Source organism: Amblyomma americanum, chromosome 7, assembly GCF_052857255.1.
Source record: "Amblyomma americanum isolate KBUSLIRL-KWMA chromosome 7, ASM5285725v1, whole genome shotgun sequence".
Lineage (NCBI taxonomy): Eukaryota > Metazoa > Arthropoda > Arachnida > Ixodida > Ixodidae > Amblyomma > Amblyomma americanum.
Window position 1 is genome coordinate 83,752,708 of NC_135503.1, and position 144,179 is coordinate 83,896,886.

General features: G+C 46.1%; 3 protein-coding genes across 4 annotated transcripts; 1 reads left to right on the forward strand and 2 right to left on the reverse strand.

Annotated features, from left to right (window-relative positions):
• Nucleotides 1-19,638: 19,638 nt before the first annotated feature.
• Nucleotides 19,639-68,453, reverse strand: LOC144097885 (uncharacterized). Its single transcript, XM_077630492.1, has 10 exons — nt 68,383-68,453; nt 62,054-62,133; nt 58,343-58,451; nt 54,684-54,775; nt 48,644-48,748; nt 48,245-48,262; nt 46,290-46,301; nt 29,089-29,133; nt 22,953-23,006; nt 19,639-19,968 (listed from the first exon to the last, which is right to left on the reverse strand). Exons 2-10 carry the CDS (start codon nt 62,105-62,107, stop codon nt 19,843-19,845), a joined length of 615 nt encoding a protein of 204 aa, XP_077486618.1. The 5' UTR covers nt 62,108-62,133; nt 68,383-68,453; the 3' UTR covers nt 19,639-19,842.
• A 10,367-nt stretch (nt 68,454-78,820) lies between these two features.
• Nucleotides 78,821-80,081, reverse strand: LOC144097292 (glycerophosphodiester phosphodiesterase 1-like). The gene has a single exon (XM_077630038.1). It carries the CDS (start codon nt 79,915-79,917, stop codon nt 78,985-78,987), a length of 933 nt encoding a protein of 310 aa, XP_077486164.1. The 5' UTR covers nt 79,918-80,081; the 3' UTR covers nt 78,821-78,984.
• Nucleotides 80,082-104,783: 24,702 nt separating this feature from the next.
• Nucleotides 104,784-114,237, forward strand: LOC144097293 (uncharacterized). Of its 2 annotated transcripts, none has more exons than XM_077630039.1 (6): nt 104,784-104,922; nt 105,233-105,327; nt 106,369-106,471; nt 108,658-108,831; nt 109,848-110,011; nt 114,067-114,237. In XM_077630039.1, the coding sequence occupies exons 2-6, from the start codon at nt 105,256-105,258 to the stop codon at nt 114,187-114,189; spliced, it is 636 nt and encodes a 211-aa protein (XP_077486165.1). In that variant the 5' UTR covers nt 104,784-104,922; nt 105,233-105,255; the 3' UTR covers nt 114,190-114,237. The 2 variants fall into 2 exon arrangements, with proteins under 2 accessions (XP_077486165.1, XP_077486166.1); XM_077630040.1 differs by lacking the exon at nt 104,784-104,922 and adding an exon at nt 105,013-105,167.
• The last annotated feature ends 29,942 nt before the right edge of the window (nt 114,238-144,179 follow it).

Genomic DNA, 144,179 nt, shown 5'->3' on the forward strand with positions numbered 1-144,179 from the left:
AATAAACTGCCAAAATGATCACCAGAAGTGTAAAATGAAGACACCGCAAGATAATATAGCGTCTTTACCGAGCTTCCTAAGGCGAGTTTCTTTTCGCGAATTAGAAATCACGCCACCAAAACCACCGAATTCTCCGCGGGAAAAAAACTGGCAATCTCTCTCGTCATCCGGATCACCTATCCTGAAAAGGTGGTTCATGTTACCATGCTCACAAGGGTGTTCAATTTTTTTTGTGTGTGAATAGACGTAGAGCTTAACTCTCATGGAGGGAAAGTATCTAGTGCCGATCAATGTTGTCCAAATAAAGGTCGCTTCGGCCCTGCTACTAGATTTTGTTGAACAAGGCCTCCATAGCAGGACCGAAAAATCATTTACTTTAATAGGATTTGTCGGCCCGCGATACTTCCCCGCCATGAAAATTCCCGACCTGGGGGTATCTCTGAGCCGGCTGACTGCGTGAAAGAAAACACGATGTGTCAGCGAAAAACTGTTTGCTGTCACAGTACAGCTAAAGCTGATACATTTGCTTTACACGCCCTTAATCATAAAAAGATTTTTAGTTCGAGAGCGCCACTTAACGCGGTGCCAAACAAGAATCTTGTGTTAAGCTTGGAGTAACTCGGTAACTGGGGTAAGTTCGGGTAAATTCAGAAGAGCGTGGCGCAAGCAGCAGCCAAAAGGAGGAAGTTCGAAGGAGTGTCGTGCCAGCTGTACCCAATGGCAGAAAGGGTGACCTTGGCCAAACCGAGTATAGCATCCCACGCAGAAATAAAATCAATATTTCCGCGACTGTGTTTCTAACCAGTGACGGCGCGAACTGATCGGCTTTCCTGGCCACTGCGTGAAACCATTATACAATTGCCACAGCCGCTCGCGCCTCGTGTTACAATGCAACGCAATCTCGCGCTGTGCATTTCCCATCGTCGACTTCATCTTCACACCAGTGGTTTAGCAACCAGGTTAAACACATGCTCTTGCATCTCTATTCGGTTTAACTCATAAAAATGCTACCACTTTTGTGTGTGTGTGTGTGTGTGTGTGTGTGTGTGTGTGTGTGTGTGTGTGTGTGTGTGTGTGTGTGTGTGTGTGTGTGTGTGTGTGTGTGTGTGTGTGTGTGTGTGTGTGTGTGTGTGTGTGTGTGTGTGTGTGTGTGTGTGTGTGTGTGTGTGTGTGTGTGTGTGTGTGTGTGTGTGTGTGTGTGTGTGTGTGTGTGTGTGTGTGTGTGTGTGTGTGTGTGTGTGTGTGTGTGTGTGTGTGTGTGTGTGTGTGTGTGTGTGTGTGTGTGTGTGTGTGTGTGTGTGTGTGTGTGTGTGTGTGTGTGTGTGTGTGTGTGTGTGTGTGTGTGTGTGTGTGTGTGTGTGTGTGTGTGTGTGTGTGTGTGTGTGTGTGTGTGTGTGTGTGTGTGTGTGTGTGTGTGTGTGTGTGTGTGTGTGTGTGTGTGTGTGTGTGTGTGTGTGTGTGTGTGTGTGTGTGTGTGTGTGTGTGTGTGTGTGTGTGTGTGTGTGTGTGTGTGTGTGTGTGTGTGTGTGTGTGTGTGTGTGTGTGTGTGTGTGTGTGTGTGTGTGTGTGTGTGTGTGTGTGTGTGTGTGTGTGTGTGTGTGTGTGTGTGTGTGTGTGTGTGTGTGTGTGTGTGTGTGTGTGTGTGTGTGTGTGTGTGTGTGTGTGTGTGTGTGTGTGTGTGTGTGTGTGTGTGTGTGTGTGTGTGTGTGTGTGTGTGTGTGTGTGTGTGTGTGTGTGTGTGTGTGTGTGTGTGTGTGTGTGTGTGTGTGTGTGTGTGTGTGTGTGTGTGTGTGTGTGTGTGTGTGTGTGTGTGTGTGTGTGTGTGTGTGTGTGTGTGTGTGTGTGTGTGTGTGTGTGTGTGTGTGTGTGTGTGTGTGTGTGTGTGTGTGTGTGTGTGTGTGTGTGTGTGTGTGTGTGTGTGTGTGTGTGTGTGTGTGTGTGTGTGTGTGTGTGTGTGTGTGTGTGTGTGTGTGTGTGTGTGTGTGTGTGTGTGTGTGTGTGTGTGTGTGTGTGTGTGTGTGTGTGTGTGTGTGTGTGTGTGTGTGTGTGTGTGTGTGTGTGTGTGTGTGTGTGTGTGTGTGTGTGTGTGTGTGTGTGTGTGTGTGTGTGTGTGTGTGTGTGTGTGTGTGTGTGTGTGTGTGTGTGTGTGTGTGTGTGTGTGTGTGTGTGTGTGTGTGTGTGTGTGTGTGTGTGTGTGTGTGTGTGTGTGTGTGTGTGTGTGTGTGTGTGTGTGTGTGTGTGTGTGTGTGTGTGTGTGTGTGTGTGTGTGTGTGTGTGTGTGTGTGTGTGTGTGTGTGTGTGTGTGTGTGTGTGTGTGTGTGTGTGTGTGTGTGTGTGTGTGTGTGTGTGTGTGTGTGTGTGTGTGTGTGTGTGTGTGTGTGTGTGTGTGTGTGTGTGTGTGTGTGTGTGTGTGTGTGTGTGTGTGTGTGTGTGTGTGTGTGTGTGTGTGTGTGTGTGTGTGTGTGTGTGTTAGCAATTAAATATTGTGCGAAAGCAGTTCTTTGCTCGTGGACACGTACCACTGCCACGTACCAGATACCGCGAATCAGGTGTCCACTGACCCAGAATGACATGCGTGTCAACATTTTCATCGTCAATGATAATTTATTAAAATGTATGCCGTCAACCTATAATCCAGTGCCACGTTTATGCAGCAGTGTCGTTGTGCAGCAACGTGTATTGCTTAAGCGTCGTGTTTCTGCCACAGCGCTGTGCACGTCAACACATGCAGCGCAGAAAAGAATAATTGCAACTGCAAAGAAACATGGCATCCGCAGAACGAGTACCCAGAAGAAAAAGGCGTTCACTTCTCACTAAATTTTATTCGACCCATCACGTTGTTTACCGAACGCATTGTGTTTTCTGCGCATAAAAGTGAGCGGTACGGTCGTGGTGGCGACAAGTGAAAAACGGCAAATAAAATTCAAGCGAAAAATTTGAAACTCATATGAGGTCGTACAGCGAAGCTAAAACAACCTCGGCACCATGCGCTAAGATTTTTTTTGTTTATGTGATCATGCCACCATGCTGCATAGCTTCTTCGTTTGATCGAACGAGCTCTGTTTTAGACATAAAAATAACAGTGGTTTAGCTTTGGTTAAAGCGAGGGAGAAGTGGTAGCTTCACGGTGGCTTAGCCTGAACACCGCATGTGGACTTCGTGTCTAGGCGCGTCGACGCTCCTCACGTTATGTACTCAGTTAAGGAGGGCGTGATGTCACGCCCTGTCACGTAAACGTCGCGTTTTGGCAACTTGGGCGATTCAAGTCGATTACGTGACCCGATTTGATTAACAGATTTGATTGACCAATATACTCGGCCATTATATATTAGGCCAAATTTTACCATAAGCCAGCTAATTTGTACATGAGTTGGTCTGTACACGCTGCGGTGCAGGGGCTTCCTGTTTTGTTTGGGACTTGCGTGGAGGTAGGTATATGCGGCCTCCACCTCTCTACACTTATTAGGTACCGTTAACTAGCTGAGGCAACGTGTGTACCCTCGCTGTCTTCGTCTGTTTGGTGCGTGCATCCTCTAACTATCGCAAACACTTTAAGGTTTCCTCTTATCCGCATGAGCCCCGGAGCCCAAATCATATTACTGCTACCATCTGTTGCCATCTTGAAGAAGCATCTCGGGTACTTTCCTCATCGGACCCAGTAAGAAGCATCTATAAGCTTCTTGTGAATCACATAATATTATGAGTATCCTCGCGGTGCCGCTCGCACCCGTGATTGTCGCCACTTTGTTTGCCTCTTCGCCCAATTTTTCTTTTGTGATGTTGATAGTCATACTGCTGTGTTCCTTTTGTCCACTAACATTAAGGTCATCACTCTCTTCTTACGGTGGAGCGTCTACGTAACGTACATTTCGGCTTCAGCCAAGCCTGGTGCGATATACAAAACAGCTGGTTTGTAGCAAAATTTCACCAACTAGATTTGGTGCAAACTGCACATGTTGTGGAAAGACCGCCGCGCTCGATCACACCACTTAGGGCTGTCAAGACAGCCCGAAAAAATCTCAGGCTGCAAATACTTCAGTGGAGCAGTGGGTGTATATTTTGACCACATGAGAACCGCAAAACCAGGTTATACTGGTTGAGAGAGCTCAAGTAGCTGCTAGCTTCATTGGGATCCTGGACATATGAAGACCACCTATTCCTCAAGACTGTATTCAATAATGCCTTCGGACTTACGGTGAAATAGTTTTTTTTCTCTCTCAACTCTGATGAACTAACCTCTTACCAAGATCGGTGTCCAAGGAGCAGCGATTCATTTTATTTATTGTGCCTCGATGGCACCCTTGAATCTTGGCGCAATGGAAAAATGCCCATGCGCTGTGCCTCACCAGAGTACGTCATATAACTCGAGGCGGTTTCACTGGATACATGTTTTGCTTAGACGTTTAGTGTACAGATCAAATTTAAAATCGCTCCTTGTGAGAATAACATAAAGCTGATTACGCGACCACATTCAGTGAATGAACTTGGCCCAAGCAGCGTAGAAGCATTGTTTAAAGCACTGGAACGACTCAAGCACATAAAATTCCGGAGAGCTAGCGACAGAGTAGTGTTAATTTCATCTATGAAGAAAAACGTGATAAAACCAACGCAAAATTTTTCAGACCAAATACGATAACTTCAGTGGCATACAGATCCCTTAGCGAAAACTAATACGTTCGGAATATACGGCGGGATATTTATAATGCATTTTAAACATGTTTTGCATTCATGAATGCACAAAAAATATGGCTGAAATAGGTTCCTGAAATTTTATGCTTTGTATTCGAAGTATACTCTTAATATTTTCCAAATATACGTCACTTAAAGCATGATTCGGGCACGTTTGGAAAACGTGTAAAAATATTTATGCGGTTTTATTATCTGGTCAGTGCTTTAAAAGTGTACTTCGTCTTACATATACTTCAATTTTAACAAACGGGCTATCCTTTTAAATATATTTAAGAACATTTTTAGGTGCCGTAGAACAATCTAGTGTTGGGAATCTCGTGTCAGGAAATGACATGATGGCAATGTATTTAAAGTGTTCCTTCATAAATACCAAAATTAATTAGTCCAAAGTATACTTTGTAACACACTTCATGCTGCCGTTTAATATTTAGTCCTCGAAATCGCGTTCCGGGAAATGACATGTTGGTAGTGTATTTAAGGTTTACTTCCGCAAATACGAAAATAATTCTAAATCATACTTCAATGCTAACGAATGAGAATTCCGCGTAAACATATTTTCAGCACACTGCAAGCTACCGTTGAGCAACCTTGTGCTCGAAATCGCATTTCAGGCAATCGCATTTGCACGTTGACGTTGTATTTAAAGTGTGGTTTCGTAAATACGAAATTAATTCATCCAAATTGCACTTCACGTCTAACAAATGGGTAGTCCTGGTCAGCATATTTGCAGCACACTTCAAGCAGCCGTGGAACAAGCTACTGCTCAAAATCACGTTTCCTGGAACAGTGAAAACTCTTCCTTTTCTTTCGTCCATTCGTTTATGGTAACTTCTAGCAGGACGGCACTACATGTGTAAATTACGTGTGGACAGCTTGATAGCATTACACCTGGCAATGGCGCCATGCGCACCTCCGGGCCCGAACATGCCAGCGAAAAACCCCGACTGGCAAGGCCGACCAGCGCCCATAGACGCCCATGTATTTTTTGGTTGACAGTTCGACTCCTGAGCTATGCCTCACTCTATTTACGACTAGCAGTTCTGTTCTACATAGACCGCAGATTCGAAAGCGACCACTTCGACACTTGTGCAAAAATATGGGGGCCACAGCCTTTGCGCAAATGTGCCTCACCAGGCAAGATAATGTGTCTCCTCTCTTGAGTTATATATAAGCCAAGTATCACGTTTGCCGGAGCAGTTCCTGTTTGCTGACGTCACTTCCCGTCAGCGTTTCTTGTGTGGCGACCACATTTCCGTTCAGGCCAGTCACATGACCTTGCATTGTCATAGACTTCTTGATGACAACGCGTATTCTTTGGGATGTCTGCCTCCTGATACCTATAGCCAGTTCATTTATTGCTTCTACGGTTGACAACATTCATCAGTACCATCCGGTGAATCCGACTCGCACACCGTTTTAAAGCCGAAGTGAATATATTTTAATGTATTAATTGTGTACTTCTAGTGTACTTTCAATGTATTTGATGTACATTTTTGCATATCTTTAAAGAATAATAAATATAATAAGAGGACTGAAAATGGCTTTAAATGCATATGTAAGAATGTTCAAGATAATACTCCCAGGTTACTCAGTAATAATTCGTATTGCAATTTAAGCATAGGGACACAGAATGCAAAATTAATATAAAATAATACAATGTGTTCGAAACGCGTTATTAGCACAGCCTTTTTTCGATAGGGGATTGACAATGCCGGCAGTGAAATTAAAAAGCACACATACATAGAAAGTAATATTACGCTCGCAGAATTTCAAAACGGGCTGACAAGCGCAAGGCACTTACATGATTTCCAGTTTCTGCTCTCCTAGCATATAGAAATCGTTAGGGATAACAACCGGCCCTTGTATTAAGGCTTTTTAGACACAACGATGCGTACGAAAACGAATACAGGGCGCTGATGTGGAGCATAATCAAAGATGAAGGTATCGGTTTATAGAAAGTAAGTTTGCTAAAGGAAATGCGTCTAAAAAAAATTAAATTTGCATGGTAAGAAATATGAACTTCGACAACAGGTGACGTCCACAAAGAGCAAACGCAGAATTTTTCCTTATCAGCTCTGCTGCTCACGATTTACCGTATTTACTCGCGTAATGAACCCACTCGCGTAATGAACCCACCCCCCACTTTCTTAGACGAGAAATGAATTTTTTTTTTCCGTCGCCGAAATGTCGCTTCCATGAAATCGAAAACGAAACCTATGCTTATAGCGCCATGCCTGCGCTGCGGCGGCAGTGCGAAGTAAAGACAAACGCACTTCAACGGCGCTGGTCGCCATTTCGCTAGCACTTCGCTTTGTTGCTGTTGGAGAAGCGCTGAGAAGCAGCGGTGTACCGTGATGTTGGCGATAACAGCGGACGGCAGGAAGCTGCCTCCGTTCGTTATCTTCAAGAGAAAAACTCTGCCAAAGGGAGCTCTTCCGGCTGGTATCCACGTTCGCGCACATGAGAAGGGGTGGATGTCGGCTGATCTGATGTCCGACTGGCTGAAAACAGTCTGGGGACGGGGGCCCGGAGCACTGCTTCTGCCATCGCTGCTTGTTCTCGACAGCTTCCGCGGTCATCTCGAAAAAAATGTCCGCCGCCGAATGACCGAGTTGCGCACGGACCTCGCTGTCATCCCAGGTGGCCTTACATCACTGCTGCAGCCCCTTGATGTGTCAGTGAATAAGCCCTTCAAGGACAACGTGCGGCGGCTCTATGCTGAGTGGATGGCCGCGGGGAACCACGACCTGACTCCCGCAGGCAAGATCAGGAGGCCCACCATCGACATGCTGTGCCGATGGGTCCTAGAAGCGTGGAGCATGATATCCACTGAGGTCATCATCCACAGCTTCAAAAAGACCGGCATCTCAAACAGCCTTGACGGCACTGAAGACGACGCACTGTGGGCCGACGCCGATGCTGACGATGTGGCAAGCGACATTAGTCGAAGTGACTCAGATAGCGAGACCGAGTGAGGTCTTAAGTAGCCAGAGGCTTGTGAATAAAAATGTATTTTTATTCACATTCATCGCGTACGTGTTTTTACTATAAAGGTAAGGTTGTGACCGCGATTTTCCTCAATGTGACATGAAATTTCGACCTTCTCAAAAATTTCGAAAAATTTTTTCCCGCGTAATGAACCCACCCCCTAAATTTATGTCAATCTATGTGGAAAAAAGGTGGGTTCATTACGCGAGTAAATACGGTATGTGATAGACGTTGAAAGGACTTTACAAGAAAGTAATCCCTACATTACTTTCTAGTATAAATTAAGAGTATTAAGGTAAGAAGTAGGGCTACTTGATACGTAATCATGGTTAACGAGCGCAAAAAAGATGTAGACGGGGAGAAGAAGGCAACACGACACAAGCGCTCACTCGCAACTGAACGTTTAATGGGAAAAAACAGCAACATATACACAAAAAGGCGAAAATACAAGGAAGAAAGAGAGGCTAAGGTTCAATGACGCCGATCCAGGAATCTTAATGACGAATGGTTTACACGCGCATCAACAAGGGATCTAAACCAATGGAGTAAACTTCGGTCGGAGAGAAGAAATACACGAGACAAAAATTAAGTGTCATCAAGGAAAGCTATTTCTTGGCATGTTAGGGTGACTTAAGGGGTGCTAATGCACTTGTCTATTGACTTTGAGATGTAATACGCTTCCTTTAGCTCGCGTGTGAGTTGATTGTGGTGTGTGAAAAAAATATTAGTGTTATCAAATTTTGGGGCACATCGCTTGCGTTTTCCTAGCCGGTCACAATCCCGGCAGTGGTGAGGACAAGTTACAGTGGTCTTGGTTAAAGGAATTCTTATGCTCCATAAGGCGTATGATTAAGCAGCGGCCGGTTCTGCCGATGTAAGCATGGCCGCAGGTTGTCTGAATTTTGTAGACTACATTTTTACAGCATTCAACCTACTTGTTGACGTGCTTGATGCCACACACTTTGCTAACGGGACTGGGTGTTGCGTCTGCTCGTTCTTGGACGATCGCGCAAAAAGACGGGCAAGCTTGGCAGTGGCGGAGAAAACGATTTCAACATCGTAGAATCGACCTACTTTTTTCAGCCATTGTGAAGTTCCATGAATATACGGGATGTCAGCAACCTTTCTTTTTTTCGCGCTTGTGCCCACTGCTGGCAGTGTGGGTGGGACCTAATAGAATTTGGTAGCATCGCACATAGACTTGAGAGGGCCGCTTCAGGGAACCCCGATGTTCTCAGCCTAGCTACTTGCTCCTGAAAAGCTTTTTGAGCATCGTGTAGACATGATTTTACGAGGGTCGATCTCAGAGAAGAATCGGCTACACCATTTTTAATAGTTTTTGACTGCCCAGAAGAGCAATTCATTAGTGCCTTTGAGCTTCTGGGCGCGTAATACTAGCAGATATTATCAGGCAAAAAGTGCAAGTTCACATAAAAAAACTGAAGCTTTTGCTGTTTTGGAAGTTAGAAAGTGAAGGACAGTCCAGAGCTATTTTCTTTGAAGACATTTAAAACATCACCAACGCGTCTATTGAGGTTGTCTATTTTTGTGAATACCAGAAAGTCATCAACATACCTAAATATGCGACGGTGAAGTCACTGACGTTCGCTTTTACATTTCTGTCATTACGGCTAAAATAAATATCACTGAGAGTGGGCGCGACGGAAGAGCCAATGCATACACCAGAACTTTGGACATAGAAGTTGTTGCACCAACCCACAAAGGTTGACCCCAGATAAAAAAACAGTAATTCAACGAAATGTTGAACCGACGTGCCACACTTTGGCTCTTCCTTTGCGCCCACTCTTTGAAATATTTTTTTAGCCGTGTTGACAGAAATGTATAAGCCAACCTCAGTTACCTTCACCTTCGCATATTCAGGTATGTTGATGACTTTCTGGTATTCACAAAAATAGGCAACCTCAATAGGCGCGTTAGTGATATTTTAAATGTCTTCAAAGAAAATAGCTCTGGACTGTCCTTCACTTTCTAACTTCCAAAACAGCAAAAACTTCAGCTTTTAGATGTGAACTTGCACTTTTTGCCTGATAATATCTGCTAGAATTACGCGCCCAGAAGCTCAAAGGCACTGCTGAATTACTATTCTGCGCAGTCAAAAACTATTAAACATGGTGTAGCCGCTTCTTCTCTGAGATCGTCCCTCGCAAAATCTTGTCTGCACTATGCTCAAAAAGCTTTTCACGAACAAGTAGCTAGGCTGAGAACATCGGGGTTCCCTGAAGCGGCCCTCTCAAGTCAATGTGCGAGGCTAGCAAGTTCTATTAGGTCCCACACTGCCAGCAGTGGTCACAAGCGCGAAAAAAAGAGAGGTTGCTGACATCCCGTATATTCACAGAACTTCACATTGGCTGAAAAAAGTACGTCGACGCTACGATGTTAGAGTCGTTTTCTACGCCCCTGCCTAGCTTTCCCGTCTCTCCGCAATCTTCCAAGAAGAGGCGGACGCAACACCCCGTCCCGTTAGCAAAGTATATGGTATCAAGCACGTCAACAACTATGTTGAATGCTGTAAAAAATGTAGTGTACAAAATTCCGATGACCTGCGGCCTTACATACCTCGGCCTAACCGGGCGCTGCTTAAACATACCCCTTATGGGGCATAAGAACTCTTTTCACCAAAACTGATCTAACAATCCACTGCCGGGATTGTAAACGGCTAGGAAAATGCAAACGATGTGCCCCAAAATTTGATAACACTACTGTTCTTTTAACACACCATAATCAACTCACACGCGAGCTAAAGGAAGCGTATTACATCTCAAAGTCAATAGACATGTGCATTAGCACCCCTTCAGTCACCCTAACATGCCATGAAATAGCTTTCCTTGATGAGATTTGATTTTCTCGTGTATTTTTTCTTTCGTGCCGATGTTCACTGCATTGTTTAAGATCTCATGTTGATGCGCGTGTAATCCATTCCTGATTAAGATTCCTGGTGCGATGTCATTGAACGTTTGTCCCTTGAGCATTTGTATTTTCGCCTATTTGTGTACATGTTGCTGCTGTTCCCAATGAACGTTCAGTTGCGAGTGAGCGCTTGTGTCGTGTCGTCTTCTTCTCTTTGTCTTCGTCATTTTTTGCGCTCGTTAACCATGAATAGGAGCAGCAGTGCTGTAAAGGCTCGGAATTAATGTGTGCGCGCGGTATTGTAGCATTTCCTGAAAGCCAGGATGTTTTAGAGAGCGTCGTTATGTGTGCGCAGGACACATTTTACGCTTCACGTTTAATGACATTAAGTCAGGTTTGATGACATTTAACAATTCCACAGGTCTGGGGCGGACATTACAAGAGAATGAGATACCAAGGCTGGCAGAATACAAACGCGTATAGGTATGGGCAAACTAATAATAGATATGTATGGAAAACCACGAAAGTCTGCCCGATTTCAAAGGTTGGCCAGCCTGAGCGGTTGGAAGTGGATACTCGGAGTAGGGGCCCCAAATTGCGTCTTCCTTCTCACGAAGGAGTGGAGAAGGTTTAAAAAAGTGTGCTGCATTAGAAAGTACTTGGGTGCGAGGAAAGCGTTGCGCTCAGCTGAGGATTGTGTGGCGCCTTTTATCTCTTCAGTTTCTTCACTTCCCGCGTTGTGCCTTAAGGTTGGAGTGCACACATCGTGCAGACATGCTTTGCTGCGAGATAGAACAGGCACCCCAATGTGTGAAGCAAGACAGAAAATGCAGGGAACAAAAGTGGACCTTCGCCAAGGTCTCAGAGTGGTCTACTCGGGATGTAGAGGGAATAGATGCTGTGATGATTAAGCACGGTTGTTAAGGTACAACCAGCATTAAGTACTCAGAGTTACTTGGAAAGAAATAACCGTGCCAGAGGTCACTTTTTGAAAGGCCGTTTGGTGAATAAAGGCAGAAGTTCAGTCGGTGTAAGGATTAAAGCATATAGTTTGGCAGATTAACACCTGGTGCCCAGGACAAAGCCTCAAATGACGCTCTACAGGGGAGCTTGAACAGGACTTAGTTCCAAGCAATGAAGGTCAGAGTAAAATATGATATAAAGAACGCCTGACGAATTTAGACGATAACTAGTGGACAGCTAAGGTATTTAAATATTTTAAAGAAGGAGAGTTAACTCAAAAGTGGCAGAAAACGACACCCACACTGATCAGTAATAATGCAGAGAAACGCCTTGGAAAAATGACTAGATGAAAACGAGAGCTGAGAAACGCAGGGGTAAGAAATTAACTGAACAGACAAAAAGCGGAATAAAGACATGTATAGAGATTGGAAAGAGTAAATTGAGAAGGTATCGATCTTTGAAAACTCAAGAGGCAGCGGCCTGTGGTTGAAGTGAGATCAAGTTTTTAGAACATGAAGTGCAAAGAGAAATGTAACCGTGAAGGTGACACATGTGTAGTGTGTGGTAAATGTGTAGAAATGGTTTATTATAATTTGCAAGAGTGTGACACTATATATCCAGATGTCAATATAAGCAGTGCAACTCACTCGGAGACCAGGATGTTAGAGATAAGACAGGTAATGAGAATAACATTCAGGTAGGCCTTATTAAAAACCGATGAGAAGATTTGCGGCAAAAATGTAGTGTGTTACCCGAGCGATAAACGTTCACCATAAAACTATTGATACCGAAAAAAGGCGAATTTAGATACATCGTTAAGTTGCACAGAGTGTTTAGCGAAATATAAATAAAAACACATACCGAGGATGCGGGCACCAGTACCAATCTGTTTCTAGCTGACGCGGTCGTCTGGGTGTCCGGCTGCTGACCCAAAAGACGTGGTTCGAGTTAAGCCGTGGCGGTAGCCTCTTGAAGCCGGTGATGTCAGTGCTCGTTAAAGAGGCTGCGAAACACCGCTTGAACGGATGCCGGTTACGCTTCAGATGGATTCTTTATGTCACACAGATGCCGACTCAAAAAGAATTACGAGAATCGACGCATAGGAATGGGAATTAATCAATGAAGAAATTTCAAAATACAAGCAAACAAAATGCTGCCCTCAACTCGATTTTTGAGCAGCTTCTCATTCCCATTCCACCCTCTTAATGACGACACTGAGGGCGACCAATCAAAACAGCCTACTTTAGCACGTGGCGGAAGTTTTCACTCCATGGTTGTCTGTACTCTGTAACTCGTTCATGCCAAGGCTGGCAGCGCCGTTTGCATGGTTACAACAACCATGTGAACGCCCAGATGACCCAGCGATACTTCACCATCACGTCGACGGCGCAGAAGGGAAAACTGATCAGTGACGTTCCCTTACTTATGGATCCGAACTCGAGCACGACATACTGCGACGGTGTGAGAGCCTGCGCAAGATATCAAATTTGGCAAAGCGCGTACCACTACTGCTTACCGCCAACCATCCATCGCCCGTCGCTCCTAGCGCGCTGGTTGGCCACGGCGAGCAAGGAGCGCGCGCTGTTGATGGGAACGTGGCGCCATCTGGCGCTACCGCCCGGTGATTTCCCACAAACTGACGATGCGCACTGCCTGCTAAATGTGAAAGGAACGCATCCTTCCTTGGGACCGAAACGAACGCTTATAGAGTGCAATGGCTCGATCGGATCGATTCCGCAAAGCCACTCTCAGATACATAGAGAGTAGACACAAGTGTTTAGTGCTACGTCGTAGGATGTTAACAGAGAGGCGCAATCTCCTTCGATGCAAAAAGTAGCCAGTGCCTCTGGTGGCGTGTTTTTGTTTTACTTGATTTCCAGTGCATTTATCTAGGGCAAACAAGCTGGTTTTGTTAGCGTAAAATAAAACACAAAAACTTGACAAAGCGTATCTCTTGTTATTGACCCCATTAGCAGTATATTTAGTTTTTGTCCAATCATCGCACAAAGTGATGTCATATCTGCTGCTAAAAACCGCCACTGTATGGTGACACCGTCATCGCCACGAATTTGTTTGTGCGAGGTAATTAAAATATTAAAAGCCACAGTAAACGCGGTACGACCGATGTTAACATCACTATAACTCATTTTATGCAACCAATAGGCAAAACAATGCACTGAAAATGTGTTACGGGGCCCCTTTATAGAACCCCGGGTGGTCGCAATTATCCGTAGCCGTCCACTACGGCGTCTCAGAATGCTTTAATCGGTTTGGGACGTTTAACACTATAAACCAAACCACCCCGTTCGAATTGGGACGCTCCTACTTACCTACCTACCTACCTGCCCGCCTGCCCGCCTGCCCGCCCGCCTGCCCGCCCGCTCGCCTGCACGCCTGCCGGCCCGCCTGCCTGCCTTACCTTGGCTTGCCTTGCCTTTCCTTGCCTTTCCTTCCCTTACCTTGCCCTGCCTTGCCATGCCTTGCCCTGCCTTGCCTTTTCTGCCTTGCCTTGCCCTTACTTGCCTTGCCTGCCTGCCTGCCTGCCTGCCTGCCTGCCTGCCTGCCTGCCTGCCTGCCTGCCTGCCTGCCTGGCTGCCTGCCTTGCCCTGCCTTGCCTTGCCTTGCCTTGCCTTGCCTCGCCTCGCCTGCCTGCCTGCCTGCCTTGCCTGCCCGGTCTGCCTTGCATGCCTTGCATGCCTTGCATGCCTTGCATGCCTTGCATGCCTTGCCTTGTCTTGCCTTGCCTGCCTGCCTGCCTGCCTGCCTGCCTGCCTGCCTGCCTGCCTGCCTGCCTGCCTGCCTGCCTGCCTGCCTGCCTGCCTGCCTGCCTGCCTGCCTGCCTGCCACCCGCCCGTCCGTCCGTCCGTCCGTCCGTCTCTTCAGCTCCGCTCAATACAGCTTCCTCTCATTCCTTCTTGAGCTTGTCAGCATTCATGGAGTCGTCACAAGGCTTTCCCTCTGCTTGCTCCGATCCCTAGACTGCATCGACCCCTTTCTCATAGACAAAGGCCTCCTCGCTGCACAAGGGTTCACTCGGAAAAGTTTCCGGTTTTTCACTGAGTGGGCTCTCCTCAGCTACAAATTGGTCAAAGTTTTCGTATTCTTTGCCTTTTACCCACTCTTTCTCGCAGTCAGCACTACAACTTTCAGAAGTGCTGAACTCGGACTTCGCGATGGCGGTCCAGTCTCCTTCTTCGCGTCATCATGCGACTTCCCTAAGGCACACTCTAACTGAAGCGTCAAGTTGCCCCTCTCTTCAGTGCCTACTACCTCAGTAGTACCTAGACCTACACTTTCCTGAGAAAGCGTAAGTCCGGCCTGGCCTTCACTTGCTGTGATCTCAGTTGCAGCAACTGGCTTTTGCACAACAAAACTGACCCGTTGAGCTGTCTACAACTTCTTCTGTGGTTGCTAGAAATTAAACCTCTTCGCTCTTCCATCCCACCTTTCCGGGGGTCAGCTCTACTTGTTCCCTTACCTTCCTGAAACGAACTTCAGCAAGCTTCCTCAGAAGGATTGCTTTCACTCTCTGCAGACCCCTTTCGGCCTCTTAATTTCTTCCCTGCCGTTCTCTCTGTCTTTATCTCTCAGCGAATTCTCTAGCGTGCCTTCGTCTCTCTTTGTTTCAGCCCTGTGTCTTTTTCTCTTGGTTCACCCATTTCCGCAGTTCGGCTCTGGTCATCCCCATCTGCATGCCAATCTGAACTAGCTCCTTCAAACTCATATTTAGAGAACGAACTCTATATTCAAGACAACGAATACCTCCCCTCAGTGAACCTCACTAACATCTTCATCGCGGGACCTGACAAAATCGCTCTCCTTCAAAACACCGTTTGCGTCCACTTCGTGAAATCCTTCCGCCTCTTCGTTCTCTGCGCTTACAGAGCACCATACTTCCTGTCGCGGACGCCAGAATATGTCACTTTTTCGCGCGCTTGCCTTGCACTCCCAGACACCTTTAGAACTTGTGAGGGTGGCGGTCCTGGTCTCAAAGGAGATGCTTTCGACTCAGCGTCTCATGCTAAGCCAGAAATTAGCTACCAAGTGACAAGGGGGGGTGATCGTTTGGTGCCCTGCTTTCGCCGGCCGCAAGCCAGAGAATGCCGATTGTTCACAAACAAAAGAAAGTTTATACGTAAAAGAGTCAATAATGAGGGTTTTACAATCACTCGTACGAGCACATAAAAAGTGATTTACAATACAATCCAACTGGTGCTGAATAATACTCGAATGTGACTACAATACATGAAAAATATTGCACCTAAAGCGCACGAACACAAGAGAGAGACACTGCGACAGTCCGACGACCAGAGGATCATGACAGAGTCATCTCGCAGGCCGGTGCACGCTGCCTCACCAGTCCGTGGCTGGGAAAATGCTGTTGTCACGGGAGTCGAACGGGTCGCGCTTCTCTGAAGCTTAAACGGCGGCTGTGGATATCTGACAGCGGTGAACGCCTATCATTTAAACGCGCGTGGCGCGTCTGTTTGTTCTTCGGGCCAAGCCAGGAGTGCTCATACACACAGTATCAACTGTAAAATTGCCATCTCATTGTCGCGCCGGACACGCGTCCCCATTGGTCAGGCGTGGAGACCGTTTTGCAGAGATTTCAAGTTCTTGCAATGAGCCCCCGCCGGCCCGCGAGCGAAGTGGAGAGGGCATCACTCATAACGCTCAAGTCTACGCCCTCTCCGCCGGCAGTGAGCATAATTTACTCCAAACTTCTTTTAATCCCACCTCCAACTCCAACATGTTCCCTTTCGCGCCGCGCCGGCGAACGGAGTGAACAGGGCAGCAACTTCACAAAGTTGTTGTTAGCCTATCAAAAGATGGCACATACCCACACTGGGGGATTGGCCAAGAATCGGGTGGGTGGCTATTTACCTGTACTCAGGCAATTGAAATGAAAAGCACGCGGGAAAACAACACCGGAGGATTCTTCCTGATGAACAGAAATGGGATAAAACTGCTGATATCATAATAATAATAATAATAATAATAATAATAATAATAATAATAATAATAATAATAATAATAATAATAATAATAATATAATAATAATAATATATAGAGAGGAACTCAAACAGAATTATTAAGTCAAAACGTAATCATTGACAGAAAAGAAAATTTTTCAATACTTAGCATGGCAGTCGCTGAGATTTTAACATGCAGAAAACCAAAGTAAAGTTGAACAGTCTGGCAAGGGAACCGCTGTTCACAATTGGTAGCGAGTGCTGAAAGTGGTAAAGAAATGCGTCTACTTAGGGAAGGTAGTGACAGCTGCTCCGGATCATTAGAGGGGAACAACTAGAAGGATAAGAATAAGGTGAAGCGCAAATGGCAGATTCTCTTAGATCATGAATGGCAGTTTACCAATATCCCTCAAGAGATACGTGCACAACAGCTTTACTGCTAATCACCTACGGGGCAGAAACGTGGAGGCAAACGAAAATGGTTCTGCTTAAGTTAAGGATAACGCAGCGAGCCATGAAATGAAAAATGATTGGTGTAACGTTAAGAGACCGGAAGCGGGCAGAGTGGGTGAGAGAACAAACGCGGTTTAATAACATTCTAGTCGAAATCAAGAGGAAGAAATGGGCTACAGCAGGGCATGTAATGTGGCGGCGAGATAACGCTGGTCCGTTCGGGTAACCGAGTGGATTCCAAGAGAACGTAATTGTAGCAGGGAGCGGCAGAAGGTTAGGTGGGCGGATGAGATTAAGACGTTTACAGGCATAGGGTGGACGCAGCTGGCAAAGGACAGGGTTAATTGGAGGGACATGGGAGAGGCCTTTTCCCTGCAGTGGGTGCAGTCTGGTTGATGACGATGATGATATTCATGAACAAAATCCATTTGCTCTCTGCCTATTCCTTTCACTTACCTTGCCGAGTGGCAGCAAAAATTACGTTAATGAAGGATGACGCATCGGGCTAGTTGGAGCATATACGTCATTTTTAGAAACACTTCAATCAACACGGATGCACCGAGAGACAGTAAAGGATAAAGTTATGTTTCGTCTGGTGACCACTGAAACCTTTCTTTTGTTAAAATGTAGCTTCTACCTCATTGCTTTTTTTACGAATTAGCCTCAAAAACGCAGAAGGCGCTTCATGTACACGTCATTGCAAGGAAGTGGGTTTATCATCGGGTAAAAGCAGACAACATTCTTGAAAGGAGAGTCCATCACTATTTCGTTAGGCCATTTTTAGCAGGAAAGCGCACGAGCACTCCCTCAGAAAAAAAGAACAAACGAACTACACAAATCGGTGAGAAAGAAAGCACACCAATATCCAAGGAGCTGGAGAGGGGGCGTGCATTCGTTCTGCAGTACAAACCGCTCGGCATCCAACGTTCGGCTTTGAAAGAAAGAACACCACTCACTTTGTCTATTCGCCTTTCTTTACCCGCCACGGTGGCTCAGTGCTTAGAAAGCTAGGCTACTGAGCAGGAGTACCTGAATTCGAAATCAACTGTGGCCGCCGCTCTTCGGTGCAGGCGAAACGCAAAATGCGCTCGTGTGCGGTTTGTGGTCAGCGCACGCTACAGATTGCCAGGTAGTTGAAATTATCCCGGAACCTTCCGCTATGAGACCTTTTCTCTTTCGCTCCCACCTTGCTTTCGTCTCTTATTGCGTGGTTAGGCTGTCCACCAAAAACTTAGACCGTTACCGCGCCTTTCATTTCGTGATAATCAATCATTGCCTCTTCAAGGCTGAGAAAAATCGTATATTTGCGACAGATATACGCCACGAAATTTCTTCTCTTCCTTATTTCTGGGCCTCTCAAACTCGCTCTCCGAGTTTTCGTTCACTAGCAAAGCTGTCCGAGTACTACTTGTGTGAATGGCTTCAACTTCGCAGTCTTGTGAGGCGAAAAATTCTCGGCGTTTCCTTTCTGCGGACAATGCTGCCCCGCAAGACGAAGTACTACAGATATATTCAAGATAGGAAGTATAAGCTGTCGGCAATGCGCTGCAATCTATTGTTGCACAGTTGAACAGGGCTTGGAAACGGTGATAATGATGGTTATGGATTTTATGGCGCAAGGGCATCTGTGGCCTTAGAGCGCCATGGCACAAGGTGGCCTTAAAGAACCTATGAAAACCCATGGAAACAGGTGCGCTTTATGATCCATCCTGCTGTAGTAGTATGATCCTTCCTGCTATTGTAATGTTATAATGTAGAGCGTAGATAACCGTTTCCAGCCTTAATTACGAAGGATAGAAAGAATAAATTACCCAAACACAAAACTTTGCAATAAACCCTCCTTAAAACCCAAAATCAGAACCTTTTTAATGCGTCGCTTTTATTTTCGAAATATAGGTAGCGACTTTAAAGCATTACAAAGTGCATCCGCTTTGTACAGTTAATCCTAAGTATGTGAAAGACCAACGCGAATGCCTCCAACCAACTTGATGTTAAGGTACCGATAGAGCTTAAATTCAACAATCCTGCCCCTATTCTTCCCTCAAAACTTGCAACAAATGTCAGACGCTGAGTTTCTGAGCGCAGGTCGGAGATCGCACATTCGCGACCAGTTTAACTTCCTTCTGAGTAACGCCTAAGATTTCAATTGAAAGCGTTGACTACTGTTATTATGTTCACCTTAACTTTGTATGCGAGTTTGAAGGAGCAATAAGCCCAGCGCATACAAAAGACTCATCGTGAATTCGTGACACAGGTGCGTAACAGTGAAAAGTTGTTCCTAGAAGTCTGATGCTAGCTGGCAAAGAAGAACTCGGAAACAGTTAAAATATCTACTCGTATACCTTCATCTGATGGTTGGCGACGAATGCTGCTCAGCTGTCCCTGTAATATAAAGGACGCACGGGGAGAGGGCCGCCCCTGGTGGCGTGGTCTTGATAGGCTTAGCGGCAGGTGCAGCTATCAGAACCACTCATGAGTTTTAGAGAAATTTTTGCCAGTTGGAGCAGCGAAAATGCTTGCTTGAAGTCCTTCTCAGAAATTTACTTCCACATTATCTTGGGTGGCGGGCATTCGCTCGAAGGAGAAACTCGCGAGGTGGGACGTCCTATATATTCATTCTGTGAATGAAGGGAAAATTTTCTCCAGAACTTCCGCTTAATTGATTATGCTGTTTAATTCCGTGCTGACTTATATAGGGCTTATATAGGAACATTTAGGCATATGGGGCGGATAACGAAGTTCTGAGCGGTGGGTGTGAATGCTAGACCATTCTGAATAGAAAATGTGTCAAGAATGAAATAATGATCCAACATATTTTAGCACGTTAAGGCCAGTGAGAATGAAAGGCCAGCTCTTTCATCACGATTGAAGACAAGGCTTGGGTCGCTGGACAGATTGGTGACGCCAATCAGCCGTGGCTAAAACCGGTGGTCGACGTTCCTCCTCCCATGGCTACGATCAACGGCATTTTTGCCATTTCTTCCCGTCTGCTGAGGAAGCTCACGTATTCGAACAGGCTGCACAGAATCTGGCTCTGCAAGGAGAAAGAACAAACCACAGGCCAGGTTATACACGACATGAGATAAACGTGCACTCAGAAGAGCGAAGTCAAAGAGATGGCGAATGTAGTTTATTTCTTTTTAATGATGTTGCGTCCCTAAATTCTTCCCTGTGGTTAGTTTAAATTGAATATCCTAAATACCTCCGCATCAAATATTAATAATTTGTGTGGAAAATTGTTATTTCAGTGGCATATACGAAGCATATATACCTAGTGTTTCAAAGAAAAAAAATGAGAGTGATGGCCGAGCACAAGTTACGCAGTGTACTTGCTGAAATTTTGCCTAAGATTGTGCTTGTGACTAAAGTATTTGAGGTGCATTTCGTTTAGCGATATCTCAACGATATCTTAACCTTCGTACGTGACCGTCACAAAATGCGCGCTACTCTAGCCACAGCCATTGGTGCAGCGTTGTCTCCTTCTGCAGATGAAATGAACTCGAGAAGTTCCATTGAATTTCAAAAAATTATTTCCATTAAGAGGCGCCTGTGTCTACACGAGCTTCTTGAAAGGCACATCATCCACCACAAGAACGTCAGCAAGTGCGCAGTTCGTATCTGGCTTGACTGATACTTTGGTCGAAATCCCGGATGTGGTTTCTAAGCTAAAGCAGCGGGGCGAAGCTGCGAACTTTGCTTTGAAAAAATTCTTCGATATTTGCTTATTTCGGGTATTTTTGCTGCCGTAGAACGATTTGTATCAGGGGCGCATGCCAATTAGCGAATTATTTTTTGAATGCTGCGCCTCAAGAAAGTGCCGCGAAATTCAAGAGCTAGGCGCACTTTATGTGAGATGAGCATTGGAGCCGTGGTGAATAACGCCTTAACAAGTCGTAAGGTACAAAGTAGGAACCGACAAAAGGTTTTTTAATGAGATATCATTAGGAATGTCATGAAGGCGAGAACTGTCCGGCGACTGTGGGGGTGTCTCTATGAAGCACCTGCCTACAAATCAAGGCAAATGGCACGTGGTGGTTTGGGGGCTTTGGCTCTCTCCACCTGCCGCATGCCCTCTCCCTCTCTCCTCTTCACTTTTAGGGGAGCAGAGAGAGACACCGGGCTAAGAATGACTCGGCAAAAATCAACAGAAGTGATTACGAACCGAAGTGCAATAAAATAGAATCAGAATAGAACCTCAGTTCAGACAAGTTCGGGAGTTAAATAGAATCAGAATTAGAAGAAATTGGCAAGTTAACACGAAATGCTGGCTCATTTCATCCCCTCGAAAAAGTTGATCAACCAAAAATTTTGAACGGAGCCCAGTGTGAACGCCAACGTTTTAAGAAGGAGGAAACGTAATATTCCAATTATTCGCGCATTTCCTCGCTGCTGACATAAGTATACGAGAATGAGGATGATGAAATTTGATACTGTCATGGACGTGCCAGACACCTGGCTGGAGGAGACTCAGGCGCATAGCGAGATTTCGCTGTCGGGAGTCGTTCACTGAACGTACATGTGTAGTCGAAACTTTCGTGACATGAAATGCGTGGAGCTACCGCAGTGCACAGAAGATTCGCCCGCCTATCCTGATAGCTCTACGTAAAAGGTCCTATCGCAGGTACAGCCTATGTAAAGATCTTGCATATAAGCCACGCCGTGTGACTCGTTGTGCATTTTCAGCGTTCGAAGTCTCTTGAAGGGAAGGGAAATCTGGTCGCCCTTCTTCCGAAGGTTAGGACTCCCACAGGCGCTACAGGAAGGAGGCCCGGGCACTACACATCCTAGAAGTAAACTCCCTTGGGCTCCAATGGTTGACAAAGTCCGCGCATCATGCAGCACACGCGAAAGGGGCTGTCAACCTTACCGAGCGCCTGAGCATATGCAGCACCACCCACGGTTATTTTTCACGGACTAAATTAATTACTGTGTGGGAGGCACCATGGATGTATTTAGTGCAGTAGCCGACAACTGTCACCAGTTCATGCAGTTCACAAAAATGTTAAGCAGTAACAAGATGAGGCGTGCGCTGGGAGCTCTGGACCGGGTCATAGAACGATCAAGCAGCACAGGTGGTGCCATGTGTACAAAGGAGTTTGCCTTTACAAGGATAACGATGCAAGAGTGGTTCAGTTGATAACCTTGGCGGACGTCACCGTTCATTTCTCTGACGACAGCGCACACTCGTAGGTGTGGCTCGGAAACCACCCTGCGACAGCGCAAGTGGGCCATATTCCTTTTCATTTTTGGCATGGGGGAGGATGGTATTCAAAGCATATGAATTTCTGCCGTGCGCTCTCATCCAAATAAATAGAATTGAATACTCTGCGTCGTCTTGGTGCAAGCACCACTACGTTGATATTTCGGAGTCACCGTAAAGAATAACACATATAGGGACATATATTAGGTTTGGTCAACCTAAAAAGATTGAAAAATAATAAGCTGCTGCCTGAAGACAGGCATCTCGAGAACGCGGAGCTCCGCGGTTATGCCTCGTCGTTGCACAGAACATAGCTCCCTCCTTACATCGCGACTGCCGCGAAGTCCGTAAGCCTTTAGCAAACCCGAAAAAAAACAAGTTTTTATTGTCTCTTTTTTTCCACACAATTTTCACCGTGGTAGCGCGCTGTTGCTCTCGCGTCAAACAGCCATTACTGGAATTTATTCGACGTTCAAAGCATTGTCAATCAAAACAACGTATCATAATTCACAGGCCTCTCGAGTGCCTGACCAGCAAGTACGGTTCGAAGAGGAACCATTTAGGCGTTTCTCTCGTTGCTATCATTAGTCGAAACAGTATTTTATTTTTGTATATTGGCGAAAATGTTTCCACTTATTTTCAGTTTTTGGGAGATATATATTTTGCGCTATTATCAGTTACGTTATGAGCGAGAGTCCTCAACAAATGTGTACTTCCGACACGATTTCGCCCGTCACAGGTAGTGGTGATAAAATTATCTTGCGAGAGATTTGGGTTGACTTTTTCGTCTCAAGCCAGGTGAAAATTCCATCTCTTACCTTGATAATTAGCCTCAAAATCACCCAGGCGAAATGGAAGAACTGCTTCGCCGTCTGTAAACACAACACAACACCCCCTTGAAGTTTCGCACTGCAAATAAACTGCCAAAATGATCACCAGAAGTGTAAAATGAAGACACCGCAAGAAAATATAGCGTCTTTACCGAGCTTCCTAAGGCGAGTTTTCTTTTCGCGAATGAGAGATCACGCCACCAAAACCACCGAATTCTCCGCGGGAAAAAATTGGCAATCTCTCTCGTCATCCAGATCACCTATCCTGAAAAGGTGGTTCATGTTACAACGCTACCCGCCGCGGTGGCTCAGTGGTTAGGGCGCTCGACTACTGATCCGGAGTTCCCGGGTTCGAACCCGACCGCGGCGGCTGCGTTTTTATGGAGGAAAAACGCTAAGGCGCCCGTGTGCTGTGCGATGCCAGTGCACGTTAAAGATCCCCAGGTGGTCGAAATTATTCCGGAGCCCTCTACTACGGCACCTCATTCTTCCTTTCTTCTTTCACTCCCTCCTTTATCCCTTCCCTTACGGCGCGGTTCAGGTGTCCAACGATATATGAGACAGATACTGCGCCATTTCCTTTCCACAAAAAAAAACAATTATTATTATGTTACAACGCTCACAAAGGTGTTCATTTTTTTGTGTGTGTGAATGGACGTAGAGGTTAACTCTCATGGAGGGAAAGTATCTAGCGTCGGTAAGTTTGTCCAAATAAAGGTCGCTTCGGCCCTGCTACTAGATATTTTTGAACAAGGGCTCCATAGCAGGACCGAAAAATCATTTATTTTAATAGGATTTGTCGGCCCGCGATACTTCCCCGCCATGAAAATTCCCGACCTGACGGGTATCTGTGAACCGGCTGACTGCGTGAAAGAAAACACGATGTGTCAGCGAAAAACTGTTTGCTGTCACACTACAGCTAAAGCTGATACATTTGCTTTACACACCCTTAATCATAAAAAGATTTTTAGTGCGAGAGCGCCATTTAACGCGGTGCCAAACAAGAATCTTGTGTTAAGCTTGGAGTAACTCGGTAACTGGGGTAAGTTCGAGTAAATTCAGAAGAGCGTGGCGCAAGCAGCAGCCAAAAGGAGGAAGTTCGAAGGAGTGTCGTGCCAGCTGTACCCAATGGTAGAGAGGGTGACCTTGGCCAAACCGAGTATAGCATCCCACTCAGAAATAAAATCAATATTTCCGCGACTGTGTTTCTAACCAGTGGCGGCGCGAACTGATCGGCTTTGCTGGCCACTGCGTGAAACCATTATACAATTGCCACAGCCGCTCGCGCCTCGTGTTACAATGCAACGCATTCTCGCGCTGTGCATTTCCCATGGTCGACTTCATCTTCACACCAGTGGTTTAGCAACCAGGCTAAACACATGCTCTCGAATCTCTATTCGGTTTAACTCATAAAAATCTTACCACTTTTGTGTGTGTGTGTGATTTGATATAGAGGGAATGTCTCTAAACATTTAAGGTAAGCTTGTCTTCATGCTTGCTTCAGATCTGCCGCACGTACGGCGTCAAGTCTTCCGTAAAGATGGGCTTCACGTTGGAGCCGGTTTCAGGACGATGTGCACCTTAATTATCCGCGAACTGCAGCTATAAACAACAGCAGCATATTCCCTTCAATTATAGTGCACCGTCCAGCATATTACATCGACATATTGACATGGTAGCATTTAGATTGCCATAATGCTATTTACAATTTCTCTGTAACAAAGTTCCCTGATTGGTGGAGAGAGTTGACGTGACCTTGTTATGTCACTACAGCCTGACCTGAGGGGCCATTCTCTCCTGACATGGCCTGACCTGTACTTCGTGTCTGACGGCAATCTGGCAACTGGATTGTGAGCAACCTGCCCAACCCGGCAGGGGGACCTTTAAATTTTTAATGTCAGAAGTAAAAGTGAAAATTGGTTTTGAAGAAATTAAATCACACAGTAACTGTCTCACCTATTTCGGTGGACACCCGGACCGCACAGTTAGGAAGGGATAAAGGAGGGAGTGAAAGAAGAAAGGAAGAAACAGGCGCCGTAGTGGGAAGCCCCGGAATAATTACAGATCACTGTGGCTACCAGCATTAGAGGTCTGCGAAAGCGTTGAAGCCTCCTCGACATTCGATGCCTTTCAAATTTGGCGCCATGGTTGCTTTCCCGTCCACATAATGCTTAATTGTTTCCCATTTTCGTTATTACTCACCTTAATTAATTAGTTTTACTATGATTATACCCCCCTTTCATCTCAATCACTCATTTTGTGCTTTAAAATTTGGCACCAACGATGCTTTCCCGTCCACTTATTATACACCCGTCCAGCCTCTTCAGCGGTCTATTGAATTCTCATTCTAATAATTAACTAGTTAATCTATACGAGTCAAGCTTTTTCTTCGATTAATTATGTCTTCGAACACATTTTAATTTTTTTTAGACTTTTTTCACTTGTTTGCCCATTTCTCCAATATTTTTCCATCCACGTCTGTGGTTTCATCCACTCACTATATCGACGTCAGTGTTATTTCAACTTTTTGATGTTATTGGCTTTAATAATTAGCCTAATCATTCTATTGACATAATGTTTTTTGTGCATCATCCTCACATATTCCTCTATCGACCACAAACATTTGTTTGACGCTACCTCTTTTGAAAAAATCACAATCGCTGCGGACACATTTTGCTGACACGTTTGCGTGACACGACCCCGTCGACATAGCCTAGAAATGCTCTCGCATCAATACTTAAGGCCACCTGGGGATCTTAATAGTACACTGACATCGCACAGCACACAAACGCAAAAGGCGCCCGTGTGCTGTGCGATGTCAGTGCCCGTTAAAGATTCCCAGGAGGTTGAAATTATAAGAGCCCTTTCCTTGAAATTCCAAAGGACCCCCGATATTTTGAAAGTATTCCCTTAGTCCCGCCACATAAAATGGATTAAGGTACATTAGTGGGCGGGTTGAGGTGGTTTAGTGGATCAGATTACTGCAATCATGTCTAATAATCCTATGGAAGGTACTGAAACATTCCAGAAGGCAATGACTCATGCGTACAATCTAAGGGGAATTGAACCGGTTCCAACTGGAGTTTTGGCGGGAAGATCGCAATAACATTAGACACTCACTGTAGACATCATAGCAGGCGAGTTCAAGCCCAGCGCAGTGTTGCCTTTAAGAATGCGGTATGTCCTCTCATTGCACTCCACCTGCAGGTAGCTAGTTCCCCGTGGCGATCGTATGAGATATGCTTTTGGCCGCAGCACCACTATAATAGATCAATACCACTGGAAAGAGTGCCTGCTTTAAGTGGTACATGCTGTTTCGTTCTCGAGTTGCATCCGATAATCACCACCTGACCCCTAAATTTCCGCGCACTCTGTCAGCCAAGATTTTTTGTCGTAATAGCATCGGATTCTGGCAGAGAACGACAAACAACACTATGTTTTCCAAGACAAAAATTGGGGTAAGTCGCTCGGAAAACGTACACTTATCATGGCGCCGTTATTTGGCGCAATAACATAGCCTCCGATCGATTGCGTGGCGATGCATCTGATCTCTAGATTTCTGAAGGTTTGGTGCACTTGAATTTTCTAATGTGTCAGCGCTGTGCTTGCAATAACCGACATTTTAAACACAGGAACCAATGTTTGCACCTTGACGACAAGGACAAGTTTTGTACGTTTCACAAATGGCTTGGTTTTGTGGGCTTTAACTTCCTAAAGCGACTCGCGCTATGAGAGACGCTGAAGTGGAGCCCTCCGGATAATTTAGACCACCCGGGGATCTATAACGTGCACTGAAATCGCCCAGTACACGGACTCAGCATTTAGCATCTACCGAAATGCGACCGCCGCGGCCGGTACCAAACATGTTCCTTATGCGTCAGCAAATGAGCACCAGGGCCTCTGAGCCATTGTGGCGTATACGTTTCCCTAACGCATACGGCACTAAGAGGAAATGTGCTGATGCAGCAAGACATTTTTAAGTGTGTATAAGCTGCATTTGCCCTGCCATATTCAGACCTTGACCTCATTTTGATCAGAGGACACTACAGGCGTTCTTCCCTATGTAGCTATTAAAAACCATATGTATTTTGCGATCACGTGAGTTTTTGTAACACGTAAGTTACTGGCTGTATTGCAAGAGGATTTGTCGTTGGGGCCACTGCTGTTCTCGCGAAAGGATCGATAACTGTGCAAGTTGGTAATAGCTTAGAGTGGGTGATACAACGCCGAGCAGTTCAAAGGTTAAATAAGAAGACGACATAGACGATCGCTGTGTTCTCCTTTTTTTCGTCGGTTTCACGCTACACTCGTTTAGCTTGCTTTGTGAGGGTTTAACGTCCCAAAGCGACTCAGGCTATCAGGGATGCCGAAGTGAAGGGCTCCGGAAATTTCGACCACCTAGCGTTTTTTAACCTGCACTCTCTGAAAAAAAAAGGTTAGTAAAAAGGTAGTAAGTGCAGCAGTGTATAACTACGACTTGATTTTACTACGTTTTTACTAATATTTACGGGCCTATTCAGGGTGTTTGGTAAAAGTCGATCCTTAGTACCCTTCTCTTACCTATGATCGCTAGTTAGTAGCTGGTAAGTAACCGTTCCTTCCACCCTAAATTAAAGTCGTGGAGGATACCTTGCAGACGGTATTGTGCGTATAAAATGGTGCTGTAATTAAACACTTCTGCAGCGTCATGCCGTTAGGAAGACTAGCCTCCTTTGTAGAATCGTAACTTGATAATAATGGCTGATATCTTAGCCCAACGGGTAAGAGTCCCCGGCCTGTAACTGAAGGCAGGTCTACGGAGGAAGCAATGCGGAGAAAGACTTACCCGTTCAGGGCGCTTACGTGTGTCGCGCTTGTGTTACTCTTTCTGATCTGTGCTTTCCCTGCATTCTAAATCTTTTTGTGAGACCAGCATGGTTGTATTTTAATGCCGTTGCCTACCGTGATTCACCATGAAGTCTATATGTACCATAATGATTCTAAAGGGCGTAAAAGACAGCAGGAAATAAGCGCTGTCAGATCGCTAACTGAACTGTCGTAATTCCGCGTATACAATTATTTTTTCAGCAATATTTAGGGCGCTTACTTCCTTACTGCGAACTTGACATATAAGTATTTCTTCGGCAGTGTGCGCCTGCCACCATATTAAACGTAAGTTTGTTGCAATATATATATATATATATATATATATATATATATATATATATATATATATATATATATATATATATATATATATATATACCCTCGAGCAGGCTGCTCTGAACAGGAAAACAAGGTTAAGGTTGCCAACAATTGAAATCCCGCTCAATACAGTTAGGAATGTAGTATGCAAAAATTGCCAAAGGATTGTACATTTCAGGCCGGAAACAAAAGAGCCAATACTGAGGGAAAAGTATTAGTGCTATGAAGCCAAAGGTACTCACACATATTTAAAATAACCGGGAAGCGCCCATAGGGTCTCATAAACGGAAAAAGGAAGTGTAGGATCCCTGGACGCTAAGCAGCGAGCTTGTGACCAGCATAATGCGAGCCATTCCCACTCCCCCACTTCCATACCTCAATTAAAAATCTTAGAGACATGCTAATCCACTAGCTGTGTTAGAAGTGTGTGACGTGCACCACCCGCACTACGGGCCGCCTTACTCTCTATGTAAGCACATCCTGCCGTTAGGCAACGATAATGAGCTCCAAACTTTACTAACCATGCGCACAGTTACATAGCGCATAGTTTACTGTACGGCCGGTCTCCACCTCAATGATCAGGGGACGTATCTTTTAATGATACATCAATTATTGTAATCATTTATTTACTCTTAACGACGTCTATTAGAACAATATGCCAGCCATGAGCTGGGAAAGGTCAATCGACTCAACTCCCACGTCAGCGGACTAATGAAACAGTAACTACTGTTTGAAGTTATCCTATCCACTCAGTGCCTGATTGCCCAGCCATCGCCTCTTTCCATGGACATCTGGAGGACCTCTTTTATGTCCCCTTTCTGTCATAGAAATCTTCTAGTGCCCACTGGATGTTCCTGATTCTTCTTTCAAAGTAATATTGGTGATGTGACGTCACATGACTAGTTCTACTCAAAGAGGAAAGAAGTTCCGCGGTACTTACGGCAGGTGGAGGCTCGTTAAATCCAATTTCTGTTTTTTCTTCCTTCTGAACAGCAAAAGAGAGAAGTGTACGAACGCGGTTACAGTTCCTTCGCTCGTTAGACGAAAAAAATGAACGCGTGCATTCCCAATTTTTGCTTCCGCAAATTCAACCCCTTGGCGCCCATTACTCTTTCAAACTTCGCGAGATCTAATGCCATGATATAAGTAGGAGTGACGCTGTATCGGTCTGTAGTGAACAAAAGACGCTGACTTCGTACTGTTTTAAGAAATGGGTACAGAAACAGGCGCGGCATCTCCACTGCGAAACAATACAGGAACCCTACCCTTCAGCCATTAAAACAATAGTGTCAGTCATAAGAGACAAGAGCACTTCATGAAGTTTAATGTGCTCCAGATTACTTGAATATTTGATCTTCAAGGTGAAAACTGCCTTTCTTGACCACAATTTTTTTTCATTTCTGCGCAACGCAGATTTCGTCAAACATATTATTGCAAAACACAATTCCCTTCATTCACTAATACTATCCACAGCATACATGGTAAGTCATCTTGCGCAGGTTGCATTTTTTAGACTTCTTGAAATCGTTTTAAAAAGTGTGCATTATTTATTACTTCATAACTTAGGTCATCTTGATCTCGATCGTAACGACTGTAGACTTAACTGTACCATTCCCACCTAAGCGCTTGCAATTTGTATTAGCTAATGGCGCTCCTTACCTCATCGCTTAATAACATGGTGTCTGCCGTATGCCATACCACAAGGATCCATCCTTAGAACACTCTTATAACAGTACCTCTTGCTGGGCTAGTCGGTGTAACATTGTTTAACAGAAGTAAAAACAGCGCTAATTTTTACGGAACCCATGCACACAGCCTCCGTCCTGTCTAGTCTTTCTGAGTGGTTTGTGAACACTCTTATTTTCAGTTTATACTAATCACCGTTCTTCTCCCGTATAGAATACCATTCATTCTAAATGCAAACGACTCTGTAATTTATTGAGGAATCCGTAACCACAACGACACAGATACTCTCCGCTCCAGACTTAATCTTCGCTCTTACTTGTACAGAACATGGACAGCAGAATTAAACTTAACAGATATAAGATCATGCGCGTTTTATGCACATCTATAGTTTTTCCTTTACATTGCCACCCGACGTCTAGACTCACGAGCAACGCGTCACTGAGCACGCCGACAAGCACAGAAATGTGTTATTCAAAGCCGGCTATTTTCAAACCACGCGGTAATACGGCATTAACGTTGGAATGATTAACAGTACAAAGAGTGGCCTGGCCCTCATTCACTCGATGACGCTACGGTGCGCCAGCACATTCTGTTTGGCGCAAGCAAGAAAAGCGGGTTCCACTAGAGCGCCAAAGGCAGCCCAGACAGCACTCGAGGAGACAACTGGGACGAAGATGGTGGACATCGCTGCAACGACGGTATCTTCGGACACAGAAGACCCTTTGGGATCCGGCGGCGAGCTTTCGCTGACGGCCGACCGAAGACTAGCGCATAATGAGATCCCGCCACTGCTGAAGTCGATAGTTGCGCAGCCCGGTTGTAAGAAGCCAACACCCTGGATATTGTCTTGCCTAGAGCGAGAAAGCACCTTGAATTGAGTTCAGAACACGTTGACAGCGATCACTACATTGACATACCAAGCAGTACCAGTGATTCGCCCCCTACGCCCCGCAATATGACAGCACTATTTCTACCGAACATTACTTCACAACCAAGGTGGTTTTTGAAATCTAAACTCATCACCGACACTGTGGCACCAGTATCCACTAAGGCCATAACGCAAACACCGTCCAGTAACATTTCCAGGCAGTTCTTTAACAACATGACGGGCAGAGGAATAGTCAATATCGATGACCTGCGGACCGCACATCCATCGGCCGTACCTGCTATTTTCCCGGTAGCGACGAAAGGACGGCGGGGGGGAGGGGGGGGGGGCGATTGGCGGGAGCGCTGAGCGGGGGAGCCAGGGTCTGGTCAGAGGAAGTTGAGTCGTTCCGGAGTGGTGCGTAGCGGTAGAAGCACTGAGGAGACTGGAAGGTCGGGTCACAAACGCTCACATTGAGACTAGGCCGACGATTCGGCCATTGGCGCTGGTAGAGTGAAGACTGCCCCAGATGAGTTGTATGAATTTTATGTGATGCCATTCGGCCCATGTAACGCTCCTGCCACCTTTTAAAGTTACATAGATACTCTTTTTCGTGAACTGAAGTGGCATGTTTTGCATAAGTTATCTGGATGGTGTCGTCATTTTCGCGAAGACTTAAGCCGAAAATAACAGCCGCGTAGGCGTTGTTCTTGAATGCATAGGGAGAGTGGGTGTCGTGCTGGACTCTAAGAAGTGCCGCTTCGGGGAATGCCAAATCGTTGTGCTTGGTTATCTGGTTGACCAGGGTGGCGTCATACCCGGCCCACAGAAGATTGAAGCTGCCAACTATTTCAAAGAGCCCAAGTCTCCGAAAGAACTAAGGAACTTCTTGAGACTTTGCTCTTACTTTCGGCGCTTCGTTCTCAAGTTTGCTGACTTAGCCTACCCCGCTCAAATGTATCTTGCAGAAAGACACTCCTTTCATGTGAACTGCCGAATGTGATTCTGCGTTTCGCCAGCCAGCTCAATTTTCTTCTTACATCGTGGCCCATACTGCGTCGTTTGTTCCCGACAGCTTACACCGAAATTCACACTGACGCCAGTGGCATCGGCGTGGGTGCTGTGCTCATACAACGCACCTCCGGCAATCAACATATTGTCGCTTACGCAAAACGCCCTCTCAGCAAGTCAGAACGAAATTATACAGTGACCGATCAAGAGTGTCTCGCCGTTGTTTCCGGCATATAGCGATTCCGTTCGTACCTTCACGGTCGTGTCTTTACAGTCTTACAGACCACCATTCGCTTCGCCGGCTTGTAAATCTGCGCGACCCCTGCGGTCGGTTGGCCCGCTGGGCATTACGCCTTCAGGAGTTCAACTTCATTGTGTCATACAAAAGTGGCCGCCAGCACGCCGACGCTTACTGCCTCTCGCGGCTGCCACTCGCGACTGCTTATTGCTATGAAAACAAATCTGGAGACTATCTTGCCGCAGTTTCCTTAGTTTGCGGATCTTGATATGTTCCAGAGTGAACTACGCAGAGATCAGCAGTTGGTACCGGTTTTCCAAGCAGCCTACATGTGATCCGGCATCTGCTATTCCTTTCTGCATTCGCGACGGTTTATTCTACCGAAGGAATTACTCGTTTGGAGGTGCGAGCTTTCTGCTCGTTGTTCCGGCTAGCCTCTATTCCTCTGCTCTACGCGAAATGCACGATGACGTCATGGCTGGTTTGCCAGGACCCTTACCCGAATTAAGGAACATTTTTACTGGCCAAACATGCGTCGCACGCCTCAGGGTTACGTGGCCTCTTGTGTGCAGTGCCAGCGGTTCAAGCTTCCAACAACTACTCCGCCAGCACGCTTGCATCCGGTGCCATGTGTACCTCCGAACACACCGTATGAGGAAGTGGGTATTGACCTCTTACGACCAACTACGACCGTTTCCCAGCTCGTCCAAAGGCAACCGCTGGGTCATCATGTGCGTTAAAATTGCCGCCATACCTTCCTCCACCGCAGCTAAAGATTCTCTCTTTATTCTTCATGCTGCCGTCCGCCGTCGTGGGCCTACTCGCGTCATTTCAGTGACCGTGGCCGTCAAGTTATGGCAGATGCTTTGGACCAGTTTCTGTGCCTTTGTTCTTGCCATTTCCGACACTCAACGCCGTACTCCCACCGACAAATGACCTCGTTGAACTTACAAGCCGGACACTGACCAACATGCTTGCGATGTATGTCGACTCACGTCTTAAGAACTGGGACGACGTCCTTCCTTTCATTACTTATGCTTATAACACATCGAGACAGGGAAAAACCGCTTATAGCCCATTTTTTCTTCTATATACCGTCCGCCTCGAAGATCTTTCGACACCATATTACCGTTTTATCCGGAAACTGAGCCTTCTGTTTCAAGCACCCTGTTCGGCGCTGAAGAGGCTCGTAGGCTCGCCCGGCTACGCGCACTGGCCTCGCAGGACCGCTCTAAGCAGCGCTATGACCGCCGTCACAATGACGCCAGCTACTTGCCCGGCGGCTTACTATTGCTGTGAACGCGACTCCGCAAGCGCAGCTTGTGACATAAGCTGCTATCGCACTACACAAGCCCGTTAATTTTGCTCTCTCGATTCAATGGCCTGAACTACATGGTGTCTCTCCAATCTTCACAAGGTCGCCCCTCTCGGCAAGCACAAGTTGTGCACGCTGCACGGATGAAGATCTGCCGTTCTCAGGACCCTTAATGACTGGCCCAAGGGGCTTCGCTTCCGAAGGGGGCAAGTGTCACGCGATGCTGAAGAGACGACGAGGAGTTGAAGGAAAGTGCAAAAAGCTCGCCATCTTTGCGCTGACGCACCAAGCTCAAATCAACTCACCAATGTAAATAAACCCGTAACAGTATAATCTGAATGGCATTCCTCGTGATCCTGCCACTGCATATAAGTACCTGGGCATCTATATAACAAGAAAATTAACATTGCTTACCAGTATCGAATGCGTGACTAATAACGCTAAGCACATTTTAGGCTATTTACGTCGCAACATCTTCGCCAATCTACCGTCCCCAAAACTTCTGCCTTATACAACACTAATGGGGTCAAAACTTGAATATGCAGCATTCATATGGAGCAATTACAATCTCGCTGGAATATCAGTCGCTCCACTCTAATACACAAGTAAATGAGCACGTAACGCTGCATGAGGATTTCATTTCACCACAAGAATGCATTTGCCGTCCAGTTGATCATTGCCACAAGATTGACTGGAAAATGCCCTATCAAAGATGTTTTTCAGTCCCGTTTTTGCCGGACTATCTTCCTCCATATACTGCAGCTATTGAAGATAGCCTACATTTTCGCGATGCACTAGGTGACTTTGTATATTGTGGGTAAAGTTGAATTTATAGAAACGTTGCGCTTGGGTTGTGTGCGTGTGTGTGTCCTTAGCTCTGTGGTTGTTCTTTGCGCAATTCGAAAATGAACTGAATTTGTCTTTTTAAAAACACTCACTCTATTGTACTCATTCTGTTTTTAACCCCATGTAACACACTCTCCTCTATAATGCCTATGACCCTCAGGTTAGAATAAATGAATAAATAAATAAATAAAAATTGACGTCCAGGACCCCACATGCGAATGTGGGGTGTACGGGGACTAGATTAAAACATGCGTTAACTGTTGAACAAGGTGCAGAATTGCACACAAGCCCACAAACACTGTTCCGCTTTGTCTATCTACGGAGAGAAAGAGCCCAAGCCATTGTCTACAAAGTTCCTTGCGCCTATTACGACGCAAGCTACGTCGGCAAAACCAGAAATCTCAAAGAAAGAATTCGGCAATATAAAAACCACGTCCGCAACTTCGCAAGAGAGCGCAATCCTGTAGCCGAACATTCTGAGGACTCAGACCACAGAATCAAGTTCGAAGAAACCAGCATCTTCGGAACCGATACAAATTACCACAAAAGGCTCCTTCCAGAATACTGGCACATCCAAACCACCCCGAACAACATCAACCGCCCAAAAAGAAACCTGCCCCCAGTGTATGCCCAGGGACTTCGGACTTCGCTCTGCAACTCAACGAAAAAAAAGTCGCCATGTACCCCCCCCCCCCCCCCCCCCAGTGCGACAACGTGACTCACAGCCTTAAGCCTTAAACCCCTCCCCCCCCACTTCCTCCCCATCCGCCACGTCCTTCGCATCACAGCTTTCGTTCCTTTGACCCCTCCTCCCCTCCATACTTAAAGAGGCTAGCTACTGCCCTCAGTCACCCCTGATGAAGGGGCCGAGCCGGCCTCGAAACGTTGGGTTTAACATTGTTTTTTGGTTGGAGATGTGCAGTTTATTATAAGTCTTCAAACCCAACCAGACAGACAAATACGTCAAAATGTTCAGTTTTCAACAGTTTTCAACGCGGTACTACTGAGCAGATCGTCTACAATCGAACGATTCTAACTAGAGCACACGCATGACATTTCTTGTATGCAGAGTATCGCCTCTTCTGGTTCTCAGCTTAACGATATGTTAAACGCCAACTGTAGTGAATATGTGTGCATGTCTGTGTGTATTCTTAATATTGGCTAGTTTCAGTCTGGGTGGAATTTCACGCGAAATCTCCTGCGAGCTTACAACAAACGTGTCACAATAGAGGCGCCGACCTAGCACCGCCTCCTGGCACGCAGGCACGGTGGCAGCGGCGGAAGAAAGGCCAACCCTTTGTTATAAGGAGAAAGAGTGCGTTTCCCCACTCGCCCATGAGCACCCTTCATTGGGGGGGGGGGGGGGGGGGGTCATAAAAACAACGCGTGAAAACACAGGGCAATTGCGCTGGTAGAAAAGAAAGCCACCCTTCTTACCCTCTACTGAAGAACAGCGGCGGCAAAGGGAAGAAGCTGTTCCGTGCCCACGGGGGCGCTGTCGCCAGAACACAATGTCCTTTCTGGAAATGGCCCTACAAACCAGACTGAGTCAACGATATGTTCAAACGTGGCTTACCAACGAGAAGGGGAGATTGCCATCGCTATTTGGAACGCTCCCCTCTTCATTGGAAGAGGATTAACTGTGTATCAGTAAAGCTTCGTACTGTGAGTGACCTCCCAAGATACCAGGAGTGACCACTTGATTCGACACTGATCATGTTTCATAATTGCCCGGAGAGGTACTTGGGGAACACGGAAACTATTTAACAGCCAGATGGCATATGCACAAGTGCTTGATTCTGCTTGCCGATCTAGCGTACTTTCACGTCATCGCACGTGACTGTACCCACCTACGCCGCGAGAATCCTTCTTAATATTCGTTAGGTTGGGGCAACCTAAAAATAATGATGAAATAATAAGCCCCTGCTTGCACCACTGACGTACAACAAGCTTAATCCAATCTTAAAATAAATGAAAAGGCCTAAAGCAATGGTATACTTTTGTCACCCGTAGGTGGGGAAAATGGAAAAAATGAGAGGGGAGGAAGGTTAAAAAGCTATATAGCGACTCACAGCGGGGCAGCGGGCCCGGGGAGATTCCCTTGAGACGTAGCGGAAGGGGTTGGATGAACGGGTTATGGGAATCGGGATGGGTATTAGGACAGCGAGTTTTTTCTCTCATCCTTCATTTGTCTCGGCTTCATTACTGGCCTGCCTGGCCAGGACATGGAGACCGTCAAGACTGCCCAATGATGCGGCCCCGCTCACGGGATGCCTGACCACCCACAAACGCAACGGGCTCCGACCACCGGAAACAGGAAAACGTAACCCTGGGTCACCTACCTCGGGCTCCTCCCCGTCTTTGGGGGTTTGTTTAGGACCTGCCATCTACTTGCCGTCGAGCGCTTTTCGCGCTTTTTCAGACACCAGAAGTATGTGTGGTGTGATCCATCCAGTAGAGGCTTAAGTCGTCAGCCTATCGGCCTTCCGCCCTTCGGCACCATGACCTAACACCTCCGGGAGACTGACATGTGCTTCCAACCAACCAACCATGCACTTATTTTCTCCCCTAGCTAGCCTACTGAGTAGGGCGTGTTCAAGGCCGGGCTGACCGGGCCACAAACCAAGAACGTGGCTAAGGGTGAGATGACCTGGGCGTACTCCGCCGGTACTCCGCAACATCGACAGTTTTCGCACTGCTCGTACTACGTCCTCCTACATCGGCGTCCCACAATGACTGATGGCACCGCGGTCAGCCGTGAGGCTGCTTCCGCGAGGACATTGATTCCGAGGAGCCTGGCTGCTGTAAGCCCCCGCGCTGACCTGGCCCCTCCGTAGCCAGAAACCCGCGCGTCGATCGCCAGCCGCGCTCGCCCCCACGTGCAGAGGCTGGATGCATTATTTGAAAACCTTTTCTTTTGACATGCATTCCGTGCCGGATTCCCTGGGTCCAGCCTGATGATATAACCAGGCCTTCCTCCGCTCAGGAATCGAACCTCACGGGCGCAACTGGCTCTCAGAGTCGCTTGGGGGTCGCTGCCACTCCCATGGGGTTTTGCATCCCCATAGAATGGGCCACGGCCAACCCATCCCCCCACTGGCGTTGCACCAGAACAAAGCCTAGTAGCCGAAACTACACCGGCTCGTATCCAGTGATGGGGGGTGCCAGGAGCAGGCCGCACAGTCGGATTTCCCCCCATGCTTCTTAACAATAAAGATTTTTATTCATTCCTTGCAAATATGTGAATTAACCGTTCATGATTCTCCTCTCCTAAAAGCCTAATTAAATTCCCCGCCACAGAGCAGGAGAACTTCGAGAGGGGACCTGTTGATCCTGACCCTGTTCAGACGACCCGGGTGACTCACGGGCCCCAATTCTAAGTGTAAACAGCGAGAGAGAAAGGGGGGGGGTGACTATAATTCCTTGTCATTGTTGGGCTTCAGACTTTCAAGAACTCTGTACATGAGCAAAAGGCCTAAAAACCACGTGGGCACTCTCTAAGTAAAAAGGACCACACGAGTCCAATGCAGAGGTCTGGGGGGGGGGGGGGTGTTGATACCTGCTCAGTTACAGAGCATTGTTACATGGATGGTTTGCACTGCCCTCAATAATTTTAAGCCACTTCAATCGGGCTTAAATTGGTGACGCTCCATTAGGACATTTGAAGGGAGAAGTTGCGATCGAGGAACCCGCCATCCGCAATGTCCGTCGACATAGCTTGCCTCTATGAACTCCGCGTTATGAAAGCCTGGTGCCCCAATTTAAGCGAGTCGACGTACAGAGAATTAAGTAAACGAATCCTTCTAAGCATGCAAACAGAACAAGCGGAATAGGAAACCTTCAAGGATTTCTATTCTTCCGCGAAAATGCGACAGCGCTATGCGTGTTAAAAAAAAGCCCGTTGAGTTCTTTTTTGTGCGTTCCGCATGACAGCAGAGGAAGGCGGTGAGTCACATTCGCTACCCAGCGGGATCGAGACAGCCGATCAGCGAACGACTCTGAGAATACAGGGAAGGTCAACTTTGGTTTAGGTGCCCTCCGAGACCATAGGAAACCTGCTGCACCTCATTGTGCACATGTTTTACGCTGAGGTAGGCGCACGCTGGCGGCGTCGAGCCATCATAATCCTTGTCGCACCTCTCTCGTCCCATGCCTGCGGCTCTGCTGCTCAAAGCATCAATATCGCGATTGGTAAGACAGTTTGTTGGATGGCCTTTGCTCGGAGCTGTGGTTACCAGATTAAACATTTGAGGCTGCAACAAGGCGCATCTGTGTGAAAGCGATAGTGGTGAAAAATTCGCGGGAAGAAAGGAAAATACTCTGAAATATCAATAGTGGACAATTCACGTGCAAATTTTAGAGTGTTAGTCAAATGATTTTTTCTTCTTTCTCCTATTCTTGACTGGCTGTGTTTTACTTTCCCCAATCGTTTATTGGTCATTTCTTTCCTCCTTTCCCTAGTGAATTCTTGTGAGAATGTCTATCAACTTACGTGACTGGTTATTGTCCCCTCCGAGGCCGGGGATGTAGGGTTTAAAAACAAGCTGTGTTGGCAGAACCGGAAGCTGGTTTCGCTGGTTCAAACTACGAGTTAGTCAAATGAAAATAATTTTTCTTCTTTCTTGTTTCTTTGTGTGTGTATTAATTATTAATAAAGAGTTAGCCTTTCCGTAATTATCCTCGAGCAACGCGATTAAGCAACAATGAATCATTAAGACGTGAAGCATCCTACAAACATAATTATCAACATATTTCCATCTCTAAGGCCCTGTGAGAAAATCAACAGCTACGAAAGGTTAAAACTTGTTCCCACTGAATTGCACTAAATTAGTAAATAAAGGCAATTATATTGTGAGTGTCTGCTAGCTGAGATAATAATAATACGGATGTACTTTTAAGAACGCTTACGTGGTGATCGCTGGTGTGAGTAAAAGCGAATACTGGTTGACAAGGTTACCTTCTCCTGCACAGTAAGCAGTGGCATGTCACAGCACATCTTTCATTTTGGCATATACATTCAAATTATACTTCCAAACTTCAATCCACAGAGAAAAAGGAAAAAAAAGCCCGAAACAAAAGGCCTAAGCATGGTATCAACTCAATAGAGCAGAATCATCTTTGTGGAGTGAAACTTTTTTGGGGGATATAATTATAGTTCGCAGTCACCATGACTTACTAATGAAATCAAGCAAAGCTCAAATTTGCAAACAGGTATTGGCTACTTTTAATCAGGAGAGTTATCGGCTTATGAGGATTTGTCGGACTCTAGCAGCGTTTAGTGCGTGGTTGGTGCATAGTGTCATGTAGTGGTGACGGCAGACGAAGCAGCGATGAAGACGGACAAAAGGGTCCTCTAAAAGAAAATTGTTTATTGGGTTGACTTGCACCCAACATAGACTGAATCACTCGGCGGCGGCGAAGCGACAAGCGTGCTCGGCGGTCGTCGAACAGAATGCCCGCCGCTGTCGGCCATGCTCAATTTAAAGCTGATAGCGAACTTTCGAGATAAAGCGTGCAAAGTTACTAGAACATTCCGGAACAACGTAGAATCAGCTCTGCCTGGCTGCGATCAATCGAGATAAATCAAGTCGCGCCTTGTGTGGCAAAACAAAGCGATAAAGTAGTGTGGCGGCAGAATTGAAAAACGAACAATCACTGCAAATATCCACGGCAATAGCATATACATTTTTGTTTTGTCCAGCCTGACCTATTCTCTAGGAGCATGCGAAACGTATGTCATAGGTTGAACCCGGAAGTTATCACTTCTATGCGCGCCGTGGCAGCTGGTGTAACCAAACAGCTATATGTTCTGGTCAGGAGTTATGTTCACATGTTGCAATACGCTCTATTTTAAGTAGGTACGGAACTCGGTAATGCAGGCTCGCTAAGAGGCGTATTACTCCTCGCTTTTATTTCTTAATGCTCGGTTTCCCGCTCGTCCGTACTTAAGTGATACGTTAATTTTACCTCCTAGTTGGAGCAAAAGAGAGAAAGAGAGGTGACTCATTTAATGCACTGCGAAGTTTCGTCTCCCAGTGTATATGTTTCTCGCTTTCAGAACCCGCTTTGAGAACCACATCGAAACGACACAGAGTGCACCCAGCGATATTATGGGGTTCTTTTACTTGCCATTTTAGAAAACAATAAGCAAGGTTCCTCTGCGTTGCCCGTTGTATTTAGCAAAGCATGCCACTACTGTGCAGCTTTAAACGCGTACACAAGCCGCGCGGAGGAGTTGAGTACTGGACACAACAAAATAGAACACTTAGGGTCGAATTCATGGTTCCTGACGGCCTCCGTAGTTTACGGGGCTTAAACTGTACAGCGCGTGCGTATACGACCGACAGTGTACTGTGGTGACGTGCTTAATACACTGGCAAGGCGGATGTGCGAGAGAGCGACACAGTGGGTAATGAGCTGTATAGTCCGCTCTGTTTCTTGAGTAGCGTTCATTCACTGTCATGGCTTGGTCTCTGCAGTTTTGTCTTAACAGCTTCCCACACACCAGAGAACCAACTAAAACTCAGTTTTGTTAGCTTCAAATAGTATTTTACTGCTACAATTTCTGTAAAGGCATCATACAATCTTTGCGCCTGGCATTTATCCAGAATCAAAGAAGAATCGCATGACAAGCCGGCAACTTACCCTCCTTCTTTGCTGCAAGCAGAGAAAAAAAAATGCAAGCGAAGCAACAGCATTAGGCTGAAGGCACGTGATATCGCAATTGGGATCTGACCAGACGCAATGAGTGAACATGATAGTGCAGAGCCTACCGAAAATTCAAAATCAAATTGACTGCCGGAATAGAAATGTTAATATATTAAATGATTATTTGAAATATATCAAACAGTTATTGTTCATGACGGCATTTCTCTTTCTTTAGGGAATCCTCATTCGGCTAGCCAATATTCATTTTCTTTTTCAAAATACTGAGGCAGGATTGTCCACAGAGGGAGAAAGAAGAAAGAACCGCTTTGAAGGGATATGATGGAAGCGAGTAAATAAAGAAAGGCATTACCTGTAATATGTAACGCATCTGCAAGATAAAAGTTGGGAAAAATAAAGAAAATTAAATATGGCAAGTCAGTTTGTATGGCACAGTACAGTGTGATTCCTTGTACGAATCCACCAGTAAAATTTGAAATATTAGAAAAATTCTTCATGTTCTAGTTGAACGCCACATGAACATGCTTCAAAATAATTATTTATTGTTTTTTTGCGTGCATCGAGCTCACAACGTCGAGAGCATTGCACACGTGTGTGCTTCTTAACAGTATGCGTGTCACGGCTTCAAATTAATTGGAAACAAAAGAAGTCATTCATCTGACCGCACTTTCATCACAGGAAGAAAACTACGTTTCTAGCCCACTTTTTCTTTACAAACATTCAAATAAAAATCTTTATTGATCGCACCACATTTCTTTGAATCGGTTGACCAACACACTGGGAATAATTTCTCAGCCATCTGTTTCACTTCTAGCTATTCGTAGACTCCGAGTTCATCCAGAACCGGGGCTCTTGCACCAGTAAGAGCATATCTGCAGGCGGCCTGCGCCCCTGCGTACACCGCACACATTCCGCTTGTTTTTCAATATCCTAAGAGACCTCAGCGTACCTTCATCAAAGTTTTATTTGCAATGACACGAAATGTTCCCAGCAAGCGAGTGTCGCTCATAACTTCCAAAAAAAAAATGCACACGAAGAGTAAATAGTAACCCTCTTGCTTCTTCCAACGACAGTTCGTTAGAGAGGAAACCTACCCCTTTCGGAAACTTTGTGAGCCCTGCCGCCGTACGGCACCTTTCGCTGTCTTTGTTCCTGTCAGTTTTTTTTTTCAGTTGACATTGGGCTCTCCCTGAAGTACCATGAGAGTGCCTTAGGTATGACCATGATTTGCCCACGATTCGCCGAAAACCGTCAAGTCAGCCGCCCACGTCACTCTTGGGGCAGAGCGAGACTAAGATAGGTTGCCGCTTTTTTCATTTCTCATTGTCCACCTCCGACCCCCGATGCGTCGTTTGTTGTGTTCGATAGTGTGCTGCTGAAAAGTCTGCTCTCGAAAGTGTGAATGAACTGCAGGTTAAGAAGGCCACTGGCTAGCCGCCACCTTTTCTTTCCAGCCATAAATAATAAATAAACATGGGGCAGTAAAAACAGTTTTTCTTGTATTTTGTGTAGTTTCTTTACAAAGCTTCAGATATATTATTATCTATGGGCCTCCAGTATTTGTTTCAACAACATATTCCGGTCGCTGTCACGGAGGTCACGAGATATATTTTGATACACAGAGCTCCATGTTTACGTAGAGAGCCTTTGCAACCACTAGGGCCTCACGTGTGAAGCTAGCGACCCCAAAATAATCTTATATTTCTACCTGCTGCACTTTGTGTATTTCTACGCCTCAATGGCTCAATTCGTCGACGTGTTATGGGAGAGAAATACACAATTAAATAAAGTCAAATAAGAATTACTTAGTACAGGAGAGCTGAGAATATAAACTTCAGTATACCGGCGAGGCTGCCGGAGTCAGGGACCTTCGCTGAAATTAGTACTACACTAAACTACAAATAAACTATCAGTAAAACAGACAGGTACTTATACAATTCGGGCACCTGACACGTAGCTTCCGACAAAAGACAAATCTCTTTGAAAAAGACGCTGACACGAGCTAAACTGTTTTGATCTCAAGCACAAAACTCTAAATTCTAAGGAAAAATAGTTTACTGTATCCTGCCCTGAACATATGCTTTTTTTTCACCCATTGATGCTAGCCTTAGGTGAAAATCGCTTCCTAATCTCTCGCATATTTTTAGGTTTTTTAAAGAAAGCAAAAATCTTAGACAAACGGTAGGTTTAATAGATCATTGTTCATTTAGTTTCTACTTGTGCTTTGAGCATAACCTTAGCTGTTTTTGTCCTAATGCATAACACACCTCAACAAACACTTCTACAATGAATAAAAACGCCAGCTGAAAATCTGCCCGTGCAAAACATGACAGTAACCAATGACACACTATACGGCTGACATCGAGTGATGTGATAAATAAGGACGCAATCGTAATAGAAAAATAGTCTTCTCAGAACGGCAGCTATTTAAGCCAAGCACAGAAAAACAATTATTCTTGTAACCACACTCCCGCAGGTAATCTGAGTAAATTTACACTTAACACTTCAGCGATGATTCTGAGAGCTCTTGGCTCATTAACGGTTAACTAAATGTTTGAGCCATTAACGCTGAATTATTTAACTAATTCATTATTTTTCACTATTGCAACGTGGCTTCCGCAAAACATATTCATTTGAAACGCAACTAGTGTCATTTACGCATAATCTAGACGTCATCCTAGACCGCTCTTCACCTGTCACAGTATATTTTAAGATTTTTCGAAAGCGTTTTATAAAGTATGCCATAATCTTCTAATGTTTAAGTTACATCGACATAACATGACCCCAAACTGCTTGCTTGGCTCGAGAGCTTTCTTTTTAGCCGTATGCAATTTGTTTCTGCGAATCACTCAAAGTCGCAGAAAAGCACAGTAGTTTGCCGTGCCTCAAAGGTCGGTACTTGGCCCTCTCCTTTCTTTAATTTAACTTACATTAATGATCGACCCTCTTAAGTTTCCTCTAACATTCGATTATTCGCATATGATTGCATAACCTTCAGGGAAATATGGAAACCTTAACACTGTCTATATCTGGTATCAATCATGTTCAACAGAACTAAACGCCAAAATTAATTTCTGTGTTTGTCAAGAACTTCTAAGCAGCTCCCTTTTTACTACGTTAACCATGTCACTTTAGATCCGGTTTCGTCTTACAAATATCCTGGTATCCATATTACTAGCAACCTCACTTGGTCCATACTCACTTCTTACGTAATTAATAATGCTAATCACATACTCGGATGTCAAACCATAAATTCTCTAATTCACGTTTTTCTTTAAAACTGCTGTTATACAGGTCAGTGGTCCGAAAAAAGCTTGAGTATGCTGCAGCAGTTTTGGAATCCTTTCAACAAAATGCTGTTAACTCGTTAGAAATGGTACAAAGCAATTCTGCTCGTTTTGTTCTCTCCGATTGTAACCGTAATGCAAGCATTTCCGCAATGAAATTAAATTCTAGCCAGTCAATTTTAGCATCTCGCCGTAAAGCCCCTAGACCTTCACATTTTCACAGATATTTCACCATCCTTCCCTTCGCGACGCACTGACCTCCGCTCCCAATACATTTGATGAAGACTAGATGACAACAAGATAGGAGTATCATTACGCAAAACCATTGCAATGTTTCAATCGTTCTCTCCGCGCACAGGTGATCAGTGGAATCGCCTTCCCACATCAACCGCTACAATAGTTGGCAACCGACACTTCAAGACCACACTAGATAACGCTGTATAATTAGGAGAAATTACTTGTTTTTTGCACTACCAATTACTATACTGTACTGCTGCACTGTATGCACTGTATGCACAGTATTAGCAGCGCATCAAAACACATTAGATAACATATAACTGTGAACCATATATTTCTGTACCACCATTTACTGCACTGCACTGTGCGTTGTTTTGTAGCTTTATGTAACCAACTCACTCTATGATGCCTCTTGCATTGAAGGTGCACGAAATAAATAAATACATAGGCATCTCCTGACGCAATAGAGAAGCCCAGATTGTCAAACACATGCCAGAATATGAGGAATCTTGCGAAGCATATCGCTTACGGAGAGCGCTGGAACTCGATGTCTCCTCTTGAGAGCCTGAAAAGCATTGCATTGTGCCATTCAAATGTTCTGGAATGTGATGTACATTTCTTGGCATGGGTCTAATTCTGAATTCGTCTTGCTTTATGCACCGCAGGTTAGTTCAGTGCAAGAAGACTTGCTCATACCTCGCTTTTGCCGCACCATTTGCATTCGTAATTTTGCATCAGGTTCTCAGGACTAACATATTTGTGTTCATACATACTGCCGCCCATATATTAGGCTATTACAGGAGTGTGGTAAACAAATCATCCATAACCTTGATGCCCAAAAAAACACAATGAAAACAAAACTGTACGGCAGAATACAAGAAATGAACAAAATATCAAAACTTCAGTAACATGAAAGAAATGGAAGCAATGCACTGCAAACACGACAAATCTCATAAAATCATCTCGCAATAATTTCTTTTAGAACTGAGTTTGATGAGGTAGATATTATATTCCAAGAAATAAGTTTCGTTCTTCAACTGTGTGCGAAAAAAACTGTTATTTGAAATTATGAGCACGGGCAAAGCGTGGCCTAAACTTGAGGTTATAGTGACCCCGACTTGATTGCGGAACATCCGTGAAAATAAAGAGGTTATGTGACCCAGGTTAAGAGTTGACGATGCAGTGTAAGAACTTCACAGATTCTATGTGAGTACGCGGATAGAGGGATTAGGCTCACTGAAGGCCAGGCACAAGGGGGTGAGATGTGTTGATCATATCGAGGATATATGAACTTGATTGATTTTCTCCAGATGCTCACAATGAGGTTAATAGGAGAATAATGACGAAGGCTCCAGACAGCAGGTGCATAATGTACTACTAGACATTGGAGGATTAGTGAAGCTGCGCCTCATGTACCCGAGCTTTCCAAATGCTTTAGAACAAATTAAACCAATGTTATCACCCCCCCCCCTTGAAATTTAATTCGATTCATTAGTGCACCACTAATATAACTGTGCAGTTATTTAGATCTCCGCTGTGTACAAACTGGTAGTACCTTCTACTATAACATCTCGCTTTGAACCAAAGAGATCCAGAGTATGCAGTTTCTTTTCTGCCGGCTAGTTGCACTTTGAAACTGGAGAAGAAAACTGAAGAATCCTTCAGCAGGAAGCGCAGCGTTGATGTGTGGTAAAACCGACGTTAAAACGTGTTGCACTGATTTGTATTACAGCACGAACAAGTTAACATGCCAGTGGAAAAAAGCTTGGTGACACAAAAAGTTAATAGAAGGTTTCCTAGTGAAGCCATCTATATTTCGTTTTCCTTTGAGCAGACTAGGATGAAAACAAGAAACCCACAGCCCACCTCCGTGAAATGTTTGCCAACACCTATTTGCATGTGATATATTGATGTAGAGGATGTCGCTGAAATTATGTCTGATTTTCTTTTGCTTCAATGCACTCAAGAGCAAGGAGTTTTGTAAGCTTACCTGCTTCTGGACCTAAGAGAAAGCCAAAAAATAAGAGCATTAAGATATGAGTGTTTTTATCAAATGAACTAACGTTAGTGCGAGAGCTAAGTTTTCACTCTTGACTTGCCACAGAGCTCCGCTCACGATTGTAGCTCAAGCGCAGCCAGGTGGCTTGGTGCAGACAAGCTGGCAATGTTAAATGCTGTGTGAAATTCTCCCAGAACGAACTGCGCGGTCTTCCCGTGAACGCACAGACCTTTACTGGCCTATGAAGCGGAACACGACAGTTGGGGCGCGCGATGTAAAGAGGCTCGGAGTAGTGCATGAACGGCGTGGGCAGAGAATATGAGGGCTGGAAAAGCCCAGAAGTTGTGTTGAACCAGCATCAGATAAACGTTCAGCCCGTGAGTAGGATCGTGCCAAGACCCAGGGGCCCTGTGTGCATCGAGTTACCTTGTGAGACGAAGTTTTTGTCTGTGTGCCTGTCTCTCCCTGAACACATGACATTTGGACATCTGAAGCGCTTCATGAGGGGACAGTTGAGAGGGCTAAACAAGGAAGAGAGCGGCGGAGCAGGCAGGACAAAATAAACAAGCGTCATGTGGAGATCAGGCAGAGATCTTGTGAGTAGCAAGGGAAAACGTCAGCGGGGAAAGGGATTGTGAAAAGTGCCTTACACCGAGCAGCCTTAATTTAGCTGTCTTCTAAGCGCAACTGTAGGCTTCAATGTGACTCTTTGTGTGCGCGCTGTAAGAGTACAAGAACCGAGATTAGAAAGAATAGCGCACTACTCTGAATAAAATGGGCGAGTAGAATATCAACATGCCGCACTCAGGTCATGAATGCGCCGAATATCATCATGTGAAAGCGGCCCGTCCCTCGACCTCCCGAGGAATCTCACCGTCACACTTCCTTCATGGAATGAAGTAGTCTGTCAATGTTGTTTTTCACAGAAAAAAAAAGCCATGGCTTTCGGTTTACTTTTCGTACTTAACACTGACGGAACGTTTCTGTACACATGAGATCTCGAAGCGGAGGCCATACAGAAGAAATCGCACAGGGGAACTACAGTTCTTGGGGCGTTCCCCTTAATGCTTAAGACTAACGTAGTTCTCTTCTTAATTGGCTGACAAATTCGGCAGCGGCCGGTTATCTGGTAGCCGTCGTGGTTGTCTTATCTCGCAGAGAGGCTGCTCAAGAGGGATGATAGTTTGCAGGGCCCAAGATTCGAAGCACGAAGAAATTCTCTCGATCGGCCAAGTTTCTGAAAATGCTGTATAGCTTTGTAGCCGCTTACCTCCTCTCAGATACTCTGGAATACCTGGCTTCTCGATTACTTAGGGAGATTGGTGTGACCATTGTAATAGCTGAATTGAAAATGCAGCCTCCATGGCTCTCTGCACGCTTGCCGATGCCGCGATCGCCTGTGCATATCCGGACGAGCACTCTCGGGTCCGCGCTGAAAAGACCCATACACAAAGTGAAGGCTAAATTTTAAATTTTGCTTTAATGCCTGCACCGGAAGGGGCGAACGACCACACAGGAGGAGAAATCTGCCTGCCGTCCTCCATCTCCGTTCATCTATGAGCACCGCTCCTTCGTTAGGCCTAACCAAACAGCCTCAATTTTTATGCTGAAGCATCAACCTTCCGGTTTTATACTTTCCAGCAGTTAGCGTTTTCTTACACCGATTATATTTTGTAGTTTTGCTTTATCATCAGTGCAGATGGGTGTTGGGATCAAAATAAGGAGATCGCCGTGCTTGAAGCTCTACACCAAATTGAATGACAATTTTTCTTGTGTGGCGGAACCCCATTTGTGCTGTGTGGAATGCTGCATTAGAAGGAGCTGTTGAAGAATTTTAGTCGTGTAGGGTTCTTCTAACAAGTGCACATGCCAACTCTTGCAGATTGACTGAACGCCACAGCCTCTGAGCAACGGCAGCGGAGAGTTTAAGCAGAATGTGTACTTACCACTGTTTTCTTTTGCTCCTTGAAGGCGAGAAAATATGCAAAGAACACAGATTAACAATCATTTATAACTTTCTCCTCCTTAATTTGTTAGCAATGATGGAATCTGTTCTCGTAGGTTGCTTGATTGCACTTTTTCTGCAGCTTTTGGAATTCTTTCCGCGCGTTTTTAATTCTCTTTGACAGTGTAGAAAAGTTTAAATGACAGAATAGCCGCTGGCTGTGCATAGGTAGTGCTGCACGATTGTTACCTTCCAAATGTTGGCACTCATATTTAGACACAGCTTGAAGAACAGGAAATGCAGCAGATATTTGTCAGCACCATACTTTGCTTTGAATGAAAACGTCGAACTGAAAATTAGAAGGCTAACCCATGAATCGCACCAAGAAAACATTGCTTACAAAGCTCGGCATGGTGTAGTTGGCCGAGAGAAATCCAATAACGGCGTCCGCGACGCAGTCTATGGAGCCCCAGAGTCCGCACAACTGGATCATTGGCCCGTGCTCCTGAAAACAACAGAGGGAAACAATTTTTTGCGAGCTTTGTTAGCTTGATACATGAAATGAAACGACACGCTAAATATTAGGTTTATGAATAGTATGATTACTTAGCGCGTTTAGCTTCATATAGATTTAGGCCGTAAAATCATATCTAGTTCTGAGTATGCATGTCTGGCGTCTGGTTTTTTTTATTTATCTGCATCATAAGAGTGGTTAATTGTGGCCATGCCAATTTTCAGGCACTTTTTAATCTCTTAAAGCTATTTAGCGTTCTCTTCTGTATTACTACGCAGTTGTGGAGAAATGCAAGGCTATTGCCTGTGACAAGCAGGCCGAGGGCAAGGTACAAAGTAGTTGTTCAAGATTATGGTTTCGGGCTGCGTTTTTGTGGAAACAAAACGCTAAGGCACCCGTGTGCTGTGCGATGTCAGTGAACGTTAAAGATCCCCAGGCGGTCGAAATTATTGCGTAGCCCTCTACTACGGCACCTCTCTCTTCCTTTCTTCTTTCACTTCCTCCTTTATCCCTTCCCTTACGGCGTGGTTCAGGTTCACAGCGATATATGACACAGATACTGCGCCATTTCCTTTCCCCCAAAACCAATTATTAATATTATTATTATTATACATTTCAAAGCAAACGGTTCAACGTATGCGCGACATCACTGCGCTAGAGCGAATGCAAAAAAAAAGTGTTTTTGAAAAATATGGATATTTCTGCGCACACGAGCTTGAATTGCCTGGAATCAGGAGCAATTTTTTTGCCTTGAATTCGACAATTAGAAATTTATTCGCTCAGTTTAGAGCCCATGGGCAGGTATTCAGAGAGAGCAGTCAAAGAGCAGACTGCGTAGCGGACTTAAATGCACGCTACTTTGTTCCTGGGGTTTTAACGTAGATATACGCTATACATACGTGAGAGTGATAATTGTGAAGCGATTCGATCTTCCGATCACTTGGGATTCTGGCAAGTTTTTGGTGCTTTCCTGGTTGTAAGGAACAACGTAAAAGCATCGTCCGTAGCAATATTCTATTCTACGGTTGTTCGACGCATTCGATGCGATTACTAATACACTTCTCATTCATCAACTTAACAGCATTTACCTAATTAATATGATCAAAAGCAGGTGTCTGAGAAGTTTTTTGTCACCGCCGTCCCAGTGTCCGCATGGTTGTGTGGATTAAAAAAAGGTTTTCACTGAGCGCTTGGAGCTGTATACGTAGAAGTCTGCATAATTTATATTGCCGTTTGGTTGTCAGTGCATTCCGCATTGGGATAAAGTAATACATTTTATCCAAAGTTGACGCAACCAAAATGCAGGGTTTGCATGAGCCCTTCTGACGCTCTATACAAAAAAGGAAAAGCGACCACAAAATAAATATACTTTTCAAACTCGCATCCTATAATATTTTGGTCACGTTCACCGCTCAAGTATACAAATTCTACTGCATGCACTCACGCTTCATTGTGGATGACTTTACGATGATGCTGCACAAACGATGGAAAATATCAAACACTGCGATTGTGCTTCGAAGTTGTGATGAAGAAGGCAACGTCTCAACCAAAGGTGCACACGCATCCTGCTTTAAGGTGTTCTCACTTCGAGAGGGTATTAATGGGTCTTACTAACTCAGAGCAGTACAAAATGAGACATGGGAAGACATTTGTTCTATAATGTGTCCTAATAGCGCATACCGCACTTTTTTATGCAAGTTTATTGCCCTGTATCAAAATAATTTCCCCCTTACGAAAGGTGACAAAACGAACAAGAATTAGGAAGATATGGATTTCATCGTGTTTGTTGCATCGCATCGAGGTAAAAAATAAAATTTACTGGAAATTTATCAAAACGAGAGAGCCTGATGACTGGACACAGTACAAAGCTTATCGCAACCAATTAAACCGCGATACTAGAACCGCTAAGGGCTGTTACTGCAGGGATATCTCTGAGAGTAGCTGTGGCCGTACGGATATATTGTGGAAACAGCTTTCCAACATCATTAACCCTTCAAGTATTACCAAAGCTCCTGATATTTTAACAGTTATTGGTGTTGAGATGAGTAGGTTCAACTTGGCTAATGCGTTTAATGATTCCTTCCTTGTTAACTCGCGGTCACAATATAACCCGGAAGCGAACGAATTTCTTGAGTCTAACAACCCACAGAGTTTTTCCTACTGCAGTTAACAATGAAGAAGATCGATCAATCTTCAAGGAACAACACAATAGCACATCATGTGATGCGGACGGAGTTCAAATTTCTCCTGTTAAGTGTGTTATAGACGTTATTTCATCCTCACTGACTCATATCTTTAATCTATGTCTTAAAACGGGTACGTTTCTCACGGAGATGAAAGTTGCTAGAGTACTGCCTGTATTTAAAAAAAGGTTATCGCAATAATATCGCCAACTATACACCAATATCTCTTCTACCAGTGTTTTCTAAAGATCTTGAAAAAGTGGTCGCTAAACGCCGGCACCATTTTTTGGGTTGCCACACAATTATCACCTGCTCTCAAGATTGTTTTCAGACAGGCTGTTCTACTGAAACTGCATTGGCGGCCGAAAAAGTATTTATCTTAGCAAAATTTGAAGAAAAAATGATTACACTTGGGGTTTTCATAGACATTAAAAAAGCATTCGACAGCATTAGTCATGACACACTTCTTGCGAAAATTCATAGATATGGTATCAGTGGCCATGTGCTATAGCTAATTCGTTCTTATCTTTCGCGCAGATATCAATATGTCGATATCAATGGATGCTCCTCGCACATGACACAAATCAAAACTGGCGTCCCGCAAGGGAGTATCTTAGGTCCAATTCTGTTCAATTTATACATCAATGATATTACCACTATTACTAAAAATGCAAACTTCATAATATACGCGGACGACACAAGCATATTCTTCAGTGGTTACAACCCCGATGACCTCATTATCCTTGCAAATAAGACGCTTTTAGCGCTTGTTCGCTGGGTAAACTCTAATGCTTTACAGAGATTTGTTTCGAAAACGAAAGAAGTGTTCTTTCGTCCAAAAGGAAGAATATAAAATTTCTCCATACAAATTTGCAATGCCTCGAGTAGTATAGAAACTGCTCCGGGATACACATATTTATCATATATGCCTTAAGGTTGCACGTGTAGTTGGCGTACTATCATGGTATAGCCATTTTTTCTCTACCCCAATTAAACTGCTTCTGTTTAAAACCCTCTTCATGTCACATTTGAATTACTGCAACCTAGTTTGGGGAGCTGCTCCAAAGGCCACTCTTCAAAATACTTACCTCCTTCAAAAGAAGGCCTTAAGAATTATTTTCAACCAACCCTATGATTATCCTTGCGCAGCCCTTTTTTACAATAGTAGCTTGCCGAGAATACTTAGTCTCTATGATATACGTCTGTACTTGCGCTACAAGGAGGAAACACGGGACAAAATTTCAACATTATCTCAAATCGCTAAGCTTGAGATCCTAGTGCCTACATACCCGCTACGCCGTCCGCGGCACTACACCCCTAAGACGCCACGAACTAAGTACGGGCTACAGATGCTTAGATATTAGCTTCCCGCACTACACAACCGTCTCTTTGATGCAGGCATTGACATTAATACATGCAGCAGAGCTGACCTCCCGGCGTTCTTTCACTAAATAAATCTCTTTTTCTTTCTTTTATAGTCTGTGAATGTTATGTATTTCTATACGGTCGAAATATGCAGTCTCGTTGCATGCTTAGCTTAACCTGCAAGCACGCCAATATCATGTTGTCTTCATTCATGTATGTTGAAAATTGTTCTTTTTTTGCGTTGTGAATGTGTTCACTGCAGTGAAATGAAGTGCTCTCTGTATATAATCTGTTTATAATCTCTGTATATAGAATGTTTAAATAATGCTTTCAGTGCATGCTTTGAATTTTGCATATTACGTGTCCTTTATGTTATATAGCGCGCTTAGTTTGTGTTTCCGCTGTTCATTCATAAATTGTGAATTACGCCTTAGGTTTATGTACGCCTTTCTTGTATGTATGTTACCAATGGCGCCACTGTTGCTGGATGATGTGAGCCGAGGGAGTTTGTCAAGTGACAGCTGTTTTGCCGAGGCCCACCGCTCTCTGCAGCAAGAAATAAATAAACTTAACTGAACTGAACAGCGACACATGGTATTGTCCGCAAACACTAACTACAGGAACCAGTCACTAAAATACAGACTGCCATCATTACACAACTCACTTGACGATGTTAACCTGCTTTGTTAGTTTCCAGCATTTATATCTTTATATGGAAAAACTTTTACGCTGTTTCCTCTGTACTCTAGTAATTTTTGTATCATTTTTGGATAATTATGTTTTTCGTATCCCTATTTCATATTACTATGTATATTGAATCGTTACCTATGCTTGTAAGTGTTATCTTTGGAGTCTGTATTAATCATTGCAATGAAAAATTGTTTTGTAAAAAACCTGCAGAAATTCAGCAGCGTGTACTTAGAGAGAACGTAGGCTTTGTCAAGCCCCGATTCTTCTGCTTTTTTGCCCATGTTCCTGACATTGTGTGCACATGATGCCGAATAAACCTGCCTGCCTGCCTGCCTGCCTGCCTGCCTGCCTGCCTGCCTGCCTGCCTGCCTGCCCGCCTGCCCGCCCGCCCACCCGCCCGCCCGCCCGCCCGCCTGCCCGTCCGCCTGCCCGCCCGCCCGCCCGCCTGCCCGCCAGCCTGCCCACCCGCCCGTCCGTCCGTCCTTCTGTCTGTCTGGTACAAATTTCAGCCAATGTAATAGTTACCGTTGGCAGAAAGTTTTATGCCGACAACCCTCATCCAATAAATTATGCACGTCTTTATGTTGATACTTTAAAGAACCGCCTTCTTCTCATTCCTCGTTTTAGTTCGCGAAAAGTTTAGTAAAAAGATTTTGTATAGAAGACGGCATTCTAAAGTGGTGAATTTGCCGCAGTTACATTCCTGGCTTCTCAGGTAAAACCAAAAGTCTAACCGACAATGCCACATTCCTGGAAACCGAATGATCAAACTCCCCGCTATTATTCGCCGGTACTGCCGTTCCCTGGGAGATGGCAGCGCCAATCCATTTGGCTAGGTGAACGTTCTCGTCTAAAGGCTGATTTTGAACACGGCAGCGGTATGCCACATTTACGACATGAAAAAGTGGCAGAATTTTAACGTAGTTCAATTGAGTAGACGTGTGAAAGAATGAAATTAGGCTGGTTGGCTCTTCATTTTGCTTTACTGTGCCGTCGGCACGTCTGGCGACGATATTTGACGGTAGTATTAGTTGATGAAGACCACGAAGTTTAATGTACAGCGCGAGATTGTGTTTTAGTTCAACACGAGGCGCGATAGGGCTGCGGTGATAGCAATGTGCTCTTGTGCACACGCCGGAGAAGCTCATGTGTCACCACAACCGTAAGTTCAAAACCCTGCCGCGGCATTATTTTGTTTATTTGGCACAAACCCACATAGATCGCAAAATCTTGATCGGGGTTTACCGATCCGAATAGTGCTTTCGAAGTAATATTTCTAGTACGACGGCGAATTCATCCAGCTATGGGCACGTGAAAGCTAGGTGGTCATTCCCAGCGGAACAGCAGAAAACGTTCATTAAATGTGCAAAAGCACCGAATATACAGTGTATAAAAAAGATGAAAATCAAACGTACATGGAAAAAAATAATGTATTTGGTTTTATGAAAAACTGCTCCTTGTTGATATTTGAGAATCGTTTTGCCACCGATTACTATCGGAAAGAAATGTATTGATGCAGTGCTCATACAGCAATGCCACAATAATTTAGTTTCAGGAAAACTGCTAAGTTCAATGCTGTTCATTTTCGCCGCCACATAGTACCAGTGAACATTCGTCCACAAGCTTGCAACAAGAAGTGTGTTTTCTGCAAACGACTGTTTTAGTAGAGCTTCAAGAGAATACTGTACCTTTGCGGCGCTGGCCAACAGGATGACGTCAAAGATTAGGCTTACGCCGGCGAGGCCTATGGTGATTTGATCGGACGTTCTCCGGCCGTTTACTGCAGGCAAGAAATGAAATAGACGCAATCAACTGGTCTCACCGCTGGAAGTAAAAGCACAGAAAATGCAGCTTTCGAAGCTCCAATCTAGAATAAGTCAGCCAGAGTGCAGATGGCAATTCATTTCGTGATTCAGTATGCATGGAGTGAAAGCGCCAACAAAGTGTCGAGAGACCATGCACATATTTGCTGGAAAACTTTACAAAGACAGCACAGGGCTGTGCCGAGAAAACCCACCAATAAAAGAAAGTAAGGCAGACAGGTGTAAACGCTCCTTTACTATTCGCTTGAATATACACTGAACATGTTCCTATCAAGCCAGGAGGACATTGGTCATATGAGCTGCATAGGATATGTGGTAGGAGTATTCGTGGCGTTACTACAAAAAGTAGAACCGGCTTCACACGCAGGAAATTTGTTCTCCCTAATCCTTGGTTGCTTAAGTGAGGCTAATTAGCCCTAAGCTAAATATGAAGCTTCTTTAGCCATGTGTTTGCATGGTGTTGAATTACCCAAAATATCCCGCCATGACAAAAAAATTATGCGCCCGATTTGCGTGGTTAGGTCAGATCCGAATCAGGTGCCCTAACAGTTTAGTCTTCACTTCGGTTCAGGTGTTCAGATCCAGTGTTCCGGGATGGAGGTCGTTCGGATAGCGATAATAGGTGAATGCCCATATATGAGGAATTGGTCTTTCTCTAAATTCATCGATCCCTGGAAGTCTTCCAACCACTCCAGGTGCAGTGGTGCAGCAGTAAAGCGATGCGTCACCGCCCTTCTGTGGCGAGTGTTGCCATCGGTGGGACTTGCGTTGGGTTGCGTTCCAGGTTGCTCTTCCCGAGCAGCCTATCATGATTAATTGAGCTGCCGCCTAACACCGTGAGCAGGTTCCTCACGTGTCATAAAACAGACAGACAGACAGACAGACAGACAGACAGACAGACAGACAGACAGACAGACAGACAGACAGACAGACAGACAGACAGACAGACAGACAGACAGACAGACAGACAGACGGACGGACGGACGGACGGACGGACGGACGGACGGACGGACGGACGGACAGACAGACAGACAGACAGACAGACAGACAGACAGACAGACAGACAGACAGACAGACAGACAGACAGACAGACAGACAGACAGACAGACAGACAGACAGACAGACAGACAGACAGACAGACAGACAGACAGACAGACAGACAGACAGACAGACAGACAGACAGACAGACAGACAGACAGACAGACAGACAGACAGACAGACAGACGGACGGACGGACGGACGGACGGACAGACAGACAGACAGACAGACAGACAGACGGACAGACAGACAGACAGACAGACAGACAGACGGACGGACGGACGGACGGACGGACGGACGGACGGACGGACGGACAAGGGCATAATACTGGGAATGGTCACTTAAAGTGCTAGTGCACTAAAAATGACGGACAATTTAGCGTGGTTAGGACATGTGCGAATTAGGTTTTCGGTTTTCAATTTGGTTTCAGTTCGAGGCTCGGTATTCACGGTTACATACGCTCCAGACAAATTTCGGTGAAATCCGTGAGCGGTGAACGAAATGAGTGACTGAGGGCTTTAGTGCTAGCGTACTACAATTGGAGGGAAAATTTCAGCTCCGCCTTGAGGCTATGACGCGATAGCATTAATGAGTTACTGTCCATATACGTGGAATTGGTTATGCTCTACTTTTCATTTATAGATCTCTGGGAGTACTCATACCTATTGTGGCTCAGTGGTTGTATGATTAAGCAGAATGGGAAGTTGGGCTAGTTTGAAACTGTTCGTGATGAAAATGGGGGCGCAAACAAAACGGAGACACAGAAAAAAGTCAACAGGACGGGCACCTTTCTCAAATTTGCCAAGGATAGGAAGGTTTACACGAAAGCATCTTTCGTTATGTCGATGTTTTCTTGATCTTGCTTGATAATGTTGGGTTCAATAACAGCATGGTACACATTTTGAAAACCTTCAAGAAGTGTGGATGTGGTCTCAAATTTACCCTGGAGGTTCCAGAAGACATTGAGTTACTGTTTCCGGTTCTCAAGTTGCACTTCAGTTCTAGGCATGTTTGCTGACAGTACTGCCCTAGGTAAAAAAAGAAAAAAACACTGCTCAACTACAATTCCAAACATTCAAAACTAGTGAAAAACGGAATATCTGTTTCTTGTCTCAAATCGAGCCTAACAAAATCTTGCCTTCATGTTCTACGCGACAGCATCAATGCCCAGGTTTCCAGATTTATTCAAGCAGGCTTTCCTAGCATAGGCATTTCCCATTCCTGTATGAAGTTAATGAACTGGGTCAAAGGCCCTTCAACCCCCCTGAAGTGAGCTTGAAGAAGAGGGATGTCGTACCTTACATTCACCGCTTATCTCTTGGATTAAGACATGTTGCAAGAAGATATGATGTCGGAGTAGCCCTATCTGCACCCTCCCCTCCCCCCCCCCCCCCCCTTGTCCCAGACTTTGTCCCGGTATTATGCAAAGAAAGGCAGGAAGTGTTGATAGTATTTCCCGTTCCTGCAAAGTGAAGCAGAGAAGGAAATTTGTTCGATGTGAAACTGATGTGGTGTACAAAATTCCGTTCCTCTGTGGCTTAGTATACATAGGTCAAACCGGGCGGTGTTTCAACAATCGCCTTAGAGAGCACAAAAATGATCGTTCGTCTGGGGTGACTGAACATATCCCAGAATGAAAAGAATTGCCGTCCTCTCTTTGAGGCCACTCAGGTGTTGTATCGTCATCCGCAACAAAGAACCAGAGAGGTCATGAAAGCAACACAGCCTCGCATGGAAGCTGCGTCAGCAAGCCTTCGCTCTCGCTATCTAAGAAGGAAATAGGCTATCTGCGCAGGTTTTAGTTTTTCTTCTTCTTTGTTTCCTTTTTTAACCCTGATATGTTAACTACAGTTTTGTCGCTGCCTTTGGTATCGTTTTGTATGTAAGTGTTCCTTTCCTTCCATATAAAAAAATCTGTGAAAATGGCGCTCGTCTGTTGTCTTGTCTGTGTCTCCGTTGTGCTTGCGACCCATTTTCATCGTGAGTAGTATGGTTAAGCGATCCGCCACTGCTATGCGATCGTAGGTGCTGCCGGCGGTGGGGCTTGTGCGACACAGATTACTTTTCCAGAGCAACTCGTGTCACCAGACAGACTGCGGAAGAATCGGTGAGTGGTATTTTGAGTGCAAAGGCACTAATATATGTTATTATTATGAGCATAAAGTACAGTATGGCAAATTAAAGGAACGTTGGCATCCTTATTTTTTGTTAAAAAACAGCGGAACTAGAATGTAGTCCTGAGAGACCCCATGTGTTACTATGCTAGTTTCTCATTTCACAGCATGCATCCTTGTGTACTAGGTTCTTTCTAGAAAGTAACTTTACAGTAAATCGTGTGCTACTCTAGTGAATACATATATTACAGTCGAACATGCAGATTCTCATCTGCCCAACCCTGTCCTGGAATCCGTTCTGAAAATATATTTAATTGTACTTGCGTTCCCTCATTCAGTATGTGGTTGACAGACTTAGTTATAGCTGCTTACCCCACTTTGAAATGTCGGTCACATCCGGAATGTACGCAGATACCTTGTTCTCCCGAAGCTTGTCCCGGTACCCGAATACTCTCGACGAAAGGTTGAACCCGTTCATGCACTGCGAGCGGTTTTGCACTGACTCAGCTGTGACCAGAGTCAAACATGTTAAACGGCAGGCGGGAGCGTTTTCCTTTCGATACAAGGGCACAAAAGAGCGAAAGAGGAGTCAATCGAATTGAACTTGAATTTCAAACAAACCATTACTTCTAGAAAGCTTTTACAGGGAGGCTAGACATATATACAGGATGATACAAAAGTCACAAGAGAAGTGAAAATTCTGTAATATGAAAAGTAGGGACAGGAGGAGGCACACTTTTTGCGAATGCACCGAATCGCGTGGAGGGCATATTTTCTTTATTTCCAAACATTTCATCACCAGAACAGCGACATTTTCGAAAATAAAGTGAAGCTCAAGTTGTGCCGTACAGTTTTTCTAAGCGCCACCTGTCTGAGAATATTGTCGCGAAAAACTTTGTTATTCAGAATAACGTTCTGTGCCTATTTGTGCTTTAATCTGCAAAACGCATCGCCCTACTCTCCCTCCTTATCAATTTATGGAATTTTTACTTTGTCACATTTGGATCACCCAGTCCTAGATATAAAAGCTCAAATAAAGTTGTTTCTGTTTACCTCTCTCCGGCCTAGAAGCCACAAAAAACAGGTGGATTTTGCAAAGAAACGGTTAGAAAAATAAACTATTCGGGCTCAACGAGCCAGCGACGTCTGGTTTCTCTTGCGGTAATAGTACTAATGCTTCGATCTCTCAATCAGAGCGTAAGTGCGCGATTTCGCATATATTTGCAATTTCGAACGTAGCTAGTTCCGATCTCTATGCGCGGCCGCACCGCGGTATAAATGTGCTTCGCAGTCGCCATCACTAACATTAATGGCAAGAAACCCATATGCACCCTTTGGAGCATTAAATGCACGAGGAGGAAAAATTTTCATGCTGCTCTACGAAGTTATATTGCTCCTGGCTGACAGACTCTGTTGTTTTATTCTAATATGCCATCGGTGGTCCTGGCTAAGGAGGTGCCTAACAAGCAAAAGTAAATAAAATTTAATTAAGTAAATTCAGCCATCTTAGCTTACTACACTGCACTGGCGGCAGACTGAGTTTCAGGCTCAAGCATGAAGCACAAAGCACATCAGTGAAGTCTCGGGGCAGATGGGTTTGAGACCATCTGAGAACGCACACACAAAATATCTTTTTTTCTTAATTCACAAAGGCAAGGCATGGATGGAGCTTGCCCTGATATTTCCTCCTTCCCGGCTCTGTTGCTTGAATGAGTCTTTATTTTGTAGTGCCCTTTCAAAATGACTGTTGCTAAAGCTAGAACTGTTAGCGTCGCTGGGGGCCTAGAGTTGTGCATTTTTTTACGTTTTCTACGTAAAAACATCTCGAAGGTGAAAAGTCATCCCAATTCTATAATTATAACGTAGTTTACAATGCAGAGTAAAAAAAATCACGCTCATCGCTGTACACTGAATCGAGCAAATTCACAGCTGCGGTAAGGGCAGCACAGATGGATACTTAATGGACATCGTTAACACGTTTTTAGACACGTTGTTTGCCGACATATTTTAGCTTTATTCCGATCATGGTTACCTCTTTGTGGCCACTAAACCATTATTCCTTATCACTGAAAAAAAAAGAACGCCGCTCTTAGACGGCGATTCAATGAATGCTTACAGGCAACCTTGATTTGGGAACGGTGTAAAAATAATCAAACGTAATATTTAAGCTTTGTAATAGCGGAATTGTGTGAGTAATATACCCAACGCCCTCCTATCGAAATGGTATCGGAAAAACGCGTGAACCTGTGAAATAAATAGTCACGTGCAAGCTTTCTGCTCGTTTGATAAGCGTAGGTGCGTGCGTTCCAATTGGCAAGCATACCGGTATGTCAATATATTTTCAATATTTTCTAACAGACTGTAAGAAATGTGTGCAAAATTAGGAGTATTTATATAGAAAATTTAGTTGGCCATACAGATAATATCTACTAAAATTGTGAACAGAATCCTGTTCAGGAAAACAACGGTAATTTTCTGTTCTTGAAGCAGCTACGCCAGAAGTGCGGGTAATTTTTTTCCGTTATAAAAAATTGCTTTTAAAATGAATAGCAATGATCACAGATCAGCCTTTCATATTTAAAAACCAATACAGTCTGCAGATAATTTTTTTCACTGCTGAATATGTATTGTGGGCTCTGCGTTTCGTTGTTTTGCTGCTTTCCTGCGTTCGCTAAGATGGTTACCTTCGCAATACACGTGTGTCCTGGGCGTGTTTTACCGATCGCCCTATTTGCAAAATCAGGCAAGCTGTGCATTCTCCTAATGCGTGTTATATACAAATCCTTATGCTTTGTTTTTCGACCGAATTTTTCTCCGCTGGTACTGCTATTCTGTAGGGACAGTCGGTCCTGCCCTATTGAATTCTGTGCAGCGCTTAGCGTTTGACTGCACGCGCCCACGCCTGTCGTAGAAGTCGCTATTTTTAATGGGATATTTTAATCGCTGTACATGATTGCGCTAGTGCAAATGACGCGGCTGATTTAGAAAGGCATCCAGCGGGAGTGCGTGCGCTGAGACGGTCCGAAATCAGTGCGAGCTCTAGTAATGAGAGCTTGCAGGCGTGCAATAAGACCGGTTTTTAAAGAACACACAAGCATGCGACCCACCGGCAGCGGCACGCATGCACCAGTGCCACTTTACATTGCCCGCGCTTATACGCCCGCTGACGAGTGCGCAAAAATTGCGCTAGCAACGAGCTTGAGTACTCTATTAGCGAGCTGACCTGTACTTGTTTGTTATAGCATGGAGATTTATTAATTTTTCCCACTTGAGACCCACACTTTGTATATGGACAGGTTTTCTCGACGTTCGTGTCAGTAGTGTCCGAAATTAGTTTTATTCAAAGAGCCGACTACAATTAAACTGTGCATTTGTGGCTCGTACCGTTATTTCTAATGCTGCAGTGTGTAAAAACATAGAAAAAAGACCTAATGCCGGCTGCAATATATTGTCCTGCCGAAAGCAGCGCACACTTGCAGGCTTTTATAGGCCACTGCTGCTGTTTCTCTTTGATTCCATGAGAAACTGTGATGTACGCTCTATATATTTGGGATGCTACTTATATATTTGTTCATTATCTGGCTGAAGTTTTTAGATATTTTGTACGCGAATCTTAAACCGGTTCTTTCCTTCCAGCAGAGTTACAAGAATTGTGGACATTTGGAGGCCGCACCAAGGAGGAGCCTGCAAGAACGAGCACTGCCCGGAACGCAATGTTCTCGCAATATAACAATGTAACTTAAGAGCATCATAGTTATAATTTCTGCTTGGCTGCTTTTTATATAAATGCATTGCACAAACCATATTGCCTATTTATTAACTAGAAATCATACATTTCAAACAAAATATCAGTTATCCGAAAACGGTGTTGTAAATAACAGGAAAGAGCAAACAAATTTCACCCGTTTTTGCATGAAAACATAAAATAAGTGTTCAAAAACAAAACATCTGGGAACAGAACGTTAAAGGAAATTTCTGGCAGGCCGGCTGCCAGTAAATTTCTGTATATTTAAGCAAAAAGTTTTTACAGTGCAGGTGGCTTTCATGTAAGCCGAACCAAATACGAAAAATAAGCGTCCTTACGATACACATGATGGAGACCAGAAGCAACGTGGTTTTCGTGCTACTCCAGCACATTTTTCTTCCTGGCGGTTTCTCGGCAACTGGAAGGGCAAAACAACAATAACGGTCTCAATAGCTTCCTCCTTGATGCGCTGCTGTCTCTTATTGCCAGTAGCCGAAAACGAACGCTTATTTTTAACAGGCAAAAGTCAATGAGATGGGATGAAAATACCCAGTTTATGAACAAAATTTATATTTCAATTATAATATATCACTAATACAGTCAATATGAGCACTGCTTTCCCGTGGACACGCTTGCATTTTTTTGCTAATATTGTTTTTCTTATCATCACAATCGTTGCCCATGGGTTTTTATGAGGGTCTTAACTACTCATTGCAAGCAATGGAAAAACTTTATAAGATTTTCCCAGAGATCGGAAGAATGGACCATTGTCTTGAATATTTCTATAACAGTAGCTTACACTACTCCAGTATTCAGAATTTTATCGAAGCATGCCATACATCGGTTCTCCGAGCAAACAGAAAGCATCCTCAACTTGAGTACTCACATTAGGTGTGGCGGCCTCTACAGAGAGTACCTATTTACAGCATACAATTAAGGTACAATGCCGCGAGATCTTTCATGAGACGCGCGGATTTTCCTGCCTGATGCGCAGTGACCAGCGCGCTCGCTGGTTTTGTGCACATCGAGTCCAGTTTAATTATTCAGACGGTTACTTCTCCTGCACGGCAAATGTTCACATTCAGTTAAATTTTGCTCTTTCTACTGCTCATCTTAAGTTTTTTCTTCCCTTATATTGACTAGATCAAACGGTGGACTGTCTTCTCTCTGCGCTGCATGCCGCGGACAACTTCTAGTTCTTGATTTCAGCTAGGAAACAAAGGACTTCAGGCTAAATTCTCTCTATTCCCGATTCCTCTCTTATAGTGCTACAGCTTTCACTAAAAATTTTGGGGAGAAAATGGCTCAGGAAATTTCTCGTAACCACGAAACGGGCGGAAACTCTATTCTCCCTGCGAGGAGAAGGGTATCAGGAGTGGAAAACACGCTATCGCTACCTTTCCCTCGACAACGCCGCCCCGTGGAAGTGCGTTTTGGAGCACTCTGCACCTAGTCTCTAAATAGTAGCATGTAAGGCAGCGTGAAAAACTTGCCGGTGTCCATTTCCGAGCAATATTAAAAGCTCTACTAGTTTCCTTCGCTGCCACCACGCGGCGCATGCCACTGAATAGTGCACTGACATCATCCGTGACGTAGTAAAGAAAAAAGGAACAACTAGAAGCCTCCCACTGAAGCGCGTTAAGCCCCTAAACTTTGGGGCACTGGCCGGGCGCTCTTCGGAATTCCTCATAATGGGACCGTAAACAGAAATTAAAATGAAGCACGGCGCTTCCGGATAAAATGTGAAACCGTAAGGGCCAACGCATCGCACGGGAAGGTCCAAAAGTATGGACGCAAGCGGTCCTAGAACGATTCTTGACTTCAGAACGCTTGAGGGTTTTTGCGAAAGCGCAGCATTGAGCCCGATGAACAGGGATCAGGGCGACGGAGGGATCAGGGCGACGGGGACTGACTGAACTTCTTGTCAAAACACGTGACGGCTTAATAAATCTCCTCGCGTTTAACACAACGCGTTTTGTAAAAGCGGAGTTATCGAGAATGGTAACTCACCACACCTTTCCTTCTCCGTTTAAGTTTTTAAAGCGAAAGCTTTATTGGCCGCAAACTCGCGATTTCGCCGTGGCGGTACTCCATCGAGGCACGTGACGTCACAACGCGCGCCTCGCCGCGGAAGGTTACTATGATTCGCGCGCTCGTTGCACCATCTGGCATGACGTCACACCGCGCCGCTTGCGGCCGTCGCCGTTTGGAAGGACGTGACACCGCGTTCCTCGTCGTCACGCTCGCCTCCGCTCGCTTCGACAGCTGCGTCGCATGCGTGATAAAATGTCACAGGATTGAATAGGAGAGTTGGTGTGCGCCGCAACCACCGTTGAGGCGACAGTAAGGACGGCGACAATTCTGATAAGCCGGAGGAGGCCTGGAATCGACAGCGGAACGAGATGAAGAGGAAACGAATCGCCCAGGAAACAGACGAACAGTGCGCCGAACGACTGGCTAAACGCCGCCGTGAATATGCCACCGCGAGAAAGGCACGTGTAACGTCCGGTGTCTCGACCGCTAGCAGCAGCGACAGCAGCCGGAGGAGAGACCGGAGTCCTGCTTCACTGAAGGCGGCACGTGATGAACGATGGAATGCGACCAAGAGACTTCAGCGGCGGGCTCAAGAAACCGACGAACAGCATGCCGTTAGCCTAGAGAATAGGCGGAAGATTGACGCGACCCCTTCAATCCTTAGATAGCCTCGGTGCTGAAATCAAACATGGACCTACAGGTCATACTGGACGTTTACGCCTGAACTTCACACGTTGTGGAATATGTGAACAAGGCCAACCGGGGAGTTTCACACTTCCTTTCGCTACATAATTCTGGCATAGCCGAGCTAAGCCACTGCGATTTTATTTCTGACATAGTGTCGTCGTTGGTTTTCAAACTATTCATTTACCTCTAGGGCCAGCTACTTTCTTTCATGCAGCCCTTTATTAGTCGCGCGGCCTAAGCTGTAAGCTGTGCGGTGGAAGGAAAGATTTCGGCAAGCATCGAGCGTGGTTGTCCATTCTGTCCAGCGTGTGGAGGAAGGCGTTGGCGCGATGTTGCTGCTTCTGTCACTGATGTGTGGTTAAGATGTTGATTAAGTACACAATTTTTGTGAGTCTTGAATGCTTCAGACATTGGACGGCGTTTGGGTGGCATCCGTCTGATTTTACGCCTTTCCACAAACTCTCCAGCGTCCCTACGCTAGACAAAAATGAATGTCAGACTGTAAACAATTCTAAAATAAAGTGTCCCTGCCCATGCCACTAAGCATATCGGGCTTCCTTAAGCTAATATATATATATATATATATATATATATATATATATATATATATATAATAAGCACCTACCTGTAGGTACCAGGTGTCCCAGCTAAAAGTAACCAAGCGAGACAACTTGAGGGTTGTCTAGAGGGTTGTTTAGAGTCGCGTGGCCTAGTCTACAGCATCAGTATTTTTCCGCTGTTCAACGTTAACTAATTAGTTAATGCTAATTAGCTAACATTTTCATTATTACCCTGGGCAACAAAGTGTCAAAGGAAAAATTGCAGACCACTTTGAAAAACAGTTGATTGCAACGTTTGCACCAAGATACCGTTAACGTAACGTAGTTTTTTTTCCGGCCTTAAACCCTAGCTCGCACAATAAAAAAGCGTTTACGTGATAGTGGTGCCATTTAAAACATCCCAAGACGGGACTTAGAGAAAAAAAATCAATTTTTACTGCAGTGCTCTTCCCGATTAGCCTTTGCGTGCACATTGGGGCAGAGATGTGACCCCGTTGCTGGTCACGTGACAGCTTTCTTTTAAGGCCAATAAGTAAAGCTACGTAAGTCGTACCTTGATGGAAAGAGCGCTGCTAGCGGTTTTTTGAGACGATCTACAACTTGTACTTTCACACTTTGTTCCTGAATTCAATAAATAAAAGTTATCTAATTAGAATTAACTAATTAATTAACGTTGAAGAACGAAAAAAATACTACAGACAAGGCCACGGGACCCTAAACAACCCTCAGTACGCCTCACGCGGCTAGGAGAATCCATGTTTTTTAAAGCTTGGTTACTTCTAGGTGGGGCACCGTGTATATTAGGTAGGAACAAGATAAAAAGATTGAGAAATAATAAGCCCCTGCCTGCACCACTGACGTATAAAAAGCTTCCCCTGCCTGCACATATATTAGGTTGAGGCAACCTAAAAAGATTGAAAAATAATAACCCTTGCCTGCACCACTTACGGATAAGAGGCTTAATCAAATTTGAAGGCCGCCGCGGTGGCTCTGTGGTTACGGCGCTCGGCTGCTGACCCGAAAGACACGGGTTAGATCGCGGCTGCGGCGGTCGAAATTCGATGGAGGCGAAATTCTAGAGACCCTTGTATTGTGCGATGTCAGTGCACGTTAAAGAACCCCAGGTGGTCGAAATTTCTGGAGCCCCTCACTACGGCGTCATAGCCTGAGTCCCTTTGGGACGTTAAACACCATAAACCGGACCAAACCAAACCAATTTGAAGATGAACGAAAACGCCCGAGGGCAATGTTATACTGCAAAAAGAGAACTACGTACGCGTTGGCAGGAAGTAGCGTAGTCGCAATAAAGGCGAAAAGCGGGAAGTAGCGTAGTCGTTACCACGTTCGGCTGCCAAACAGAAGGATGGTGGTTCGAATCCCGCCGTGTGCAAGAATTTTTTTCCTTCTCGTCAATAAATTGACCGCTGTAGTGTGACAAATTTCAAGGATGAACGGACGGACAACGATGAACCATTAAAGGCTTCCTCTTTAGAAGAGTTATAAGACCACTACATAACTGGCGGTATCCTCAACTTCGCCTCCACACCCAGCTGTAGAGAAATACATCCAGTCCCATATCTTTAACGCTACCTGGAGTGAAGGCGTGCTAGCACTCTACCCCATGACGGCGACCGAGGCCCACATTTGCTAGGTCGGTCTGAATTTCGTAAGCACGCAAAGTACAGACACATTCAAAAGTTTCTAGGCCACAGGTTGTGCCTATATGAGCAGGATTGTGGGGCACTTGCACAGCCAAAGAAGCTACCAAGGTCCCCGGGGTTAAAATGCTACTTTTGGTCACTTTTTGCAAATTTCAAAAGTCGTAGATGCCATCAGCGCAACGCTAAAAGGCTGAAAAGCGACCTTGTGGACTAGGGACAGGACATTTAGTGCAGCAGCACTACTAGGCGCAGTTTCCAATTACGTTCATACATATTTAAGTCCCTGAAGCCTGCTTTGTGGCAGGTGTCCCACCTGCTCACCGGATTGTAAGCAACCTGCCAGGCCCTTGACCTGGGTGAAGGCCGATTTGTAGGGTGCACGCTGCTGAAGTCCTACATGGTAAATTCCTTCGGAGTAAAGGCTTTTAGGTTAAAGGCCTTGTGGTAAAGGACTGCATGGAGAAGGCCTTTATGGGAAACGCCTTTCAAGTAAAGGCCTTTATGTAGAAGGCCTTTAGGTACGGATCATTCATGGTAAAATCCTTTAGGGGAAATTCCTTAAGAACGTCAGGACCTTAAGTGACAATTATAATTGGGATAGGATAAAACTTTAAAAAAGAGCGGTTGGAAACAATCGGTCATGATCCGCGTTGTCGTGTGTTACTCCGCTGACCAAAAACCACAGTAAACGAAATCATATTTTTAGTGTTTGACTGTGTGAAACAAGCAAGATGCATCAAAATTATCGAGCTTAAGATTCCTTCTCGCGGTTACCTTCTTGTTTAGATATCAAGAAACCTTTTAACAACAGACTACTTTTAATGAAGCAGGAATTCTGTCCGACGTTCCTGAATGCGGGCGGAGCTTCACTGCAGACTTAAGTTGTATCCGTCTATAGTGCTACTGCAGGATATTCCGCGCTTAGCCATGCTGTACCCTCCGGTATTTTTATTAATCATGTATATGCTGAGGAGTACACCGTAACCAGCACACCTGTATAACTTTGATACTGCCAGAAGACTTGGGCAGAATATATAGAAACTGTGAAGCTGCATACCCTGTCCTGTTTTTCCACAGAGCGATAGGTTTGGTTTAAGGGGTTTTGCGTTCCAAAGCGGCTAATGCTATTAGGGACGCCGTAGTGGGGGGCTCCGGAAAACTTCGACCACCTGCGGTTCTTTAGCGCTCACAGAGCAATAGGTATAAAATATCGTAATTCCAGAACGCACGACATATTTTAACCACAATATTACTATTAAGAGCTTCCGTGTGGAGATATGCTACAATTCCGCCGTTGACGTAAGCAGAGGCTCCACTGCATTCGCTTGCTGGTTTCACGAAAGGTATTCAGGTATGTTTGAGAAGCGCAGATCATAGGGGCTGGACAGGTTGCTTCGACTAATATGCCATATTTGGTCAAGTTATTCAAGCGAAAGTGGCTGAGTGTTGGTTGGTGCGTCATAAAGATTATGTCATGTGACGAGGTGAAGATGGGCTTGGGAGTTAATGATCCAGAGTCCGGTTTCGCGCGAGAATCGCTGTCCTGTCTTAATACCTGCGACAGGCAAATATCAAGTAGTTTATGATCACCGGCAGCCGTGAACTTCGGTACATTGGTATTGCGAAACGGCGCCTTAGGAATGGCCGCTATCCTTAACGGGTGACGTCCGCCATGCACTTCACGAAAGGACGAAAAGCATTAACGAGCTCTTTGCGCACACTTACATTACGGTGCTTTGAAGATCCCTGGTGAAAATGCAGGCCTCGGCAACTCCTGCTCTTCTTCTTCTTTGATTTTGCAATGGGCAGGCGTCCGCATAGAGCGTAACGCCGCCTTTCGGTGGATATGCGGTGCGTTTAGCCCCGAAGGTCACTTTAAGATGCCCACATCCGGAGAAGTCCGTACCGCAGTGATGATAACGACAAGGAATGCTGGCGCAGTGTTGAAATAATTTATACCTTCACTCTACTTCCTGAAACAGTGGTGCCATTAAACTTGGATCTAAGGAGATCTCAAAACTAACCTGCTCAAAAAGGTCTATTTCTTCCATAAAGCCACAAAACCGTGCAATGCTTTTCTAAGCAGCTCAGGACTACGCCAAGGCCTCGTATTAGCCATGGAGCTCGCAAATTTCAAGCTACCTCCCAAACTGCAATTTAATGCGCACTGCTTTTGCAAACAGCATTAGCAACTTCCGTTTCTTCGCTGACCCATTCTGCTCTCTTTCCGTGTTTGCAGTAGTAGTCATCAACATAGTTATCATCAGCCTAATTAAGCCGACTACACGACGAAGACCTCTTCTATCTCTCACCAATCTACACTGTTCTGTGCCAGCTGCGACCAACTGATCCCCGCCAATATCACAATCTCATCAGCTCCCTGCTAAGCTTGCTTTCTCTTTACGATCGGTCCGTTATCCTTGATGACCATCGGTTATCTTACCTTTACATTTCATGCCCTGCCCATGCCCACTTCTTCTCGATTTTGACTAGTACGTCACGAACCCCCGATTGCTTCCTCACCCACTCTGCCCTTTTCTTGCCTCTTAATGTCACGCCTATCATTTTCCTTTCCATAGCTACTTGCGCTGTTCTCAATTTAAGTTAAACCCTTTTGGTTAGCGTTCACGTTAAGCAAGTTTTATTTTCAAAACGAACAGTTGAACCTTGTCTCTAACGTCGCCCGGGACCCCATAAGCGTTCACACAGGCCCCTGCTCACTACGCCAGCATTTGCTGGACAGTGGAAATGACGTGACTCGCTCACCCTTCCAGGGAACAGGGGAGGGACTGCGTGTAGGTAAGATGATGATGATGATGATGCTGCTTGTGGCTCTTTCTGTGTAAAACTCGATCTATTAAAGTTCGAATCAGGCTGATATAAAAGAAATGAAAAATGGCAAAACTTCCACAGTACAGGGCTCAGCCCTCAGTTGGACCGTGTTGCGCACGGGTACGACAATAATTATCCAGCCTTCGCATGGTTCTCTCCACTGCGTTCTAAAACGGATTCTCCTCCTCCGCGCACAAGCCCAGCACCAGCGCGAGCACACCGCAATCAGCGCTGAGCATGGCGTCAGTGACGTCTTCATGGTTCATGAAACTACGTGTATGTGCCGTAGGAGTCGTCGTGGGGCACAGTCGGAGGGGGCAAAGAGGAACATTCCAGCACGATTTGGTGGATGCACGCTTTGGGCGTCTGACAATGCTGATAGGCTGTGTCGAGACCAGCAATGAATGTTGCGCGCTCAAGTCATGTTCACAGTACTTCACTGCGGGCACAGTGTAGTGGCAATGTCGCCACATTTATAGATAGTGCGTATTTTGTTAAGTGCCTGAAAACAGGACTTTTGAGGTGGTGGCGCTACGGTGCCAGACCATTGGTAGAAGAGTGGGCAGACCTGAAGATTGCGGAGATTGTAGTCGTCCGATGGAAAGTTGGAGATATGCTTTGTTGGAGATATGCTTTGTGACTAATAAAAAGAACAAAAATAAAGCTTCCCGGTCAGTGTCACTTATGTGTAACGGTCCTAAACCAATTATAAATAAAAATCGTGGTTGGCTAAGAAAAAAAAACTTCGCAAGCAGAAAATACAAAGATAAATACCAAAAGCTATTGTAGTTAATATTAGATGAGAACAATTAAGAGCGCTGAGGCTCAAATCGAATAAGTAAAACTGTGTAGTAGTGACTGATGATTATTTTTTAGCTGAGCTGGCTATTAATGCGGCAGACATGTTTCTTCAGGATGTCTGCTTTTGGTGGGTTCCTTGTTCCATTGGTTCGTGTGGTCAAGCATAAAATTTCCTGGAACATAACCTAAGAAGAGAAATATTTCCTCCCCCCCCCTCCGCGTATGTGTTTATATGTGTAGAAGAGGAGTGTGGGAAACTAATCATGAGATTTATTTAAGATCCACTAAGACGCCGCCAAATGGCTCAGGGCTGGTTAGCTCAGTCTAGAAATGTATTGCAGTTTCCAATAGTTGTTTGGAGTTGTTTTATTGTTTACAACATCACTGCACCAATCGTTTTATAAGTTGCCTGGTCATTCGACATATCACCCTATCTTTAATATTAGTTCGATTTCCAAGCAAGAGGAGGAAAAAATGACTTTAGTTTGGTGCACATAAATGCCTTCGATCATGATGTTGCCTTCCATTTATCATCTCGAAGGCGTTAGGCGTTATTCCACACCTTCGAGCACCTGCGTTACAATACCATAATGGCATAAAAAAAGACCGCGAGATACCGATGTTGAATTCTTTCTATTCGCAAAGTCCAATAGAAAAATTAACGAACAGCTGTAAGGATCGGGTGTCACGCTTGCAGGGACACTGCCCATTTTGTTTGCGCGATCGCGGTGGCCGTCACGCTTAATATGTAAAAAAAGAATCTTGGACTGGTTAGAAAGGGTATGCATTTACTTATAAAATTATGACGCGTTGTTAATAGCAATTCTTGTTATTATCAGTGGATTGCGCATAAAACGGAGATAATAAAACAATCTTTTTTTGTGTGATTTGTCTGCTTCTGTGACGCTTTTGGAAGAACTACTGTCCCAAAGAAAGGTCCCCTTTTGCGGATTTTAAATGAAATGTCAATTCGTCAAATAGAGAGCCGCTTTGGCTCCAGTGGTAGTTGCTTTGAAACGGTACTCTGAAAAACTACAAAACATACGCATATAAGAGGGGTAATACTTTCGCCCTAACTGAGAGATCGCTAAAGTGACCGAAATTAACTTCAGATGCGCGTAGCAGGTTCTGATTTTTCGTTATTAAATATTACCCGTAACCACGAAAACGCAACACACGGCAGTTTGAATGCCCAGACCTCCGTGGGTCGCGTTTTGGTGATGGCAGGCAAATATAGAGCAAATAAACGAAAAGAACTGCTAACTGTCGTTGAAAGTAAATTTGCATACTTCACGAAATACGCATCACCTCCAAATGTGCCGCATATTTCTGGGTTTTTCATGTAGCCTGGAAGCTACTTAGCCTCTAATATGCGCCCTTTTGGGTCTTTTTCATATCACTGGTAATACGGGCCACTGGAGCCCAAAACCCCTCCCTATTTAAAGAGAATTACGCTTCATTTAAACGCTGCTGAAGTCTCGTTTCTTTTTTCATGTTCGCAGCATCGGTGTTTTCTGTCTTTAATGTTTCATGTTTCCTCCTAGCTAAATGTTCAATTTTTAAATAACATTTTTCTCAACATGAAAGCAGTCCTGTTTCTAGTGACGTTGTTTACCCGAACACTTCACGTAAGCAGGCAACGCGAACAAAAGTATTTATTTATGCTCCCGGATTTTTCTTTTGATTCCAGCTGTGTAAAAAATATTTGCGATTGGCAACGACTGCTGTTAAAAAGCAAATATATCTCTATTTATACTGAGTTAAAATTTGTATTTCTATCTCAAGCAAGAACGTCACTGGGATATCATAATCACTAAGAAAATTTCCAGAGCTAGGCTTACCGGCTTTGCGCAACAATCATCGAAAGATGTAGCTGTGATTAAGCCACATAACCCTGCATTCTTTCGTGAAACCCCTCTCACGTGGCGCATTCCGCCACCCTCGTTTACTCATCAGTACGAAATGAAACAAGTAATAGTGACAAACTCCTGAAAAAGAAAGAGGAAGCCAGGAAGCTGCTGGAATAAGGAAATTAAGGCGGCCATCGAAAAGCTACGGGTGGCTTCAAGGGAACGCTGAAAGGCAAAGGCGCAGTCATCTCAAGAAGAAATAGACCAAATGGGAATCTTATCGGCAAAAGGAACTGGAAGTACAGGTCCTTCTCCAGGGTAAAGTATCCCAATGATTATTGGAGGGATGAAGTTCGCGATGCAGCTAAAGGTGGGCCAAGAAACTTTTGGAGCCATGTACGCTGGCGGGGTAAAAAACAAAAAACAAAAATGACAAAGAAAGCTCGAGCGGGTTCCAGATGCCCCGGGAAAATGTTTAGAGGGCGACGACGCGGTGAACTACATTGCATCAGTTATAAATGAGTCATTTAGGAACGACGATTGGTATCATCTCCCCAAATGAGGCAGCAACTCAGGACAGCACAATTAAACAGGAAATTAGAGCTCAAAAATCGTAATTGCAAAAAGGTGGAAGAAAATATTTCTAAATAGACATCAGCAGGGAGAGAAAAAAATTCCAATAAGGGTGATTGATGAACTTGGCCCCAGAAGCAAAGAAATGTTGTTAAAATCATTGGAGACTGTGAAAACAGATTAGTAAGTTCCGGACAAATGGCAACCAGCTAAGATGAATTTGGTTTTTGAAGCGAAAGGAGATAGGAGGCAAATAAAATCCAACAGACAGATTACGATAACATTTGTTTTATACAGGCTGCCAATGCAGGCGATGAAATAAAAATGCAGTTATTTTGCTTCGAAATAAAAATGAAGCAATAAGATACTCGAAGAACTTCAGAACGGGTTCAGAAGTGGTAGGCGCTTAGTGGATAGCCTGTTGCTGCTTAAGCAATGCATAGAAACAGCTAGGGCGGAAAACAGACCTTTGTTTTTAGCCTTCTTAGGCATAAGCGGTGCATACGACGACGTGAACATGAAACTTCTTTGAAACATATTGAATGATGAAGGCTTAGTTCATGAGATAATTCATTTCCTACGGAAGATATGCCAAGATAAGAAATCCGAAATAAAGGCAAGGATTAAGGCAAGGCTGTCGTATATCATTGTAGCTGTTCATGCTTTATAAGATAAATATGGAAAGACGACTTCCAGAAAGCAACATAGGTTATAATCTGTTGCACAGGTTGGGTGGAAAGGTAGTAAAGCAGCGACTACTCAGTTTAATGTATGCGGACGATATTGTACTGTTACCAGTTAGCCATGAACGCATGCAGATCCTGGTTAATTCTTGTGGAGAAAAGAAGGCGCTCTAGGCTTCTCTTTCATTGCAGGTAATCAAGTCTGATGATTAGAAACGATACATCTGATCAGGTGCTTACAATGCAAGGCCATGGAATACTCTGAGTGGGAGAACTGAGATACCTAGGAGTGTGGGTAAACGAAGGAAGAAATAAATGAAAAAGAACGAAAGAACTGTTGGGGCGAAGAGATGCCGCGATAATGAAGAATAGGGTATTACGGGGTACAATAAGTCTGAGAGCTACTGAGAGGTACTTGGAAAGGAATATTGGTGTCAGAGCTTACTTTCGGGGATACGGTTTTCAGCCAAGGCAGCCAAACCAAGCCAAGCCAGCCAGCCATTCAGCCAAGCCAGCCAGCCAGCCGGCCAGCCAGCCGTCCAAGTCAGCTTAAGGTGTCTATAAGAGCAGGTGTGAAAAACGCGGCGCGCTCCCCATAGAGAGGAGTGGCCCCGTTCGCGTGAATGCCGCTAGGGCCAACCAGGGCGCTCCAGTCTGAGGCGCCGTCAGCGCTCCGGAGGAGACGACGGGGCGAAGGCAGTCTGTGCGTGGTTTGGCGTGGTTCTTCGTTGTGTGTTTCAGTGCGGTTTGATGCGTGTCGTGCTTCTGTATGCTTGCTACATGCTGGCAAAATGACATCTTGGTCTAAGAAAAAGGTTCAGAGATGGCGCTTTGTTCCCGAGTGAGATTCTGGTTACAAATCGTGCTCAGAAAAAGTGTCAATTTCTCGTCCGCTGGCTTGTCCTAATCTCTTCTAGAAGTGGGTGCCGCTATTCCCAGAGCCGACAATTCGCTGCAGGAGAATTCACTTGTCTGTGAAAGACGGTTTGATACAAGTTACGGTCTGATACAAGTTACATCTAAAGGTCCCTGGTTCGTTCCCGGGTTTCGGCACCAAAAAACCCGCCGCGGTGGCTCAGTGGTTTGGACGTTCGACTACTGATCCGGAGTTCCCGGGTTCGGACCAGACCGCGGCGGCTGCGTTTTTATGGAGGAAAAACGCTAAGGCGCCCGTGTGCTGTGCGATGTCAGTGCACGTTAAAGATCCCCAGGTGGTCGAAATTATTCCGGAGCCCTCCACTACGGCACCTCTTCTTCCTTTCTTCTTTCACTCCCTCCTTTATCCCTTCCCTTACGGCGCGGTTCAGGTGTCCAACGATATATGAGACAGATACTGCGCCATTTCATTTCCCCAAAAAACCAATTATTATTATACAAGTTACGAACTTTTAGCATTTGTACGCTTGTTCATGGTTCACGGCAGCAGTCTTTCCAGTGCTGACTTTTCTCGCTTTTCTTGTCTGTCAACAGGTATATCCGACGAAAATTCCTGCACATTGTGAACGGCATTGAGCTAGTGATCCCGCGCGACGTTCCAGTTCAAAGACAGGATGCAGCGCCTACCCCCTTTAAGAGTCTGTCGAAGGGCAATTCTAAAACATTGCTGATAGACAAAAAGAGGCGGACAAGCTACTCGCAGAACTGTTCCATCGAAGAAGAAGCGCACCGAACCGGCAAGATCAGCATGTTTGCAGGAATTGTGCAAAGGCAATAGATGTTGAGGAGACGGTTCGCGGCGGTTCAGCCGAGCACGTCATATACAATCTGCCGCGTACATCAGAACGCTGGTCTGTCCAGACATACAAGAACAAAAATGCCGTTTCACACTAAACTGCAGAGTATGTCGGCACCGAGATTCCACCTTTTTTTTGTCCCCCAGAAGATTGTTTTGTTGGATCGGCAAGAAGAAAAAGCCTAAGTAAAGTGCAGCGTGTTTTCACCAGGTCTCTTTCATTTTAGACGTGACATTCAGTCGAAGAAAAAAGAACAGGAAGTTATACAAGCTTAATTTCAATTATGTAAGTTGCACGAGGCACCCCACAGCAGGGCCAGCGGATTTTCGGAGAACAAGTGCTTGGAGACTCTGAACTCTCTCGCCGCGACCTGTGTGATGGTTTAATGATGCTTTCCCAGGTAGAAACAAAAAAGAGATGCCAGAATAAACTTACCGGATGATCCTTGCTTTATAACTATCGCATTAACCTAGGAGAAAAAAAAAATATTGCGTAATATAACGGAGCAAAATGCATTCGGCCCTAGAAAAGCTGCACGAAAGCGCACTGGCTTAAAAAAAAAAACGTGCATGAAATGCGTGCTTGCTTTCGGCCACCTGAAAAATTGCTTAAAGTTCGCACAGGTCCCCAAAGATGCGGTTGTGTTACCCCATGCTCGCAAATCACATGCCAGCAGTCGCGTAATATAAGCGGCGCAATGTGTAAAGAACTGCGCTGGCGGCGAAAACTTCGAAAGTTAGGTAAAGCACGTTTCTACTGCATTCCAGTCCCTCCGCGCATAAGCAGACGGGCCGCGCGCGCTGACGGCGCCCCTGACAACAGCGCCGCAGCGCGGCATTCACGCGCAAAAGGGGGCCAGTTCTTCCCGGCCGGTTTTCACACCTCCCCTTCTAGACACCCTAGCCAGCCAGCCAGCGAGCTCCATAGTCCCTCCGTCCATGATAACCACTCTCTGGGCTCATCCAGTTGCAGCCACCTCTCTGCTATGTTGCACACTCGCTGCAACCTCCAAGCCACAAGCTCTCCCGTCGCCTCTCCCTCTCTCCCTCTTCCCTTTAGCACTTGCCCTGTCCCTCCTAACTCCTTAACGTCTAGAGGGGATATTACTCTCTCTCCACTTTGCAACATGCCAACCATGGCAGGTAGGCACTGAACTGAATTGAATTATATTGAGTATAATTCATTAAGGTAAATAAACTTATTGACTAAGCAATTCAATGTCTCACGGCTGAGAATTCAGGGCTATATGGCTAAACCAAAGCTTCAGCAGCTTTCGCTGCAAAATGAACAGTGGCCGCGCAAGCATGGAATTCCAGCCTTAAGCGCCTAAAATAAATTGGCAGTGGCTTAGCTCGGCTATGCCAGGATATACGTAGCGAGAGGTACGTTTCCCTGACTGAGATAGTTGGGGTCACTGTATATTTAGCAATGAGAGACATTGGGCTCCATCTCGGCGGCTATGCGCTGGCTACTACGCTCGGCAGTCTGGCCTCTCCGTTTGGGAAGCCGTTCGTCTCTCTGTTCGGGCTTCTCCGCTGCTCTCTTCGCCTTCTGACGCATATTCTCTCTGTGTTAAGTAGCCAAGTGCCACGCAACCACCTCAGGATTGGAGAAGTTAATCTTTTCTTGACTATACCGCCTTTTCGCAGCGGCTGGACTCTCCTTCTCTGCATCCATGTCAAACGTTGTTATACAGCCGCTTATTACAGCTCCGCCTTTTAAACGCAATGCTGCGCTTGGGAAGCGCGATTCGGTTGATAAAGTGGTGTGCCGCGAGGCGAAAAAAAAAGCCTGCAGCTCTCCTTTGGGGTCTGTCTGGTTACCTTGGTACCGGTGCATGCGCACAACTGCTCATCCGCGTGACGTCAAGCTGCTGCGACGGTGGAGCGGGCGCGCGGCCGCGGCGAAGGCGAAGCGCACGTCGCATCTGCTGCTCCTCTCTGGTTGCCATGATAACGGCGCCTGCGCAAAACTTTCCTCTATAGGCCAAAGCGAAATGCTCGACCGGTAGCCCAGCGTAGCTCTCGCTACAAAGCAAGTATGACAGCTTGTGGCACACTTAGCAGCTTTACGCCGCTACCGACCCAGAAAGCTTTCTCCTCATGCTCTGTGGATACCCACCTTCCTCAGGACCGCACTTCCACAAGCCAAGCTCTTTCTGACTGCTGGTCATTAAACTCTACCTGAAGACAGGCGAGCACATTCTGTACCCTCATGGTTGCGTCCATCCGGTGCTACGCAGCAGACGAAACCAATGTACGCCGACAGTAGCCCAATCCCAATCAATACACGCAAATCCTTGCCCATCACCAAGAACAGAGATTCCCCCTCCCTCCTTCCCGCGCAGACAGGAGCCTCTGGCGGGAGAAGGCTGCGATCTGGCGCCAACCTCAGTCTCGCCCTTACAAACACCTCGCATTGCATCACTTTCAACTCTGCTCAATACCCGGACAAAAGTCCACACCGCTCGTAGTCCCCTCCTTATGCCACGTAACATACGCCTGCCTAGATCACCCAATCCTTTCGCCCATCTTGCTCCCCTCATCGGCCACCTGAGAAGCAGCGCAGCGCAGCTTGCACCTGGATGACCCACGTCACCATTGTAAGGAGCCAAGGTAGCGGCTTTCAGCATGAAGTCCCGGACTCAGGGCCCCATCCGTCTTCGACAGATTTGGCTTTGTGTTTCCAGAAATGATATCGCCACCACCATCACATTTTCCCCAAATTAGTCTTTGTAGCGGGCGCATGTTTAGTTTTACATATGCATACTATACTTCGCTCAGATAGAAGTGCACCCAGGCAAATGTTTGTGACATTTCAGGAAGCTGATGTGCACAGAGGGCTGCAACATCGATAACTGATGCTAAAATTCCACGGATGCACTTGAATCAGCTTAGGTGCAGTACTGAGAAAGCATTTCTCCTACTGCGCGTCTTTTCTCCCTCATACGAGCCCGCCATCTCGCTTCCGTCATCTCGCCTACACATGCGCCATCTGCTGGACCAGCGCTGTACACATTGCGAGCGGGGCTTTCAGTGCGGTCGCACGATGGCGCTACGTCTGCACTTTAATTAAGTTCGTGCGGACACGCTCTGTCCGCAACTTTCGTTCATAGCGTCAGTGCACACCTTCTAGTGACGCGACTAATGAGCCAAGGAATGTTATCGCATTAATAACGGAGGCGCAAATAGTAGGTAGTTTACGAGACGTTTTCTATCGTGTCCTAGTGCTACTTGTTGTGCACGTGCACCAAGACGCGCTGAACATCCAAGCTCTCTAGGGCTTCCAACAGAAACGTTACGTGAAGTCACCAGTTCAGCGCTGGTGCATAAGACTCAACTTGAAGTGGATGTTTTCAAGAAAACATCATGGGGTACAGGAGAGCCTGAGAGTGGCGAACGCAACAGAACAAGTTTGTGGCATGCGGCAGGGCTATCCGTTCCGCATTTTGCGTTCTGGTGGTGAGCGCAGATCAGCATGTTTTGTATGAAGGTGCCTGGTGCTTATCCTGGCTTTTCAGGTTAGTTGCGTCTATTCCTTTGGAATTAATTGCAGGTGGCGCCACCACCGTAGATTTTTGAGAAATCTTTTCGCTGATATTTCGATGTCGGGAAATAAATGGAAATCCGGGTGAAGGTGAGCGAAGTCTTTTAGCCCTCGTTAATAGATACATCCATGGAGAAGTACTGGCTTGGACGTTAATAACAATTTTATTCAGCTTAGGCATCACTACTATGCATTTTTAGCACGACGGAAAGGAATCTGTGCTACAGCTTCGAAAATTTTGCCGTCCGTGCACGCTCAGTTTTCTCGGAAATTAACCGCTCGCTTGGCGACTGAGGGCAGCGGAAGTGCCTACGCTTCAAGCAAGCTGTCCGTGATTACGGGAACTCGGAGGACCTTCCGCAGAAACTCCTTTTCGGCTGGGTCATTGGACGTCCACGCGATGACGTGTATGCCCCGGTCGTGCCACGCTCGGACGTAGTCCACGCTGAGCGCGTTCGTGCTTATAAGCAAGGCCGACACGCCGGTCAGTTGAGGCAGCAGCCCGTAGTGAAGCGCCCGTTCTAGAATCCAGTCGGCGGCCATGGAGACGCAGTGCTTGAAGATCGATTTGTATCGCGGCCGCCTGTTCTCAATGTCCTCGAAGGTAAACAGCCCCGGCCTCCAAGTCAGTGCCGTCACAATGTCTCGGTTGTGCTTTCGCAAAGCGTAGATGAACTGCGGGTACGATGAGGCAACGAGCGCCCGCCGATATAACTCCGGTCTCCGGCGAAACAATTCGTCCAGAATGGCGATGGCACGCCCGTCCGCTTGCTTGACGTCCACGATGATCCGCAATCCAAGGCGCAGGCACTCTTCGACGCCTTCCTCGAGCGTCGGAACGCGCTCGCCTCGGTAGCGGTTGGCGAGAGGGTGCTTGATGGCTGCGTCCAATCTACGCACATCTTCGAAAGAAATCGCTGCCAGAGCACCCACGCCGTCCGTGGTCCGGTCGAGAGTCTCGTCGTGGAAGAGCACGGCAACGCTGTCGTTCGTGAAGGACAGGTCGAACTCGATCCCGAACGCGTTGTTATCCTTCGCTTGGCGGATGGCGGCCAGGGTGTTCTCCGGTGCGTCGTGGCCCGCGCCGCGGTGTGCGAACACGGGGGGCAAGGACGCGTCGCCATGCTCCTTGCCCAGGATCACCTCATAGGTTACGGCATCGCGAACACGGGGCAGTGCTGCTCGGTAGATGGCGAACCAGGTCAGCAATGCGGCGATCACGCTCGACAACACGGACACCATGACGAGCTTTCTGGGCGCATGGACGAAGAAAGGGGCACTGCCGCCGCCACTCAAGATCACAACGAGGCCCGGTGCCGGTAATTTAGAGATAGCTCTTACGATTTGGAGAATGTCAGGTGAGCTCGGGATATCCGATGAACGACGCGAAATCGCGCGAGCTCTTCTTCTTCTTCACCTCATTAAATAGCGAGCTCAGCTCGGCAGCTTCTTTGCCTTCATTTGATCAAGCTCCTGCAGCCGGATCAGAGTGTCAGCTTCTTTGTCATTCTAGAAAGAACCTCTGGCAGGGCAAAATCATCATTTTATGCTCAAACAAATGTTTTATGACGTTAGCTGCTGAATAGGCGTTCTAAGTTGCCCATGCACCCTCTTCCGAAAGGATCGAAATGTACACAAGATGAATTCACGAAAAGCATACGATTGCATGTAAACCTCTCTGCAGTTCTGAGATTCTTGTAAGGCCTGCAGTTAAGGTGGCGTTGCAGCATATTTTTTACTGCACGCCACATTTAGCCGTACTGCACTGGGTCTCTCTTTAGAAAGTATTCTACACATTGTTTTGCATAAGGCATAAATGTTATCTGAACGACGAGGCTTCTTTGTGCAGGGCAAGCTATTGCACAGAGCGCTGAAATAGTTCGCACCTGGCATTGGAGGCCCACAGGATTCAGGCACTGAGCGCTTTGCGCTCCCACAGCTTTTAATTTCAGGCTTCCTGAATCATTAGCAGCGTCACCAAATATGTCTTAGTGTGCGAGAATCGAAAACTACTCGCTCACATGCCACTTAAAAAGATTGTTTCCTAGGATACTTGAGTATCTAGAGTCAAGCGGGTTCGGGAAGGAGCGGTCTCGTTTTTTTGCAGCTTTTAATTGCATGTGGTCAGAAATCCTCTTCAAGAACAGTACGGCATACATTCAACTCTGTTAAGAAGGAGACATGGAAATGTTGGTACGCTATATTTAAGAAGAGAAAACGGCGCAGAAAAGCGGGGCGAAAGAGAAAACGGACCAAAATGAGTTGAAAGTGCGTTGTGCCGTCGTGTTGCTTCTCGTCCCGTGTTTCTTCGCTGTTATTCCTTCTTAAGTGTACATTCAACGCTTAACGAAGCTGCTTGATGAACGTCGTAAGTCAGAATTTTTTAGGCGCGCTTTGCAGAAGCTGCGTTTCCGGAAATACATATTTCGCTTGCTTCGCGCCTTCTTTCCACTTCTGGTGATATGTTGCGCGCTCATCACTAGTCACCTCTCCTGCGGCTCCACCGAGGTAAACATCACTATAGACGTAATCTTTTCTTCATTTTATTGTTTGTCTTTTATTTTTTTGCCCACCGCGGTGGCTCACTCCCTTTGGCGTTCAGCTGTCGATCCCAAGATAGCGTGTCCGATCGTGCCCGTGGCGGACGTGTTCTGAAAGCGCCGAAACAGAAAAATGGCTGCGTGCTGTGCAATCTCAGCGCACGTTAAAGAAATACACATGGTCCTAATAAATTCGAAACCCTCCACGCTGGCGTCCCTCATACCCCATGTGTCCGTATGGGACGTTGAGCAAAAGTTACAATTTTATGATCTTTAGTTATCTTGTGAGGCAGCTGCTTATTGTCAAGGTGCATATTGACATATAAGGGATTAAATGGGCCTTAGACTGTGCATGGACTCTGTTTGCTGGCTGCTTATGTTAGTATTCTTCGCTGCAGCTGATACGTGGCAATCGTTCGACTCCTGAAGGCATCTGAATCATTACCTTCCTTCAGTATTTCAGCAATCGCTTCAGGACTGTCCTAAGGAGAGAAGAGTAGAAGGTGGAAGAAGGTCTAGCGCCCAAGTTGCTTTCACTTCATCCTGGAAGAGAGAGAAGTGTATGGAATTTATTTATGTCTATTAGTTTCTGGGGTTTGTCGCAACATGTATCGCAACTTTTTATTATTTTTGACATATTTTCATGGAGCAGTTTCAAATGTATTTGGGAAAACACGATGATTATAGCTGAAACGACAAACGGTAGCCCTAAATATAAGGCCGGGCGCTATTATCTATACAAACAACAGAAATTTCGTACTCAAAACTCGGATGAAATCTCGTGTGGATTGACGTGATAACAAAGTAAAGGAAAAACTATACAGAAAAAAAAATGTAAGCTTAGGGTCTGTTGACTGCCTCTATAGGTGCTTTAAAAGCACCCTATGTTGAAGCGAACGCTGTGAAACCCTGAGTAGCTTGTGAAGATGCATGGATAAAGGCTGCTGCGACACTCGGAGAGTTCGCATGTACTGTCTTTGCCGAAAGTAACCCGGTAACCGGGTTTGCTTCTCTCCCGTAGATAGTGGAGCCCTTGCAGCACCTCTAAACACCAAAAGGTCTCGAAAAGTGAGGACAAAGGTTCTACTTTCCTTACACATTTAGGGCTCTGGGAGGACTTACCATAAGGGCTCCACTACGCAGCTAAAAAGGAAACCTCGCCATCTGCTTAGTTTGGACAAAAACGGGACTTTAAGAGAGCCTGTAGCTTCAATGTCAAGTGCGTAACACGCTAAGAAATGGAGGCGCACAGGGTGGTGCCCCAGCGAAACTTAACTAAGGTTCTCAAAAACTAAAACAGAGTCCTACGCGAGTTAAATGAACTTAGCGCTTTTTGAAGCCGGCAGGCCTAGACCTAGGTAACTTTAAAGCAATAGAGTTAAGGCTCCCGTTCTCCAGAAAATCTGGCATTGTCGTCCGCGTCGTCAGCGTTATCAACGAAAAATGCCCTGAGAAGAGTAACCTATAGGTGGGCCACCGGTTCACGCGACCTTGTGGTGTCATCACAACCTACCTACCGGACTCTGAGCAAACTGACCACCATGGCTGGCAGGTGACGGTTAATTTAATGATCAGCTGCGAGAGGTTGCTCGGAAAGAGCAACCTGGGTCGCCCCAGCACCACCGGTGGCCGCACCTGCCATCGTAGGGCTGTTGCGCATCACCTAATTGCTGCACCATGCCACCAGGAGCAGTGTCAGGATTTACGAGGATCTATACAGAGTAAAAAAAAAAAATTGCGCCTTAAAAGGCGTAACACAAATGACTGCACATTTTTCACACCCTCATTTTTTCTTGCTTTTTTTTAAAGGGTTCGCTGTGCACATTAGCACCGTTAATGCACCCATGCACCCTTCAGAGATTCACGAATGCAACGGTGCTGCAGCTGCTTCGGGGGCCAGGGTCTTTAATGGTGTACGAGTGCCCTTTGTATTTTTGAACAAAATTCCAGTAAACCACGCTCGATGGGTGCTTTTAAAATGATGTGAGCTCTTCTAGCTCTTCATTAAATGAGACCTGCAGCCTTGACGCCTGCAGCTATGATTGCGATTTGTACCTCCATATTTTAAATATTACCTGAATTATTTTATTTATTTATTTATTTATTTAGTGCTCAAATGCCCCTTGGACAGGGGTTTTTCATCAGGGGCGGGCGGCTTCATAGACGAAAATTTTCAATGGTTGTCCTGAAATTTTCCGCACTGGATGGAGTGGTGAACCGCTTCTTGAGGCAGATCATTCTAGTCTTTCGCTGTTTGTCGAAAAAGCGAGGGAAGGTGCGATGATGTGCGCGGGTATACAGACTTGGAACGACTGGTGTGGGATGAATGCCGCTGAGCGGGAGATGTAACGCTGTTATCAATTGGAAAGTGATAGAACTTGTGGTAGTGAACGAGCCGTGAAACGAGCCGTGAGCGAAAAATCCCTCCCCCTCCTCCTCCTCGCAATGCACGCCACTGCCCCAACAGATGGCGCGCTACGGCAGTGCCTCCCCGTTTCAGTGACTTCAGCGCCTCCCGCTCGTCTCGTTCGGGCGCAGTGGGGCAGTGCGGGCACGCAGGAATCACGCGGCGATTCCTGCGTGCAGCGCACATCCAAGGTGCGTTCACCACGAAGCTTGCGGCTTGCTGCCAGTTCGTTTGGTGCGGAAGCCATGCTGGCGTTCGTGGCATCGGGTTTGTCGAGAACGATGTGCCGACGAACTACGACTGCAACTTGAGTCCCGCGCGTTTCGGCAAGGCGCCTGGCAGCGCTTCTACGAGGTTTGCCGCTCCGCGCGTCCGTTTCACCGTATACGTAGCAGAGCGATTTGTCTAACGGGCAAGGCGTCGCGCCGTACGGTCGATGGGGTTCTGTGGACTCCCTTGCCGTGCTGCAACAAGCTGTCGCGTTCCACTCTTAAATGCGAAGCTTAAGCGTCCTCCAGTTTTTTTTTTTTTACACTCATATGAACGTAAAGTGGACAATGACCAATTTCGCATATATGGGCATTAACCCATTTACGCTGTCACGTCATACCCTTAATTAAGGTGGAGCTTAAGCGGCGCCTAAAATCTTTTACTCTCATTAATACTTCATTAGGAAAATTAGCTGAAGTTTGAACTCCGCTTCAGGCAGGAACGAAGTGTTATTACGCAAGTTGTATACGCCAAACAACACACGCCTGGTGTAATTCTTTAAGGAACGCTTTATGTACTCTTCTTTTTGTGAGATTTGAAATGGCCAAGCCATGAAACGAGTAGGGGCATAATCCGTGCTGCGCCTAGACTATCCCAATGCAGGGATGCACACGTGCTGACCCGTGTTTTGTTGCGTTAAATAAAGAACACTTTCTGCATGGCGCTGCCCCAGGCGAACGCGCTGTCGTTCACCTTCCGTGGTTGAAGATCTCGCTTGCCGCTTCCGAAGGCGATCGCGTTCTCTACGGTCGCAAGCGGCACTTGCGGAAGTTTCCGCTTTATTGACGCCATTGCGCAAGGTTATAGCAGCACAGATAGCGCGTGAAAACTTCAGAGGTGGGCAAAAAGTGGTAGCTCCATCTCCAGTGATAGCTTGAAGTGCTAAAGCCGTGCGCGCACCTCGCCGGTACGTGGAGCTATATGGCTCCCTTACTTCGACTCGTCTGCGCACGCCTGCATGCCGCGCTGGAAGCTCCTCCGGAATGTCGCTGCCTTTTAGATGCCGTGCGTATGTAACGTTTTATTGCATGTGATGATTTAAATCCTGTGTATTTGGTTCATTCATGGATGGATGGATGGATGGATGGATGGATGGATGGATGGATGGATGGATGGATGGATGGATGGATGGATGGATGGATGGATGGATGGATGGATGGATGGATGGATGGATGGATGGATGGATGGATGGATGGATGGATGGATGGATGGATGGATGGATGGATGGATGGATGGGATGGACGGACTGTTGGATGGATGGATGGATGGATGGTCCCTTTTGAAACGGGATGTTGGCGGTTGGTGCCATGCTCGGCTTTTCTTACCTTAATTTTTAATTAACGGGGTCATGAATTGCTCTAAAAATTCTTATTTTTCTTTAAACTGTTTTCAGTCCTTCCCTTCTAACCTATTGTCACCTCTGTTCTTTTGAACAAGGAATCTTCCAATAGCTTTCTGCTAACTTCCACCGCTGATTCAGTGGTGGCTCAGTAGTTATGGTGCTCGGCTGCTGAACCGAAAGACGTGGGCTCGATCGCGGCCGCCACGGTGGAATTTCGACGGAGGCGAAATTCTAGAAGTCCGTGTAATAATAATAATAATCATTATATAATAATAATAATAATAATAATAATAATAATAATAATAATAATAATAATAATAATAATAATAATAATAATAATAATAATAATAATAATTGGTTTTTGGGGAAGGAAAGGGCACAGTAACTGTCTCACGTCTCGGCGGACACCTCAACCACGCCTCAAGGGCAGAGAGTCTGGGAAGGCAAAAAATTTATGTTACATATGTCGTCCATTCGAATAGCTGTCACAACCTAACCTTCAACATTACTAGGACATGAAAGGGATCTTATGTTTACCATCCGGAACGCTCTAAGACGATCGTTTGCGTCGCAGTTTTGGTAAGAATGTACTGGGGAAAATTGGCGCCAGATTGAGGTCGCCCAGTGGGGAGTACGTGTAGACGAAATACATGTAAATGATTGTCTTTGGTGGCGGTGCTCGGCTTGCTGTGTGCGTCCTACGGCCGTTTAATGACGTCACCCTATTTTTCACGACATCTCTCAGATTTTCTGTGGCATTGCGAGTGCGCACGCCGCCGTCTTTTCTCCTAAAAGGTCTAGTAATGATTTCGCATTAAAACTGCCGCCCGATAGCGGCTCTGACATAGCCTTTCTCAGAAAATTAAGTATTTGATTTTTGAAGTGCCGGTCCTGACGGGCCTTGGCTTTAGCCGTGGTCACGAGGTTTGCGCCAGCATTTCCTGATGCGTAGTGGAAAGGAAGCGCACCGTGTTCAAACACTTCGACCCTTCTTATTCGGTCAGCTGTACGCACTATGCGGAGAAGTCCTGGGACGTCTGCTACATGGTGTCGGCCTGCCCCTCCAACCCTGCTATCCCCACTCACCCCAAAATATTGATAAAATTATTGTGCTCCAGAAGAAAGTCTTGCGTTATGTGGCAAATGTTGGAACGCACACATCTACAAAAAACCTATTTCCGAAGTATGGGATCATTCGTTTTCGGTACAGTTATGAATATCAACTCTTAAACCGGCTTTATTTTTCGTCCGTTGAATCTGCAAATTTTCTTAAAACTGTTGCAACATTGCAACAGTGAACAATGGATGTATTCACAAGAAACCCCCCACACTGGCTAGTTCCTTATTTCCGCACCCAAAACAAGTTTCAGTCATTAAAGTTTAATGTTCCATCACTTCTAAACAAATATCAAAAGGATTTTTTTCCATCTAAGAAAGAATGTAAAAAATATTTCTGTAACCTCAACTGAATTCTTACGTGTCACCCTGATTTGATGTATCTTGCCTTGGTTTTAAACTGACTAATTGTCCTTTGACCGCGTGTTTCCATATCATCTCATGATTTTCTTCTTTTTGTCTCACTGTTTGTTTCGTGTATATATGCGCTTCTGAGACCTGCTTTGTGCCCATATATTTTTAGTGTGACCTTAGATGAGTGCGGTTTTCTTTTGTGGATAATCTGCGTCGACTGCTGTCTTGTAAAGTGACCCCTGGGCCGTCTTCAAGTTGCTTAGTGCAACGTTTAGTCCAGGGTACAATTCAGAGTTTTTGTTTGTACCACTCTGAAAAATAAACGAATTGAATTGAATTGAATTGAACCACACCTGGGAGGACTCAGACGCGACCCTGCTTGGCTGCTCCAACCTACAGGCCCATAAGGCCCTGGTACAGCGCGCCCTGGCAGCGGCCTACTCCACTGGGGTCCCGTACTACAGACCCCACGTAGTGTTTGTGAGGGCCGTCCTCTTAGAATTCGGTCCAATCATACCTCCCCTCGCATCTTTTCAATTCAATTAAAGTCCTTCGCCACCTACAGCACCAGGTTGCATAGCAGTAAACTTTTATTGTTAAAGCGGAAAAGAAAAGACATGCAGTTGTTTTGTCTTCGTGCAGAAATTTCTTATACATACATTTTCGGGTGTCCTAGTTGTTGCTTTGTCCTTGTCTTCTCCGTTCTAGCTTGATTTTCCAATCTGAGCCTATCTCTGTGGAAATTATGCATTAGATTCACACGCCCTATGGAGTCAGCCACAGCATTCTTGAACTCTTGAACTCGGTGCCACATAGAGACGCGTTATATGCGCTCGCTTAGCACGACCCATTGGCTTTTGCCGGCGCATCTGTCGCGGCGACCGCAAACGCCAAGGCCTCTCTGGTCAGCGCTTCTGAGATAATATGGTTCGAAAGTATGTATGGAAGCGCTGCTGCAAAGTCGTAGTTTGTGAATGCGTGCCCGTTTTCCAAAATCCAAAGAAAAAAATAGGTAAAATGTTTGCAGCTGCAAATACTCCTCTTTGTTTTTAGATGTAAACTACACGTTCCCTACTCACGCTATATTCCTGAAGCAAAGAGTTAGAGATAACTAATTAGTATAAAAACTTATCTTTAACGGCAAACTAAAACAGCAAGCGACTCAACCAAGCGATTCCCAACACCATTCAATTGCTAATTTCACTCGAGTGAAGTGCTCAGTCTTTTCTGAAAGGTGTTATTTTTTCTGATGCACCTTAGATGCACAAAGAAAGTTTATAATTCGCCTTATACTAATCAAAATATAACTAATCTCGAAGCAGTAATAAAAAAGTCGGAATAACTGACTCACGAACTGAAACAAAGGAACAAATAAGAATACCAACGCTGAAAACCCGCACTAAAGTAAAGCAGCTTCTTCTCATGTAGCAACTAATTCATTACCAATTAAAACTAGACAGTGCAAAATATTTCATTCTTTGAAGCCAGACCAACACGTCATACACATCCCCTTAACGAATATGACTTAACACATGACGAATATCATTTCCATACTGACTGCTTTAAACATTTATTGTTCGCCTCAACAACTAGAGAAGGAAATCGTTTGCATCCTTCAATTACTAACAGTTTTAATTAAATTTTGCTTGCCACTGCAGTTAGCAACTGATTGTTCAAGTGTTTTTTTGTTGCTAATATTGGCCTTTTGATAGTGTACGGTTATTCGTGTTTTGTGTTTTAACTTCGTATTTCAACTATGCGGCTATGCAACAACTGACAATATTGCTTTTCATTCTCGCGCAGTGCATCCTATTGCATTCGGTTTTGTTGTATACTGCAACAAACTACATGACTCTTCTGTTGTTGTTATTTGCAAGACGTTGCCCATCGCTGTGCTATTTTATATTCCTTTTTAGTACTATTAGAGATTTCTTCTACTAGTCATAATGCTGACAAGATTCACAGCAAAAATAAAACGCACACAGAAGACCAGGAATAAACAAGACAGGGCTGTGCTCCCTGTCTTGTCTTGTTTGTTCCTGGTCTTCTGTGTGCGTTTTATTTATGCTTCGAATCTTGTCTGCATTATGGATAGTAACCCACTGGCCCTAACCACCATGGTACTTCTGTTGGTAGATTAGTTGCTTCTCGTGGTTCGCCGTTACCCTTGTAGTTTGTTGTTTTTCATTTAAAATGCTTACCTGCTAGTGTATTCTTTTCATTCCTTCTGACTGACCTTGTAATACTCTCGTACAACCATCCGAAATGGGATAATAAGGACTTTTAAATAAATAAAAATAAATCAATAAATTTTAATCGCTTTTGGTACCCTGTTTTATTTGCAGCACCGGTTTTGCTGCCGCCATTGCGGAGTGCGAGACCTGAGAAGGCTTTAGGAGTATGTGCAGATGTACAGTTGCCAGTAGAACAAATTAGCACAGTGATCTATCACCATAGCAATTTATTCGCGACTCGCGTTCGCCACTGCTATTCACGAAAACGACGATAAGGAGAGCACCCTGCCTTCCCCAATCCTCAGTCTAGCGTAAGGTTCAGCAGAAAGTCATCGCCTGCAAAGGACTCTATTTCTTCTTTTGTTATTTTTTCACAATGCCGGTGGTCGGTCATTTCTGCTAATACTTCTTACTCGCCCGTGTACACAGTGCCTGTCGGTTTCTGTTTGGAACGCAAATTGGGACACTGCTTGCAAACTTCACTAATATCACCCCATACAAATGTCCAGAATGATTTCGCACCGCTATATGTGGGAATATTTCACAGGGCGTGCCCAACAGGTCCCCTTTGTTTTTTATTGTTCTTCTTACTCCATTCTTCTGCTACAAGTGAGCTCCCGGAGCAGCAGCACCTGGCAGCACTCCCAGGAAAAGACGTGCTGTAACGCCTGACCAGGCCTCGGTACTGCAGTAGTACATTACGCTACACACAAATGGTGTGACCAATTTTTTTCCACTTAATATCTCAACAGGGAAGTAAAGGCAGAAGGACGCTCCTCAGAAACAGCCATAAATGAAACATAAAATATAAGGTGAGTCATCCTGAGCCAAGAATATTTCCTGCCATTTGGCTTCAACAGAAAATAACACCGCGCACAATCATCATGAGAAGCTAAAAAAAAAGATCCCCGAAGGGTCAACGTATGCAAAGAAAGAAGATAGGCTTGTTTTCAAACATGATGCCCGTAACCCGTTGGTGAGGCTCAGGTAGCACCTGATTTCAGTCATCCGGGAGGGGCCGGAGCCAATATTTAAAGCCTCCGACAGAAACATTGACGCTCGCCTTTCGATTCCCTCCCGCAGGCCGAGTTAAACCACGCAGTCTACCTGCCCTCTTTGCTCTCTCAGTTGCTGCAAGAGGAGTCACCCACGCTATAAAATATTTCACCCCCAACAAGAGGAGGAGAAGGAGGCGTAGTTGAAGCGGCGTCTCGAACAGCAGGAGGTAACGGGAAAAAGAGAAGCGGTGTCCCACGGCCACCGGCAGCCAGCCGCGGAAGGTCGGGTGAAAGTGCGACGCCGCCCCGAACTGGTTCCAAGGTCGCCAACACCTCGCGCATGCGGGAGATAGTACCGTGCACTGAAGCGCGGAATGCAGACCTTCTGTCAATGGCCATGCAAGGCGAGCGGAGGCGCGAGTGTTGTCGCAACCCTATCGTATGGTAGTAGCCTGAACTCATATTGAGAGTCGGTGTGTGGTTCTCTTACCGACAGCTTAGTGTCTGCCTGGGGTTTTGTCGTAAGTGTATAGACCACATGAAAAAAAAAAAAACTCAAAACAAAGCATCTTCGGTCGCCTTGGATTCCGCGGTTCCTGGAACGAAACTCAACACTTCCAAAGCATTGCATCTGACCCCAACTCCTCTTGTGCGGTTTTGGAAACAGAGGCACAAGAGTTGAGATAACACATCCTACTCAGCTGAGTCAAACTGCTCGGAGGTATAAGCCCAAGAAAGAATCAGTTAGCGATGGTTCCGTGCTGGTTTTCAGGACTGCGGCGCTCTGGAATGATCTAATGAAGAAGATTGCAGTGCTGCGTGATCGCATGCTGCGGAGAGCTCGTATTTTATTGTATCAAAATAGAATTCAAAACAAAAGGTTTCGATGGTATTCCGGATCCGTTTTTATAACAGCACTGCTGGTATAAAACTTTTGTTTGCCTTCTCCCTCTACAATCTCACTTTCGTACGACAGACGGGTGATGTTGTCTCTCTTGACCCGACCTAGGCAGAATTGCCATTGAATTATCTATCGAAGGACATCATAGCCCGCAACATGAAGTGCTTCCGTCATGTCGGTACTCATGTAAAGTTATCTATTTGACGAGTTTCGCGCTGCTGTACTAGTGTTGTGAATATCGCACCTTGCTTATGCGCAGAAGCCTTAACCTGCGCATAACGAGCCTTTACCCGCAGCACTCTTTGTTCCTTAGAATCTAGTAAGAGACTTACATTCAAAGAAAAATGGTCTACAAAGCGCCGTCTGGTGCGAAGCCATGTTGACAGCGATCTTCACTGCGAGCATAGATCAGCGGTTTACGATAGTGCTTCTTTAACTCGGTGGTTCTTGAGTGAGCAGCAAGTACGATGCGAAGGGAAGGTCACTGCACGAAACTGTCCGATTGCTCTTCTGGGCGGGCAGCGCGGAAGAGAAGGTCGTCGGCGTCTTATCCAGTCGTTCGCCTTTCGCCGCAGCGACCAGTGTTGCAGAGGCGAATGACTTTCGCCACTGGCCGCGCGTTGGGTGCTTCCCGGAAGCAAAACAAGATAAGCCGCCTCGCCTGCTCTGACCGGGCTGACTCATATTGGTCGGAATGCTTGCAAGCATTGAAAAATAAATAACGAGTGGCTGTGGTTTGCAGCACGAGAACAGTCGTGTTGTTGTGAGGTACGTAAAGAGTTAATTTGTATTTTTCCGAAGTCCCCGTAGGCATATTCTTTGGGCTCAGTTATACCTACGCTCGATGAGGAGATATACTGTATTACGGAGTTCCCCGAAATCATTTCGTTGCCCCTGCATCATTGTGCAGCCGTGCCATTCATAACACAGCCTGCGGGTGGCACTGCTTGCAAGCTATGACGTCACAGCTGGCAACTGACTGGTGGGAAATCGCGCGAATGAAATCAGAACAACAATAAAAAATGCAGCTCTAAACTTCTTTTGAGCAGAATGAACCGTGAAAAGCCCGTATGTAAAATCCGGCATATATACATTTGGGCTGCATGCGTTCATAAGTACAGACTATAGTAACTTACGGTCAACGTTCTCCACATGCAAGGGCACTGCAGTTCATTGCACTCCGGGTGTTTTCCATGATGTCTCGCGCCGAGTGCACTGACCAGTTACAAGAATGGATCGTGGCGGCACGGCTGAACACTTTCCTCTCCTCTCTTAATCCAAACAAATGGGCTAAACAGGTGACATCAATTCCTTAGTTGCAATGCAAGTATTTTATTGCGAAAACATGAGTAGTCCTATTACTACAAAGCCGGTTAGTGTGCGTACTCGTTAGTGTTAGTGTTGGTTATTGTACTCGAACATGGTAAAGAAAATCCCCGAGATGGCAAGAAAAATAGGGTGACGTCATCAAGCCGCCGTAGGACGCGAACAGCTAGCGCAGCACCGCCACAAGAGACAACCTTATACATGTCATTCGTCCATATATGTTCCCCACCGGGCGACATCAATGTGGCGCCAGTTTTCCCCAACAACATTCGTACCAAAATTATGACGCAGCCTTTTATCATACAGCGTTCCGGGCGATGATAAAGGATTTCTCGTTGCATACAGTTTACATGCGCTAGCCAAGTTGGAGGCTAGCTTGCTACAGGGATTACATAGACGACATATGCACCTTTAATTATATGCTTTACCTGACGCGATCCCTTAGAGCGCGGTTGAGGTGTCCACTGAGATTCGAGACAGCTACTGTGCCATTTCCGTTCCTCAAAAACCAATCTTCATCTCATCAACTGGGATGCAACCGTTCGTCGTACAGCGTTCCTGGTGGCGCCTATGCACGCGCGTGTGTTTAAGTGTGGGTGCTGTGCGTGCGGTTGTCAATGAACACGGAGACAGTAATGCTTTCGCATTCCTACTTGGAAGCAGTCTTAAGTTTGTCTGTCGAATTTGTATTTTTTTATTCTTCGGATTATGTACCTTTTGAGCGTTCTTTTTCTGCATGTGAATGCGAGCACCCTCCGAAAACCATCAAGGCATTAAATGTAGTTTTTTCGCTAATAAAACAAGCTCTTTAGATTTCGTACATGCAGGTGGGCAGCTTTCAAGCAGCCACTGTATAATTATACCGAGTTAAGAACAGAAATACAGTTAAAACTACAGCGAGTTTTGAACAATAAATAATGTAGAAAGTAGTAATAAAGGAATGACACATGAAGAGCAGTACACGGATCGAACCTGAAGTCCCAACGTTGAAGGAAAGAAAGGTAATCAGCCCTTTGATTCTCAGCATGGTAGGTTTTTTTTCTTATAGTCGAAGCCAGGTTCAGACATATATATTGAGCGAACCTGCGTCGAGTTGTTGGTAAACTGCGAACAGAACTTTCTGCAGCCGCTTTACTGGGCCACTGCTACCGATAAAAATTTTGAGGAATGTTTTAAATTGTTTTTAAAATCAAAAGTTGTCCTTGTGGAAGTCCTTCGTGTTCTCCAGAGCACAAAAGTTTGGGTCAAGTTTACTTAATTTCTTGTATGACATCATCTCTCTCCGGATAAATGGTTTTGGTTTAGTTTGGTTTATGGGGGTTTAACGTCCCAAAGCGACTCAGGATATGAGGGACGCCGTAGTGAAGGGCTTCGGATATTTCGACTACCTTGGGTTCTTTAACGTGCACTGACATTGCACAGTACAGGGGCCTCTGGAATTTCGCCTCCATCGAAATTCAGCCGCCGCAGCCGGGATCGAATCCGCGCCTTTCGGGCCAGAAGCCGAGCGCCATAACCAGTGAGCCACCGCGGCGGGTCCGAATAAATGGTTAAGTGTAGGTCATTCAAAAAGACTTAGTTCAATAAAGCGAAGCTAGATTTGAATTTTAGATGAAGTCTCGATCCTAATTAGACAAGAGTTTAAAAACGCCGAGGAGAAAGATGCAGGAGGCCCGGAGGCCGAGGCAGGAAGCCGAGAACATTGCCTAGCGGACGTAGAAGCGAGGGTTACTAGTCCTCACTCGCTTTCGCTCAGGTTAGCCTTTTCTTCATGGCGCAAAAATCATAACCTACCGTGTGTATTTCATTCACTAAGAGAGGAAATTTCTTGCAGATAGCAACGTTATCTTCCACGGTATCGAGCATAATGTTAACAGCTACAAAACCGGGAAAACAAAAAAAGGTACACAGGACGGCGCTGCCCTGTGTACTTCCTCTTGGGTTCCCGAATTTGTTGCTGGTTTCATTAATTATGTTTGATCCTCAGCAGCCAGGCCGTGTTGTTACCCTGTGGCTCCCGCGGGATTTGCTGCCATGACCAGAATCGACGGTCAACGTGTTTATGAGCTCACCAGTGGTCCACCGGTGTTCAAATTTAAGGCCACTGGCATGATCGTCCCCACTAAACCTCCTCAATATCAGCCGCCTGAGTCGTCATGTGTGCAAACGTTTTGAAACCATACAACTTATTTCGGGCAAGTGCTCCGATAGGGGCAAGTCCACTTTGCGTGAGAAAATGTTTCCTTAGACTGGAGGCTACAACAGGCGTTAGCAAATGGCGGGCCGCGTTCACAGCACATTCGTACGCTTGAGCCCTTTGGGTGTTCTAACATACGTGTCGTTGACACTCGCGACGGCAATGTGTATGATAGGCAATATGTAGGCCGTTCAGAATCCCTTTCAACGCACCGACAGCTGGGAGCAGTCTCGTCCTGAACCAGGGACGCCAGCCGTAGCTGAAGCCTCAGTGCTCTTTGAATGCGGTCTGTACTTTCGCCCGCTCCTCCGCGCACGCGTCAGCGGCAGTCTGCTCCATGCGGGTTACGATAGAGATGGGAGAGAGAGAAAAGAGGTGTGCCCACGGAAGAGGAGGGAAAGTGAGCAGTCGTCTGGCTCGTTCAGCGGCAGCGGAGGCAGCTTGTGTCGGCGGGGAAGCCGAACAGCGAATAAAGGGTGGCGTCGCGCGAGTCGACGTCCGACCTTGGCCCTGGACGGACGCTCGGGACGCCAACCATGCAGCACCATCCGGACGACGGTAGCTTCCGTGTCGCCTTCGTCGGCGCGCTCGTCGCGTCCATCCTTCTACTGGGCAGCGGCACTGCAGGCAAGTGCACTTTGACAGCGTCGGTCTCTTCGCGTCCGGTGGAGCGGGCCGTTGGCTAGGCGTGGACTACAATCCATGTTGCAGGTAGCTGAAGAAATTAAGAGAACCAGCACTTTGCATACAGGAATGAGTTCTCCTTGAACTTGCGAACTGAAGTTAGAAATGTCCGATGACCATTTTCACCCAAAGGGAACGGGGAAGAATAAGGAAAAGTGTCATTTTCATTGAGGCTTATGAAACAATCATTGGTTAAATGCGGATGATGGTTTCCCTTTGTTATTGCTACTACCTATATATCGTAAAGGAATGTCTCAGACTAAAATCTATAAGGCGATGGTGGTTCGTAGTGCTCCTATTGTGCGTTCATTTTTTCGCTGATTTCCAAGGAGCCGTATATTGGAAAGAAGTTACCATTGTGGTTTTACTGTTTGAAACAGCGATGCTGCAGATAACTCTGTAGAAGCACATGCAACATCTGGTGCTAAACATTTATTACTTTTTGAAAGCGTTGCGATAGATGGCGAGAAAATGGGCAAAAATATTTGAACAAATATGCCGGTTTTCTAGCGCAGCTCCTATCTCCAATATACCTTATGTTTTTCGAGCTCATAAACAAATTCAGCTCCATATCATCTGCGTTCTGCCGGAAGGAAATGAGGGATACAGTACTTACTCGCATAATCAACGTACTTTTTTTTTCCAGGCCATCACTAAGAATTTGAGGAGTTCGTTCAGTACGATACGTAAATTATTGAGAAAAAATTTAAGCGGTAAATAGGGAATAGGAAGTTGGCTGGTGTAGTAAACGCTTCACCCGGAAAGAGTATCCTTATAAATAAACAAAACGCACTCTTGCTGTCTTCGAAAGCGTTGTAAACAACGTTTAACTTATATCCGCAGATGTCTCTTGCGTAGCGGCCCATGCCGCTTTGCAAAAAGAGCGCCACTAGAGTTCACTCAAGTGCAGTTCACGCCATTTAGCGCGAAGCTTTACTGCAGCAAGTTGATACAATCATTTATATGGAAAATCGAAGATAAACCCTTTGTTATCAGGCGTGGTTTTCATTGACTCGCGGATTTTTCTCATGATAATCTGGTTTTCTGTGCGTCCTTTGACGTAAGGCACAAAAGCATTCACATTCGACAGACAACGCTGTTGTTTTGCGTTAAAAACAGAAACCTGCTAGTATTCACTATAATCAGCACCAGACTGGACGACAAAAAAATGGATGCGTTTGTTACGCGAGGTAGAAATAATCTGCACTTTTTGGCTGCAAATGTGGAGGTGCGTTCAGTATGCCAGCGGGTTTATTACGCGAGTAAATACGCTAAAAAACTCGACGACGACGATGAACACGGGCTGCAGGCATGCTGAAAAAGCCAGCAGGTATGTTGCTGCGTTTTGCTTAAGATTCACCAGGGGGAACATACGAAAGTTTGGTGAATTCCGCAGTTAAAGGTTCTTGCATTTTAGTTGTAATGCTTAAAGGATTAGGGTTCAGGTGAAAGAAGGTGATAGAAGGTGAAAATAGCATTTTTATTATAGAAACGGCTAGAAAAAGAAGCGGAGTAAAGTATTTCATGAGCTTTAATTCATTCGGTCTCAGCCTAGTGAAAACGACAATGGGTTATACTAATTACCGGGCCACGCCTTAAGCGAGCCGTTGATATCATAAGCACAACTTAGAAGATAGGTGTAGGCCATTTTAATTGCTATGGATTTTTAATTTAATATTGATTTAAGTTAATAGAGGCTTTTTGCATATCAAGGTCGACTGAATGGGCCGAGTACGATAGAGCCCGTATTCCTCTCCTGAAAGTACTGCAGAAGAATGTCGTCACGGCTGGACTACCCTGATAAGTTTTGAGACCTGGTGGGTTGATATATAAGAATAGCAGTGCAGACATTGTGCCAGAGCACATCGATTCTTGTACACTTCCGCTAAGTAACGCGCAAAATAAAGCTCAGACTACAGTGCCATGAAGCCTGCACGCTTGGCTGTGTTTATGGATCTTCCTGAAGGTGAATAAAGGAACGTACGGTTTTAGTGTCACTGCTACATTTCTTCTTTTGTTCGTTTGTGTTCATTATCCTGTATCTTCAACTGTGTCCAGAGGGTTATCCTGCTCACTCCTTCACATCTTTCGTACTTCTATCACGGGTAAACTCGAATTTATTGTGCAGTTATTGCAGGAGAAGACGGGTTTGGTGGTCTCTATTCAAGGCACCTTAAATGGTCTGAAGTGTTCAATAAAAATAGAAACGAATTGCTAGAAAAGGCTTGATTTATCGGTTTTAGTGTAACAGAGCGGCTCAGGCATTGCAGGACGTCGTAGTGGAGGGTTCCGGGTAGATTTTACCGCCTGCGGTTCTTTAAAGTGAATTGACATCGCACACTACACGGGCTTGTAACATTTTCCCTCCATCGAAATGCGACAACCGCGGCTGGGATCGAACCCTCGTCTTTTGGCTCAGTAGCCACGCATTATGAGCACTGGACCACCGTGGAGACTTGCCAGAGGAGGCATTGCGAGAGTTGAGCAGCCGTGCTAATTGAGAAAATATACCTCGCCGCAATTTCTGCACGCACTGCGCCTCTAGCCGTGCCTGATGGTTATATATTAAATTTCACGCTGAAAAAAAGCACTTTCTTGATTTTGTTATCGTGTAGGGGATATCGTGCTGCTGTTACTGCTTCTAAATGAATGTTTTCGCTGAAAATTTTTGCCTTAGACCCCAAAGCGGGCCACTTTTGGAGCAACTAGGGAAAGGAGTCGTATAAAGTATACAACTGTTTTCTAAAAAAGAAGGGCGACATAATAGTCCCATAGTTTATGCCGAACTCGGGTGAACATGTGGGCCTTTGCGTCTGGAAGATTATTGGTTATGAAATGAATGCGCACTGCATGATTAGAACCATAGTTGGAAATCAGCTGGCTAGAAAGCAGCAGTGTGTATTGATCGTGAATTCTGGATCGAATACTGTCGTCACTACCTCCGTCATTGGGAAGTCCTTTTGTCTCTCTTTTTCGTCATGAACAATCCCACTACGCATGCCAGGAGCGCTAGCCGACAGTGAAAGCTTGCTGGCGCTGATGGCTGGAGGGAATGGTCACCCTCGAGGAAAGTTTCTATTCAGTACACGATAAGCCCAACTGAATAAGCCCTGAAGAACATGTTACCTGGTCGCAGCTCTCTCCACGAAGAAGCGCATATCCGGACGTGCTCAAAACCTGTGGGCTGAGTTACCAGTCGAAACTGATCTGTCTCTTGTGGTGACCCTCATTTCTCGTGCTGTCTTCTGCAGGGCATCCATACAACTCAAAAGCGAAACCTCAGCACGTTCACTGCGTGCGAGCTGCATATCATGTTGAGCGTGACTGTATCGACAGTGTACCTGTGCCATGTTAAAATGAAGACCATGGTGTTGAGGCAGTGCTGGCCATTATGGGGTTCCGGTAATTTGGACAAACGCTGTGGAAGCTATATGCAACCAATTTTTTTTTGTAAAAAGGAGAATAATACTGAAGGTAACAGCGCACCGAAAAATAAAGAAACTCTTAGTGCTCATTTCCCTGTAATTAAATAACTTTTTTCTTTGTATTTCAGATGCCATGAAGTGGGATGACCTAAGAGGTAAGTTTGGCGTAAAATTTGTATACTTTTTCTCAAAGAAAAATAGCTTGCCATTTTGTGGAATTTATTATGAAAACACTTGCACTGCATACGGTAAGTGAATCTTTGAAGCTCTTCAGCATCGAAAAAAGCTTAATACTGCTGTCATAAGAGTGCTTTCAATACGGGAGGTTGGGATAGAGCTGAGCGGAGATAGGTCGATGCGAGACGGGCAGTCCAATTGCGAACAAGCCCGATCCGGCTCGATTCCTAGCCAGCTCCTGCAGTAAGATAAAGTTTTTCGGATGATGTCAAGCGCACCTACCCTCCAGCAAAGAAATAGAAAAATGAAAACCAAAAATGAAAACAAATATATACTGATATCGCATAAAAGCTACAAAATCTGAAGGTAGCTTTTTAGCTGATTCAAGGCGGATTGGGTTTCGAAACTGTGTTAGAAAACCCGACAGCGCGTGACGTCTTAGCATCAGGGAACGAGGATTCAAGGGAAACGGGGTATATACGTTTCACGGGTCGGAAGTACGGGGATTTCTGCGCTTTTGAAATGGAACCTCCTGTAGCTGCGTCATAGCCGCAGCGTTTTAGACAAAAAGTGTTTTTATTTTATCTTACTTGCCTAGAAGCTTATGTTTGTAACGCCTTGTCTAAATACATGTGGATGCTGCGTCGCCTGACAGCCCGCAAGCCAACTCTTCGTTCGATATCGATTGCGGTCGTGGAGCAGCGTCGCACATGGATTGCGCTCGAACTTAAATTAGTAGGGACTTGATCTGAACCGGAAGTGCGTGCCAGCAGTAAATAAAAGTGACATGATGAAAAAAGCTGAACTCGGGAATAATGGATGCTTGATCTTACACTGCCCTGCCAGGCTAAACTTTGAAGTGGCTTGGTCACTCTAATACTATGCTCTAGTATCGGAGTGAGTCACTTTTTTCGGCACGCTCTCTTGCAGGTTTAAAACCATGGAGGGCGCACGCACTTACGACAAAAAAAAAAGATTATAGTGCGAAAATGGCTTTATATTTGTAAGAAAAGAAGAAATAAATCTGTTACATTGCAGTTATTGCACATTTTAGCTCTGTTTTATTTGGGCCTAATTTAAATACTTCTCATGCATTGCGATATTATTGTTGGGCTAAATATGCACAAACCAGAATTAATTTCCGCTCAACTAGAAGATACGTGGAGATGAAGCCCACCACATTCACTCCTGGACTCTTCTGAGCAAAATGACTTACTTAGTGCCAAATGATTGTTATTAAACTCACTTTCAGGATAAAGTGGTGTTGGCCTGTATCGGTTGATTACCGCGTCTTTGCGACAGACGTGTTACTTTCACTAAAAAGGAATTTTTTATGGGATAAAAAATCCAGAGAAATAATATACAAACATCATCGCCCTGTCCCTTTCCGGAAGAAAACTAGCGAGTTTTTTTTTCTTTTTTTTTAAAACAAAACAGGTCGGGATGTACTGCCATTCATCTTCAAATTGTTTTTCAGTTTCGCGGTCATGAGTTTCATTAGAGTGGCGGGGAACAAATAGTGCCATCTTTAGACCCACTTTTCTATGTAACAAACGTAATTTTCTGCCAAGTAAACATCAACATTGCCGCAAAAAATCAAAGAATCAAGTTTTTCTAAAAAAAAATTGGATAAGGCGCTTTTCAATAAGACAGAAGTTGAAGTAGTTGATGAAGCGCATGTTGGCAATACAAAAAAAAATGCCATTGGGCTTGAATTTTTAGAGCCACCGGTTAGGCTCGCGGCGACGACGAAGGGGCGATGGCAAGCATGCGCACAACAGAACACATCTGAGAGTGGTGTCAGCGGTCGTGTCCTCTCTAGCGCCCACCTGGCAATCTGGAACAAATGTGGCCGCCTATGCCGCATTATTGGTGACCCGCCTTAATATCCGTTGGCGAATGTGTCATTGGGCTTCCTGCCTTGCTTGTGGATGACTGTAGGTTGCTTTTCCAATGTGTAAGGTCGCGTTTCTGCTTTAGCACGAACGCGCTGGTTCTAGAAAAAATGTGATGAAACGTTCAAAGCATGAGCTGCGTTTTTCTAAAACTTCCATCTAACTTTTTTTTTTTTGAGCGCAGGTCTTAGGCGTCCTTTCCTGTGTTCTGCGTCGTAGTCGTCCGCGCTGTCGGCGTAACATGCCACCTGACAGGTGGAATTTGTCGGCATGTGACTGCGGTGTGTTGGAAGGTAGCAGAGGAGCGAAGCGCCACCTGTCACGGCGAAAGCGAAGGAATCGACAACGGGAAGGTGGCTGCGATGGAGGATCGCGGAGGGTGGCTAGCAGCGTAACCTGCCAACCGTGGCAGGTGGCGTGAAAATACGTGAAGAGCTGCGCTCAAATTTCGCATTTCCGACTGTCGTAATCGCCCGTCCATTTTTTTTCATCACTGAGAAGTTATATTATTAATGCAGTAGCATTATAAGGGTCAGTGCAAGCGAAAATTGCGAGCGCCGTCTGTCAGTAACCACTGGCGAGTGGCCTACCTTGTATGATGCGAAGGTGGCAACCTGTCCACCGGGCTAAACTAAGTATACTACCTATGCGAACATAGTGTACTACCTTAGATATAACAAGCCGTAATAACGCACTTCAGATATAACGAACAGCCTGGGATCTAGTGGGATCTAGATATAGTGCGTCAACCTGGGATCTAATAACGAATGCTTGGCTGCTAACGCGTTCAAACGATCCACCTAGGATTGCCTGAGCGTTTTCGTTTTGTTTTTACAAGAAAAATAAGCAGCAGATAATATAATTTAAGAAACTTATTTGCAAGAAATGTATTTATCATTTTACTCGTCCTCGTTGTAAACACCGTAAAATTTGTGAATCCCTGCCACCATTGCGTCCTTCACATGTAAAGAGATATGCTTCCATGTAAATGGAGGCTTCTGTCGTCATAAGTTCCAGCGCGATAAATTAGGATCCGTATTTCGACGATTTACTCGTTTCGCTATTCAAACTGCTTTCGTGTCGAGGCGCTCTTGCGTGACGCCTCGAATCATGATACTAACCTGGTAATTGACGCAGGTGGCTTCGCTCGGAAGGCAAACCAAATAGTCTGCAGTCAGCGACGAAGACATGACACTCAATAGAACTGTAGCGTCACATAATCTGGAGATACAAAGTTCGATAACGGGTCGGTACAATTTTCGTGACAGGCAGCGATAGTACAAGCGGATCTCAGCTGCTGTGGCCGTCACCTGAAATTGGCGTGCTCCAAAGTGGCGCTAATAATAGTTGCAGGAAAATGAAGAACGCACTGATTAGTACTGCCTGATTCCGAGCTTGGTACGGTAATAGTTGCTTTAGGTTTGAGAATAACATTCCAGCTGGAACAAGAATAAGACAGGACACAACACCTACCGTTTAAATTTCATGCATTTACAGATTCCTGTATATCAAAAGCATTCCGAAAAATTATTCAATATCAATTTATGTCATGCACGGTCACGTTACATGTATAAGATCACGGCCTGCCGAGAAACGAGCATTCATTACCTTAGGTGTGCTACCACACACCAGCCCGCACTTTGTTTCTCATAATCTTGTGCTCCCATCCAGGCGCAGTTGATTAGTAATCCTCGATCTCATTCGGAATGCCTTTCTTTTTCAGTGACGTGGGGCATGCGCAACTGGAAGGCGAGTGCGTTCGCCCAGATGCCCCTGACCGCCAAGCAGGCTGAGGAGATGGGCTTTGTGCAGCTCAACAGTCAGTGCGCAGGTGAGCCAAGAATAGCGCGTGATGTTTCGACCGTGCAAGTGACAATAGTTCGAGAAGCCAGTCGATAAAACTTAATAACGCCGGAGGTCAACCACAACTTGCCGAATTTTTTTTCTCGTAAAAAATCTTTCTTCATTTCATTTCATCTCCGTTAGTATGTGTGGCGCTGTGGAGTGCTGTAAACCTTATGATGTACACAACACAGCCTTAGATATATAATGAAGCCATAGCTAATCTTTTGCCAGAAAGTAAGTTTTGCTGTAATTAACCAGGCGATCGGGGCAGTATATGAATATTTCATTGCCTTCAATTTGTCTCTTACAGGAAATGCTTGACACTAAATTGAATTTAAACGCAGCTATAGTGGGGACGCGTTCATTTAAGAACGCCAGCCTTGTATGGGACATCACTGCTGCCGACTGTTTTAGAGGTAACAATGCTAAGTGCCCAATAAAGCCAGCGAGAGTTAGCAATAAAGAAGGCAATTAAAGTGAGAGAGATAACCGCCAAGCAAATCCGTGTTGGAGGGCTCACAAGGGAGCCAACACAGGAGGATAATCAGAGCGGACGATAAAAAGAGCGTACAGAAAGCGGAACATTCCGCCGCTATTTTTCCATTGGCAGGCATTTCAAGATAATCAGAGCAGCGAGCTTAATGTTGCCACAGAGGACATAAATCTCCGAGTGTCATAGAAACGCAATGCGGCTTGCCGTTACGATATGCTCTGGCTTCTACGTACTCAGAGGTCTGGAATGTATTCCGTATCATAATGAAACAAATCACCATAAGACGCAGTCTATATTAGAAAAAATTAATACATGTTATTCAAAACCAAGCGGCACTTTACGGCCACGTGTGTTTATATATTGCTTATACCATGTTTATATTTATACGTGTTTGTAGGTGCCATCTTCGCGCCACTTGCAATAGTTGGAGGCGAAACTCCCGGAATGAGTCCGCAAACGCCTGCAGTTCTTTCTTTCTTCATTTTATTTAAAAGGTGAATTACTAAATCGTAGTGCACACTCTGAGCGCCGAGTGGAAACACGTAAGAGAAAAGGTGCTCAATGGATTTTGGCATCCGTAGCTGGCGGAGGCTATACAAGAGGTTGCAGGAAAGCACATTACTAAATTTAAAGGCAAGATTTCTGGAGTATATGCATGTCGTCAGCTGCATATCAATACCAGTGTTCACGGACATCAGGAAAGAAAACAAGTAAGCTTGTTTACTAATTCTTCACTTTTAACTGCCAGATGAACTTTTCTTTAACACCCGCGCGGTGGTGCTGCTGGTACTGCTACGCCACAGCTGATAGGAAAGAAAAGGTGGCGTCACCCTTGCCCCATGCCACACGTACACTGAAGGGCGTTGCGTTGCGTGTGCAAAACACGCACCATCTTCAATAGGCAACCAGGCGCCTAACTCTAACAGTTCAAACGTTAACTATAAAAAATTATTTAGTCATCTTAATTCTTACAGCGATTCAACTTTTTTCAGATGTCCGTCAGCACTGGTATTAATATGGCGCTGAAGCCATCCTTTTAACTGAAATTCCCAATTTCAAAAATTTAGTGGTGGGCTTCCGAGAAAAACACATGCAAAAGTTCTATTCAAAAAGTAATCGAGATTACGCATTTTTTTGTGCCCACGTCAGGGGAAAGGCGCCTCAGCTACGGAGTGTTGCTGGGGGAGAGGACTTACTGGAGCGGGATCTTAAGGAAGAGACAACGTCCACCATATGTGGCGGCCCTTGCCTACCTAGTGTAAATTGCCGACAGAGTGTGTCCTCACCAACTATCTTTGCCCCTGCTCGGATGTAGACGCAAACCGGTGATGGAAAAATGAGTTATCTTCTGCTTGTACATATTTATTATTGTGTAAATATTTTTTGCGTATATTACCATTTCCCTTATCCTTTCTTCCTCTTCCTTCACCTCGCCTCTTTCATTTCATTTCTTCATTCTGCCTGCTATCCTTTATTTCGGCTGCCTCAGCTCAGGTGCTTCAATAGCGATGGCAGATGCCGGGGCTAGCAAAAATTTTATCCTTCCTTTTTATTATCATTTGAATAAACGACTTACCACTACTACTACTACTTCGGCCTTTATGCGCCGCGATGGCTCCGCGTGTAGGCCTGTGCCGAAGCGCGTTTTGCTTCCTGTACAGGCGTACTGGAAATACAACAATCAGGCGTCAGTGCGAAAAGCACGGCTGACACTGGAAAAATGATGAAACGCTATTTGGGAATGTGCAGCCTGGCTGTCACACTCACTTTAGCTTATCAGATGGCGCCCAAGGGGCAGCTGATATTGCAGCTGCGAGCGCCGATGAGATAATAGTCAACCTCAGCTTGATCGGCGCGCGTTGAAAGCAGGATTCACACAGCTTGCCTTGCTATAAAATGAGGAAGGTGGGCTCTGACAAGGAGTGGGTCTTTTATCGAGACCTTACAATAAATGCTTCAAGATAGGAGGTCGTGTACAATGCTGACGCACCGAGCTGCCATGCAGGGCAGGCTGCTGATAATGGATCACGTACAGGCCCGGACGTAGTACCAAGCACCCTATTCCTCTGTAACTGTATTCTCGGCTTCGCTATCAGAAATGATAAACGTTTTTTGTCCTTGAGAGTGCGCAGAAGTGTCCGCTACCAATTCGCATGTACTGCAACTGGCAATTTATGTTAGGCAGCACGTGAAAATTTTCAGGAGGCAATGGCGTGCTCTGTTTACTTTTCCCGGCGTCTATACCTGTTGTGTTCTCAGCAACCGGACTGAGCAGGCGCATAAGCGAAGTGATTACGTGCAATACCGCAGTGCGCCTGCGGCTTATCTTTTAATGCCCTGCTTCTTGTTTCAGGCACTTTCCATGGCTTCCGATTTATGAAGGATGGTGATCCTTCAGTGGTGCTCATGTACGACGTCAACGGAATCATTGCCGGCTTACAATCAGGGGTGAGTCCAGTATCGGCGCAACTCGCTTTCTCATCCCCAGCGAGCGCATACTAGTGCCGAATCACCATCCGATGGGTAAACCCTGAGCAAGTTTTAGCGATATTTGTATGCTTGCGGTGTTTCTGTGTTTGGGCCCAATGAAATAAAAGAATAAAAATAAATATACGCTATTAGGAATCCACCCCGCGGCGGCGTGAACAGATCAGCTTCGGTGGCCACTGCTTTGTGAATGGCCACCGACATAATTATTTCACGTGCAGAGCTAAAGAATTTCGATAGAACTGTTTGCATGACAGTGACCAGAAAGAAAAACTTAATATCCTATACATATTGCATTGCTAATAAGCGCATTCAGATTGTCACGTTTCTTAAATATCTGTCTCGCTACCAAAGGTAATTTTAAATGGGACAAGCAATCAATGATCATTAGCACAAGAGATTCTGTTAAACTGTGCTTTCCGCACAGATAATTAAAAAAGCCACCCTTAAGTGTTACATTCGGGGCATACCTCACTATAGTTCACCGAGTCGCTGAGTATCCCGCGGTAAATGAACCGTGCGGTACATGAATGTGACCTAGCAGCAAAGCGCCAAGCTCCACAGGGTGATCTCCCCGCGAATGTGAAGGAAGCTGAGCGTATCCGGCGGAGGCGCCAGCTATATCACGAGCTGCGACAGTGCAAGGCCGGAGCGTACAACGAGAAGTGCGAGGCAGTGAAGCTGAGACACACACACAAAGTGCGGGACCGCAGCGGGGACGAGACGCTGAAATGAGTTTCCGTAACATTGCTTATGGTACCGCCAAATGTACGTCGAGGGGTTGCCTGGGCGTTGCTGTGAGTTTTTTTCGTCTTCCTGCAAGCCTATAGCTTTGCCGATACTTCTGAAATATTGCTCCCCATTGTAATCGCATAACTGCGTTGAAGCATTCTGAGCTGACGATATAAGATTGGAGATTAGCCACGCAATTCGAATATTGACGACGGGTACGGTTAGCTAGAAAACTTAAGTGTGCATTGCATAACACCGTCTCTCCTCCAGTTCCACGTGGAGAACTCTCGGACGCACCCCCGTACGGGCTACCTCGTGGACACTGTGGACGGTAGGCACGTCAAGTTCCTGACAGTCTACTTCATCCCGCCCGGTGAGCGCCATCACTTCACTTCGTTGATGCTCCGGGGTTTTGCAGGCCTTAACGTCACTGGCGCATAATTTGTTTTAACAAACGAAAAAAACATATTTCTCCGAAAAATGCGTGCCACGTGTACTTTATTATCCACCCTTCCTGATGTTTTTAGCGCATAGTTAATAATTTAAGCAACTTCCATAGAAAAATTTGCTTTCCTTCATTTATTTCTTGGGAACGTGTGTCTCCGGCTGTGGGCAGAATTCTCTTGCCCTTGAATGAAAACTAGGCACATGTCCAGCATTAATATGTACGTCGAATTTCTTTGTAGATCGAATGATTTGCAAGCCAATACATTCAGTGTGATAACAGCAGCTTAAAGTTTGTGCCGTGAGGTTAGAGTTACATAGTGATGTCAATCTTGAAGCCTTAAGGCACTTTCTTGGGACTGGCATAAACGAGTTATTACTCCCACGGTTGTCGAAGTAACAGATAATTCCTCACACAGAGCACTGCACACTACACTTGGTATGTGTTTTTGAGCCTAGGAATTCTACTTGCAGCCTTAGTGAAAAGTTTAGAGCTCAGAGTGGCTTGCTTCTAAACCGTGTAGTGGGGTTCATATACCATCAGTGGAGGAACGAAGCTTCGGGAGGGAGAGAGCCATCGTTATTCTTGACTTCAAAAGTTTGTGCAGCTGGCGATGCACATGGAGCTACACGGCATGCCCAAGCAGCAAATCCTCTTGATATAAACTTGTTACATATTTGCTACACGTGCCTCCTTTTGTGGACGCCACGGTCTCTTCTCTTGCTATAGAGGGTGTGTCAGGGAAGACTAAGTAATTCTAAAAAAAATCTCCCTTTTCTATCTCTCCCTCCGTTCCCCTTCCCACGTGTAGGGTAGCATACCGGGCGCAGCCTAGTTAACCTCGCTGCCTTTCCGTTTGCCTTTCTCTCTCTCTCTCTCTCTCTCTCTCTAAAAAAAAATAGGCTTTTTCAGGTAAAAATATGGTTTTCCAGCATAGTATTACCAGTGTCGACAGGCACCTGAAAGCCGTTGAATCTACTTAAGCAGTAAGCTGGTTAACTAATATTTGATAACTTTTTAATTAGTAGAGTTAGGCGCTTAGTTGCAAATATAAATTTGTAGCAGGTCGCTAGTAATAGCCATATCGGTTTTTAGAATTTCGGAAGCGCGATTACCCTTGGCGCTGTGGATAGACATAATATGGCTTCTTAGACTAGTTACGTGCACTGGAAAGGTTGCTTTTCCTGCATGCGTTTAGAAAGTGCATGTATTTTGGCACAATGTAGCCACATTATGTGTAGCCACAGCGCCGTGAGTATTCGTGCTTTCGAAATTCTAAAAACTGATATAGCTAATAATAACGACCGCCTACAAATCTCTAATTGCAACGAGTATTGCCTAGCTGTGATAGTTAAAATTGTTTATCAGAAATTAGTTAACCAGTTTACTACTTAAGACAATTCAACGGTTTTCCGGTGTTCGCCAACACTGGTAATACAATGCCGCAAAAGCCATATTTTCAGACCAAATAGACTAGTTTTGAAAACTACTTCAGGGCTTCCCTGAAACGCCCTGTATATGTGCGCATATTTGAACGGCGCAGGACAAGGAAAAGTAGAAAAAGCTGTAAGAACCAAACTATTAACAAATGGTGGTAGGTTTTCTGCGTGCCGTCTGTTATGTGCATGCAGTATTGAAAGTTGACTCAATTGGAGAACTAATGTATTTTACAGCGTTAACAACTTTCTAGGTTACTACATTACGCGCACTACCTACTTACTCCTTTAAACCCGGATCGTAGAACACTCGACGTGCAGAATTCACATCCTTGCACAAAGGCTCGGCCCACAAGCAAATTCTTGTTTGCTTGTGGCGTTTTTTGCATAAATGAAATTGTTGTTTTTCTGAAATGCTACCCTGGGTAATTTCTGAAGTAACAATTTTCGCGATTATTAAGCCTATGCTAACGAGTACTTTAGTCCGAAATGTGATAGATGGCGGCTCAGTGTTTAACCGAAATTCTTGAATGCTGTAGACTTTGAAAGCAAGTCAATTTATCGCAAGAAGCTTTGAAGCCGTTGTGAATCGCCTTCTCGGCGTTCGTGTGTGCCGAAGCCCGAGTGCGATGTACCCTGTGAAATCATGCCCTTGCTTTCGTGACGTCACCACCGCAGAGCTCATCTGTATGCGGGGCCGCAGCCTGCGTGAGCTGGAAGAAGAGGGTGTCGGCTCAAACGTGTACCTGCAGAGGGAGACCGAGGCTCTAAGCCGCCTGGTGTCGGCACCGCGCTACGACGACGACCTGCGGAACAGCTTGTGGGTTCGAGAGGCCTGCTACCCGGGAATGGGTGAGTGTAGCGCACGAAGGCGGCAAAAAAGAGCCGATGGCTGAATGCATGACTGAAAGACACATTTAAAGACTCTCACTGCACAGGGACGCTGCATGTTTTGCAGTTATCTATGGAAAGGTCTGGCAAACTGGATTGAGACGTTAAGACAGCCGCGCTGTTTGCAGCCTGGAGATTTCTTGGCGTAAACGCAATATCTGTCGCGACAGGGCGTAATTGACAAACATGCTTCTAGAAGGCGGAGGCAATAATGCCCGGCACTTAATAGCCGTCAAAGGCTGATGAACATCAGTATGGCAAGGTGAATATCTGTTGAGCAAGCCATGAGAATGGTGCAGCCAGGTGGCCGTACGGATACCAATGGAATGATTGTATTAAAAGAGAATTTTTATAAAGCGCATTTACAATTATATTATATTCACTTATGGCCGCTAAGGACTTTTCTTTCCTCCGCTGTTCATGACTTATTCAAGCCCTCGAAATACCATTTTCTAGCGCAATGAAACACACTGCGGCGCACACGGCGGTTTGACCGGCCAGTCAATAATACAGGGATTGATCCGTGCCTCCACCAGAAGTACAGGAAAAGCCACTGTCTAAATACGGAGCTTATTTGGTCAAACTATAAACAAACTGGAGCAGATTAGCTTATAGTTTGCCTATAGTAGAGATAACCTATAGTAGAGATTAGCCTATAGTAGAGATAACTTGAACAATCCTACCTTCCTTTTTTTTACATACGTTCGCGAAACACAGCGATACCAGTGGGCAGGCTAAAAAAAATAGGCCGTATATATCTCTACTAGTATTTCATGGTTATGATTTAGGTATTCACCTCAGTGTTTAGCAGCGTTATTTTTTATGCAAACAAACGCGTTATACCCCGGCATTCGCCAACACTCTCTCCTTCGTTCCTTTACAGGCTTTTGACACTCAGCGCTGAGTAATAACCGGTAACTACTTTGGGCGATAGAAAGACCTGTCTTGTCATGCCTACTGCTCCTTGGTGTCCGCAGGTCGCCACTACTTCTGGAACATCACTGAGGACATGTCATGCGAGCATCTGTTTCCGGTTTACGTGACCTTCTTCCGTGGAGAGATCGTCTCTTTCGGCTTCCTCCACTCCTTGGCGCCTCCCTCGTCAGGAAGGTTCGAGCGGGTCATCAAGGAGAACATTGGCGTGAGTGGTGTTTTAAGCTCTCTCACCGGTGCACCTAACACACAATAGGTCCTGGTGTACGCCTTAGAGCATGTGATATTTTTCCAGACGTCATCATAAGAAAGAAGAGTGGTGATTTGAGACATTTCCATCAGTGGCTTGACTAAAGGCAATCCAGCTCCAATGGCACCGGGCGCAAAACCATAAAACAAACTATTACACCGTCGCTCGCCGTTTGTGTCAAGACTGTTCTCGCGGTTTTCCATTTTGTAAAACGCGCCTAAAGCGAATGCAACCATTTCTTGGTTTGCAACTGTGCTCCCTCCAACTACGGCTAGGTAGGAAGGGGGAACATAGTGCATAGAAGTTAACACTGCTTAGTTGCCATAAAGGGTAATTGTCTCTTCAAAGACGATGGGATTGACTCTAGTTGTCCGTTAAACTTGGTGCTATTGAAGTGGCACTTTCTGTTTAACGCATTGAAGTCTCACGCGGGCTGTGATGGACGCCTTAGTGGAGGGCCTCGAATTAACATTTATCACCTGGGGCTCTTTATAGCGCACTCATATCGCACACCCCAGAAACGTTTAAATCCTACAACTTGAAAAGCCTCATCCGAGAAAAAACGCGGCGTCGTCCGGCGTTACCTGTGATAGTATTCGCTGTATGATCAGCCTGGTGTGTGCCGTCATGAGACCATGACACATGGCCGAGTTGCAGATGCGCTGGCAGGTGCACGGGCAGCTAGAAGGTGCAGGTTGGCAGGGGCACTGTTCACGAAACATGGCGGAGTGCGATGACGGGCGCGGCATCTCTTGGCAGGTGCGCTTAGTTTTGTGCAGGCGTTTCTAGAGAGGTCCGCGTATCAGGTTGGAATGGAGCCAGAATCAAACACCGCCTGTGTTTATGGTACACTGTAAAAACACTGTAAGCGGAGAAGGCGACCACGGATGAAGATGGCGTATCGGCAGCTGCAGAGATTCAGTGTATGCGGCAAGCATCAATGACGGAGGATTAGAAGGTCGAGCGAACTTCAAATGTTAAAACTATCACATTCTCAACGCGTAATGTAATTAAGACACCCCTGTTTTTTTCACACTTTACTTTCACCGAAAAACGGGCGCTGCAGCTAAGATTGCATCCCACAAATGCGTTTACCAGCCTAAAGCCCTAAGCTCTAGGTCATCGCGGCAGCTAGAGGTCAAGAAGTAACCCATAAACATCTTTATTTATTTGCAAGCGTACTCACCATGACCATAAAGAAAGCATGGCTGCGCACTGCGGGACCGCGTGACGTATACCAGGCTTGAGGCGTGCAGGACACCTCTGAGGAAGGGCGTCGTCGTGGTTCTCTGGACTGAGGTCTTGTTCGCTGCAGCTGAAGAATGCACACCATTTTAACACTAACTACCTATAAAGGACGTTTTGCCCGCACTGGTCAAATGAACTTCAGTAATCAAAACTATTACAATGATAGGTATTGAATTGAGAATGTTAAATCTTCTTCAAGCGCGGCACAACGTAGAGATATTCCGGCGTGCAAAAATGTGCCTCAGTTATGCTCAACACAAAATAAGTCAAACTGCGCTAAACGGATACCATACAGAAGAGTGTTACAATGTAGCAAACATACACCAGCTGACCCTCAGGATGGTACGAATTTTCGGATATAGAATGTGGCTTCACCCCTACTCAATATGGCTGTGAATTAGGTGGCTACTCTTACGTTCGCTGCCATTCGCAGCAGCTCTGAGAGGCTGTCGTAGACGAATCAGGCGAAGTCAAACGGCCTGCTTTCAACTGACGGCCGAACGTTCGAGTCGCACCCTCGTGCTTCGCCTGTCTCCAGCGTGAGGTAGCTTCAGATGCACGGGATCGCGCTTCGTGATCCTGGCGCTGTGGCCTCATCTCCGCATTGCGACTTGGCACGCAAGGGTCCCTTCAGCGATGTAGCTTTCGTTGCGTATAAGAGAAGGAAACAAAGATATTTTGGGTCATAAAGTTTTACAGACAGGCATTGCCAGGTCTTCGCTTGCAACTTCGTGAGCTTCGGTCGTGGCAAAGAGCTGCTCCCTCTGCCCTGTACGAGTGAAAAACAGCCGGACTTATTACCGGAGCAGTCCCATTTCAGTGGCCAGTGCTCAGATCGCCTTTGTCTGAAGTTGCAAACTGGTTTGACATTCTCGGTCGCCGTGTTTGCCGCACATGTATCCGTGGAATGAGATTTCGAGCATAGCGCTAAATGCCAGAAACGCTATATTCATTCACATTATTCCAATGCTAGGTTTGGCGAAAAAACGGAAACAAAACTAACAGATTTATGCGTGGCACGCCACCGCAGTGCTGTTGAGATTGATATGTTGCAAATCTCTTGGAAGGGGTACACGCTTTACACAGGTTTCACAGCACATGCTTGAAGGACTACAATAATCTAGTAAATTCTGATTCACTTATCAATTTTTAGCTTCGAATGCAGGGTGGCCGAATGTGAGGCATGTCGCAGAGCGAGATTAGAGATTAAGTTCGGCTGCCTGAGCTTCAAACACTAGGGCCAAATCCTCAAACCATGAGCGTTCTGGTATTTCACCTTGATGGTAATGCGACCGCCGCGATTGTGAATTCAGCTTGCGATTTATTGCTTAGCAGCCAAACGCTGAAACGACTGAGTCAACACAACGGGTAATCAAACAACCTATTAATCTCACTAACATGAAATTAATTTTTTTTCCCTCAAGAAGAAAAGGGGGTCACAGCTAAAAGCCGGTTAATTGCGGATTGACGAATCCCGGCACCCGCGGCACACAGCTTAGCCAACAGTTCAAGTACGTTGCGCAAATATGAAAAAAAAAACGACAGTGTACCGTGGTCAATCTTCACACTATCAGTTGTCACATCCTAATCAGCAGCCTTCAGATTGAAACACTTCAGACAAAAACACATTAAGTTTTAAAAACAACAATACACCGCACTTCAGATTGAAAACCGAAGCCCCTGAAACATGAACCTTTCAAGGACATTCAGAAATGAGCATTTCATGCCAATTCCAAGCCGAGCATCAGAGAAAATAACCAACGAATAACAGAGGCATCAAAATCACAAAAAAATGCGCACAAGTATGCAATATATAATGAGGTGTTTGCTGTATGGAAATATGCATTAATTGCTCGTTTGGTCGTGAACTCCAGTGATCTTGTGCAAGTTGTCACGAAAAATAGGGTGTCATTGCATTTCGAAAAACTACCCACAAAGAGCACACCAGACAGTAAGTGGCAGATGTGAAATTTTGGTAGATATGATAGGAGGCCCAAGCCGACACCTGTAATGAACTTACGGCGCAAGTTCTCTTCAGAAATGGTGCACAGCGCTAGCTCTGGGTCATAATCATGATCGCCATCATCATCATCAGCCTGACTACACCCACTGCAGGGCGAAGGCCTCTCCCGTGTCTCTCCATTTAACCCTTTCCTTTGCGAGCTGCGGCTACCATATGCCCGCAGATTTCTTAATCTCATGCGCCCACCAAGCTTTCTGCCTCCCTAACTTATGGCACCTAACTTTCCGTTCCGGTGGGTATTCAAACTAAAGTATGACTCGTATTCTTCGAAGACATTCAGCAAGACTTGGCGGAAATATAAAGGGACACTAAGACGAGTTTAAGTAGGTATTTAATAATTTGTTACTGTGTAAAAGCGATGAAAAGGCCACCTTAATTTATTGCAAAAGTTTTATGAGCTCGAAAAAACACAAATGAAATAAACGTATCGTCGTCGTCAGTCCTTTTCAGAAGCAAACTCGGAAATTGTCACTACCAATGTTTGGCAACGGGGATCTCTGAGGATTGACAGCACTGCTATTGGGTTGGACAGCACTGCACCAGATTGAATGTAGTGGCACGAAAGGAAATGTTCAAAGTTTAAATCCAAGTTTCTATGCACTGAATGCGTCTTTTGCTGCTGAAGAGCCATAGAACTAGCCGTAATGAGGCGAAAAATTAATTTTTTCTCACAGCAAAAAGTTTAGCTGAGTCATTTTTAGTTTCCCTAAGTTCGTTTCCTCCCTGCTGCCACCCTCTGCAGACGTACCTGCACCGTCCGCCCAAGTGCCTTGAGAAAGAGCTGGCGGCGCCTGGGACCCGCTTCTCCTCTTTGCACGTGTACCTGGTCAGCAAACCGTGGGAGGTCACCTGCACTCATGACTGATCGCTGCTTGTGTCTGCGTGCACTCTGTCGGCGCCGTCGATAGGAGGCGCTCATCCGAACATCACCGCTTCAGAATGTCTGGCAAAGATTCTCGACGAACGAGCCTTCCTTATCTCTGACGTATTTTCGCAAATGATCTCTTTAAAGGAAGGAGAGATGCGCATGGTGAGCTTACAGTACCACCTCATTGTGTGCCCGAAATCCGCTCCTTGGACACGTAATACAACACGAGTAAAGGAAGTCAAAGCATTCTTTTGATGGAACAGCGTTAATTTTCGTGTAGCGTATTGTTTGGATTGCACTACTATTCTAACTCTCGTACCTTCTTCAAAATGTAACGCCACTAATAAGAACGAAAGACGGAACGATGTCGTTTATAATTACGACCAATTGTTACTCAACAAATGCAGCTTCACCGTAGTTTAAGCTGTAGTAACGACCGTGAACTAACCAAAACGCTTTTACACCGGCTTTTTGCAACCAGGTCATCAAAAAAAAATATAGTGGTCGATTTTACGGGTTTTTGTGAACCAGTATTTATTTTATATCACTTACAATCAGGAACACAGAGGCCAATCACGAAGAGCAGAATGACAGAACAGCTGTAACGAACAACCTCGTTAGTGGGCACATCACTATTTATTGTCGCGTAGCTGTGCTGCGTTGCGGGGTACTATTGTACCTCTAGAAGTCAGAGTTCGCATCCTGCTTATGTTACATGTATCAAGCGCTCTGCGTGACTTTGAAACACCGGGTGCTCCGAACGAAGGTTCCGTCGTTCTGAATGGCCCCACTTGGTGCTATCATCGGCGGCCAAGGATGCAGAAATTAGAGCAAATAGTGGTTTTCCTGCGAACGGTAACTAATAAAGCACACACGATTACTTTTTGTTATGAATCGCATTCATTACGTGGCATTAGGATGTATTGTATCATATTGCGTGCGCGTGTGCATGCGAAAAAGTGGTGCAAAGCATGACTTGCACGAGTACGAAAAAACAGAAGGGTATTGCTTGTTTTGCAGATAAACAGAATGCGACTGCTCCTTGTGTACACGCCTTTGATTCTCACTTCATACCTTGAAGTGTCCTTAAGCGGAGGTGTGTTCTTTGAATATTACTCCAACAGCATCACCAGTTCAATTTGCATATTGTACTTTACACTAACATTTACAACATTTTTACATTTTGAATTCTCATTTATACCCATCCTCCGTATGTGCCACTTTTTGTTGCGATAGCTACATTACGGTAGCATTTCGAGGCGTCAGCGTGGTGGTAGCGCCGCCACCCTGCGGTGGTGCTGCCACCCTGGGGCTGCGCCGCTACGCTGTCACGTGGTTGGTCACGTGACCAGCCACTTGGTGCGGAGTAGCTGCTGCTGCCGGCGGCGCGGCGCGTCGGCGACACCGAGCTGCCACAGCTTTGCGCATGCGCTGTGTCAAGTGGAACTAAGAGAAGGAACGCCCAGCGAAACGGAGCGGTGAAAGACTGACTTTGCAATTCAACGGAGCTAGTTCCACTCGTCCAGCTGTAGCTATCGCCTCACCCTAGGTTTAACCAGAGCTAAACCACCGCCAATTTTTTCACTCTCATCTGTCCTCCCGTACCGTCCTTTCCGCTCCTCGCCCGACACGGTTAATGTTGTCGCAAACTGTAAGACAATTAATGCGAATTTCTCTTTTTGCGCTAACTTCCTTCTTCCTTCTCAATACCGTGTTAATAAAACATGCTTGTGTTGTGTTATATTGCTGCATTGTGTTTTGTTCTCTCAAAGTAGAAGAAGCAGACAGTACTATTCGCCGACTCTCTAAATGCGGCAAAAGGAGATGTCGGGGCCTAACACACATATCTAGGTTGGTTCTTTATGTTCCTTCCTTTAACAGCACTCTTTGGTGTCTTTTTTATTTATTCTGTTTTTTTTTACCACGTGTCAAAAGCCGGCCCTGCAGAGAGGCTCATCTGGGTTTTCCGAAAGTTGCAAAATATTTTACCTTTCGCCTGTGGTATCAATAGAAGTTTGAAAGGGCTGAAATAAACTTTAGAATAGGTGCGCTGACAACGAAGTAACGCAGGGCACTCTACATCAGGTTGCTGATTTAAACCTTAGTTACTTACACGCCTTACACTGCTATTCAGAGACGTTGCTGAGTATCAAACAGGGGAGAATACTTGAAGCGGGATCGCAAGTCCGATGTATTTATTTTCTATTATTATTAGCAACTGGAGCTATATTAGTTGAAACAAGTGGAGGTGTGCGGTGAGAGGTGAGTCTGTTTATAGCTAGCAAATTTCCTAGAAGAGGCGCTTTGCTGGCTTTCTCACTCTTTCATGAATGGCTGTATGCACCAATTGTGTTTGTGATATAAGCGGCGGCTTGCACTGAAGTAAAACTTTGTTTTGGGGGAAGTAGATTTTTTGAGCAGTTGCATTTATATAAAAGCACGCAAACCTCTGCCTGAAAAACGTTTTTTTTTATTTATTCCCGGCAATAGTGCAAAACTATTGTCTTGGGGTAGGTGACTAACCGCAGGAAAATGCTTTACGAAGTCAGGCTACCATGAAAAAGATACCTGTCGACACTGAAGCACAGACAGCATATATATCATTCTACAAGCTGATAAAAGCTAAAAATACATTCATTTTTTTCTTTTCACTGTTTACAGAACAAAAACCGCAACAGGAACAAAACAATTTTAGGTATACAATTCTACTCGCAGTGCACGGTTACAACACGTATTTATGGTAAATACACACATGACTGCACTTGACACTTTAAAGCAAATTGTGTGTTATTCTCATGCGCTAATCTTCTCTAACAAAAATTCCTTCAATATATTTTGATGTTTATTTAACGAGCAAACATTGATTAATATGACGTTAATGGTTGAATAGCGGTTTATTATATCCGGTATCTGGCAGCTTAATCTCTGGTATGTCTAGTTTGTTTGAGCTTGGAGCCTAGTGATAGTATTCTTTCTTAGATGGCATGGACTCCTTTTTTGTGTTTTTGCTTCAAAAGTAGTTTTCTAGCACCAGTATCGGCGGTAAACTTCAAGAATTTGTCTGTATATTGAAGTTCACGTACTTGGAGCATTCCGTACGGTGTGAAGTAGGGCGGACAACTATTGGGAAGCCCGTATTGCTCTTTGGTGGATCGACCACGGGGAATCAAAGTTTGTTTTCGTAATTTTCAGCCACCGTAGTGAGCAATAGCTAAGGTGTCAGTGTATAAGGGAGTAGTGTACCTGTCGTTTTAGAGCGAATGGAAGATAACACCTCACTCTATTTAAGATGCCTAATACGCGAGAATGGTCAGTTTTACGTTCTCCGATGTGCGCATTCCATAAGAGATTTTCATGCAACGCGGCACCTAGAAATCTTGTAGTCAAAGATTATTTTATGCACACACCTTGAAACACTAAACAACGGTTCGTGGGCATCGTCAGACCTTTAGGGCGGAATAACGCATGCATGTATTGCACTGCTCATTTGTAATACTTCTAATTTATATGAACACTCTCGCGTTTTGAACAGAAAAGGCAGGGCATCATCATTTGAAAGGTGGGAGAAGCGAAGTGCATTTTTTTTTGTAGCTAAACATTTTCATGTACTAAACTGAGTGGTTTCCGCTTGGCCAGCAAAGTACGGTATCCTATATGTAAGAAAACAGGGTGTACTAATGATCAAACACATTCTCCCCTTGCATCTTCATGAAAGTACTCCCCTCGCTTTCTGCATTTTCAAGTAATCTTCGTTGGTAGAATTGCTTTTTTTCTCGACATTGACCGAAAAAATAATTTTACATTATAAAATTTTAGAGAATGGCCAGAAAGCACACGAAAAAACACGCAGTTAAACCTGTCTGACACTCTTGGTATGCTTAATTCACAAGGAACTAGTTCTCTAGTTGTACTGCCAGAGCTTTTCTGCTGTAACTCTGTTGAACACAGGCGCTGAACCCATCATCCGAGCTCCAGCTAGCTTTGCTGAGAAGCGTACAGCAGATCTCTACCTTCATAACGTTACCGCAGCGTAAGGTGAAGGTTATACCGAAATCGACCACACGGTGATTGCCCACACACATCCTTACGATAAACTGTTATAAACGCCGCATCACCTTGGGTAGGCCGTCCGAATAATTTAAGGAGGCGGTTGAAACCCCTGTCAAGGGTACACCTATGTCCTTTTTCTTTTAATATTTGTTCAGCACTCAATAATGATTATTTTATTACACGCCCACCTGCCACTTAGTGCATATCACTGAAGAGAGCTACAGGCTGTCCTCGAGTTCCTCAGTTTTAGATTTGGCCATGAAGGCCATATCTTCCCAGATGGCCTGGAGATGCAGGAGGGCCATGGTGTACTGGTGATGCAACCAGGATCTGCTGGGAAGGTCAGTCACCGCAAGATGGTAATTACTCTCCCACATTCAGAAAATGTAAACCACCACATATTCACCCTTCCCTATTAAACACCTCGAAATTCATCCTCTCCTACACGCCACTCTTCAAAGGTATCCTTGCCATCACAACCTGTGACAGGATGGAAGAGTGCATGCGCTCTCCCCCTCTGACATAAATACGGGAGTTCACTCCATTATGCTAAGCAACTATGACCCATGGCATCATAAGAAACAACTTCAAAAGAACACATTCAAACACTCAAAGAACAACACACAACACGAGTAGAAAGCAGCCTCGTCTTCTTTGCCTAAACTCCACTTTCATGACGGAAGACAACAAACATTATATTCAATGCTTACCCGGAATTCTAACTTGCACACATGATGATGATGATTATGGATTTTTATGGCGCAAAGGCATCTAAGGCCAAAGAGTTCCATGACACAAGGTATTTTTCCTTTTCTCAAGGTGGGGTCAAAGACCCGTTTTCCAAGCATTTCACTCTAAATAAGCCGAGCACCAGACCAGGGGAAAGCTTGTACCCATTGTATCACCGGTGGGTACCTGGCGGCACTGGGGATCGAACCCCGCACCTCCCGCATGCGAGGCGGATACTGAACCACTTGGCCACCGCTGCGGTAACTTGCACACTTGGCCATGCATATCAACAACAAGGACAATCTTTAGTTGTGCCCTCTCATTAAAGTCTTCGGATGAAACGCACAGGAGATCATATTAACACACTCTCGTAAAGATGACTTGCACAACTGGCTCTCCACCACCGGGGACTGAATGATACTAAAATACGCCGGCGACGTGCTGTGTGAGGAATGAAACTGCTGGTTTAAAAACCATTGGCGCAGTGCACTACGGACATAGTTGAAGCCCCGGAGCGTACGTGCAACACCAGGGTGGAGAGCGTACTTATATGAACGAACAACACTCTGTGAAGAACATATAACACTGGTGCCCCACGAATTACAAGGAACAAACCCCATTTCGATGAGCACCACAGGCAGTGCAGTGTTGAAGCCATGCCTTCCGTAACTCCAATTGATAAATCCAGGAAACCGCCACGGGCATCAAGCATACGAGAAAGTACGCAGACCTGCAAGTGAGCCAAATAGCCAAGCGCTGACGCGTTTACACGTCACCCGAAGGAAGGCGCGACCATCCTGTTGTGCCTGCAAGTCTTGCTTATGCTCACGCCACCGCATCCGCAAATATTGCAACGAACGCAAGAGCGTTCAAGCCTTACCTGGAAGACAAGGAGGAGCTTCTTGTATTGACCTCCTATTTATTCGGCTACATGCCGGGGGATGCCAGAGTTGAAGCGCGGATTGCATTGAAAAGTTCAGGCACCACGCTCGTTGGCTACCGTGAACACGCTACAAAAAGCTCTTAAACAGGGCATTCAAGCCCGCAAAGAACTGCGAGCTTTCTGCGCGACGCAAGACTGAAACGATCGCCACGAAAAAAAACAAAACATTGGCATGTCCCAGTGGCATCAAGGTAAAAAAAAAAAAAAAACGAGCGCGAACAATTTTAACTGCGACCTTGCTTGCCCGATTAAGGGTAAAAACCTGCTGATGGCCTAGCTCTGTTAAGCCAGGATATACGTAGCGAGCAATGCGCTTTGTTGCGGGGAGTATATATTATAGGATAGGATACACTTTATTGCTCTAACAAGGTCTTTTGGTAAGACAGAGGGCTTCATCTCCAAGCAGATGTTTCCCTCTGTCTTGCAGAGGTCGGCGCCCCTATTCCAGGCCACCGCTTAGTTTGGCCGCTCGCTGGGCATGGATGACCAATTCTCTTTGAAGGATTGGGTTGCCGCTGGAGAGCACACTTATCTGTAGGAGCACACTTCCTTATCTGGTGGCATGTGTGTGCCTCCCAGACTTCTGATGTTTTGGAAGGAGGGGTCATTCAGGGGTATGGCGGCCTGGTGTTTTGTGGCGGAAGCATATTAGACTTTTCTTTTCGGAACTATTTCCATGAATATAGAAAAAGAAAAGAGTCGTCGTGGCGGAGTGGCAGCGTCTCTGCCTCAAATTCCAAAGGCCCTGGTTCGATTCGCGGCCTCTGTGAGGGGTTCCAGTGGCTCCCGTAGATGCCCCCCCCCCCCCCGGATGCGTTGGTCAGCGGTTAAGCGCGTAAGGGCGGGTGAGGGAAAGGGCGGCGCCCACGAGTGAAGGAGCACTGCAACACGTTTTAGACACCTGGTGGCATTTACCTCGGCTCATTCAGTCTCGACGGAGAAACTGGGTGTCATTTGTGCAATGAATTAGCGCAGAGTGGTGCGTGGGACTCAGCGGCACTGTATGCAGCAGCACGAGGATAGCTAGTAGCTGCGACGTGACCAGGCCTGCTCTCTGTGTGATTAGCCGTTCGCTGTCGCAGCAGATTTTGCGCATATCACTCATGCTGCAACAATCACGTCCCTGTTCAGAACATTAAGCCTCCTGTTAGTGATGCTGAAGCCAATGAGAGCCGTAAAAGGCTGCGCGCGACGGCGTCTCGCACGAGTACCCGTTTATGTAGACTTTGCCGAAAACCTCGCGAGCACGCAGGCCACACCAGCCCGCAAGGTAGGCATTTTCCACGAAGAATGCATTCACAAGATCGAAGGTTTCGGTGATGTCCGCGGCGTCTGGCGGAGGGGGCTTGCTACGCACTTTTGGTTTCGCCTCTTGGCCCCGGGTAATGAGCGGTACATCGATACCGCCACTATACTGTCACGTATACGCCAAGCGCACTGCCTAACTAATTGGCGATGTGCTATGCTACGTAAACGGAAATTACTCATGGAATCACAGAATGAATGAAAACATTCATTGACTCAAGCGAAGCCTTCTCTATCGATTGGGTGGAGTCCCCTAGTGCAGGGCCCCTACTGAGACTGCTGAGCTATCGTCTGGTTCACCAGGCATCGCCTGTTTCCCATGTTCGAACTATACAAAACCACCTGCCACTGTTCTTGCGAATGGTCTTGTATATTGGGGACGGTCGCGTTGCGTTGGCAGCCCCACGAGGTGTAATACAGTGTTGCCACCTTTCTGCAGAGTGGACAGCGGCCCTGTAAGCTGTTGGCTGAATTTTGCTTAGAGTGTGCCAACTAGGGTAAGTGCTTGTCTGTAGCGACCTCCACTCTCGGATACAAATATACGTTAGAACTACTGATCTTAGTTCTAGCGGGTCCTCGGCAGCTCGTTTGATGTCCCAAAGCGACTCGGGCTATGAGGACGCCGTAATGAAAGGCTGCGGATAATGTGGACCAAATGGGGTTCTTTAACGTGTACTGACATAGCACTTAACTCTGGCTTCTATAATTTCACCCCCATGTAAATATGACCGTTGCGGCCGCGATCCAACTTGCGACTTTCGGTTTAGTGGCCGAGCAGCATGACCACTGATCCACCGCGGCGGCCTTACCTGCGCAGCTCGTCTAGTGCATCTACGAGCTACGGTATCCGTCGCGCAGTTCCCAGCCATGGCAGGTGCGTAGCCAGGGGGGTGGATTATGAGGCTTCAGCCCACCTCGAAATTTTTTCGTACTGTTATGCACCGCCAACCAAAAAAACACCGGCACTAGATCTCGTGCTGGTTTTTTTTCTACAGTGTTTTTTTCACGCTCGAAAAGATATTTCAGCGCAAACATTGTGAACTCGGGCTGGATTTCGAGGAAATTAACGCCCATGCAGCTGGAGTCACATAATGCCAGGAGCCCCATCCGAGCCCACAGTTTCAAGGGCGTTTCGATGACGAGCCGGCTCGTCGCGGCATTTCGCGGTAGCCGCGGAATCTACGGAACGCATGGATTTCAATTTCGAAACTTTATTGATATAAATTTCTCATAAACTTTGTCCTTCACATAGCGAAGCATCAAAACAAATGCAAGTAAAAGGCTCTGTGTCTTCAGGACGATAAATGCGTAATTAGGAATGCGTATGACTATTCAATAGCCTTTAAAAACGCAGAAAATTTTGCCGTTTTTTGTGACAGTTAACATCATGATGAAAATTATCACGCGAATACGAAAATTGCAAGGACATCAATAGCCAATTTGACTGACATTGCTTATTGAAAATCCGGCGCACACGACGTTTCCCATCAAACACTATCGGATATTGGGTAGTTCAACTTGTCGCATCACCTGTGGTTTTCGTTTGTCCTTTTCTTTCCTTTTTTAGCTACCTGCTTTTTCTTCTTTTTTGAACCAGACCAAAACCCTTCATTAATTTTCTGTACAGAGCAATTGTTGCCAGTTTGCAAGAAGCTATAATACACATTTTCTTATTGATTTCTGCATTCTTCCTCTATTATTATATCCATATTGTGCAGTCGCAACCACCGCATGGCCCAAATACATATCACGATTTATGCGATCATAGTTTTATACTTAAAGGAGAGTCTGTCTTTCTATGCGTAAAGGTTACTATCTGTAATTGCGCAACATGTTCATTTGGCCTGTTTGACATATTATATAGGACCGCATTAACTTAGGAATGTAGATTTATTAGGGAAAATACGTATATTTATATATCTTTTTGCCGTGTTTCGTGCATGCGTGCAGGGAACTTTGTTCCTAGCGACGCTTTTTTGCCCTTTCTCGCGCTGTATCATCGCATTTTTAATATTACATTGCATCTTGGCATTTCTAATGTATATTTTGCAGAACTCCTGCTTTTTATATGTGCTTTTTCTTCCGACTATAATTACAATATTCGACAGGTGACGGCTGCGCCCGCGCACTACATCTAAACGAAGGACAGCGTCACTGAGATGTTTTCGTGGCCATTGCATATGCACAAAATTGTAAACAAGTTTCGCGAATGACAAAGATTCGTTAAAATATTTCACCTAAAGCTTCTAATATGCAATAGCACTGGCAATGGCAATACAATTATGATTACTGTATTTGATCCCTCTCCAAAAGGAGGAGGCCGCGGTACAGCATGAGCCCCCCTCGAACAAAATTTCTGGCTACGCCACTGATGGCGTGTCCTGGAGTTCATAAATTTTGGTGCTCACCGATGACGGACCTGGCGCTTTGCCATATATGAATTAGATGGCTCACTTGCTGATCCTACCGTTAAGATACTTCCACAGGCCGCCTGGAAATCCGTGCCTATTTTGTACAGAGTGGCCTGCCATTAGCCTTCGACCATTGCGAGGCCAATGGCGACTTCCTCCGCGTCTACTAGGGTGTCGTAGTTGACGGTGGCGCTGGTGCAGGCCGCGTGTAGCGAGAAGGTTGGAAAGCTAAGCAATGAAAGGTAAGTGCTGAGCGGGCGGTGCTCACCGAGCTTCGGAGCATTCTGCATTGGGCCATGTATACATTTTCCGGCGAACAAGGGTGCGCCAGCACTAATCCACGAGCTAAAGCTAACGAATTGCCCAGAAAAATCTCCATGCAGGCCCCGCTTGGAGTGAGATTCGTTTTCCACGTGGTTAATGAGCAGATGAAATTATGCACGTTGATTTGAAGGTTCCGGACGGAATTGGTGCGCCTTTATTGGCGTCCGTTACAAATTGACATAATGATAGGAAATGGCCTGTGCAGCTCCTTGCAGGTTGGATATGTCTCCGTGAAGAACTGTATTTTTTAAAAACGGGAGATCAAACACACAGTGTTGTATGGGAACATCCAAAGCGAATGGCTATTATTTTGTTTATCTATTATTTGGCTGTAAATCATTTCGTAATAGCGAGGTTTAACTGCAGGTTTTACTGCTCTGCTGCAGAGTCTCTTTTTAACTAATATGTGCGCAGCAATAGGACCTGAAAGGGGACTAGTTTAAAAATCACATAAAATAGAACCCCGCTGACAGCAGATTTATGCAAAGAATCAACCGAAGCGCATTTTTTCAAGATTCCTACCATCTTACGGGGGCCCGCAACTTGTTCTATAGAAGTATAGAACTTCTACATAGTCAGATGCATTCACAAATATGCACCTATACAATAAAGCAGGGAAATATTTTGCAGAGCTGAGTTGTCAAGCTATTTGTTATATTAACGTATTTCTCTCGCTCTTAGTACTGTCTTTAACAAACTTTTTTGCCCCTGATTTTCAATAATTTTCAATGGCCGCTCATTATCGTGATTGAAAAAAAAAGTATTCTTCTGCCAAGACGTATGTCGAAGCGAGTTTTGAGACTTAAAGACACGTTTGCTAATTTGTTACTTTGGCGCCGGCAGCCGCGGCGCCATGGGGAAAGCTGCTGCGAAGCGGTGAGACCGCAGTGCGCCAGACAGGGGAGACCGGAGGGGTGCGCCACAAAAGAAAGGGGAAAGCCTTGCATACTCCGTTTTTTTCGCAGCTCCGACGACAATGCCACCGACAAGAGGGTCGAAAGAGAACAGAGGGACTACTTGGACAGATAGGATTTTGAAAAGCCATCTTTCGATACGCGTCATGCTGCTCCACCGCTATAGTGGTGCCGCTGAGCCGGTAATGATTCGGAATGTGCAGCTCTTCTGAGTAAGTCTACGCAGACCATGCGGGCAGGGAGCTTCGAGAAAGTTCTGCAAACTCCAGATCAGTACAGCTACCGCAAACCAAAGTAAGTAAAGTTAACGGGGCCATAAACAAGGCGAGGCGTAAACCACAATGATAAGGTCCGTTGAGATATGCGTTTGACTCCTCAGTTTTACGAACGCACCCTATGCCTAATAATGCCGGTGTAGAGTGATTCGAAAATTTATCCGTGCGTGCGATTAGCAGTGCTTGTTTGCCGATTGCATTCGTGGTATACATACGAGTGTTACCATCGGCATCACAGGAGAGGGAGCTCTCGTAGCGTTGTTTGCTGAAACATTATACAGGCTTTCTTCATGCTTTCAAAGCGGAATATTCGCTGGCCAAACAATCCATTTTTTTGTATGTTAGAGATCTTTCCTTGCTGACCTGTTCGATCGAAAGCAGAAATAAAGAAGCTTGTTTGCCATTCTGGCCACCTAATTGGTTTTCGATTACAGACTGACGCCCTTGACAAGAGAGTGCCAATAAGGGTTCTTGTCTCCGATTTAAGCCGCTATAGCGGTGACAAACTATCCTTTTTTTCCCCAACGCAGCGCCGATAAGGAGTCGTGTTTGAATTTCAAGCTAATGTATAGGTCTTGGCTTAGAGGTTTTAAGAGCGTTAGCTCTTACTCATTACGTTTCGGTATTTTTGTGGGGTCTGCTACCACCATGAGATCACAGCGCCATCTGTATCAGCAACTACTCATAACGTTTTGAGATTTCGTGTGGTCTGCTACTATCCTGAGATCACAGCGCCATCTATGGCAGCAACTAGAGAACAGCACATCTTGCAGTGAATATTGTAGCGCCATCTACAATAGAATTGCAGAAACAGTCACCTGCCCGTGCCCAACGTTTTTAGAGAAGCGTTTGCGGGTCGGTGGGCTTGAAACGCCGATTGGTCGGTGGGATGCGTGATGCGTGACGTTTTTTCGCTTCGCCCTCGTTCTCAACCGGATGTGGGGTCGCCGCTCCTCTATCGGCCGGTCCCTAGAGTGCCTAGGGAATCGCTAGGGCCGGCCGGCCGGCCGCCGGGCGTGCGTGGTCTGCGGGCATTCTCTTCGTGAGCGTAGGGGGCGGCGCGCGCGTTTCGGAAGCTGTCAGTGTATGGCTTTTTTTTTTTGCGTGGTGCGCTCGTCGGCGCAGCCAGCTGAAATTTCTGTACAGTTCTTGCTTCCACGACATTGCGACGACCCCCAAAACGCGCTGACCCGCGAGAAATCGCCAGAGACATAAAGGTACGCATTTTATCTCAAATTTCGCTTCATGAAGTGCTGTACCGCTTACCTACATGCCTTGCGCATTCCAGGACCTCATTTTTCTGCTGCAGGAGCACGTCGTGCTGGTGTTCAAAATTTTGCAACTCCATTACGACGACCCATATAAGGTGCTGTCTGAGGACCACCGGCGTCGCCATCTGAACCGCCGTCTGACAGCCACGATGAAGCGCTTGTCGGGCGTGCACGTTCTCAATCACGAGGTAAGTGTTGAACAACGTTTTCGCAAGTTTTCTCGTGCAGAACTCGCCAAATTGCGGCACTTGTAACGTAACTTTTTTTGCAGCATCGTTTCCTGGATGCTTATGGCGAGCCGATGCTGTCCTTATTTGCCGCGGACCGATACCACGTGGCGAGACGCCAGGGCATCGACCCCAGTGTGCCTTTGTTCCTTTGCAGTGGCAAGTTCAGGGTAAAAGTGGCCACGATAATTCTGCCACTACAATATGCCCTTTAGTATCGCTATCAGCTGTAACGGTAAGTCCAGAAGTTCCGACTCGCGCATTGTGGAAATAGCGCCTGGCCTAAGTTCTCGTGCTTTGTCGAAATCGACGGCAGCCGTGAAAATTTACATATTAGACCTTGCTACAGCATTATCCCAGCGCAGCGCGCCTTTGTTTCTTTGCGTCGGCAAGCGTTAGAAGCGCGCGCCGTCTCGCGCTTTGTCCAAGTCGGATCTAAGACTCGCGCTAGGCCTCGTTGCCTGGTTGACAAAGTGCACGGCTTTGTTCCTTTCAATGGCAAGCCTCTGTCACTACAGTCGGCGGCCTTAATTTTTATGATCGCAGTCAGCTTCAACAGCAAGTCCAAGAAAAGTTATGACGATCGCGCGGTGTGGAAATCGGCGGTAGAGACAAAAAACTCGTGCTTGTAGCTGCAGACTTACCCAGCTCCAGTGCGCCTTTGTTTATTTCCGTAGCGACTACCCGCGCTTTGTAGAAAACGACGCCAGCCGTGAAATTTTACATATTAGACCTCGCTACAGCATTAGCGCAGAGCGCCTCCGTTTCATTGCGTTCTATCTTGTTTGCTCGTTACTTTTGTTCTTTTCAGTCGTTTCCTGAATCTGTCCAAAGAGCCGGGGTAAATGGATGATTGTTCGCCGTCAGTGGAACCACATGGCGATCGCACTGCATACAGCACGACTTTGGTCCTTGTGTTTTTTAAATCAAAACATCAGATGTGGAAGGTCGTGCCCGAGGATTGCTTCGACAGCTGGGGCGAAACCATGGGGACCGCACACGCTGTGTCGTCGCTGCCAAGTGAAGAGGCACAAAACGGCTGTCAACCTTAATAAACGCCCTTCTCGGGGACGCCTCAGTGTTTCCTGGCAGATCACACGCTTTCCACCCTGTGCACGTGTTCTCATTTCCAATTAAATAGGTCCTTCAAACCCTGCAGAAGGCTTGAATTAGGAACTGCTAATATCAAGATGGTACTTGAGAAACAATATCGGCTACAATAACAAAGATGAAGAGGGGCTGGAGTTACACGCAAATAAAAAAGGTTGGAGGTACCCAGATAAGCTGAAATGGTTTTGGGCGGGAGTCCTAGTTATTCTATATAGGACTCAAATAATGCATATTCAGCGTTTATCAAGGTTTTTGTAGAAATATATAAAGAACATAAGGCAGTCTAAAGGAATAAGAGAACCATGGATCACGCCAGAGCTCAGAAGAATGATAAAGAGCAAAAACAAGTACCATGCCTTTTTAAATAATCGCTCTCTTGAATCTCTTATTTAAAAAAAAAAACAAGAAATAATCTAAATGCTGAGCTTAAGCGTGCTAAGACTGTGTATCATCAAAAACTGTTCTCTGATGTTAGAACGAAAAATTCAGACACTGTGTGGAAAGTTGTAGATAACTTGTTACGTCGCAATACGAAAAAAGCGCCAGCTCAACGAATAATCTATAAGGGCTCTGAATTATCCGGTCAGGCTCTTGCTGGCCATTTAAACAGCAATTTTTTAACCACCCATTTAACTATGATGCATCTACCTGAAGTTCCTTCATCTTGTACCCCTTTGGAAAGCCTTTTCCTTAAGCCCTCCAATGAGACCTTTATGAATTTAAATAATAGCAAAGCCTTAGATGTTGACAATATTCAGATAAAACCAGTCAAATATGTACTATCATATATTGCACCTGTGCTTGCATACATCTTCAATTTGTTAATTGAAACGGGAGTTTACCAGGAATAAATGAAGAAAGCAAGAGTGATAGTTGTGTTTAAAGGGGGAGATAAAGATGTAGTGTCCAATTATAGACCAATATCTGTGATTCCAGTCTTTTCAAAGGGCTTGGAAAAAGTAATTTTTTCCCGTGCAGTGAACTTTTTTAATGCAAAACAAATCCTGTCTGATGCTCAATTTGGCTTCCGAAGAAGAAAGTCGACGGAAACGGCTTTGTTATCACTTAAAGAATGTATCCTGCAAAACACTGAAGCCGGTATTCTCACTGTCGGACTCTTCATTGATTTTAGTAAGGCTTTCCATTCCCTAAACCATCAAATTTTAACTCATAAACTTTCTCAAAACGGAGTTCGTGGAACACCTTTAGACCTCATGAAATCATACCTGAAAAATCGAAAACAATCTGTCTATATCCACAACCATCACTCTTTTTTCCTGGCGGTGCGAAATGGTGTGCCTCAAGGCAGCATTCTGGGCCCGATGCTTTTTAACATCTATATAAATGACATTGTGCATATTTATGACAAAGCGAAATTTATTATATACGCCGATGATAGCAGTTTACTAATCCCTGGTCACGACATAAACAAGTTAATTGAAGAGTGCAACGTAATCCTTACGAAACTAGAGAACTGGTCCTTTTCTAATTGCCTACAAATAAACCCTACAAAGACTAAGGTAATGATTTTCCGTGCAAGGAACAAGCCAGTCGAACTACAACGCGCTCCTAAATACGCAGGTCAAGAAGTTCAAATTGTATACAGCCACAAAATCCTTGATGTTACTTTCTCGTCGCATCTCAGGTGGGATCGACATGTGGAAAATATTTGCAAAAAGCTCTCTTCAGTAGCAGGTGTTCTAACACAATGTCGATGGCTCCTTCCCACTCACGTGAAAATTCAAATTTATCATGCTCTTTTCGGTTCCGTAACTCTGTTTGGGCAACACCACAAAAACAAATGTGATAAAAATACAGGTTCTGCAGAAGAAAATGATCCGCAACATTGCAAACCTTCGTTATCTGTCTCTCCAACGCAAACTGCTTTTAGAAATTATAACACCATTCGTTTTGAACATATATATGTTTTTCGCATTTTGAGGTTCTTTTACCATTCTTCTCCTGCTTATAGAGATTTCTTAATACGTACTACACATTTAAGGACCGCTTCGAATCGACTCTACACCTGAAGTACCGAATTCTGGTATATTCCATATTTTCGAATTAATTATAAACTACAAACGCTTGAACACCATTTACCGACCACTCTTAATAAGCACAAAGTTTTGGATGGTGTTAAACCAAGCGAGTTAAAAATGTATTTTGTTAATATATAGCCAGGTTGCATTTAATGTTCCTTTGTTGTCTGCCGGTGCCATGTATGCCTATTGAGTGTTTCTTTTCTCTTTATTTTTCTCGGGTCTTCTCTTTGTTTTCATGCGTCTGTAAACTATTGTTAGTGAACATACATGCTCATTGTTTTCATTGCAGTTCAAAAAATTGAACAAAAAAGTAAAAAGAAATAAAGATGGGGGTGTGGGGAGCAGACAGGGACAAGATTGGGGGAGGAAGCAAAAAAATATAAAGAAAAGAAAAAAAGGGGGGGGAACTATTCTAGTAAGGAAGGACGGGGTAAAAAAAGGAGAAGGCGAAACGAGAGAAAGGGAGAGGAAGACGGTGCGGGGGACATGGGCAGCGCGGCAACCACAGGCGTACGAAAGCAAAACGTGCAAACAAGACACAAACAAAATGCACAAACACAAAGATGGGCGCCGCTGCAGATGCGTGGCCAAAGAGGCGCCGCTGCGCAAATGACACTGGCAGCGACGAACAGGCCAAACCAGGCGCCTTTTGGGGGGCCTCACTAATTTCCGGTGAGCCGAGGGCTAGAACGTTAAGGAAGGAGTCGGCTACGTTAACGAGCACATGCGTAAGAACTTACTCAGGGGGTCTGGGTTTCACTGAACGGTGCACCCCTCTCCCTGGGCGGGTCGTTGAACCGACTTCGTCGGGAATACTTGGTTGTAGTGGAGGAGGGCTCGGCTAGCTGTGTACAAAGATTACAAATTGTCGGAAAAAAGTAAGGAAAGAACGTCAAAGCTTATTAATACTGCACGAGGCAGGATAGTGTAAGTAAGGAGGGGTATGACTGCCTAGGATATACACTAGGATTTATAAAGGGTATATCTGAGTTAGCCAATTAACGAGAGGTGCAGTATTATTTTGTTTGGAGGTCGTGAATAAAAGAAAGGATACCAGGCTTTCCGTTAAGACATTCTTGAATAGTATTAAACTTGTGGGTAAAATAGAATTCACGTTGTTCACGTTCTCGCCTGTTTTTGAAGCCCCCTTGAATAATTGTTACTTTTAGTTGGTCAAATGGGCGTCCTTCTGAGTTTACATGCTTGGATAGGGGAAGATTGGGGAGAGACTTGGTGTGTGCTCGGTGGTTGTTGAATCGAATGCGGAATGCAGTGTTTGTCTCTGCTATGTATTGCTGGTTACACACAGTGCATTAAATAAGGTAAATAATGTTTGATGAGTCGCAGTCAAACTTGCCGTTGATTGAATGCTGGAAAACTGACCTCGTACTATGTGACATTCCGTGTGTGCTACGAGGATCCACGTTCGACGGCGCGGCGTAGACGGAGACCCGTGACAGCGGCATCATCAAATACCCAGCCATGCTCTTTGAGTGACGACCAGAAAAACCGGTCCCGCCGCCGCCCCGGGGAAACAGGCTTTATCCTCCCCAATTTCCGGTTACATTCCAGGACAAGGGAGCTGTCAGCGGGCCAGAGCGCGCCGTACCACAGCCGACGCTATGCGAAACCACGAAGACGACATTCTTTCCCTCCCCCCCCTTTGTCGTGGGCTATCGCCGGGAAGGCACCCACAGCTTCCCAGAAGGGCCGCGACGGACACCTGTCATGGCGGACAGGCAGTACTCGCCAAGAATGTGGAAAGACAGGCGCTAGTGAATTAGCTCCGAAGAGAGAGCCTGTGTATACTCTCACTTGAGAGAGAGTGGTGGCGTTTTTGTTGTTTATTTAGTTTGTATTGTTAACAGACTCTGGGTTCGAGGCTAAGCCCAACCCAAAGGGGTGGTCCCCATCTCGCATGTTATTTTGGATTGGAGAATTGATGCTTTGGGCGGGCCACTGGAAATGACCGCCCTTAGTCCTTTGTTAATCAAGTGCTTAAAAGCACATGTAAACGGATGCAGTCGAGTCTGAGCTGGGGCTCCATGCTTAGTATGAAATGTGATGCTACTTAGGCACTAACCTGCCCGGTCGATGAGTCAAGTAGTGCAAAGTTTGTTCTGTTGTAAAATTATGCTCTGCTGTCATCATCTACAAGCTCCTGTTCATCTTCCAAGCCGAACGACACTAGAGGAAGGGTTTGTGAACCATCCTCGAAGAAACGGACGACTATTGAAATTCTACTGCATCCACGCCCAGGACGACATCGTTAGCGAAGAGGGCCTTCAGCGCCGAAGCCCGACGGCGTGCAGCTTCTGCCAGCAACCGCTCGAGCCCAACTCCGGAGCCACACCATCGCCCCCATGAAGTCGTCGGCACGTAAGCTCGGACGCCCCAGCCTCTGATGTATAACCTTAACCATGTGTAATTATTGAATATACCTGTTTGTTTAAACTGAGCCATACGGTGTCTCTTTGCCTCTCCGTCCCGTGTGGACCTGCGCATTATGGGGGTCATCACACTGGTGTCAGGAGTGGGGTCTCAAAAGCAAATGTCCTCTGAATGCTGCGACATTCATGACTTCAAAATTGTAATCAAAAGGGAATCACGGGACTGATTGTGGGACTTTTACCCCCATTTGAGAGGCTTGAGGCACCGGAGGGCTTGAAAAAAAAATGTCTTTATCTGAGGGAGCTCCCACTCCACAGCCGTCGCTCGGAGCAAGCATGCTGGCGTTAGGAAGCGTCATTCCGACGTTTACGGGAGATAAGTCAGGGGTTCCAATCTGCGATTTCTTTTCCATGCTAGAAGAGATTGGGAAAATGGGGGGATGGTCCGATGCGCAAATGCTGGGAATGGCGAGGTGTAAGATGGCAGGAGCTGCTCATGATTTTGCATGGCGAGACGAAAAAGTAAAATCCACAAAATCATTTGCGGAATTTAAGAAGCTCGCGTTTGAGCATTTCGACACTGAACCACGTCACGTGCGGGTACAGAGGTTCCGTGACGCCGGACAAATGGTAGGGGAGGACGTGCGAACATTTGCGTCGCGGCTTCAGCGCCTAGCGCGCGATACGTTAAGCAGGGAGGAGGAAGGAGACCAGCTTAAGAAGAAATACCCGGAGGATATACTTAAAGAGGAAATGACCGCTTTGTTCGTGGCTGGTCTGCAAGACCCCGTGCGCCGGTTCGTGCTCTCGCGCAAGCCGAGCAATTTCGACCAAGCCGTGGATGCCGCATTGGATGAGGAACAAAATGAGGCGTTAACGACAGCCGCAGCGAGAGTACGCGTCATAGAGAGAGCGGTGCTCAACCCTGAGGTTGCTCTCTTGACAGAGCGGTTAGATCGCTTAGAACAGCTGCTATCTCAGCAAGTAGAATGCCAGGTTGAAGCGCGCGCTCAACAGCGCCCATTCGCTGGAAACCGGAGACCGCCACAAAGCTACAGGCGCGGTATGCGAGATTTTGAAGAAATCGTATGCTTCGCTTGCCAGGGTCGCGGACACATCGCCAGGTTCTGCCAAAACGTGCGCCGTGGGGAGCCACAAAGAGAAGCAGGCGAGACACGCCCTAAGCAAGCCTACAGCGGGGCTCCAGATACCGAGTCAAAAAACTAGTTAGTCCTCCCCAGCCTGAGGAGCGTGGGGAGGGAGCAGTAGATGATGAGGTGGTGGTAGTTTGTGTGGCCGACGAGGCATGCCCTGTTGTGCGTTGCAAGTTAAATGGTTGTTGTATGGAATTGTTGATAGATACGGGGTCAAAGGTGACATTGCTTAAGGAGAGCAGTTTTAACACGCTTCGAAGGAAGGGAGACCGCGAGGTGTTGGAAGCGTCTGGTGGTATGGCAACCAAATTTGTAGGCATAACGGGGGATCCTCTTGGCATAAGTGGACTCTACCGGTTACACTTCTCTCTCGGCGGAATTGCATTGGAGCACCCCTGCTACGTATGCCCGGACACGGTGTCTCTGCCAAACGGAGTGTCAGGTATATTAGGGCAGGATTTTTTGAGAAAAGGGAAGGTAGTAGTCTCATTCTCTGAGGAAGAGGTTAATGCGGGCGGCTCAAAAGTTCCGTTTTTGAACAGGAGAGGGGCTGAGATTCGCATTACCGATATTGACACCCGTCGAACAGTGGGATCATTGGAGAAGGTATATTCGCGGGTTGCCGTCCGGCTGGTCGAGGAGGCGGTCGTCCTTCCTTGGTCGGAGCACATTTTGTACGCGTTTGTGCCTTCAGATGTAGAGAGCGGCGCCGTGGGAGTGCTTGAGCCGGTCGACTCTCTCAGCAATGGCCTGAAGGCAGCCGCGTGCCTCGTGACAGTTAATGACGCCCACAGAGTGCCCCTACGGGTGGTTAACTGTAGCCAGCAGCCACTGAGCCTTCCCAAGAACAAAACATTGGCTTTCTTCACCTCTGCGATAGAGCAACGTGAGCCCACCGATACGGTACTCGCAACTGTAGAGCATGCTAGTCCTTCGGCTGCTCCAAAGGTGTCGTTCGATCTTTCTCACGTAAAATCCAGAGAGAGGGAGGCTCTGGCTGGTTTGCTGAACGACTACTCGGAGGTATTCGCCGCGTCCAACCTGGATTTGGGCTGCTGTGGCGTTATAAAGCACAGGATAGAAACCGGCACTTCATCGCCCGTTTACCAGCGTGCGTACAGGATTCCTTACTCCCAACGTGAGGAGATGGAGCGGCAGGTGCAGGACCTGATTGATCGCGGCATTGTCGAACACTCAAAGTCACCCTGGGGAGCACCAGCACTATTGGTGGAAAAGCCAGATGGCTCGTATCGATTGGTAGTGGACTACCGCAAACTAAATGCCGTAACTCGCATCGATCCATACCCCATCCCCAATATACAGGAGACGCTTTCTCAGCTGGGCTCTGCCAGGTACTTCACGGTAGTGGACATGGCGGCGGGATTCTGGCAGATAGCAATGGATCCGGCAGATGCCGAGAAAACGGCATTCAACACGCCCTCAGGGCACTATGAATGGAAAAGAATGCCGATGGGTCTGGCCAACAGCCCTGCTGTCTGGCAGAGAACCGCTGATGTTATCCTGGCAGGTCTTCTGGGAAGGCTGTGCTTCGTGTATATGGATGACATTATCATATACAGTGACAGTTTTGATAACCATTTGCGCGATATTGAGCAGGTTTTGGTGCGACTAAGAGCAGCGGGTCTCAAGCTGAAGCCCTCTAAGTGCCAATTCCTCAAAAACGAGGTGAAATACCTCGGGCACGTTGTTTCAGCTGACGGCGTGCGACCGGACCCAGAGAAACTAAGGTGTGTCTCGGATTTTCCATCCCCGACTAGCGTCCGCCAGGTCCGGCAGTTTCTCGGCCTGATCGGTTACTACCGAAGGCACATAGAGGAGTTCGCCAAGCTCGCTAAGCCGCTCACCGCCTTAACAGCCAAAAATGTCGCCTTTCGCTGGGACGAAAACGCGGAGAATGCTTTTGGGGCCCTGAAAAGGAAGCTAATGAGTGCACCGCTGTTGCGCCACCCTGATTTTAATTTGCCCTTCGTTATGGCCACAGATGCGTCAAAGTTCGCAGTGGGTGCCGTGCTATCTCAGGTTATCGAGGGCAAAGAACATCCCGTTGCTTTTGCTAGCCGACAGCTGAGCCCCACAGAGCAAAAGTACGGAGCTACGGAAAGGGAGTGCCTCGCCGTTGTCTGGGCAGTAAAGCACTTCAGATGCTACCTTTACGGCCGCAAATTCAAGCTAGTCACAGACTGCCATCCTCTGAAATGGGTGATGAGTGTCAGGGACCCTAGCTCGCGACTCGCTAGATGGAATCTACACCTGCAGGAATACTGCTTTGAAGTTGAGCACAAGTCAGGAAAGACGCATCTGAATGCTGATGCACTCAGCCGCACAGCTGCCGTGGCAGCTATAGATGAGTTTGTCCCCGTAGTCGACCCCGCCGAATTACGCACAGAGCAGTGCAAAGATCCGGACCTGAAGCGAATAATCGAAAGCTTAGAGGGCGCACCGTCTCACCCCGAACAGCTAGGTTATTTCATTGAAAAAGACGGCACCCTGTGTCGGCGCACGAGGCCAACCAGGAAAGGGAGATTAGAAAAAACCGCTTGGGAGAGAGTCGTCATACCTCCGTCGTGGACAGAAAGGGTTCTTCGCGCGTTTCACGATGCGCCATGCGCCGGTCATTTTGGCGTAGCGAAGACACGCAGGCGTGTAGAGCGTTTGTACTTTTGGAGTGGCATGCGACGGGATGTTAGAGACTACTGTGCGAAGTGTCATTCCTGTCTCGAAAGAAAAACACCCAAGGGACGAAGACCAGCTCCAATTCAGCCGTTCCCTGAGGTTTCGGCTCCCTTCGAGCGGACAGGTATGGACATAATGGGCCCATTGCCCACGACCACTTCCGGAAACAAGTACATTTTAGTATTTGTCGACCACCTTTCAAAATACGCGGAAGCGGTAGCACTCCCAGATCAGAAGGCAGACACGGTTGCAAGAGCATTTGTCGAACAGATCGTGCTCCGACATGGACCCCCGAGGCAACTCTTGACAGATCGGGGAACGAACTTCGTGTCGCAGCTAATGAGGAGAGTTTGCGAGCTGCTTAAGATCGCTAAGAAGCAGACAACACCGTACCATCCGGCTTGCAACGGCGCGGTGGAGCGACTGAACCAAACCGTGGCCGGGTTCCTGTCGCATTTTGTTTCGCGCGACCAGCGGAACTGGGACTTGTGGCTCCCGTATGCAATGTTTGCCAACAATTCCGCAGCACACGAGAGCACGGGCGAATCGCCATTCTTTCTTCTCTACGGCCGAGACCCGGACCAGCCTAGTGAAGTGCCAGAGGGCCCCCGTCGTGTCCCATACGCTTCACTGGACGACTATAAGGTTGAGCTAGAATCGCGCTTGCAAGTGGCGAGGGACATCGCAAAGGAGTCCTTAAAGAAAGCGGCGAAGCGCAGGAAGGAGGTGCACGATCGCAGTGCTAGAGACGCGCCGTTTGATGTGGGGGACAGCGTGTACATTGAAAACTGCCAAAGGCAGATTGGGCTAGCTCGTAGTTCCAGACGAAGTGGAGAGGACCGTGCGAGGTTGTCGAGAAGCTTTCTCCGGTAAACTTCAGAGTCCGAGACGTGAACCGGCGTTTGATAAGGATACACGCAAATCGCCTCCAGTCGGCACCGGTTCAGTATTCACGAAATGGGGAAAGGGAAAGCGCGGATTTTGATGGGGACAGAAGTGAAGCGGAGCGCGCAGATAGTTCGCAAGAAACGCCCTCTCCTGCATTTGTTCGGCAGGCGCCCGAGGTGACGGCCGGAATGCCACCGGATTTACTTCATGCATTGCTAGAAGAAGCGCGCGAGGTTGCCGCGCAGATAACGCCAGGAGAGGCTCCTGCCACGAGCCCTCGCGAGTCCCAAAGCAGACAAAGGGGCACAGACTTACTTAGTATGACTCATGAAGGCCGATATCCGCTGCGAAATCGGAAAGCTAAGTCGGACTAATGGCGTAAACAGAGCGGAGTTGTGAACTGGTTAGAATTGTGTAATGCCGCAGCTCATAACATTGCTATGTGCTTATGTGTTAAGTTATCGGAGTTGGTAGTTTAACCTTTCTGTCATTAAGTAACACCTGCACAGGAGAGCATGTGGAGCGCATGCAGAACCTGCCCTACTTCCTTTCGTTATCTATATTTTTGTCTGTGCCGTGATCGTGCTAGAAGTGGGAGCTCCTTTGTAACTGTGGTAAATTTATTTCGTCCAGTTTGGACTAGAAAGGAGAGGCTTGGGTGCTGAGTTTCATGTTTATCTGTAAAAGAAGATCAGTGCTGCCCCTGGAGACGCCAGTATTGACAGCGGAGGCATATGGTGTTGTGCAGTGGTGTGGAGTGCAGCGAAAAGTGTTTTGTCGGACGCACTGTGCGAGGCGATTCAGAAAGACAAGGGGAGCTGCGTGGACTCAAATGTTCGGAGAACATTCTTCTGGAGGGTGAGCGAGTGTGACATTCCGTGTGTGCTACGAGGATCCACGTTCGACGGCGCGGCGTAGACGGAGACCCGTGACAGCGGCATCATCAATTACCCAGCCATGCTCTTTGAGTGACGACCAGAAAAACCGGTCCCGCCGCCGCCCCGGGGAAACAGGCTTTATCCTCCCCAATTTCCGGTTACATTCCAGGACAAGGGAGCTGTCAGCGGGCCAGAGCGCGCCGTACCACAGCCGACGCTATGCGAAACCACAAAGACGACATTCTTTCCCTCCCCCCCCTTTGTCGTGGGCTATCGCCGGGAAGGCACCCACAGCTTCCCAGAAGGGCCGCGACGGACACCTGTCATGGCGGACAGGCAGTACTCGCCAAGAATGTGGAAAGACAGGCGCTAGTGAATTAGCTCCGAAGAGAGAGCCTGTGTATACTCTCACTTGAGAGAGAGTGGTGGCGTTTTTGTTGTTTAGTTTGTATTGTTAACAGACTCTGGGTTCGAGGCTAAGCCCAACCCAAAGGGGTGGTCCCCATCTCGCATGTTATTTTGGATTGGAGAATTGATGCTTTGGGCGGGCCACTGGAAATGACCGCCCTTAGTCCTTTGTTAATCAAGTGCTTAAAAGCACATGTAAACGGATGCAGTCGAGTCTGAGCTGGGGCTCCATGCTTAGTGTGAAATGTGATGCTACTTAGGCACTAACCTGCCCGGTCGATGAGTCAAGTAGTGCAAAGTTTGTTCTGTTGTAAAATTATGCTCTGCTGTCATCATCTACAAGCTCGCCTCCTGTTCATCTTCCAAGCCGAACGACACTAGAGGAAGGGTTTGTGAACCATCCTCGAAGAAACGGACGACTATTGAAATTCTACTGCATCCACGCCCAGGACGACATCGTTAGCGAAGAGGGCCTTCAGCGCCGAAGCCCGACGGCGTGCAGCTTCTGCCAGCAACCGCTCGAGCCCAACTCCGGAGCCACTCCATCGCCCCCATGAAGTCGTCGGCACGTAAGCTCGGACGCCCCAGCCTCTGATGTATAACCTTAACCATGTGTAATTATTGAATATACCTGTTTGTTTAAACTGAGCCATACGGTGTCTCTTTGCCTCTCCGTCCCGTGTGGACCTGCGCATTATGGGGGTCATCACAACTAGTTGCGGAACACGTAGTCTTCATGTGCTTGCAAACTTTGCAGCGATCTTTACTACAGGGCTGGCATCCATATTTTGGGGTTTTGTGTTCCTTGGAGTGGACTAGATGGTTCTGAATGTTTTTGGCACGCCTCGAAATCACGCGGGGTGCGCATATAAATATTTTCGATAGTCGTTGACTTTGCTGGAGAATATTAAAGTTCTTATTAAGAATTCTCTTTATGTTCGGTGCGTTACTGTTAAATGTGAGAATAAGGTTTGTAGTGTAATCATTTCGGTTATCTCTTCGGTGCCCCTGGAGAATTAGACTGCGGTTCAGATTTGAAGCACTGCTTATGGCGTCATCAATAAAAGAACGTGGATAGCGCTGCGTTAAGAGCACGTAAACATTTTTGAATGCTTTTTATACGTATATGTAAACATTTTTTTTTGCTTGAAGTGCGTTTGTCGTGTACTGCCATTTAAGAGGCGCTTGGGCCCAGTCAAGCTGCTTTTTAGCAGCTTTTAGCGCTTGCATCTCTGTAGTATGTAACTTGCATTTTGTAAAAATGAAATGAAATTGCATTTGGAAGACAAAGACAAGGTTTCATTTTGCAGTGTAAGCTTGCGTCTCTGGAATGAACAGAGGACGTTGCCTCACACTGCTTGGGCCTCTCGTTTGACCCCTCGTTCACCGCAGGGAAAAAAAGGACCTCTCTAGGAAACTATTTGTGGTATCTTTCCTCTGCTTCAGGAGGGGAGGGGGAGGGGAAGGGGGTTGATGGCCTCCCCTTTGTTGGATTCGCCGCGACACGCGACGCACGACGGACAAGACGACGAAAGGAAGCGGGGAAAGCTGCCTTTCCGAAATTAACCGTAACTTGCAGGTGCCTATAGCTGTGTTTGGATTCCAGGGAAGTAGCAGCTGACCTCTGAATCCTCCTCGCCCATTCCCACGGGGCTCCGCGTGCCATGTCGCCATGTGCGGTGAAAAGAGCAGTGTGCAGAGTTTAAAATAAACAAGTATGAAGCTATACAATGAAGCCAATTACAGACAGCTAGAGGAATTTCAAGAGCATGCTGTGTGATGCTAGTTATCTCAGTGAAAACTAATGCAGCCAACTATTATTTAGTATTTTTTTTTACCCAACAGACATGAAAGTTCTGAAGATGAATTAGTACCAAACACATCGGTACATCAGTTGTAATGCCTGAAAAAAGTTGTACCAACATATAGATGCCCATGTCGTGATAATCAGGAATACTGAAGAATTAAGAAAAATTAAAACAGTTTTTTTGTTCGGGCTCACACACCTGCTACAAACATCTTTATACGTAGCAATTTAAGTGACTCTGTAGGAAGCTTTTTGGGTAAAAAGTACAGTATGGCAGAAAGGAGTCTTTAGGAAATGCACTGTGTAGAAATAGCCATACCAATTCCATCTCATCATTCGATAAATATAACAAATACCGTGCAAAGAAGCTTGCTGCATAGTATAGTTGCAAGTTACTGGTTGCAGATCGCTCTGCAGTCACTGAACTGCGATTGTGTATGTACTGCATGACAGTGCGTGGATAGCAAAGCATGCAGTTAACCAACAAAGAGATGCTTGTTCATATCGTTTACCACACATATAAACAACATCAATGAAACAAGATGCTATGTGTAACTTTTTGACATGTTCCTTTTTGGCAGCCTCTAAAAATGTTTCCGCCTAAATGAGCTGGCTTGTTTTGCAACAACATAACCACGGGACTGCTGTAAATTGCCACATTTTCAAATTGTATGAAAATCATTGCATGTGAGGGGTCACAACCTTATCGTGTTCCTTGAAGGTCCCGTTGCTTTGTTGGCAATGCTTGGACAACCATGGCCAGCTTTCCGCATTCATATGCACAGGGTATGTCCATTACGTGCATGCCTTTCCACCTAGTAATGGCTAACATTTCAAACAGACAAACAAAAACACATAGAGCACAAGTACAGATAGTATTTGTAGTCCACACTCTTCTTATTCACCTCAGTAAATATGGCACATACCCACGCGGGGGGATTGGCCAAGGTACAGTGGAGATTTGCCAATGAAGTATTTGCACGGCAAAAAAGACGTGAGGCGGCGGCGCAGAAGACTGAATCAAGATAAAGATAGGAAAATTCAATTATATTTAAGAAATATGAATCACCAGGAATAGAACCAAGCCTTTCAGACATGAGACAGAATTTTGTATACAGCTAACAAGGTAACCGATCAGTTGCACTTATATAATCATGAAGGTAGCCACAAACACTGCTTAACGGGAATTCCTTGGCGCTCGCACCGAACGAGAGAAGAACTGGAAGAGACTGGAAGAGGGACCTCCAAATACTGATTTCCTTGAACAACCGCCGGCAAGAGAGGAGAAAATGGTCTAATGTTTCAACTTGCCCACATGAGACACAAAGGTTTGTCGCAGGGAACCCGTATCTGCGTAAGTACAAATTTAAGTGAGGGATTCTGCATCGCAGAAGCGTCATTGACACCTCACAATGCCTTGATTTACACCACCGGACATCCCATGGGTACTTTAAGTGTTGAAAATCCACGGTATTGAGCAACGGATCACTCAAGCTGGCTGAAATATGTTGGAACCACTGGAAACGTGAAGTTTCCAACAGAATGAGGTGAGGGACGGGATAGATTAAGATTACAGGAGCGCTGAGAGCTGACCTTGCCAATAAATCAGCCACCTCGTTAAAATAGACACCCGAATGCCTGCAGGTACCCGGACAAAGCGGATCTCACGCACTGTGCACGGAACAAAAAACCTAAGCGGCCGATTCAATAAAGATTTTCCGATAGTTTTGGAGAGAGCCTAAAACTGAAAGGCAGTCTGCAAGAATAAGAACCCGTGCTACATGTCTGGGAATTTTGAGAGGAACCAAACCAATAGCCAAAAACTCTACGAAGAATTTAGAAGTATAATCAGGGATACGAACGGAATAGCTGCAAGCCAGATCCTGCGAATATACCCCAATCGCCGCCTTCTGACAGCTGCCGGAGGCATCAGTAGAGAGAACAGTATGATGAGGAAAATTGTGTAGGTGTTCAGAAAGAAAACCATTTAGGATATTTGCGGGCATATGTTTCGCATGGAACGGGTAAACATGGTCGTAATAGAAGACGGGGTCAGCCTGCGTATCAGCAACTCGTTGCAAGGAGATCAGATCAACCTGAAGCGGAGCTTGCGTGAACCTAACTTGCGGAAGCTGATAGCCTGGCCAATGTTGCTGTTGTTGTTAGCCTATCAAAAGATCGCACATACCCACACTGGGCGATCGGCGAAGGATCCGGTGGCTATTCATCTGTAGTCAATTAACAAAAAAGAAAAATACGCGGGAACGCAGCACTGGAGGATGTGCTGAATGTCAGGAACAAACCATGCAACAAGTAACAAAATATTCCTAAATCAGATTTTACATTGCATAATGATGATTCTTCGGTGGGCGTTCGAAGCGAGCGGACGTGTTTTTTAGCTCTCTGCTCCTTCGGACGCTGGGCCTAAGGCTTCGCGGCGTTGCGGGGTCTCCCCATGGAGGCCACAGACACCGTGAACGAGTGAAGGCCTGTGTTTGGCGGTGACAATCAGCAACGCAGGGCAGGCCGCTCTCGCTCACGATCACGGAGACGAACGCCGTCCAGAGGAAGGTCGTCCAGCACCATTCGGCGAATGCAGGCCGAGATCGCTGATCTGCGGGACACGGTGAGGTGCCTGACGGCGGCGCTCATCACCACCTCGGGGAATCTTGAGTCCGTCATCGGGACCTTGGACGTGTCGCCGGCGGACCCACGCGTTCTAGCCTTGCGGGACGCCATGGCGCTCGCTCACCAGACGCAGAACTCCATGGCGGCTCCCTCCCCGCCATTGCCGGCCACCCCTGCGCTTCCTGCCGCCATTGCTGCTCCTGGGGAACCGGCTGTGATGCCCTCTCCCCCTGATGCTGCTGCTGCGGGCTCACCGCGGACACCTGCAGCCGAGGAGAGCATGTGCACCCCAATGGACGAGTCTGCTCTCCGGAAACGGCGACGCTCAACGGGGTCCGAGGAGGAGAGGGACTCGGAAACCAAAAGGGACATCGCGGTGGCCAAGCGGGAAGCTCGAAGGCCCCCCACCGTCACTGCTCCCTCTCCCTCCACACTCGAAGGAGCAGGGCCTTCCCAGCAGGAGCCCCATGGAGCCCACCTCCAGCCTGCTGTTGATGCTGCTGCTGTTGCTGGTGGGGCGACGGCGTCCGGAAGAAAAACGGGTGCGACCTCACCAAATCCCGCCGCACGAGACCAGGCTGCGGCTGGGGCTTCGTCTGCTGGCACCGAGCGCGCCCAACTCCGCGGCGCGCCGCAGCAATGCCCCGCAGGCAGCGGCGACGCTGATGCTGGGGCCAGCCTGGTCCCGTGGCGCATTATCACTACCAAGGCGCAGCGGCGTCGGAGAGCTGCCCTGGAGCGAGCCGCGGCTGCCGTGGAGGTCCCGTCCAGCCTGGTGGGGACGGTGCTGTTTCGGCCGGCGAACCGGGGCACCGCCTTCACCAGGGAACAGGGCTGGGAGTTGGCCGAGGAGATCGGATCCCGCCCGGGCGTCCTCGCCGTCCGGGTAAACATGCGGCGGAATGTGGTGGCAGCGGACGCGGGGAGAAGCGATGCTCTCCAGGCCCTGCTAGCCACGGCCGTCATCCGCGGCGTGCCGGTCTGCGCCAAGGAGCCTCCTCCTCGGAATCAAAGCTCCGGCCTGGTCTTCGGTGTGGACGGGCGCAGGACGGCGGAGGAGCTGCTAGCGGCGGCGGAGTCAACGGTACCGATGGTGTCGGCGTCTCTGTCGGGCAGCACACTCGCTCTCCGTTTTGCGGCGCCGACACCCCCGGCGTTCATCACCATATTCAAGCGCAGGCTCGCGGTCCGCCCCTGCCGTCCCCGGCCGCTCCAGTGTGCCAAGTGCGCCAGCCTGGGGCATGCCACTGAGGTGTGTCGTGCTCCTGCCCAATGCACGCGCTGCGGCGGGCCACACGAGCCTGGTACCTGCGCGAGCAAGCCCCGCTGCATTAACTGCGGGGGGCGGCACGCAGCCATTGACCCAGCGTGCCCGCACTGGCAGCGAGAGCGTCACGTGGCCACTTTAATGGCCACATCCATGGCCCCGATGTCCAGGCGGGTTGTCCGAGCCGTCGTCCAGGCTGAGACAGCGGCCCCAGCCCAGCAACATCAGCAGACGCCGCGCGCTCTTTCTTATGCGCAGGTCGTCAGGGGAAC

What these genes read in the sequence shown, in the direction of transcription:
- LOC144097293 (XM_077630039.1), top strand. Translation starts at nt 105,256, where the DNA reads ATGAAGGATGGTGATCCTTCAGTGGTGCTCATGTACGACGTCAACGGA. An exon ending in TTGCCGGCTTACAATCAGGG is followed by an intron (nt 105,328 to 106,368) that starts GTGAGTCCAGTA and finishes TCTCTCCTCCAG; the next exon opens with TTCCACGTGGAGAACTCTCG. An exon ending in GGCCTGCTACCCGGGAATGG is followed by an intron (nt 108,832 to 109,847) that starts GTGAGTGTAGCG and finishes TGGTGTCCGCAG; the next exon opens with GTCGCCACTACTTCTGGAAC.
- LOC144097292 (XM_077630038.1), bottom strand. Translation starts at nt 79,917, where the DNA reads ATGGTGTCCGTGTTGTCGAGCGTGATCGCCGCATTGCTGACCTGGTTC.
- LOC144097885 (XM_077630492.1), bottom strand. Translation starts at nt 62,107, where the DNA reads ATGTGCTGGAGTAGCACGAAAACCACGTTGCTTCTGGTCTCCATCATG. An exon ending in GACCGACATTTCAAAGTGGG is followed by an intron (nt 54,776 to 58,342) that starts GTAAGCAGCTAT and finishes TCTTGCCTGCAG; the next exon opens with TAAACGGCCGGAGAACGTCC. An exon ending in TTAACGAGCCTCCACCTGCC is followed by an intron (nt 23,007 to 29,088) that starts GTAAGTACCGCG and finishes TTGTGTTTACAG; the next exon opens with ACGGCGAAGCAGTTCTTCCA.